Source organism: Diadema setosum, chromosome 12 (assembly GCF_964275005.1).
Source record: "Diadema setosum chromosome 12, eeDiaSeto1, whole genome shotgun sequence".
Lineage (NCBI taxonomy): Eukaryota > Metazoa > Echinodermata > Echinoidea > Diadematoida > Diadematidae > Diadema > Diadema setosum.
The window spans coordinates 17,397,935-17,542,113 of NC_092696.1; the positions used below are offsets into that span (position 1 = coordinate 17,397,935).

The 144,179-nt window shown below is 38.3% G+C and overlaps 5 protein-coding genes across 5 annotated transcripts; 3 read left to right on the forward strand and 2 right to left on the reverse strand.

Annotated features, from left to right (window-relative positions):
* The first annotated feature begins 23,497 nt into the window (after nucleotides 1-23,497).
* On the forward strand, nucleotides 23,498-56,520 carry LOC140236036 (uncharacterized). The gene is made up of 3 exons (XM_072316012.1): nucleotides 23,498-23,758; nucleotides 52,027-52,159; nucleotides 54,151-56,520. The coding sequence occupies exons 1-3, from the start codon at nucleotides 23,567-23,569 to the stop codon at nucleotides 55,374-55,376; spliced, it is 1,551 nt and encodes a 516-aa protein (XP_072172113.1). The 5' UTR covers nucleotides 23,498-23,566; the 3' UTR covers nucleotides 55,377-56,520.
* Nucleotides 56,521-68,802: 12,282 nt separating this feature from the next.
* LOC140235767 (uncharacterized) lies at nucleotides 68,803-71,924 on the reverse strand. The gene is made up of 2 exons (XM_072315776.1): nucleotides 71,732-71,924; nucleotides 68,803-69,956 (listed from the first exon to the last, which is right to left on the reverse strand). Exons 1-2 carry the CDS (start codon nucleotides 71,906-71,908, stop codon nucleotides 68,988-68,990), a joined length of 1,146 nt encoding a protein of 381 aa, XP_072171877.1. The 5' UTR covers nucleotides 71,909-71,924; the 3' UTR covers nucleotides 68,803-68,987.
* An 8,360-nt stretch (nucleotides 71,925-80,284) lies between these two features.
* Nucleotides 80,285-89,785, forward strand: LOC140236360 (uncharacterized). Its single transcript, XM_072316316.1, has 6 exons — nucleotides 80,285-81,195; nucleotides 81,938-82,029; nucleotides 83,410-83,562; nucleotides 84,259-84,487; nucleotides 85,865-86,014; nucleotides 86,460-89,785. The coding sequence occupies exons 1-6, from the start codon at nucleotides 80,352-80,354 to the stop codon at nucleotides 87,320-87,322; spliced, it is 2,331 nt and encodes a 776-aa protein (XP_072172417.1). The 5' UTR covers nucleotides 80,285-80,351; the 3' UTR covers nucleotides 87,323-89,785.
* Nucleotides 89,786-95,686: 5,901 nt separating this feature from the next.
* Nucleotides 95,687-109,192, reverse strand: LOC140236133 (uncharacterized). Its single transcript, XM_072316105.1, has 11 exons — nucleotides 109,064-109,192; nucleotides 108,589-108,735; nucleotides 106,494-106,547; nucleotides 105,442-105,552; nucleotides 104,854-104,964; nucleotides 103,852-103,951; nucleotides 102,378-102,431; nucleotides 100,002-100,078; nucleotides 99,328-99,501; nucleotides 97,151-97,366; nucleotides 95,687-96,159 (listed from the first exon to the last, which is right to left on the reverse strand). Exons 1-11 carry the CDS (start codon nucleotides 109,190-109,192, stop codon nucleotides 96,025-96,027), a joined length of 1,308 nt encoding a protein of 435 aa, XP_072172206.1. The 3' UTR covers nucleotides 95,687-96,024.
* A 4,117-nt stretch (nucleotides 109,193-113,309) lies between these two features.
* LOC140236070 (secretion-regulating guanine nucleotide exchange factor-like) lies at nucleotides 113,310-137,973 on the forward strand. Its single transcript, XM_072316041.1, has 10 exons — nucleotides 113,310-113,342; nucleotides 118,471-118,600; nucleotides 121,807-121,956; nucleotides 122,513-122,601; nucleotides 126,686-126,857; nucleotides 127,305-127,382; nucleotides 128,098-128,262; nucleotides 129,636-129,814; nucleotides 130,193-130,229; nucleotides 137,803-137,973. Exons 1-10 carry the CDS (start codon nucleotides 113,310-113,312, stop codon nucleotides 137,961-137,963), a joined length of 1,194 nt encoding a protein of 397 aa, XP_072172142.1. The 3' UTR covers nucleotides 137,964-137,973.
* The last annotated feature ends 6,206 nt before the right edge of the window (nucleotides 137,974-144,179 follow it).

Here is a 144,179-nt window from a genome sequence, read left to right on the forward strand (position 1 = left end):
GCCCTCCTGGCACTCGGTAACTGTTTGTTGTTGGATTTTTTTTTTCCCATTTGTGTATGCTAAGTTCAAACTGGTATTTTTAATTTGAATATATAAGCGCCATGAGCACTGAAAAGTGGACCTGTGCGCTATACAACTTGCCGCTATTATTTTTTATATTATTATTAGGCCTATATGTGAAATTTTCATAGAGAAACAATTGTAACTGCAGCAAGAGCTAGAGGGAGGGAGAGAGACTAGGAGGGGGAGAGAGAGAGTGAGAGACGGGGGGGGGGGTTTACTTCTCTACGGAGAAAACATTCAGACACCAAAGTGAGCTTGGCATAAATAGACAGATAAAGGGATTGTATAGTTTTGGTTGGGATCTAATTTCAAATTTCTAACATTTGTTGGTGAGATAATGAGAAACCTCCTATGAAATATGAAAGAGCATGTCATTCTATGAGGAATTCAACGTTTATTTGATGAAAATTGGTTTTGAAATGGCTGAGATATCAAAAAAAGAGTGATTCTAATAAAGTGTGGGACCCACACTTACCTTACGATCGCTTTGTTTTACTTTGTTTTTGGATGTTTCAGTCATTCCAAACCCGATTTTCATCAAATAAACTTTGAATTACTCTTTAAATGGTATGCTCTGTACTATATCATGAGTGTTTTCTTGGTATCTTGCAAAAAGTTAAAAGCCCAATTCTCATCTCCACCAATACTGTACCATCCCTTTAAAGGGAAGATAAACCCCCAAAACAATGTGGATTGAGTGAAAGCAGCAACATTAGTAAAACACATCAGTGAAAGTTTGAAGAAAATCGGACAATCGATGCAAAAGTTATGAATTTTTAAAGTTTTGATGTTGGAACCGCTGGATGAGGAGACTACTAGAGGTTATGACGTATGAGTGGACTACAATATCAAGAAAATATAAAGAAAATACTACAAAAATCCATTTTTCATGAAAATTACAAATTCCATCAACTTGATATTGACATATGTTAAGGGTAGCAATTATTCCCCCTGCTTTCTGAAAGCGGTTGGTCCACTGCTCTTTCATAATTTTAGAAAAGTGAATTTTTGTTGAATATCCTTTAAAATATTTTCTTTGTATTGTTGTCCTCTCATACGTCATATCCTCTAGTAGTCTCCTAATCCAGCGGTTCCAACACCAAAACTTTAAACTTTTGCATCGATTGTCCGATTTTTCTCAAACTTTCACTGATGTGTTCTACTAATGTTGCTGCTTTCACTCAATCCACATTGCTCTTTGGGTTTACCTTCCCTTTAAAGGAGACGGGTGTACAGCTTGGAAGAGGATGTGGTGAAATGAACTTTATGAACACAGATTAAAACCAAATAAATCATCTTGATACTTGATACTGTAATCCCCTCTCAGCTCCAAGAAGCTATATGCTGGAATGAACAACACATGCGTGTCATTGGGAGGTGCCACAATGATGATCTCTATTTACAATAAAAGTGTTCGCTGTGCGAGTAAAATCTGAATACAGCCTTCTTCAAAGGATGAGGGGTCCAGAAGAAGGCTGTAAGGTTGTAATAGGGCCTACTAAATGAAAATACACGTGTATAGGTTTATGCATGTTTGTTGAATGGTAGTGTGAGAGAATTTGATTGACCCATTCCGCATGGGAACCTGGTGGCCCGTGTGTTAAATCTATGGGCATTTCAGATTATGGAACGGGTTAACGTAGTTAAAATGTATTGAATTGGGGAATCGCATCGATTGTTCATAATATTATGAAAGTTCGACGCCGTCTTTTAATAGGCATAGTACAGGAAACTAAAATGAACATCATAATATATATTTTCCGAAAATATATTATACTTGTTTATTTTCAGAAGATTATACATAGGCCTAGGCCAATAATACAAGTGTATATATTCAAATATTGTTAAGAACCAGTTCGTACATACTGGTGTACATAACCGAAATAACATTCATGATATAATCTTTTAATGATCGATGATCAGGAAATTGTTTTCAGTGGTCTACTGTGCTTTTAGCTCCTCCCAGTTTTGCTATCTTGATGAAGTTTTCAGTGTAATGCGATCATTTTTCCGTGGGCACCTGGGGGTACTTAGTAACCAATCCATTCTACGACCGTGTCATCAGCGCACATCGCTGTGATAGCGCCACCACTGTCTTCCACCTTTTTCAGCATAACAAAGGGCTCACACCTGTAAATACATGTATAATAGAATATCCCCGACACGCGCATCACAAAATCGTACTAAAATGCTAAAATAAATGAAGAAAAAATAATAATAAAAAAAAACTGAATAGCTGCAGATATTGAGTATAAATTCCATTACAGACTGCATTTTGGTTGGAAGATGAAAGCTATTCTCACGGAATTTGAAGGGACTATATTTTGATTCGGTGCATGTACAGAAAATATGTGATTTTTTTTTTAGTAAAAGAACTCGTAGTCTGGCTTTGCGAGCCCTTGGACAGAATTTGAGCCGAAGAACCTCCCTTGGAAATTTGATGGATGACCTCACTTGTTTAAGGTTATGAAACGTCTCATTTCTCCCAGCTTTTTTACAGAATTGAGTTGGAATTTTGAATTCTAACACATGTCTCTATGGGGAATTATTTACCCGTGTGAGCCCTAAATAACTGTGAGTAGGCGCCATCACTGATTACGTCACAATGCCACAGTCAAATAAGATGAAGAAGGTACAGAGAACAAGATCAGTCCATGATCAGTCGGTCCCTGGTGATAGCCAACAATTATCCTTTACTCTCAAGAAGGTTCCTATCACCTACATGCAGAAGATAATTTTTTTGTCTAACGGTTATAGTTATCATGAGTGTCCCTACAGCACTGTTGTCCGGCCTGGGTTTACTATGCTGTGGCGCCACGGGCATTCTATTCTTGGTGAGTTTTGTTTTTGTTTGTTTGTTAGTTTGTGTGTGTGTGTGGGGGGGGGGTGGGTGGGTGTGGGTGTGTGTGTGCGAGCGCGCGCGCTCGCGCGTTATTGTCGGATTGCTGATACCTTTTTTATGGGGGGCTACATTATTTTGATGTTATACTGATGATGACGATGATTATGATGGTGATGATGATGATAATGATGACGATGATGATAAATGGTGATGATGCTCTTCCTCATCTTCCTCTAATATTCTCAACTCATGTTTCTCCTCTTCGTCTCCTTCTTTCTTTCTTTCTTTCTTTCTATTTCTTTGCTCAATCTCTTCCCCATATAACTCACCTATACTCTTGTTATTCCCCGACTATTCGTTTGATTCGTCGATGTGTCTCATAATAACAGACACTCAACTTAAAGGGACTATACAGTGGTTGAGGTGGGGATTCATGTTCTGAACATTCCTAAGTGAGATAATGAAAAGCCTCTTATGAAATATGAAAGAACATGTAATTTTAAGAAGGATTGATGAAAATTGGTTTTCAAATGGCTAAGATATCAAAAAAAAAGTGCTAACAATAAAAGGCGACCTACACCACAACTTTATTATCATCTCTTTGTTTCACCTTGTTTTTGGATATCTCAGCCATTTCGAACCCGGTTTTCATCGAATAAACTTTTGATACCCCTTCGAACTGCATGCTCTTTTGCATCTCATAGAGTGGTTTCTAAATATCTCGCAAAACGTTAAAAGCTAAATCCTCACCTCGACCAGAACTGTACACACCCTTTAACACACATCGGTATTCTCTCTCGTCATTAAACATGTTTTAATGAAACTAGTCCACTTTGGCTGCCGCGGCCTTCCGTAAAATAGTGCGATCCGTGCACCTCAAGTCAAAATTGACTTAACGGGGAAATCAGAAAAACAGAGCAATATTGTCAGTTTCATCAAATTAGATACGACAATGTTTGAAGTTATGCTGTCTTATATTATGTAGCCTTATAAATTTTCCACTCACCTGCACACAAAACATCACTATCTTTCTTTTGCTGACTTGAACTGTGATATCAAGTTGGTTCTTGTTGTATTGCAATTTACACATCAGACATGACACGACATTAAACGGGGGGAATTGTGGTTGCTTCATTAGTCACCAAAGCAAATGCCAAAGCGCGATGATTAATTATAATATATAATTCGTCCATCAATAATCAATGATTTGGTTGTGGTTGATGACAATATCATCTCCACCTCCGCTCATTTTGTGCAGTAATTATGCGGTCACAATCATACCATCACTATAACGATCGGCCATATTGATGGAAACATGTGAATATTTCAAAGTCTGTAACTTTTTTTTTTATTTCATTTAAGATTTTGAGGAACGTGTGTTCATTCTGTTTATCTGATTTAACTATATGTTACTGAATGTCAATTCAAAACTCCATAGTGGAATAACTACAATCTTACACCTATCGGGGTCTGCAAGAATGCAGCGATTACAGGCATACTCGTAATATCACAAAGACATGCCCTGCATGGAGGTATATAATATGCATCCGTGCAAGACTTTCCCATCCTCAGTATACCAGGGAGGCATTTCTACCTCCCTGCTAATACCACCCCCCCCCCTACACACACACACACACACACACACACACACACACACACACACACACACACACACACACATACACAAACTTCCATGCAAACACACAACAGATGAACACAGAAAAAAAAAACATACGCAGAACAAACAAACACTTCATTCTCAATCCACAATCGATCAGACCTCTCGCTGGTGTTTATCACACACGAAACGTTTGTGGTTTGTCAATATTCAGAAGAGGGGAAAAAAAATAAATAAAAAGAAAGACGGGAGACCACTAAAATGCGGGCAGCTCGCCAGACTTCCAATGTTGTATCACCGATCCCGGATGTGAATAATCTGTGTAATCACACGATCTCACGTTGGGAGGATTCGTTCACACGGCTCTCCGGCGGGTCGACACAAATTCGGTCCACCCTCGCGAAGAAACGTCCCACCTTTTACATACCCCATGGTGGGTCTACAACGATCTGTAACGATGTAGGCTCACCACAATGCTCGGTCAAGGGACCTGGTGATGCAACAAACAACAATCGTTTCACATTTTGTGGTTCAGCGCAAGATAGAGCAGTCTGACCAGCGACTTCGTCAACAACCGGATAACAACCACGGAGCTAATGTCACAAATGACAATCGAAAGCTAACCATATGCAAAATCTAATAATAGACGACTCGATCAGCCCTACATGCAAACTGCAAGACACAACTTCCTCAACGAAAGAAAATAAAAGAAGAAGACTTAAATATACAGGACGTAATGTAGTATTGACACCAATTAAGTGGTGGTGGGGCGGTTGCACCGTTTTATATGAGTTCAGTTTGATTGTGATCATTTTTATCTTCGTTTGACTAACACTCGATTTTGCGATGGCTTTCACAGCGTTGTCGTTGGTTGTGGTTTTTGTTATCATTTTATTGTATTTTTTGTTTTATATATTTTTGGGTTGCTCGACCAAAGTATAAATGAAAATATACAAAGAAGGAATATACTTTCTAAGTACCGTTACACACAAAAAAAAAATAACAACAACAACAACAAATGCTGAAAAAGTTGTGTAAAATCATGAAACTATATGGAGGACTAATTGGAAAATAGTTTAGTCGTTTACCATGGATACTGATAGGGAAAAAAATGGTCGCATATTTTATTTACGTTCATATCCTAGTGATAATAATTATAAATCATTTAAATTTCTATCAGTGTTGAGCTGGTTCTTAATCCGAGAAAAAAGAATATATATATATCATGTACTATGTTTTGATTTTCGTTGATTGGAAATAAACTATGATTGAATTGAATTGAATGTTGATATTACTGTATAGGTATTTGCTTGGGACGATTTTATGGGGTGTCATAGCCACAGCTTTGGATACCGGAACACTTTTTGTCACTGTACCATACATCCCTTCTGATTCCGTCCATCCCTAACGAATTTTGAAATACTGTATATTATAGAGACCCGTCACTCATTGTTTTCTTATATATCTTTCATGAGCAAAGTCAGCCATGATTACAGCCATGATTAATGATGAATCAATGTCTAATATGTTTTCGAAAGTGATTCGTTGATTATTGTACCATGCAGAAACAATAGTGAAATGAAATGAAAAATAACGTTCCAGCCCAATTGTCCGATGGCGTTTGTGCAAACTTTCAGCGATATGTGTTTATTTGTGAGTATTTGGTTTCATTCGAGGTAACCTTTCTCTTCATGATATATTTTTCTCTTATATTCATTTATTATCAAGTATACAGAGATAGAGTATATCGAGATAGCGTTGATAAGAATCTGTATTGAAAACAAGAACATCCACGAGATTTAAATTATGATTAATGGGATTCATATGCACTTCTCGTCAGTAAACAAAACAGTGGTCGTAATACCAACAAAAATAAAGCATTATAGGCCCTATCGATGATAACAACAATAATAATAATAATGATGATAATAATAATAAAAATAACAATGATGATGATGATGATAATAATAATAATAATAATAATAATAATAATAATAATAATAATAATAATAATAATAATAATAATAATAATAATAATAATAATAATAATGATATAGGATAATGATATAGAATATGATGACAATATAGAGATAACGACAATAGCAACTAATAGCGACAATAGCGACTAAAATCAGTGTCATCGTCATCATCATCATCATCGTTATCATAAGAGTAAGTTATCATGCCAAGTATGACAAGTAGAAATGATTAGTAATAACAAAAGTAGCGGTAAAAGTATACGGAACAGCCGTTGCCATGATCGATGCAAATGCGGTTTGTCCGTGCGGAGAAAACAGGAAGGTTTTGAAGTCGGGGCGTCGATAAACAAAACTCGTCAAGGCTAACACAACAAATTCAATATCTGGGCGGATATATTGAAAAGTAATTATGCACGATGAAACACCGATGATACCGATGAGAATCTATATCCATCTATCGTAGTAGTCACACGGAGATACACAGCTAGGTTTGTAAAGCGATGGTTAACAGCTGCAGATATACCAGCAATTGTTTTACACTGATTTATTCGTGTATGAGAGAAGAGAAATAATATATTGACCCCATTCACACTATACCTCCACCCCCCCCCCCCCCCCTCTCAGGGCCCGGATCTCATGACAAACGGTCTGTGCCGGTTGACGGAAGTTCAATGAACCGCGAACGATTCCAGCATAACCCGCGCTTCAAACGCACGTTCTCTGCTACACTTCCGTCGTATACTTAGGTCAACGAAAGAAGAAGAAGAAGAAGAAGAAGAAGAAAAAAAAAAAAAAACATCAACTCTCAAAGACCAATCTTGTAGAGAGTTTATATGTTCTTACTGATGCATCATTTTTCTATAACTTGTCTAAACATGAAAATTCGATTGAATGATAAAATAACAATGAGCCACTGCAATTTACTCGACAGCTGTTATGCCAGAACTTACTGATGCCAGCAGGCAGCATGTGGCATAACGCAGCATTTTTATGCTCGGTGAAAAATAACATCGCTGTGCATGACTTGAATTCAAATATAAGCTTCATTTTCTTTACTTCATAACTACTCGTTACTCTCTATTCCTGCTCCTCCGTATCTTCTCCACTGTTTTTATTGCTATTGCTATACTGCAATGTAGCCTCCACTTCCTGTTTGTGATTCCCAGAATAATTCTAATAATGGTGAAATTTTCATCTCCTTTTCTTTGTTATAATCAAACTTTTTGGTTGTTAGTTCTGCGAACCAAGTTGCAAGTCCGATGTTTTCAGAGTAGGTCGCCCTACGATATTGTGTTATGTATACAATAATAGTCTAGATTAAAGGGATGGTACAGTATTGGTGGAGATGAGAATTGGGCTTTTAACTTTTTGCGAGATACCAAGAAAACACTCATGATAAATTACAGAGTATACCATTTTAAGAGGAATTCAAAGTTTATTTGATGAAAATCGGGTTTGGAATGACTGAGACATCCCAAAACAAAGTAAAACAAAGCGATCGTTATAAAGTGTGGGACCCACACTTTATCAGAATCGCTCTTTTTGGATATCTCAGCCATTTCAAAACCAATTTTCATCAAATAAATGTTGAATTCCTCATAGAATTGCATGCTTTTTTATATTTCATAAGAGGTTTCTCATTATCTCACCCAAAAAATGTTAAAAACCCGAAATTAGGTCTCAACCAAAACTGTACAATCCCTTTAAGATACTTCCGCGCCTTTAAAACCGCATTACTAGCAACTGAGTAAATAATTTGAAAACAGGACGGAAGCACGCTGAGATAATCATCGGAAACTGACTGATCGCTATTTTCACTCGAAAGGAAGTCATTTGAGTTCACTGAAATCGTGCTTGATGTACATCACGGGATTTCGGAGGTCAATCGACAAAAATCGGAAGTTCTCGGAATTGTTCCATGCCTTCGGGTCGTACAACCCGCTGCGTGGTAGCCAATCAGAAATAGCGCCCGATAGCTTTGATATCCTCCTCCCAAAAGAACATGCAACCTCGTATATATCCAGATTTAAGTGTTGCTGCACTCTTCTGGAAGTTGTAGGTCCTTTACTCGTGCAAACGAACAATGTGGACACTGCAGCTAGATGTATCGGGGGGGGGGGGTCTGTTTTAGTGAGTATAGTTTGACATCTGGATAACTCTGATTAGGTTGATTAATTCTGAAGTGGTTTTAAATCATAACTCAGCACGCCAATATGATAAACTGTTGCTTGAAGTTTTGTCAGTTTGTTTCTTTGCTTGTTCGTTAACTATTTTGATCGATCCCCGAGTTTTTTCCTTTTTTTATGATCGGGGAACAATAAAACTAGCTAGAAACATAAGTAATTAGTACAATGTATTTATGTTATTCACGGACATTCATTCGAGTCAAGGATATTCTGTTATAGCAATCGTATTGTTTGTCATCATAGTAAGAGTAGCTATAGGCCCTTCTGTAATTTTCTATCTGCCATTGTAGTATCCATTCATAACAGGAACACATGTATATTCGAAATGTCAAATAACAATTCCAAGTAATTATTCTTCCCGATTTTTCCTCAGAAACGGCTCAGATTCCGCGAAAAACCTTGCATCCTCCTTTGATGTTCATTGAAATAGATATTCCAGGGGCCAAGAGACTGTAGTAATATCCGTCTGATGAATAAATCGAATACTATAGTAAAGTGAAATGCGTATTATATTGCATACACATGTAATACAAAGCCAATTACTGCAAATTCAACATGATGGGTACGCGCAAATTAATGTTTGGTGAAAAGGAATCTATAAGATCATGGTTTCAGGGAGAGTGGGAAAGGGAATATCATTATGTCTCAAAGATGATGAGAATCATGAGGTAAAATGCATGGGTTTTTTTTTTTTTTCAATTTGTCTCCCTCTGTAAACTCTGCTTAATAATCTCTTGCTCTCATTTAATGAGAATCTTGGAAGGAAATTGTCTGTGTGAGGATCTCAAAGAGAATGAAGCTCTTCAACAAGGAGGGTCTAAGAATGATGGTCTCACAGAAAATGTGGGCATCAATTTTAAAGTCTCTACAAAGAATTTAATGAAAAAAAAAACTCAAACATAATTGGAATGTCAGGATAATAATGTTGAAATATTAAGGTTTTATCTGTTTGTACAGGCCCTGAACAGTGTTTCCGTTATATTCATATAGTATTCATTTTGATACCCAATTTCAACTATGTATATATATAATTTTTTTTTACAATGTCGTATATGTGTCTTAATTGTAAAATGAACAATTTCAGCTATTGAGCTGCATGTTCTTTTTATTGTCAATAAACCTATATTGAATTGAATGAATAATAATAATAATAATAATAAAAATAATAATAATAATAATAATAAGGTCTTATTTAATCAGGGTAGCCTCTTTAGTGTTGCCGCTGCTCTACCAGACGGCCCTGCTATTATTATTACCCTGGCGTTGCCAGGTACCCATTTATACACCTGGGTCGAGAGGGACACAGTGGGTTAAATCATCTTGTCCAAGGACGTAAGCACTGGGCGGGATTCGAACTCTGGTCCTCCGATCGGGAGTCGGGAGTCTTATCCACTATGCCACAGCGCCCCCACTAAGGGTAGACCCTACTGAAATCGTTGAGAAAATGAGGTTCTCAGAATGAGGATCGTACGTGGAGAGAATGAAGCTCAATGCAATGAGTGGGGTGTCAAAGAGAATAAAGGTGGTCTTATAATGAAGGTCTTGAAGAAATAGGAAGGCCTCAGAGGCTTTACCTCATGTAAAAAATCGGAACGATCAATGATGGCCTTAGAATGAGGGTTATACAAAAAATAAAGCTCTTTGAATGAGAGTCTCAAGGTAATAAGTCTCAGAATTAGGCGGACTTAAGAATTAGACTCTCAAAAAGAATTTGTAAGGGTCTCAAAGTGAAAGCCCCAGAAAAAGTGAGAGACTTGGATAGAGTTTGGGGTCTCAGAGATCATGAAGATGTCAAATTAGATGTCTCAAGAACATAGTGTTTGATAATTAAGGTCTAAGAGAAAAGAGAATATCAGAATGAGGTCTCGAGGGTATGAATATCTAAAACGAGGGTTTCAGAAAGAATGATGACGGTCTCTGAATTAGGGTATGAAGGTCTCAAAGAAGAAAACGTCTCAGCATGCTGGTCTAAGAAAATAGGGCTCTCAAAATTAAAGTCTTAGAGAGAAGGAATTCAAAGAGAATTTGAGCCTGCGAGATAAGGATGTCATTAATGGCATAAAACTCTCAGAGAGACTGGATGAGGGTCTCAGAACGAGGGTCTCATAGAAAATGAGGCTCTGAGAATGAAGTTCTCAGAGAAAATGAGTCTCTTAGAAAATGACAGTCTCAGATTAAGGTTCTCAGAATGATGGTCTCAGTGAAAATAAGGCTCTGAGAATGAAAATCTCAGATCTCAAAATGAGGGTCTCAAAGAAAATGACACTCTGAAAATGACCGTCCCAGATTAAGGCTCACAGAATGATGGTCTCAGAGAGAACGAGGCTCTCAAAGGGTCTCATAGAAAATGAGGCTCTAAGAATGACGGTCTCAGTGAAAATGAGGCTCTGAAAATGACAGTCTAAGAGAAAATGAGGCTCTGAAAATGATAGTCTCAGATCAAGGTTCTCAGAATGAGGGTCTCTGAGAAAATGAGGTTCTGAAACTGATAGTCTCAGGATAAGGCTCTCCGAATGATGATCTCAGAAAAAATGGGGATCTTAGAATGAAGATCTCAGATCTCAAAACGACGGTCTCAGAGAATATGAGGCTCTGAAAATGACAGTCTCAGATTAAGGCTCTCAGAATGAGGGTCTTGGAGAATTTAGCTCTTAAAATGACTGTCCCAGATCTCAAAACGAGGGTGTCAGAGAAAATGAGGCTCTGAAAATGACAGTCTCAGGTTAAAGGGATAATTTACCATTTGCAGAGGAAACAAAAACCCAACATTAGTGCTTAAAATAGTTCTAAAATGTGAGTTTGGGATAGAAGCAACCACTGTAAAAATTTGAATCCGTATAATCAATGTTAAGTATTGTTAGAAACAAAAAATGATGTTCTTACATTGTGTAAGGCTTTATTGCAAAAATTTTATATGGTATAACAAGGATGTTTTGTGATACAACAGACCTACATGATTATATATGCATCAAATGTGATATTTGGAAAGATTTTTAAATCACTGTTCCCAAAGGTAAACAGGACCTTTAAGGCTCTCAGAATGAGGGTCTCAGAGAAAATGAGGCTCTTATAGAATGAGGGTCTCAGAGAGATTAAAGTTTTCGAAACGAGAGTCTCAGAGAAAATGACGCTCTGAAAATGGCAGTCTCAGATTCAGGCTCTCAGAATAAGGGTCTCAAAGAGGATGAGTCTCACATGATTGTAAATGGGAATGAGGAACCTAACCTTGACATATCGTTCTTTAGATTGTTTGGAACTTTCCCCTCACTCTCGTCTGATTGCTTGAGGACACGTATGCAAATGATTATGATGATGCCTTGCAGGGGTCCCTTTGTCACAAAACTCCATCCATTGACATCCTCTCTCCCATCCCGTACTGACTCTGTTTGCTAGAGCTTTCTTCTCATTTTCTAACGTCCGCAAGGGAACGAGTTTCCCTCTGTTCCCTTGAAAGAGCTGTATGAAAAGAAAGAGCAAAGTCTTACAATTACAACAGTGAAAGTTTAATCAAAATCGAAAAAAAATTAAGGAAGTTCTGAAATTTTGAAGATTTCCTGATCATCACGAAACAGTATGATATGTAAACAGTGGACTGATGTCATCTACTATTGGTTCCATCACAATATGTACTACATAATAATAAATTTCCAGTTTTTGATCAAACACAATATTATGCCCCAGTCCCAAATCCTGATATAATTGGATTGATCGTTATGTTAAGTTTTTCTTTCCATCAGAAATAACATTGTTTTATACTTTTAGGCCAGACAAATTGAATTTTTGCCATTATTAGGTACAAGTTCATATGAAAACTTGTGAGGTGATGACATGACATGATCAGCTCACTAAATTACATATTCATATCAACTGTTCAAGAACTATTGTAGAAAAATTAACAAATCTTTGAAATTTCATAACTTAATTACATTAAAGGGATAGTACAGTATTGGTGGAGATGAGAATCGGGCTTTTAACTTTTTGCGAGATACCAAGAAAACCGACACTTATGATGTAGTACAGAACATACCATTTTAAGAGGAATTCAAAGTTTATTTGATAAAAATCAGGTTTGGAATGACTGAAACATCCAAAAATAAAGTAAAACAAAGCGATCGTAATAAAGTGTGAGTCCCACACTTTATTAGAATCGCTCTTTTTGGATATCTCAGCCATTTCAAAACCAATTTTCATCAAATAAACATTGAATTCCTCATATAGAATCACATGCTCTTTCATATTTTATAAGAGGTTTCTCATGATCTCACCTAAAAATGTTAGAAACCTGATAGTAGGTCTCAACCAAAACTATACCATCCCTTTAAATCCGATTTTGATCACATTTTCACTGCTGTGCTTGTACTATTTTCGTCTTTTTTCTTCATACTCATTTTTAACTGGTCTGGAATTCCCCTGTCGGCTTTTGGATGCCTCCATGTAAGTCCATGTTTTTACCAAGCCACGAGTAAGGAGAAACTTGACTGGAAACTCTGAATACCTAACAGGTGTCAAAGCGATCATCCTGGAATAGTAATTTAGGGTGTGTCTTGAGGAAGATCGGAACATGGTATTGACGTACATCGAAGCATTTCCGGCAAAATGCGAGAACTTACACATACAACATCGAAGGATGCGGAAGCTCAGGCGTGCAGCGGAAGGCACACGAGAAGTTGAAAAGACGATTATCTTCTGAATGTTCGGCCCGGCGAGTTTCATATAAGTCTTCCTCTCGTTTTCTTGCATTGTCGACCTCATCTAAGAGCCTGGCTTCTTTCCTCTCTTTTTTTTTTTTTTTTTTTTTCATGGACAATGTACCTTCCTTTCAACTTTCGATCCTGGACAGGGAGACCTGGCGAGTTTAACAAAGTACTAAACTTCCCTTCTCGTCCTAAACCAAGACGCTTCAGCCAGTATCAGCAACTGCATGTTCACTGCTCGCTGCGCACGTAAGTTTCTGTAAGGGGTAGTATCAAATGGTTTTCTGTCTACAGGATGCATTATTCTCGCCAAATATCATTCGAATCTTACCTGGCATTATAACATATCCATAAGCGTTGTATCAACTTCATAATATGAGAATTACAGCGAAATCGCACTTTTATGCTTTGCAAAGCTCTTTTGCAAAAGCTTTCAGCCCTGCGTAAAACTGTGGTTTATTTAAAAAGCTCTAGATCTGTCTTTCAAACGGGAGGCTTCGAGTTCGAATCCAACCCTTTGTCCCAAAGTGTTTGTATCCATGTCCTCCTTCTCACGAAACTGCAACATATTGCTATAGTCGGCAGATTTAGGGTACTAGTAATTATAATGACAGAGTCCCAAGCTCTTCCCTCGACCTGCAATCCGTCAGTAAGTTAAGGACAGTCACATGCAGGGAATGGCGTGTCTGATTTCCATGAAATTTTCTCTTTTTCTTTCGATGGACTCTACTCTTTCATGAAATAAACATGAAAACAACCTGCCACATTGTACGAAAGTCGGATCTTAATACGGCATCACTGCAAATTGAGGTGACGTATAGGGTAGTGGTATGTGATATCGAATGATAAAGAATGCGTTTTTAAAGACTTTTGTTTGCCTGCATTTCATATAGGCCTATCTGTTGTATCATTAATTTAACTCAAAACAGGCTCTCCAATTTAAAACTGCCATTGATATTCTACAGAAGTGTGTTGCATGCAGCTTACGGTATTGAGAGCGTTAAAGGATGTCATGTTCATATCAGAGTGTATCATCTGAATTTATGGACCACCACATATACTGTAAAACAATTTACAAACTTCCTTCGAGAATACTTCCACTGACCGGGGGAAAAGGTGTCATACATCCTTCGTGTTGAGCTTTAATTAATCGCACACCCTTTGCTTCTTTTTCCCATATCCTGGAAAATTTAAATCCATTGCCCTTTCAACAATTGTTCAATAGTGCTAACCGTTAACATCATTGATGCATATATTCCCTGAAACAAAATAATGCAACAAACTTTACATCAGTTTTATAAATAGCACTTTCTCTTTCCCTTCTCTTGCTCATATCTTTTATTTTTCTTTGAATATTCTTTCTCATCCTGTTTTCTTTTTTTCCAAGATTTTTCTTTGTCCAAGGCAAGAATGGTTATTTCACAGAAAACACGAGAATGTGCTTGGAGGCTAATCCCCCCTGTAATATATATAACCAAAGAGAAGAGTTTAACAGGGTGCCGAGGGAACATTATTTATGCTGGCTATGACGGGAAATCAAACTATGGTGGTTGTGTCGAAACTAACGAGAATAATTTGCAAAAACACGCAGAAATCATGACTTTACATATCTGTTCAGTTTATAAATGGAAATCATTGCAGGCGAAATTCTCCGCAAGTGAAGTTGAGGGATTTCCCTAAACGTTCTGTGCTCTTTACTCGGTATCTAACACCTTATTTCAAACAATTCGGGCAAGGAGCACCTTGCAAGTTATGTTATTAGCCGCTTCTGCCTCTCAAGTAATTTGAATTAATTATAATTAAATTCAGGCAGTGTCTTAACATTCCTTCTACCTTGTATATGAAAATCTATAGATAGGCCGCATAGCGCCACGTGATATCATGACGTGTCAGGGATTTTGTGTGAAAAGTGCAGTCATGAAAATGAAAACAGGAAAATAGACTGCCATGACTGCGGTTGGAAACTAAAGTTATATGTTTCAGAAGGTGAAACACTGTGAATGGCTGGATTATACCATAATACTCCGTTTAGAGTTTGACAATCTCGGCCATCAGTTATCTGTATCGAAATGATGATAATGTGTTCACAAGTCCATATTTGCCAAATGGAGATATTTGCGATTAAAGGTCAAGAAAAATAAAAAGAATAATAAGAAAATTTTTGCTTCTTTTGACCATATCTTCAAAAATGTACCTTTATATGTAGTGACAAATATATCATTTGAAAGGTACTATTTTGTACTTTATGACAGAGACCGTACTTCAAAATTTTCAAAAATGGACTTATCGGTTTTTGCAAACAAACTCTTCAAATATACATAGGTATAGCTATGGGGGCATTTCATGAAGCGTTTTGTCCGACATTATTTTCGGACAAATTTGCTCTCAGCCAATCAGATGCAAGGGATTCAGTAGCTTATAACTGTCTGTGTGAAAAGAATATCTGACAAAATGCTTCATGAAATAGTACCCCTAGATAGTTCTGATATATAGTGACAGCTTAATTTCAAAATTTTTTGTAAGATTGGGTCTCTCTTTATCTATTCCATTTAAACATTTTACAGCTCGATCCGAAAACGGTTATCCAGGTATTAAGAATTGAGCAGCCACAAATTTATATTTGAAGGGTTTGTTTGCAAAAACCGATAAGTCCATTTTTGAAGATTTTGAAGTACGATCTCTGCCATAATGTACAAAATGATACCTTTTAAATGATATATTGGTCACTACATATAAAGGTATATTTTTGAAGTTATGGTCAAAAGAAGCAAAAATTTTCTTATTATTCTTTTTATTTTTCTTGACCATTAATCGCAAATATCTCCATTTAGCAAATATGGACTTATCGGTTTTTGCAAACAAACTCTTCATTTAAACGCTGTCGTCGTCTAGTCGTTGTTGCCCGAACCACTTCCCGCGTTCCGTGAAAAGAACACCAAGCATGAACGCATTACACTGTGTTTCCTTCCTTTGCGCCTACATGATACCGTCACGTATGATAGTAAAAATCCCCCGTTGACAATACCAACAAGCAAACAACACAGAGAAATATTGTCACTCTGCTGAAAAAAAAAAAATATCGCTTTTCGTGGAAATAAACTGTACCTGTGGTCCAAAGATGAGCAGATCTCGATAAAAGCGTTCTTTGATTGCATAAGTGACTATCATGACTATGGATATGAGCACGTTTACATGTCACTCTTTAAAGGAAACCAAAACACATGAAAGAAAAATGTCGACTGAGTGAAAGCAGCGACAATAGTAGAATACATATGTGAAAGTTTGAGGAAAATGGGACAATCAATGCAAAAGTCATAAATTTTTAAAGTTTTGGTGTTGAAACTGCTGGATGAGGAGACTACTAGAGGTAATGGCGTCGTGTGTGGACAACAATGTAAAGAAAATACAAAGGGAATTCCACAAAAGTTCATTTTTTATGAAAATTACACATTCCATCAACTTGATACTGACATAATGTTAAAGCAGGGAGGTGGAAGAAAGAGGAAACCAAAACCCAAAGAGAAATGTGGATTGAGTGAAAGCAGCAACATTAATGGAACACATCAGTGAAACTTTGAGGAAAATTGGACAATACATGCAAAAGTTATGAATTTTTAAAGTTTTGGTGTTGGAGCCGCTGAATGAGGAGACTACTAGAGGTTATGATGTCATGTGTGGACAACAATATAAAGAAAATATAAAATGAATTCCAAAAAAAAAAATCATTTTTTATGAAAATTACACAGTCCATCAACTTGATACTGACATAGGATAGTAATCATTCCTCCTGCTTTCTGAAAGCGGTTAGTCAAGCTTTTTTTTTCATTATGCTAGAAAAGTGAAAGCATGTTGAATTTTCTTTATATTTTCTTCATATTGTTGTCCACACATGACGCCACAACCTCTAATAGTCTCCTCATACAGCGGTTCCAACACCAAAACTTTAAAAATTCATAACTTTTGCATCGATTGTCCGTTTTCCTCAAACTTTCACTGATGTGTTCTACTAATGTTGCTGCTTTCATTCAATCCACATTTCTCTCTAGGTTTTGGTTTCCTTTAAGGGTAGCAATAATTATTCCTCCTGCTTTCTAAAAGCGGTTAGTCAGGTGCTCTTTCATTATGCTAGAAAAGTGATTTGTGTTTGTGTGTGTGTGTGTGTGTGTGTGTGTGTGTGTATGGAATTCCCTTTATACATTTTATGTTATGTCGGACAAATGCGGATCATAACAAAGATTTAATCAATAAAATAAAATTATTTTTATTTGTAAATCAAATGATAGTCAAACATGAAAAAAGACATTTACATAATGTATTATTTATTTTTTCGTGTATTCGTTATTCTATTCATCATTCTTTGACTTGTATCATTTCGATTAATTAAAAAAAAACCGCCGAATCTGGGTGATTCAAACTCAAACTTCAAGCATGGAACAAGGCTAGCAAACTATACATATCTCTTTATTTTGTTTTATTCCTTTCCGGTATAGACGTCATATCATGCGAATTCATGCTTCATAGAGCACTCGATTACAGGGCATAATACCTACGAAACTTGCGGGTACAAATGTAGCCACAGCGTTTCTTGGTAAATAACCACCAGGTCTCGTGGCAGTTTGCTTTTTTTCCAAAATCTATATGAAGTCTTCCGAAATAACGAGAAATTACCATGGTACGGATATTGCTGAAATGACGTGAATGTGGAAAGTGAAAGCTTGTACATTTTCCAATAATATCACTTTGCCACTGGACTTGACATTGCAAAAATTGAAGGAAACGATTTGATAGGAGCATGGTTTCATTTTACGGATGTTGGCTGTTTGCAAGAAAGTTAAAGAAGTTTCATAACTTGACTGTAACATGATTATGTCGTCACTTCGTTTGCATATGCAAATAAGATATGATGACGATACCATTGCTCCACAATTTCCCATTAATTTTGAGCCCAAAAATCAGCCTTTATTTTTTTTTTGTTCAAGAAAGTCTGCGCCTATAATGACTTATGACCGTAACTACATTTGATTTGATTTGATTTGATTTAATTTGATTTCTGAATTTCTTTTTCATACATAAATGTAATACAAAGTCAACTGAACGAACTGATATTTGAGCAAGGTATTATTTGAATCTGACCGTTGATACAGATAAATGATTAATTCAAATATTCAACATTATTCTATATAGCAATGCAAAAATCTGTCTTCAGTGAAAATATTATACGTCATCAATAAAATCACTGTAACTTTTACTTTTACAATGATAAATGACTGTAAATGATTTAATTTCTTTTCTTACTGATAACTGAAGGGAGCATTTAAGAAGCTTTATGAGCAATGTGTGACTTATCGTGCAGGTTTGAGCATCAATGATTACTTAATCTAATTTGCATAATGAATGTTTCACATGTAGCACTCTTTGGTGAGGTGAAATGTGTATGCCTTTTGGATTTCATATAATAACGTTTTATAAATGTATTTGTTGTTTGTTACTTTTGTTTTTATAGAACTTTTTTTTTCATGAAGTATTTTCTTATCTCTTACTTTAGTTTTATACCCTGTGTGCAAACTTAAAAATTTGTGAAAATTTGTGGTCAATTTTTTGGTAAAGATGCGAGTTTTCACCTTAAAGGGAATGCCAGTTCACACTGCCAAAGTTGACTGTATTGAAAAGAATGAGATGAAACAGAAAAAGAGTAAACAAAACTTGAATTCAGGTTGAGGGATAAACAAGTCAATATATACGGAATTCGTGAGTTTAAAATGTCCTCATTAAGCAGATATACCGGCATTTTTGAAAGGGGTCCCCGGATTCTCGGTGAGCTCATCCTTGGATGTGCCCGAGTTCTAATCCCGTTTGGTGTGTTCTCTTCCCACCTCCCTGGTTTATTCGTGGGACCCAGGTTCTAATTCTTCCCGGTGTGTTTACCCCTGGGGTCCCAAGTTCCATTCCCGATCGCACCTTGCAGGGGTCCCGGGTTTTCCCGCTCGATGTGTCCACCCTTCGGGTCTCAGGTTCTAATCCCGATCTGTGTATTTATACGGTTACATGCCCATGCAGGGGTTTCAAGTTCTATTCCCGCTCGGCATGCTCGGTGTCTTTATCCTTACAGTCATCCCAGGTTTTAATCCTGATCAGTGTTTTCATCCTTCAGCAAATGTTTGGGTCCCAGTTTTTATTTCTGCTCGCAAACTCGGTGTGTTCATCCCAAGGTTTCCGGGTTTTAATCCCACTCTGTGTGTTTTTCCACAGGGGTCCTGGGTGACTGTATCTTGGACAAAGTGATCTATACGATGTTGTCTTGACGCAAAATGTCAAATGGATGCCTCATGACAATGCTCATGATAATGGCATACCATGTTCCTCTTGGATGAGATAGTCCCTGCCAAAAAAAAAAGAATACAGTGTCCCACAATGTTAAACACAGTGTAAAATCTCTTCTCACTGTATAGATTCCAGCGTTTTAACACTGCGTGAACACATTGTGAATCATTCATTCACAATGTGAATACCCCGTGCAAAACCACACTAGTGTGAAATAATCTTCACACTGTTAAATTCGAGCATGTTCACAATGTGATCGCTTGATTCTTGTCGTTACCATGACAACTGCAATTCCAGCAAGAGTTGTTATCATATGATAACTTTTCATGAAATTGGGTCCTTGAATGTGGCCTCAAGAATGCAGAACTTCAAATGCGGAGGATAAGTTTTTAAAGAGTAATTTGGCAGAAGTTTTCACACTTATAGAGGCTTTGTCTTAGCACCCTAGCTGTGATAAAGAGGAATTTCATTGATTACAGACTAAGATAAGGGTGTCATGCTTACTGATTACGGGAGTCAGAGCTGGCGCTCGAACCAAGGACACTCGGGACTCGTTGATCAAGCGTGCAAACCACGGAACCATTAGACCACAACGTTGATCTTACCCTTTGCATGAGTATGTGGATGCAGTCTATTTCTTTTAGCGCAACTATAGTGAGGTTCAAACGTTAAACCTTTGCTCTCTGCTTATCAGCTGCATCAGCCGCTGCGAGTATAATAAGTTGCAAGAACAAGATTTTTATACTTGATTATTGAAAATCCTTGATTATAAAATACAAAATTGTCGAAGTTAACGTTGTAACTGTAATAAACATGTTCCCGTGCATCACGTATGAAAATAAATCAGTCAAACGAAGTAACACTGTCATTAAAGGGATGGTTTAATTCTGGTTGAGATGTGGGGAATTCAGATTTTAACGTTTTCCGAGACTCGATGGAACCATGCACCTATGGCATGATATTAAGGAGCATACAATTCTAAAAGGAATTCAAAGTTTATTTGATGAAAATCAATTTTAAGATGGCTGAAATATTCTAAGACAGAGTTAAACCGAGTGGTGCTAATGAAAGATGGATCCACTTTTATTAGGACCCCTTTTTGGTGATATCTCAGCCTTGTAGTTTCAAAACCAATTTCATAAAAAAAAACTTTGAATTCCTCTTATGGATTGTTTATGTTCTTTATATCTCACAAGAGGTTTCCCGATATATCACAAAACGGTTAGAAACCTGAACCCCCATCTTAGCCAAAACTAATACAATGATCCTTTAACGTACAAACCAAGATTCACCCCAGCACAATGCACACCGCACTGCACCGCACGCCCTTCGCACAATATATATTACTTCCCACTCAGTGAGTGGCAAGATTTTCTTTATGTATCTCTTTATTGTGCCCTTCGCACAATTAACCCCCCACTCAGTGAGTGGCAAGATTTTCTTTATGTAACTCTTTACCTGGGGGCCATCTTCCTCGTCAAGCTTAGCTTATGATGATGGTCCCCTGCATTTCATTTTTATCATTTCCTATTGCTTCCTTTATATATGATATTCGTTCTTGAAAAAAAAATGTATGTATGATCCAAACGTTACGAATATTAGCTCTGTAAATGACTATGTAAGTATCTTGTTGATTTGTATTGATTTTGAAATGCAGAAATAAAACCTGAACTGAACTGAACTGAACTGAACTGAAGAAGATGAATACGATTAAAACAGAGTATAAAAAATGAGTATAGGCCTATTTCTCAATAAAGATTAAAAAAAAAATGAACTGCCCACAGGCAAGCAGCATTCTGCAGTACTCTCTGTTTTGGTACTTATACATTGACCTTTTCCCCTCTTCACCTCATTTGCACCTCTATCTCCCTCTCTCCCTCTATTTTACCCCCCCCCCCCCTCCATCTCTCCCTCTCTGCCTGTTCATTAAACTTCTGCTCATGTTAACTTTGTCGCTACCATTGCTGTATGCTGTTAATGGCATTTAAAAGTGGCGTTCCTTTAAAGAGTTAAAGGAAACCAAAGCCCAAATATAAATGTGTGATAGAGTGAAAGCAGCAATAGCAGAACGCATCAGTGAAAGTTTGAGAAAACTCGGGCAATTGATTCAAAAGTTATCAATCCTTAAAGCATTGGTGTCCTCATCGCTGGTTAAGGAGACTATACTACACTAACATGATGTCATAATGGACGACAGTTTAAAGAAAATATGACTTTTAATTTCTTTCAGAAAGCAGGGGGAATGATGTAAGCTTAACATATCGACGTAAATAACAAATCGAAGGAGTGTGTACTTTTCAGGAAAAATGAGATTTTGTGGGATTTTCTTTATTTGGTTTTTTTTTATATTGCTACCATTATGACGTCACAAAGTGCCACCGATAACGGCACCAAAATTTTCACGACAAATAACTTTCATAAAAATCCATAACTTTTGCGGAATCGATTATCCGATTTTCCTCAAACTTTTAGTGATATTGCTTCTTTCACTCAAGTTTATTTGGATATTTGAACTTTGGTTTCCTTACACTCGCGTTCAACTGTGTGATTTTAATACGCTTTTAACAGCGCAGAATCATTCAAGACCGGTATTGTGTAGCAACATGTATAGAGCCTAGCAGTGAACATGCATAGTGTGATTAGTCAGAAAGGATAAGATTATGTCGCGGGCGGCTGCGAATTGCATTTATACTGGTATGTTATTATTTTGATCACCTGCTTGTCTCTATAGGCCCTAGTGTATACATAACCAGCCAGGGGGCGTTTTTCCTTTGGGATATTGTCAGGATTACCACTGTACTTGACGATATGCAAGAAAAGTTACAATGTTATTTAACACTAGAAATAACATTAGACCTATACATTTTATGCGGGTCCTCGCCAATGTATTTTGATATGATTATTTCAGAAATGACTTGTGGTTAATCAAATAGTGGCTGTTCATAATTCACTACTGTAATAGAATGAAAGACAAGTGTACTCAAATGACACTGTACTGTGTTCGAAAGTGATGCACGATCGTTTATACTGTGTACCAAGGAGTTACTTGATTATACGACTGTGTACTATAGTATACAACACGTGCTGGTAATGTTGAGAGTATGAACGGGCGTGAAATCTGTTGGTAGAGAGAGAGAGAGGGGGGGGGGGAGAGGAAGATACTTTTTTATTGTCCTGAAAAGGACAAAAGCATGGGTCGCTTGGGTCAGACGCGAGTGAGGAAGTGAGCCTCCCTCTATTCTTGTCCCACGATTTAATTTCTGTGAGCTCGAAAGCTCTGCTTCATCGACAAAACGTAATCCCCGGTTCTGTAGAATTCGTATCAATACACAACTTAGAGCTGGAGCAGACGACTACAATCGGGGGGGGGGGGTGGGGGAGGCATGGGGGTTGGTCTCACACTCCAGTAAGCATTATTGTAGCAGTGTAAAGTAGCGTGCATTGAATGCGGATATTGGATGGTGCAAAGTCCCGGATACGCATTAACCTCGTGTAGACACGCAACAAAGCGAGGAGACGCATGAATAGAAATCATAGCGCTCCAGCGTGCTCAGTCGAACTCGATGCACTTCCAACGATTGTCAATACATCGGTGTTGTATCGTCGAGCTTTCAGTGTTTGAGCTACAGCACGTCGCGTGCGTGCAGAGCGATACGCTAGGCGATACGCACACACTGTTATAAAATACAACGTGCTACCTGGCCCGCTATTAGTCATAAGAACAACATAACGCACTCATAAATCATGTGAATGCAACAGGATCACATTGGAAAGGTGAACTGCTCGGAGTATTATTCTGGATATAATATCTTGTCCAGTGTCCGAATCCGGGTCAGTGTGGGCACGACTGGCCCTGTAGAACTATGAAGCCTCAGGTTATGGCCGTATCGTCCACCGCGGGTGACATCGAACTTGGAAAACATGCAAACGGGCACCTCCTGAGCACGGCAGACGAGACCTCATTCAAACGCGAATTGTCCGATAGCAGCGGCTCGGAGACAAGCAGCTCTCGTTCGCGCGAACCTGGAGTCTCGAAGCACCACCGAAAGAAACTGGTAGGTATCACAATACAACTTTTTTATTTTTATCTCTTAACTTACGTGTTGCAGCAGTGTGTTCGGTAAGTATATGTTTTCTTCGGTGAAGAATACGAATCGACGTCATCTCTAATCGCAAACTTTTTTTTTAATCTTTTACTGAGTTTTGGTGATAATGCTGTGGTAGTATGGCTTTGTTATACACAGTATGCCATGGCTAACATACATTGTACAGTATAATAATATATTACCAACGTGCTTTATGTTCGTAAAATCTCAAGATGTTTAGAATATATTTTGTTTATATCATTCATGATTCAGAGTAGATAATTAAGAAATACCTGACACATAATGCTTGTCAAATCACTTACATTGTACACCTGCCAGCTGTAGAGCTCTGACAGCCTACATTTAGATCGACACATAATTATTGTCGTTTCTGTTGTGTATCCTTCACTGTTGAGCTGAACATTGTGCATGTACAGTACTGTATATCTGTAAATTACTTTGTCAACGGTATCCGAAATTATTAGGTCTATTTACCACAACCTCTCGGTTTACATTGAAATGGTTTAATTCTTTTATGATAAAAATGTTTGAAATTTGTCGGTGCAAACGATTTATAAATGCCCCCTTTTTTCCAATTTTCGAAAGCACTTTTTTTTTTTCCGCTCGACGCGCGCACAGGTTCAATATGTTAAAAGAATTATTTACACGTTCAGTATATATCATTTTGCAGTATTTCAAGTGGCGCTGTCTTTGTCACGAGAGATAACCAAAAATATATAATTATTTATCAGTCTTCATGATTTATTGTATGTCATCTCCTGCATAAAGGTAAAACCAAAGGTCCCTACTCTGTAATGGAACGGCCACTTGATACTTTAAAGGGATAGTGCAGTTTTGGTTGAAATGTGGCTTCAAGTTTCCGACTTTTTCTTGCATGAGTTGATAAGAAACCTCTTTTGAAGTATGAAAGAGTGTACAATATATTATTCTAAGAGGAATTCAACGTTTATTTAATGAAAATTGGTATTGAAGTTGTTAAGATATCCAAGGTCCTACTAGGCTAATGAAAGATGGGAACCACCTTTAATAGGACCACTTTGTTTTACTTTGTTTTTGGATATCAGCCATTTCAAAACCGGTTTTCATCAAAATGAAATAAACTTTGAATTTCTGTTTAAATTGTATACTCTTTTCATCAGTGGTTTCTAATTATCTCGCAAAAAAAAAGTTTACCTGGTAAATCTAAACTCCCCATCTCAACCAAAACTATTTTACCATCCCTTTGATAAAATATATATATATTATATATATAAAAATGGATGTGAATGCATTTCACGACTCCACGCTATTTGACATTTTCGTTCATAAACAGAGCTCATCTTAGAAATGAGAGAGAAAGGGGGAGAGAATCGGGTTTCGCGTTGGATACTGCGATCGTATAATGAACACTGATAAGAGGATGTAACAATGCACCACCATGCATACGCACCGCTGGGATCTTACGTCCGCATCAACGAGGAGTTAGTGATTAGTAGGCTTAAAGTTCCCATTTCTCTTATGTTATGTATAAAGTAGGTGTGTACTTCTCAAAGTTTGGAAATCGAATGGAACTTTGGAAGAGAGATCTTGAAAGTTGGATAGACAGAGACTGGGGAGGAAGAAGAACAAGATGAGGAGGAGGAGGAGGAAGGAGAAGAAGAACATGCATGATGAGGATGATGATGATGATGATGATGATGATGATGATGATGATGATGATGATGATGATGATGAAGAAGAAGAAGAAGAAGAAGAAGAAGAAGAAGAAGGAGAAAAAGTTGGTGAGGGGATGGCCTCATCTACAGTATAGTTGCTGAACATTCCGGCTTTAATGAGAAGCTCCATATCTTTAGAAGGGGAAGTTCAACATTATACACAGCTTATCAACAGAGCGTAAATGATGTGTAGATTATGATAACGATCGCTGTACACCGTGTAGTAGGAAGTGACATATTAATTCCTCATGCTATGTATCAATTTTAGTGCTTTGGTAATCACTCCGATCTGCGGTAGGGTTGAACGCCAAAAACCAAACCGTACTTTATACAGGGGGAGGTGGGGTGGAAATCCCAGTTCAGTGCGTTATATTTTGCTCTCTCCATAATCATCGACAACTGTACGGCTGTATGTACAGTACAACATGAACATTATCTTTCCGATCGACCGGGTACCATGCCTCACTGCATATAGTGTACAGCTGTAATACTGTACATCACCACTGACGTCATACTTTGTGATACTTAACCACTTTGGTTGACGTTTTGCAGAGCTGTTTTATTTTGGATTTCATCAGCTGTCCAGCGTTCTAATGTCAAAAATATGTATTATACGCTGTATGCAGCGCTATCCCAAACGATCAAGCTAACATACATGATGTTGAGAAATAATATCATCTGTGATGGAGGTTGAAAGAAGTTGCAGTGTCGCGCCGACATAAAAATCATCGGAGCTGTAGAAAGGAAATAATGTTCATGTACAGTACATATACTGGAGAAGAAAATGACTTGTATAAAAGTTTACTGGCCACTAAGTATTCCGCCTACTATCGCCAATTAAGCTTGAACAGACTGTATTGTTGAAAGGTTGATGTACATGTATAAGGTCATCGCTCCATTACTGAATGACATCAAAAACTGAACTTTGAGTTGTATACTCTATTATAGTTGCCTGTCCGTCGATGAATCCATGCCAAACTTGACAGTTGATATGGCAACTGGTGACACAAACTTATAAGAATACTAAGTACATGTTACATGTACACCTCCAAGTTCCTTGCCATGAATGTTCAGATACATGTACATGTATAATGTTATAATAGTTGTTTACGCTCGTGTCATTTTGACGTCGCAACAACGCACTAACAAACAAAAAAAAAGTAACTATCGAAACTAGAGGAATGCGATAATCCCTCACAGCGAAATACACCCGCGACAGTTTGGTGCTACAAGAAGAAAAAAAAAATGCACACATTCTACAGATAACTACAGTCATCTTTGAGCAAAGATGATACCTAAAGTTGACGTTTGAAGTGCATTCCTTCTCCTATAAACTTATTTAATGTGTGCATCTCTGCAAGATGAGACTGTAAACAGTCAATAAAATACAACTTGTGGATGCGCTGTAAATCGTTCCAACTTCCACACTGGATTATGATATGAGAAACGAAAACAAAAATGTGTCATTATTGAAGTCATTTCCCTCTGATGGGACATGTTGGTTACTGATCATGACAAGTTTTGTCCTTATCATAGCTTCTACATTGTATACATTTTATCGCATTTCGCTGATTCGGGCTTGTAATTATTATTGACAGCGGGCATGCAGTACACGTGTACACGTGTATATAATAGGCTTATTGACTGAAATGCAGTGCAAATGTCTCGGGTGTCGTCATCAACGAAATCAGGGTCCTCTTTCGAAGAGTGATTGCATTTACAACTTAAAAATCTATAGTTCAGGGTGACAACAGAAATGCTTGTTTAATTACAATGCAGGGGTCGTCGTTGCATTGTTTTATTTTGTCAAACGCAATTTTGCGTTTCCTTTTTTTTTTTGGGGGGGGGGATATCCTTGATAATTTATTGTTATACAATTATTGCTCTTTTGTGTTTTGTCGTATAAAGCCGCATTCTCACACAATCATGTGATAATGTCGTGCCTCACAAAAAGTGAGATGTACAATTATGTACAATGATTTATAGAAACAATGTGTGGAATTGCTCGCAACTTTTTACAACAAATTGGCCCTCTGTTGCAAACACTCCCACCACTTCCTTATACTGTATATAAACTGTTAAAGACATTAATATATCACTGCATGTAAAAAGATGATTTTATGCAATGTAAGACATGGCAGTTATGAGTAGTTTAAGTTTTCAAAAGTTGGAGTATACTTGCAGTCAACGCAATATGAAAAAGTCAGTCATTAATATCTAATATAAATAGATATAAAATCAAATATGTAATATCTAAGTCTTTTAGAACAGAACCATGCAACGCTGTTAAACTACAGTATGTTGTGTGCTTGTTCACGCCATTTTTTAATCTTAAAATAGGAAGAAATTGATGGATACTGTGTAATACTGTTTTCTTTTAATTAAAACGTTCATTTTACATGTATATGGCTTCATTTAGCAAGTTCGTTTGCTGTATACAATTTCTCCAGTTTAAAGACTTTTTTTTTATGTTTTACCTAGTGACATTTTTGTTTTCGTTTTTCTTGTAACAACACAATACACTTGTACATGTTGGTGTCCAGAGATTGGCCGCCGTGAATTCATTATGTTCACACTAATGCCGCGAATTATACATTTCAAGTGCCCGAGCAATACGCCCTTTATCCTATTAATCGGTCCATCGTGCACTGTAATTCTATATTTAGCAAAGCGAAATATTTCATTGAAGTTAATACTTGGAATGAAAGTGCGTGCCAATACAATATGTAGGTTATTTTATCAGTCGTTACTTTATCAAACACACACAAACACTCTGCAGTTGATTCATAGAAATTAAATGATACGGGTGAAGTCGTTATTGTTGACACACTATTCATTATAGATATAATGCGTTTCTATTATAACGTAAGAGCTTTATGAGTGTCTGAATGGAGATGCTGCACGTTTAATGATAGAGGGGGAAGGGTTGTACTGTACATTATTATCATTGTTACGTATTGCGCTTTTTAATGTTCACGTCTTCAGTGAATGTACATTCTTCAATAACATCTGAAACGAAGTCGGAATTACTCATAGTGAAGGCGGGAAGCAACTAATTCTGTGCCAGGTCTTTTTAGCCGCGATTTTGATATTAACTATCAATCTCCTCTGAAAAAATAGAATATCTACGTGTACAACTCTAGTCGTGAAAGCTTTGTTGAAATACCTTGTATTATCCTCCTATCTCTTTGTAATGATCAGAGGACGGGTCTGTTTTTGTAGGAAGTATCATACGTGGCATGTGAACATGTGACTCATCTTTGTCGAGACTGGCTGGCTTTTTGACCGAAAGAATCAAATCAAACTATCCAATATTATTTCGCGTATAATACAAACAGTCACAAGGGATAACATAGGTTAACTTCACCCACGTGATCTCACCGTAGTGCGTTGGTTTGGCTCGCGTTCAGATCGTAGGTTTCCGTTACTGACAGTCAGTTCGCCGGCGATCCGTTTTGCGGTAACTCCACCCACGCTGCCAAACTGAAAATAACTTTCATTGACGCTTGCCTAAACATGGTCTGCCCGACTGTGTGTGTGCTTTTTTGCAAAAATTGGCGTCTGTTTGACTACATTTACGCCAGTTATTTTTTATGTCGAATGAAGGGCACGTCCCGCAGGAAATTGGCTTTCAGTCAAAGATGTGAAAGGATCGCTTGAAACTTGATATTTGCATGCTTGCATATTTTGCATGTTTGTCAACTAGCTAAATCTACATTGACAGGGGTAATAAGTAATACAACATTGCAGGAAATGACTGGTTTTGCTTTTGTATTTAGCTTACCCTGTACTATAGCTCTCTCGAAATGAGTACATTCATGAATGCTTATATTGTACAATGTACCTTGACAGGTTTTTTTTTTTTTTTTTTTTTTTTTTTTTTTTTTTACTATTTCTACTATTTTTGTATTATTTTTTCAATTATTTCACAGTTCTCACGCAGCGGAAAGCGTGATTGCAACCATACAATGTACTATTTGTGTATAGTTGTACATACTTTGTTGATATCACATTAGTTCATTTCAACATTGAAACATCGATCACCATGCAGTTCCTCAATCACAATGTATTATTTTGTCATTATTTGCAGATGAAACAAGAGCCCAGCTTTAGTGCTGAAATAAACATGTAGTTCTGAAATGTGAGTTACGGATCTGGAGAAACGACAAATGTAAAAATGTTAGATACTAATCAATGTAAAGTATTGTTGAATATACAAAATGTGAGCAATAGTATAACAAAATTGTTTCTAGAATAAACCGTCGTTAGTTATGCTTCATCAAAAAAAAAATTGTGTGATCTCCTTTGATATACTTTGAGCTTTATTGCAATTTTTTGTATGTTAGGATGATTTGTGGTACAACTGACATACACATAATGAACCAAAATGTGATAACTCGAACATATATAAAATCACTGCTCCCAATGGTAAACAGTACCGCAGTATTATAGTTTCATAGTGATGAGGCGTAAGTTTATGAAAACAGTTTAATCACCTTTGTAACTGGTGATTATCGAGACAGTGTAAGTATTTTACGCTCTATTTTACAGTTTATATGATTATAGGTGGGTTGTGTGTTCCTCACAGTACACCATGGGACATTATAAAATGGTTTTAGAATCTCTGCAATCTGATGGGTCAGTTGTCATGCATTGATTTTTACTCTTTCACACTGAGCCATGCGTCCAGTAAAATAATGCATGGTCAATGCGTCCGATAACATCCGAACGCATGGCTGAAGTCTTGTATAGTGTACATTGTAGTTTAGGTGTGTCGGACGCTTGATGGGGAAAATAGTTGTATTTCATGAATTTACGGGCCCATTTTATAACACATAGATGATGCACAGACCTATTTCGTGGACCAGTGAGAATAGGATGCTCTCGTTTAACTTTGGAACGGTCTAAAAGTAAAACCCACTTGCAGCGCTCGTGGGTTTAAAGGGTGTGTACAGTTCTGGTCGAGGTGAGGATTTAGCTTTTAACGTTTTGCGAGATATTCAGAAACCACTCTATGAGATGTCAAAGAGCATGCAGTTCTAAGGGGTATCAAAAGTTTATTCGATGAAAATCGGTTTTGAAATGGCTGAGATATCCAAAAACAATGTGAACTAAAGAGATCCTAATAAAGTTGTGGCATGTCGCCTTTTAGTATTAGCACTTTTTTGGATATCTCGGCCATTTGAAAACCAATTTTCATCAAATAAACGTTGAATCCTTCTTAAAATTACATGCTCTTTCATATTTCATAAGAGGCTTTTCATTATCTCACTTAGGAATGTTCAAAACATGAATCCCCACCTCAACCAGTACTGTACTATCCCTTTAAACAGTTCCAAAGTTAAACTCATGCATCCAATTCTCACCGATCCACTGTCTTTTGCATCATTTTGTATTTATGTACTACACCACCTGTACTTGAAAAGAAAAGCACGCGCTTCTCGCCTGTGTGTATTATTATACTAATCGATCATGTCGGCGTATAATTATACTGCTGCCTTTATTCTGCAGCATCTGACCCGTAACGTCGCTCATTTCATCATGTTCTCCCATTATGTGCCAGGTACGAATGTGGAGTATATTACCCTCACATGCTCTTGACCTTTGCTCAGTATGATTCCAAAGGGTATCCAGAGGAGAAAATGTTTGTTGCTATTTTCGCACTGTTGTTGATAACGCGGGAAAGGAAAAAAAATGCCCATGACTGCGCATTGACCCCCCCCCCAAAAAAAAAATGAATTAAAAAAAAAAATAGATAAGATGGGGGGTACAAAAAGGGAATGCGATACGAGACTGTTTTTTTAACTGTACGTGTTTAATCTCTATATGTCTAGGTGCTGAGTGTAGTATTTTAGTTTTGTTTTGTTTTTAAATCGACGGATATCACTGCCAATGCATGCATCCTACTGTTTTCATCATATTTCTGTTTTACGCGTGTATTGATTGTGTTGGGTTGTTGTTGTTGTTGTTGGTTGTTTGTTTTTTTTTTTTGGGGGGGGGGGCAAAATCATAAAACATGCAGTTTTTCTTTTCTTTTTCTTTTTCTTGTTCTTTTGCTCAAGTACCAATTTGTTTCTTTGAAGTGAGTCAGTTATTGAATTTTTGATTTGTTGCTTTTTCGAGCAGTCACGTATACCATATTCCGTGCAATGCGGGATTTAGGAGAACAAAGCAAAGCATTTTTGGAAACAAATTTTCTGTGAAATATTGTCACAAATACATACAGTATACGAAACGTTAGGCTCGTGCAGTAACTTATGATTATGAATATATCGATGTCGTTTGTATATTCCCGAACTTGCCGCCTGACGAGGAGACAAGGTAGACAAAAGATGAAAGAATGGAAACATCAGATATGATAGATAGATAAATGGAATGAGTGCGTGGCCGAAGAAAAAACCAACTTAAAAACAATCCACAGATGTGTAGATCCACATGTACTACACTCATCCAGAAGTACCACTTCTCTCAAAGGCATATGAATAGTAATTTTGATAACGTGTTGATACTGTAATGGTCTATGCATCTGGCAATACCCTGATTTGAGTGGAACCTTTTAATTCGTACCGTCTGAAGGACGGAAACTTTGCAAACTCCTTCTTCTTGGTGACGTCCTCAAAACTTTGCACCAATGAGGCGAAAGATGCCGGGAATAACAATCCGGGAATGGCATGTTGCCTGGATGCCGAACGTTGAACTGAACGCGCATGCGCTTTGTAATGGCCTATAATAGAACCGCGATCCTATTCCATTCTGGTGATTATAATCTTGCTTGTTTTATGATTTGTGAGTTGTTGATATTAAAGCACTTCGGAGTTGCTGTAATTTTGCTAAATCATCAACGAAAGACTTGGGTTTCGTACATTGTATGTAGCTGTACACAATCCAATTTAACTGGAGTGTACGTATAGTCTTTATGTATAAGGTTCGGAAGTAAAATCGTGCATCTATACTTTGTATGCTAAGTAGGCCTGCAATTTGTATGTATTTAATGAAGATATCACTATGTCGTTAGGAAGTGACAACAACAACAAAAAAATAAATCACACCTTTCGTATTCCTTGAGCAATTTTATGAAATATACAAACATTCTGATATCGTGTGTTTGATATTCTTATCGATTATCATATTCGACTGAAAGATATAGTGTACTTATGAGTATTGCACTAATAAACCCCGCTGTCGATTCCTTCTTCTGTTTTGGTGTAATTACGTGCTTGTTGGAAGCTATCATTCCAGAAAGGTCACACTTTACTCACCAGAAATAGGAACTTTGGCCGGGATGAACACACATCTACGATAATTATGTTGTATGTGTATACGATACAGATAAGATTAAGCAATATACAACAAAACAGGAACTATACAACTAAGTCTGGATATGCGACGCGTAAAAAAATATAAAGTAGTATAAAAACCGTCGCCCGTGATAGGGAAACTTGACTTTGAACATCGAAATTCAGATGCGGTCGCCGGTCATGGAGTGATATGGAAACCAAACAGTGGATATCAATCGCTTGGAAAATAGCCGTGATCGCGTTTTAGTTGCGTTTCCGGTTTTTGTTCTTTGTCAGTGTTTGTTCTTGTTGTTGCTGTTGTTTGTTTGTTGTTGTTGTTGTTGTTGTTTTTTTTTTTTTTGCAGGGTAAACGAACGTTTGTTGACTCGGAGGAGGTCATAAGAAATGCGAACATTACTGTCATTCAGCTCAATCACTTGAATTCCAGAAGAAGGAATTAGAATGACAATGGATACTGAGCAAAATATGTACGGTATCCAAGCATTAACTCAACAAATATCAACCTCACTATACAATACAAACGCCCACTGATGTAAAACGTACGAAACGTAAAACCGATTATTGTTATACTGTACAGAGAAAAATGAATGGCCGATAATGATTGCAATAGATTGTTATGAAGATTCTTGTATTAAGAGGGCTTGCCCTTTATTTGCAGTAGGTTTTCACTTCTCTGTGTATTCGGACCTATACGCGGATTTTCGTTGTTTGTTTCGTCGCATTTCGTTTTTGTTTTGACTCTTTAAATTGAGTCGAGTAGCCCAGGAGCTCCCACAACCTCCTCCCCCCCCCCTTCCCCGCGCCATGAATGCCATTTCAATACTCAATACATACGTGTAGGTGATAATTCCCTACACGGATTTGCGTTCGAAGTGTCACATTTTGCGGCGAAATCGGTGATGCGGCATTACTACCAAAAAGAGATCGACAATCCGGTTTGACAACCCAAAGCGAAAACTAATGTGTTTCTTTGCCACAAGTCTAGGCCTACATTTTTGTTATACTTCAAGAGAAAATGAGATTTGCATGTATCTCTATCTATTAAATAATGTAAACATTACTTTACATTGACAGTGGTTGAATAAAAAAAAAAGGAAAGGTTTTTTTTTTTTGTTGTTGTTGTAAAGATGCATTAAATACTCCAAAATGAAAAACTCGTGTACTGTACATTTTTGTATGTAAGCAGATGATAAATAGGTTTAGTGAGATGCTATATTCAGAGCATAAATATTATGTACATACTCGGCAGCCGCAAGAGGAATTAACGCCCGAATAACATTGTGGGTAAATGGCGATCTGGATTCTGTCTCTCGAACCAGGGTCGGTCCACAGAACTCTTTACGTCATGTACGTGGGTTCAATCGTTGTTCGATCTTGCTGGAACTTCGCTTCTGAAGATTGAAACACTCATTTTCAACGTGTGATACTTACGTTAATTCTTTCTCGTGAAAAGGCATAGAAATCGTCGTCTGGATGTCCTTTTTAAGCCCCCCCCCCCCATACCGTATACGGTCGTATGCTCGTCTATAGTCACTATCTAGTGTACTGTGTGTCTCCCCTCCCCCCCCCCCTTTTTTTTTTTCCTTTTTTGTCTTCTTCTTTCATCTGTAGAGCCTGGATGGACGTGATCAAGGTATATGGTCAACTTTTTATGTCTCTCATCAGACACTTTAAAGGTATTATTTACCATTTGCAGATGAAACAAAAGCCCAGCTTTAGTGCTTCAAAATAGTTCTAAAATGTGAGTTAGGGATAGAAGCAACCAATGTAAAATTTCGGATCAGTTTAATCATTGCTTTAAGTATTGCTAAATATACGAAATGTGAACAATAGTTATAATAAAATTTTTTCTAGACTAAACCGTCTACATTTATGGTTTATTTAGAAAAATGGTGATATCTACTAGATACTACGTCTTTATAGGCTTTATTGCGAAATCTTTACTTATGGTAGGATGTTTTGTGATACAACTGACCTGCACATATGCATCAAAATGTAATAACGAACATTTTTTTTTTTTAAAGAATCACTGCTCCCAATAGTAAACAATTAAACAATTCCTGTAACCAGAATTTTTGCAGAAGTCGCGACGCGGGGTCAGAGAACAGAGAACAGCGAATTGATTGAAGATTATCAGCAGCATAGTAAACAGTGTCGAGAGATAAATGCTGGCAGGCGTTGTGCGTGAAGAATCCTTCTCGTCTACCTTTGGGAACCTGTAGGTGCGCCTCGTTACATTCGTTATCATCTGCTGCCTATAAAGTACGCGCTTAAGTGGGTAATCATCTTTTACGAGACTCTTTCGCTTTAAAATGGGACTCTTCAGAGCGCTCGGATGATACAATAAAGAAAATACTCTCCCGAGGATTTACTCCCTTCCACGTGTTATTCTCGGTCTCTTTGTAATACCTGGCTTCTTTAATCCGAAAATTTTACAGACTTCGATTCATCGTGCGTTTTTGTCTACACGGTATATTATGTGGTGTGTTTGTGCGCGTGCAACTCCTATGCAAGTTTTGTTCCCATCACTCGAAGGCAACATGCTTTTTATAGTACATTGTATTCACAACTGTGAATTGCCCGCGATCTCGTTGTGTTCATTCGCTCAGAAATGAACATGATAGTTGTCCTCTGACCTCTGCGTATGCTTTTAATAGAAAACAGAAGTTCTTCCTGCTGCAATAGGTGTCTCTCGGAGTCAGTAAATGTGACAACTGGTCGACAGAGGGATTCTTCGTGACCGTGTCAGGGGCTTCTCTCTTTGTGTATTGTCTGGTTTCCGCGAAATCGCGCCGGAAAGAGCGTGGGCGTAGAGGGAGCGCTGACTCATGACAGGTTGACCCGTCGTGACCCTCCATGTAGCAATGTGGCCTGCGAATGCAATAGATTACATCACCTGGGACTTCGTTTTATGAGAGATTAACTGGTGATTGTCTCACGCATGTGTTTGTTTGTTTTCCACTTTTTGAGATGGAAATATACAGCTGCCCTAGCTGGAGTCTCCCCCCTCCCTGGTCTTTCTTGGGGTCCAGTTGGGTGTGAGCAGGGAGAGGCAGGGAGGTGGACCTCCCTGGTATGAGGGCGGAACCACTTCACCCGTTCCGGGTGCATCCTGGTTTTTGCGATGAATTGTGAATGAAGCGGGATCTTTTTATGTCAATGCGTTGTGACTCTCTCATAAACGGGACCTCCATTTTGATGTCCTATCCAAGGGACAGAGTTTTTTTTTTCTCTTACTATAATATATTATTCTTTCTATTATTGCTTACTAACTTACGAGTAGGGGATGGTATGATTACACACAACATTCCTCAGTTTGGCCGCTGGGAGGATGACTCGGGAATCGAACCTGGGACGGTCCTTTGGATCTGGGGGCGGACGGGCTAGCGACTGAGTCAGATCACCCCAGCGTGTGAAGCAATAGTTTCCGTTTATCACGTACGAATGCGGTTAGAGATGAAGAGCGTCCCCAGATAAAAGAAGGATTTGATATCTGGAGATCCGTCACCAAAAACGCATACAGACTGCGAACAAGGATGTGATCAAGGAGGTACTAGGCGAGCTCGCCTAGTACCTCCTTGATGTGATACTGTACATTGTGTATCCGACGCAACATTCCAAGGCAAGGAGGCCTGACTATTCAAACCGCTTCCGCTCACTTTCTTTAATTGATTCTTATCTGTATTTGACGCTACTCTAAGTTACTCTAACAAAAAATAACGGTCTTTAGTCGACGGCGTGACTCGCCCACACATACTATAGTATCCATTCATTGCTCCACCATAACACAATGCAATATGACGGAAAAGCTTGAGCGTACTTGTAGTGTACCATGTAGACTATAGAATAGATCTCTAAATTGATTTTATTTCCCCGTTTTCCCTCTCTCTGCCTTTCTTTCTTTCAATCACCTCCTCACTATCTCTCGTCGTCCGAATTCATTTTCGAAGGATATCAAAAGAATTGCTATTTAGATTAATCACGGTATTGTTTGTTTGTTTGTTTGTTTGTTTTTACTCGTCGTCACAATCATAATGATGAGAATAATGGGACGTCCACTACTAGTATATAGGTTCTGTGCTGTGCTAGTTTCGACGCGTTGTATTCCTTTTAGATTATACTCATTTCCTTTATATTTCTTTATCCAATATTTATTGACACCGGGAATGCACTAACTAGTAATTTGGTTCGGGTCCTTTCTTCGTTCACAATAGGATCTTCGTATTACCAGAGAGGTGGAAGAGAGTCCACCTCCCTGGTATTACATTACGGTCAGAAAGTCGAAGTAATATTGCGGGGTAGCAGGACCATAATATACTGTGCATAATGATAGGGACCAGCACCGGATATTTGGTATGGCTATAGTCTCAAGTTTTCAAACCCATTTACTGTGTTTGATCCTACTTCGAGCACTTGGCAACTTTCTTGCAATATGGCAACCTCTATTTCAGGAAGGATAGAAAATAGGATAGAATAGATCATTCCGTAATTGATTGGAGGGTTTATTGAGGATGACTAGGGGGTGATCGATGAACAACGTAAAAGGACGTACTTTTTTTTTTATAGAATGTCCATTTCGCACATTGATGTACATTCCACGTGAACATACAATGTTAAAAAAAAAAAGTAGGCCCATACAAAATATTTCGCATAATTACAAACTGTATAGGACCTATTAGTAAAGAATACAATAAACAGATGTGAAAGAAATCTTACGTACATAAGAACGATGACTCCCTTCTCAATTAAAGCAATGTATTATATTATAAACAATGACTGAAATATTCATTTCGGAACACCGACATTAAAAGTGATCAGTATTTATATAGGAATTAATACAATGTATCACAAAACAAACGAAAATCTCCCCCTTCCATGTACCTCTACCTTAATTTTGTATAAGCCTATAAAGCTAACTTGTTGATACATCCGTATACATTCCACTCACACACACACAATTTACAATGTACATATCGCAACACACACACACAAACAAACAAACAAACACACGCCCAACTTACACAAACCCACGAACAAAATACGGGCGATTACTCTCATACAAATTGTAGGTCCACAGGCTGTCCATGTATGATTTTCCTTCGGGTGCGTTACGTATTTATGTTATTGATTAATGTGCTTTATACATGTAAGACCCGCCAATCCCGCGCCGAAAACGCACATTTAATTTGCTTAATGTATTTAGCCATCATGGTTCTCTTTTCGACCCCTTCAGTTTCACCTCTTGTGAATTTGCATTACATTCTTTTGCGCATGCGTAGTGGAAGAATGTGAACGTGTACTAGTAATAACATTAGTCGATTTTTCTTTGTTCAGTATTACTATAATATGTGACTACATGTAGTAGAAGGTTAAAGCCGGGCATAAAATTTCCACGTGTGCATGTTTGAAACTCTCTGTAAGCTTGTCAGTTTGTCGCATCCTATTTTCAATATCCCCCTCCGATAAACACAAGATTTGGGGGAAATTGCCGTTGATGTTTACATAACAGTCAAGTGCATGTGGAAGGATAGTATGGATGTAAGCACAATCATGTTTTTATTGAAAACTCTGTATAATAACGTGTATATTTATGAGTTTCGAATTTCAATGCATTTCTTGACTTCACTTAGATTTAGGCACTAGGCACTTGAAGAAGACAAAACTTTCGATTCTTGAACAAACATCTGATTTCTTATTTTTTCTGCCAAATCAAATGACATGTCAATTCTTTTGGCATTAGTATCTCCAGTCTTATCAAGCTAACGGGGCAAACATGACTTCCGTCTTCAAGAATAAACCAACAAACTTGCAGAATTATTTTCTTTATTGCACTACTAACGGATGTCCCGAATCAGGCCAGAAGTGCCTAGGTTCTTGCAAGAAAAGTTCGTAACCCACGATGTTAATCGCTGCCTGCTGCAATAATAGGTACTTGAAAGCGGGGATATGAATATGGTTACAGATCGCTTATACCGAAGGTTCGGTAATCCAAAGGTGAAACTATAGGTTCGTAATCCAATGGTTCATTAATGCGAAAACCAAATACAATGTAAGATTCGTTATTCCGAATGATTGCTAGTCCGCACTTCTTCTTCTTCTTCTTCTTCTTCTTCTTCTTCTTCTTCTTCTTCTTCTTCTTCTTCTTCTTCTTCTTTCCATTTTCGGTTTAACGAACCTTACTTCATTTCGGACTATCAAACTTACAGAAATAACGAACCTTAATTCATTTCCGAATTAACGAACCTTTGGAATAATGAACCCTATTTCTTTTTCGGACTAAAAAACCTTTGAAATGACGAACCTTCTGAATAATGCCACAAAATGTTCGGATTAAAGAACCCTACTTCATTTTTGAATCAACGAACATCTAGGTGTACGGATTATGTTTATTTCGGAATAACGAACCTTCGGAATAACGAACCTTCGGAATATCAAACATCATCTGTGTTATGGTAGCCCTATAAGGTATTCTGAAAGAGCAGTCATTACACTGAACGGGATTTCTATAAGGTAAATAAGACCTGTATTACAACCTGTATGTCGATGCCGAAGTTTCTTTTTTCCTTCTTGAACATTGTAGAATAAAATGCGATTAAGTCTAGCAACTCGTATCGGATTCTGTGGCGGAATAGTGTCGGAATTGGCGTTTGAATGAAAAAAAAAAACGGAGAGGGCAAAAGAACTTCATGGAAGAGCGATTTGTTTTTCGACTTCTTTCTTTCTTTTCTTGCCAGGTATTGGCGAATTTGTATCTCAACACCCACACTCCTTTCGTTATTGTTCACTGACTGTTGACGCGTGCATTTAATGTCAGGAGAAGAATCACCGAGTAGTTGCTATGGTCGTAAACAAAACAACTATCGACAAAATAGATAAACAGTGGACGAGCTTCCTCTGTAATATCAGCGATTTTCAACATTCTTCTCGCGTCTCTGATTTAGTTTTTTTTTTCCTGTTCTCAAAGTCAAGACAAACCATGAATCTTGTATAGCAAGAATGACGAAACAAGGGCAAGACTTACGACAATACAGCAAGTCAGATTTCCCCTTTGCAAAACTGGAAGTATTTAGAAACATATCAATGATAATGGCAGACATTATATATCCACATTACGCACAGCCGTGTTTTCCTATATAGTAAGTTGTGAGAAGGTGAATGCGTACAGCAGTAGTATAACTTTTGTATGTTACAGTTTGTCAATGCCCCAGCATTCACTATTTAAGTGTGGAGCCGCAGACTAGTTTGAAAATTTGCGTTGAATTATGCAGGTACACAGTTCCTGTTATAATGAAGATTATAAATGTGTGCTCATATTTCCTAATCCGCCATGTACATCCGTGTGAGTTGGAGCAGTTGCGGCCTTGCAAAGAAGATCACGATGAGAAACATTGCCAGGAATGGAATGAATTATATACACTATGTAGTCAGATCATTGTTCTAAAAACTAACTAGAAGCACAACGTCTATGTTGTCTGCGTTCCACAATCATCACTGATCATTAATACATGTAGGTATTATCAATATTCAGTTCTATTCAGTGAGGGCTTTATGAATACTGTTTTGGGATGTTTCCAGTTAACAATGATAGCTACATCTACATTGTATATACAGTAGTGTTTGTATGAGATTGGTGTCTCTGCTATAAAAAGAAGAACTAAGGGGGTGAAATATATTGAAAAGAAAAAAAGGATGATCGTTAAATGTCTCAAAAGGGTGTGAGTAACAGAATTCACCATAAATTATGAAATTCCCACGAGGCACAAGCATTTTCAATGAACTGTACCCTTTGTATATCAAAACGGTTCATTGAGAATGTTGATATTTGTTATTGATATTTGCTCCATAGCGACCGCGTACATTTTGATTCCGTGTGTGGGGGTGTGTATTATTATGCTTGTACAATGCATGCTATGTGTGTTTGTTCATCCATGTGAACGTCATTATACAGTGAATTCATGTTGCATAATTACAGGATACTGCAGTGTGATAGGTATACGTATCGTAATATTATACAACACTAATATGTGTATATGTTTGTGATAGAAAGAGGGAAATAGATCAGTGAGTGATAAAACCCTCAGCAATGTAAGAATGTGTCTCTCTTTAAAGGGGAAATCCAGAACAAAGTGAAGTTAGTCTAAAAAGATCCGAACTTTCAAGCACAACAGTGAGAGTTTGATCAAAAGCGGACGTAATTTAAGGAAGTAATTAAAATGTAAATTTTCACTAATTTTCACGAAACAACTCTCGAGCAGTCAATCTGGGTATGCATGCAAATAGTGAATTTATATGCTGCCATTCCCCCCCCCCCCCGATTTTGATCAAATTTTCATTGTTGGGCTTGTAAGATTTTACTCTTTCTTATGTATAGACTAACTTAAATAACTGGCCTGGAATTCCCCTTTAAAGTTCGAGTACTATCGATTTCCACCAGCAGCATTTGCACGAGTATCGCTCCCCACCATCACCTCTTGAACACCACTTGCATCTTCTATATACCGCGATCGCATTTCACGCCTACACAATCGTTATTGGTTGTCATGGTTACCAAGGTTTACACGGTCACAAACGTCGGAACGACCCCACAACTTGTGATTGTGTTGAGTACTCTGAAGTGCATACAGTATTACCATGATCATTGATTTCGTGTAAGTGAAGACGGATGCCTTTAAAGTGGAAATCCAGTCCACGCATTCGAGTCAACTTGAGACGAATAGGAAACAAGTTTTTCTGTTTGTTTGTTTTTTTATAATTATGCATATATATATATATATATATATATATATATATATATATATATATATTTTTATTAAAGGAGCTTTCGCACCTTTCCAAAGTTTCATGTGTAATAGTATAATATCGGTCAAGATTAGAGCAACTAGATGTGGCAAAAACGTCATAGCCAACTGTCCGATTGGTTCTTGCGTGTAAATCACTTTAGAATAGTTTTGAACAGTCATAGAGCGGATCGTGCACTAGTACATGGATTGTATCTTCTCCCTTTTAAAGTTGGATATACATTGTATTGGGATTTGGGCCTGGGCCATAATTGCATGAGAAAAAAAAAAACCGCAAACAAACAAAGAATTTGAATTTTCAAGATTTTGTGTATAGACTATTCGGAAATTGTGAGACGATCACAATATAGTCATCATCATTTCACTCATTTGCCTAAATTGTTGATAGTCACTGTTCAAGAAGTGTTTTGTTCCAAAAAAAAATTACAGCAAAACTTTCAATTTCGAAGATTTTTATAAGTTTCATCGGATATTGTTGATCAATTTTCACCTTTGAGCCTATGCAATTTTAATGGCTTTTTGTTTTGTTAGTAACTTTTGACTGGTCCGGAATTCCCCCATTATGAAAGTCATTGTTGGGTCACCAAAACTGCAGAATATGATTATGAGCCTAAACATTAATAATTTTGGGGGAGGAAATTAAAAAAAAAACAACAACAACAAACAAACAAAACGGAAATCCTTGTGCAGAAAATGGATGACGTCTTGAACGACCATCAGTGATAGTGTATTCCTTTTTGTTTTAAAATTACATTATGTCTGTGTTTGTTTGTGTTTGTGTTTGTGTGTGTGTGTGTATTCATTCAAGTTTGAGTATTTCTTGTGAATGCCTTTGACGTCTGCGAGTCTGCTCGTCATGCAGTGTGCGTTCATATAGTGACGTCTTCATTGTCGCCTTGACGGAACAATCATGGCGTTGCATGGAAGCCGCTTGCACGTGATGCACCAGAAAACGGTGCGGCGGCGGTTTTGTGTCGATGTTCAATGCCTCTCGCTGTGGCGCCTTTGTTGTTGGTAAGTCGCAGGGTAACATTCGGACCATTGGGTCGTATCTGACCTTCATTTACTTCACTGAATCTGTGATCAAGGACGTACAAGTGTAAAAGATGAGTAGTGGCGCGTACACGCACTGAGGGTATAAAATAGCCCATTTTCACTCGGGGAGGTAGAAAGGAGACGCCACGCACTGCATGTGTAAAGGACGGGTAATTTCGTTGTACAAAGAGGGAAGGTGACCTGGTTACAGCTCGTTATTCCGAAGATTCGTTATTCCGAAGGCTCTTCAGTCCGAAGATTCTTCAGTCCGAAGATTCGTTATTCCGAAGGTTCGTTATTCCAAATTTCAGTTTCGGATTAACAAATCTTCGGAATAACGAACCTTCGGAATAGCGAACCTTCGGAATAACGAACAGCACCCGGTGAACCCACCACCCCCTGATTGTATACTGCAGTGCTTTGAGCGTTTCGTGTTTGGCCAGACTTTTAGTAATACACCAGATAATCTACATCTGTATACTTATTGTACGATATGTGTAATGTCAAACCCAGCGTATCTTTCACACAGTCACATGCAGATGTTATCGATTCGGTGTCTGCAGTGGATTTGGTTTTACACGGTCCTATATACATCTCCTCTTAGTCTTATTACCCATGTCGACCCATGGTCGCATTGAAGTGGCGAATGTTATTATTTCATGAGTCCATGGATTTTTAAAAACTTTTTCCCCAAAGTGTTTTTTTTTTCCCACTATGCCTCTTGGTCATCCCACCAATACAAATACACACCCATGCCCGTCCTTCTTTCTCCCTTTTTGTCCATTACACATACACACACATTCACACACACCTTCTTTTTTTTTTGTTTCCCTGTAATCTTTATTTGATTTCTATGTGATTCTATATAAGACATATATGCACACATCCTGTACACACGCACAAACACACATGTACCTTGTATAGACCTATACGGTACTCCACACACCATTTTGTGATAGACGTCATTTCGAGTTTCATATTATACAATCAATTTTATCATGACGCCGTTTACACTCGTATTTCATGTCACACCACCCCCCCCCCCCCCCCCTTTCCTCCTCCTTGTTTGTACATGTAGTTTTTCGTTTCGGCTCCATACAGGTCTAATATATAACTGAAACTAAAACAAGGATAGTGATAAAATGCGATAAAGTGATTGGCGGTCCGCCGTAAGCTCAACTTTGCGTATAAATGAGTTAAGAAAGGGTCTTTTCCGATGATTTGGTTTCAAAATTCACTGAGATAAGCATCTGTGATGTAATGATCATTCATGTAGTCCCTTCAGTAATCCTCGGAAGTCGTTCTTGTCAGTGCATCCATGTGACAGCAACCGTGCATGTTCTTAGTTTTTGACAATCAGTAACATAGAGTTTGTTAATGAAGTCAATGAAACAAATGGATGCTTCCACCGAAGTGTTAATGAAGTGGTCTTTCTGGTCACGTGTGTCAGTTCGCAACTAAGTTATTTATTTATTTATTTATTTATTTATTTATTTATTCATTTGTTTATTTATTTATTTATTTATTTATTTATTTATTTATTTGTTTGTTTGTTTATTCACTCATTCATTCATTTTTTTTTTGATTATTTGTTTATTTATTCATATTTGTTAAAACGTGAGTTGGATGAATACATTGTTTCGTCGAAAGCCTATGTCGTTTTGAAAGCGAATGAAGTGCATTATATCCACCTGAGGGAAGAAAAAAGAAAAGTCTTGAGGGAAATGTGCATGTGAGTTATTAACTTACGAACTGGCTTCATAGTGACATAATTATGTATACGCCATGTTCCGGAGATAGGCCCTTGATAGAGAGGGAGAAAGAGATAGAGGGAGAGATCTACAAGACATTTTTAGTACTCCGGGAGGGGGGGGGGGGGGGGAGGGGCAAAATGTCCTTACAAAACTATGATCGTGGTCCAGATAAGAACTAAGATATTCAAATAATATAGGAAAGTGCGGTTAGAATAAAATGTTGTTTTGACACAAATTCGACAGTGGACACAAAAGCGATAATGGACAAACATAATAAAGGATTATAATTATTATATGCCATATAAGTATAATGCCGGATACACACACACACACAAACACACATACAGTGGTGGACCGATGTAAGATAATAGATGAGGTATAATTCGAAATCTATATGCATAGGTCTTCTCTCTAAAGAAGAATAGGTTCAACCTTGCACCTTTACGCCATGCAGTGTCACACTGAGAGCATATTTAGAAGTGCAACTTTACACCTTACTGGTCTGAAAGGTGCAGTTTCATAACTCCTTACTTTTTATTCGAGTTTAACCAAATTTTTACGGTTGTGCTTCTGTATGTACTCCTGCTTTTCAGACTTATTTTTATAATTATGGTCCAGACCTATGTGGCCACTAAACGGTGAATATTCTTGTGACCAAGCAAAGTGGGTCGAATATAACGCTTTGTATATAACTCTAACAGAGGTTTGTGTAGAGAGGGATGTATTCATAAACATAAAAGTGATTATTGCAGGGCTTTGGCGCCAAACGCTGCCAAAATACTGTCAAGTAACAATGTCTGCATTCAGTACTTTTAATCAATCATCTTAAAGAGAGAGAGAGAGAAAGAAAAAAGGGAAAATAATATTCCCCGCTCTCAAAAAAGCGTGCAAATAAAATTATAAGGAATATTTTTTCTTCTTTTTTCTCCTTTTTCTTTTTACCGGGATGTAAATAGGGAAGTTATATACAGGGTGAACGATTCATCTGTGAAATCTCCAATATTTACTTTGTTGGGCTCCATTGATCCATTCATTCATTTGTCGATGGGTCTTATTTGCAAAGTAACTTGTAATGTCTTGGTGTATAGCTCCCATTATACTGTAAACAACAGGATCCCCTTATGCGATGAAATCGTCGAACTCGAGAAACCTACGTAAGAGAATAATTTCCCCTCTCTAATCGTGATGTTTTGTTATCAAAGTCTTCGTTCATATCGATATTTTGCTGATAGATTCCCAAGGATATTTTAGTTGAAGTTGAAGTTTTTTTTTTATTATTATTATCCATATTCATATGTTGTATATTAGGGCATGTAACAAACAAATTACTAGTGCTACATCATGGCACTCGATATAGTACACGTATGGTACAATTATGGTATAGTATGTATTGTAAATACCGTATGCTGTGTTGTATTTTATGTGTAGCATGTTCGCGTATTAGAACGAGAGCATCATAAAACAGGATTTTAACAAAACTCATGATTGTAACAGACTATCATATCACGTATATAATTCAGGCTTACGTGCTCTTGCGTTGATATTAGGGAGCTTTAGATTTTAGACGCGCGGACGTTCAAAGAGAAAAAAAAACATGATCTGAGCGTGCGCAGTAGCGCGGATCAAGTTACTGCGCACGCTCAGATCATGTTTTTTTCTCTTTGAACGTCCGCGCGTCTAAAATCTAAAGCTCCCTATTAATTGACCGAAATATTCAAATCGCTACAAATGTAGTGCTGATCGTATGAAAAGCAACCTACAACAAAACACTAAACGGTAAAGAAGACAAGGTCAAGTGATGGTTGAAATGATGATCATGCTTGTATGACGGTAGTGTCGGGTTGCGACATGGCGGTTATGCTCAGCGAAAGTCAGGACAGAGTATTTCTCTTTCAAAGTGCAACGTTCAACCATCATGGAGTTGCTAGTAGCTCCATGGTTCAACTCTATACTAGTAACCCCCTCTCCCTAAAGGAAACCAACACCCAAGTAAAATGTGGATTGAGTGAAAGTAGCAACATTAGTATATATATTGAGAGGAAAATTTGACAATCGATTCAAAAGTTATGAATCTTGTGCCGTCATCGCCTGATAAGGAGACTACACTTGTACTGTACAGTTCATGACGTTATTATGGACAACAATGTCAAAAAATACAAGGAGAATTCCACAAATTTTTTTTTTTTTTATGAAAAGTACACAGTCCATTAGCTTGTTAATTACAATAGTATAAGGATAATACCATTCGCCCTGATTTCTGAAAGGGGTACAGTTGTAAGTCAAGTGCAGCTCTTTCATTATGCTAGAAAAGTGGAAATAAGTTTCATGTTGAATTTTCTCATATTTTCTTTGATGTTGTCCATCAAGAAGCGTTGCAGTCTGCCTATCCAGTGACGACATCACCGAAACTTTGAAAATTCATAACTTGTGAACCGATTGTCCGATTTTCCTTACACTTTCACTGATGTGTTCTATACTATAATTACTTATTGTTGCATTTAATCCACACTTGTATACGGCACATTAAAGGAAACCAAAACCCAAAGAGAAATGTGGATTGAGTGAAAGCAGCAACATTAGTAGAACACATCAGTGAAAGTTTGAGGAAAATCGGACAATAGATGCAAAAGTAATGAATTTTAAAAGTTTTTGGTGTTGAAACCACTGGATAAGGAGACTACTTGAGTTTATGGCATCATTGTGTGGACATCAATATAAAGAATTTTTTTTTTTTTTAAATCAAAATGCTTTCACTTTTCTATAGCGTAATGAAAGAGCACTTCCCTAAACGGTTTTAGAAAGCAGGGGAATAATTACTACGATTACATGTATGTCAGTATCAAGTTGATGGAATGTGTAATTTTCATGAAAAATGAATTTTTGTGGAATTCCTTTTATATTTTCTTTATATTGTTAACCACACATGACCTCATGAACTCTAGTAGTCTCCTTGTCCAGTGGTTCCAACACCAAAACTTAAAAAATTCATAACTTTTGCATTGATTGTCCAATTTTCCTCAGACTTTCCCTTATGTGTTCTAATTTTGCTGCTTTCACTCAATCCACGTTGCTCTTTGGGTTTTGGTTTCCTTTAAAGTGAATTTGTCTTTTAAGCGGGTCTTCCGCCCGCTCATAGCACTAAAGTCTGGGCCAGAACGAAGAAACAGATCGCGTCTATTTTGATCAGCAGACAATGTCACTGGCAAACTGCGTGGGACGGATTCGGAATACAACGGATATGTCGTAAACCGCATTTAGTTACCATAACCTTGCAACCGACTAATCTCTGTGGACTAGATTTCCCTTCGGTGGTAGTGGGAGAACTATTTTGCATGAATTATAACACAATAAGATGAGCAAGAAGTCTGGCAGTTTTCCACTAAACGTATACGTTAGTGATGCCTCAATTTTGACATTAATGGTATTTCAAGGTCATGGCGACGCGATCTTTAACTCATCACATTTTCACGTGTTATTGTGATCAATGTTGACTTCTCTGAAACCTTTTTTTTTTCTCATGTCCGACTTTACTCACTGCCTACCTTTTATTTTTTGTTTGATTTTCAGTTGATTCTTCATTGATTTTAAGTCAAGTATAAAAAAAGCAGGGAGTGGTCCAACACGTTGAAGCGTACAAAGTGATAAATGTAGCCTCTTTATTGGAGCCCTCGTCAGTTTGTTACATCTTCATGCTGTACATTGTTGCGATGTATTGAGTAAGGGGGAGGGGGGTAATTCTTCACCCCATGAGAAAAAAAAAAAAGCTAGAAAAAAGACACAACGTTACGATGTGTATCATTACGCATTTTGCCGGCATTATACACAATACAATTATCTAATGTGCGTACTTTCACACCTCAATCCTCCCAATGAATGCGTCTTTTCGAAAGGTGATTAAAGAAAGTACCCTCTTGCGATGATGATAATGATGATGATATTATTATCATTATTATCTCTACATCCTCATTATTGATTATGAATGCCATTGTCACATTTCGTACATTGTCTATATATCAATTGCCATAAACCCAATTATAATAACAGGAAACAAAGATGAGCTGGTTTGTATGGGTATATACACTGCATTAGGCAAATGATATCAGATTAACTTTTGGGGAATTTTCTCTGTAAGGTAAATGTCGCTTTTAAACTGTCACCATTGGTATAAAGTAATGTTTTTTCTTTCATTTCCCAAGGAGCGGCGGTAGTGAGGAAAGTAAAGTATTTGGAAACAATGAGTGCCCTTTCCAACGATAAAATTCCCGTCGTTTGTCATCACATTAACGAGGTCACTTCCAGTAACCTTTCATCTTAGGTTTAATCACTAACTATAAGATTGAAGGACTGGAACTAAAGTACAGGCCCAGGAAGTCACAGGTTCAATAAATTCAATAATAAGTTGTTGTTTTTAATGACGTTGTTCTGTATACCAGGTTTCACTTTGTAGCCACAAGTAGTTGCCAATGAATTACACAATGTACGTGACGCCACACGACGGAACTGACATGGAACCTTTCTCAAGCGAGTGCCCAAGCAATGAGAGACCCCCGATCGCAAATATAATGATGCGTATATACCCATTTTGAGACAGAGAGATACTAGCACCACATGAAATACATTGTATCTATTGTTTATAAGTGGAAATTTATAAGCTGAGTAAACTGTAGAACGACAATAACATCACACCAGAGGGGATTTTGGCCAGCGGTGAGTCGCAATTTCCGCCTATCAGGAGGGGCATTTGTATTCCATAGCTGAAGTTTAAAAAGAAACGAACTTATTTAGGAGCAGGCCACGACCTCGAAAGACTTGTTCCGCTATATCACAGCTCTTATATAGGCAGACATAAAACCAATTGAAATGTCACGGCAGGGATGACGTAGTACTTCCCTCATCTGATAGACTGTCGACGAGCCCTTGGTATTCCTACCAAAATGTACATTCGAAGTTAGCATGCTGAATTATGGTTGCTGAACGATATACATCTCCATGGAGTGTGTACACGTTATGGCAGAATCATGCCAGGATATAATTATGCGGTATTATAGCACACATTTGCATAAATTAATCGAATAAGGAAAGGACGTGGGGATTTGGAATGGTCACAAGGGAAATACAATATGCATGCACAACATTCAACTTACATAATAATTTTATATCGAATTATTTTATCTACAAAGAGTGAAGGAGGACTCCGTTTAATTACAAGTATATTCCACTGATGTACAAGACTTAGTAATAGAATGGCATGTGAGGGTAGTATTCTAATGGCGAGTATTCAAGGAAAACTGCAATTCTTGTTTTGACAGGCTTGAAAATTACGTTGGGTCCAAGTTGAACGAACTGTAAAACATCGGACAATTAAGGAAGAGATTTTCAACAGTTGCCGTTACCATGGTAGTAGTTCATGCCAATATCGGCTGCCAGACCTTTAGGTCAACATGCAAGACCTCAGTTGTGGTGGTGTGATAACTGCAATTATTGCAACATGCATTAGTTGCAAGCCTCTTCAGATAAAACGAAACGAATCCCAATACAAGTTGCGCGCTGTGATTACTCTATTATAAAGTGATTTGCGCAAGGTCTACTTTGACACGCTTGTTATATCGTGTTCATTGACCATGATGTTACCACTGGCGAGATTTTTATATGCCATGACAAAGGCATTTTTGGAACGGTCAAGTCCTTGAAGGGTTAATAATCTCTGCAATCGATGAATATTGTGCAACTTTTGCCCTATAGGGCAAAAGAATATTATTTCCTTTTATGGATACGAAACTTTTTCTCGCAAAACTCGACTCTTTCGTTTTTCTCCCTAGATTTTTTTAGCATGTTTCAGTATCGACATTACAGCATTTCTTGGTTTTTTTCTGTCTTTTTCGTGTAACCATCTGCTTGCCACATTCATTTCCTGGCAATAGGTATGTGTGTGAAAGTTGTGCAAGTATATGACTCATCAATTAATTGCCAGAAAGGGTGAAAAGCATCTTTTCCTCCAAACTATATGGCTATGTGTGGATTCAGTGAATGCAGAAATATTTGCAGTAGACGCATTGGTGAAATTTGAGGAAAATCGGACAATTCGTTCAGACGTTATATTTTTTTCTCCAGTCTCCGTTGTGCTGATTTGTACCATCATTGCTGGACAAGGAGACTACACTACATGACGTCATGACACTATAGGGCAACAATATGCATGGAATTTAAAGAGACTTCCACATTGTTTCATTTTTTATAACATAACAAAAGAACTCTTGACTTACCTCTTTCACGTGGTGTGTGATGAACATGACTTGTCAATAAAACCACAGATTCATGTTCGCATGATAAGTTGAAGAGTTCATCAATTACATCGCTGTTTTTTCGTCGCAAGAGTGATTTTTTTTTCTCGTGCTATATTCCACATTGTCGTACAAATTTCACATTTCATTCGATTTCGAAAAAAAAACATACGTTTAACACAACAGTCAATTTGAGATAAAATTACACGAGTGTAAAAGAACATAATAATGTGTAGTATGAGGAACCTATACTAAAAAGCAAAGCTTGTAAGATATATGCTCCAAACTTATGATATAAGCGTTTATTACAATGTCAATATTAACAATAGTCATTTCAGTTAATGATATCACTGTATCAAAACAATTGACCAAAAAAATTAATAACACAATACAAACAATATATCAAACAAAGTAAAACTGCCCTGATCTTGGGAACTTTTGATGATTGTCTTAAAACCAAAAACATCATCTTTTTTTCTTTGCTGAAGTGATGATGTTAACGCTAGTCACTTCAAAAAAGAAAAAAAAAATGTATTGTTGTATTAAAACAATTGGAAAATTAAAGACTAGAAAGCAAAATCAAACGAAATGAAACTGTTCCTGATCTCGGAAACTTCTGATGATTGTTTTTTAAACCAATCCGGGAAATTTTGGAAGTTTGGTTTCGACTGTTTTTATAAAACCGGGAGATCTGCTAGACCGGAAGATGTCACCTGATTTAAACTTGGCAGTGACTCGCGATTTTTTTTTTTTTTCGCTGAGTGATATACCTTTTTATTTTATAATTATGATGGTAGGAATAAATTGCGCCCCACCGGTTCCGCACCGGATCTGGCATCAAACATGGCATGCAAACATTATTATTAGCACGTGCCAATATAAGATCAAACTTGCAGGTTTGAGAATGCAATGCACGACAAGTTGCAGTGGCAGTATACTTATGAAGTTATTAGTAAGTAGTATACACTGCCGTAGTATAGTAGCAGTGACTAGCAGAAGTAGTACGGTTGTATTTATAGCGGAATTTGTTGCTGCTGTTGTACAGAGTAGGTTAGTACATTATGTATATGATATATATATTTGATTTATCACTGTAACATTTTGAATATCGGTCACAAGTCGATGACGTGTATTGTGTAAGTTTCTATAGACGTAAGCACAGAACAGTATCTTACATTCACTAACTTTCAAAAATGTGCTTTTCTTTGTTTGTTTGTGTTTGTTATATCTTTATTATTGTTCCATTTAAACAATGTAAGAGACTTCACCTCTAATTCTGTAAAGAGCTTACAAGTGGCATTTTTTTTTTCTTGTCTTTTTCTGTTTCTATGTGTGTGTGTGTGCTTTGTGCTAGAAGAAGTGGATGACGGCACAAGTTAACGGGATCTCGGACAAGCGACCGCCTTCTCGTTGCCTTAGCAACAAGGATGGGCATCCGTCGGTCCGATCAGGAGCATCGCCCTCTCCAAACCTGACACACATACCGGCAGGTGAGATTTTGAGCATGTCCACTTCACCTAAAACCACTCCATCGCATTTTGTTTTGATAAGAATATAATGTGTATGTTTTGTACATAATCCCTATCATGTATGCGTAATCATGATTTTATGTAACGTGTAATGAATGTATGCGCGTGTATTCACTTATGTATGTATGTATATGTATGTACATGTATGTGCGTGTGTATGTGTGCATGTGTGTATCGGTATATAGGTCAATTTATGTATGTATTTGGTCACTGAATGTATAGGCCCTGCATGTACCTATGTTTCCATCGTTGTCTGCAGTGCGTACTTCTCTTCCTTTCTAACCAAGAGAGCGTGAGAACTGTTCGGTATTAATAGTGATGTTGTGACTCTTTGACTTTGTTATAAGCCTTTCATGCCTGCAAAGGTATCATAAAAATGTTGAAGGGGGGGGGGGGTGTGAGTTTGCGTAGGTTTCAAAAGGTAAGGTTTTCACGGACACAATTTAAGCTTATCCGTTACAACGCACTCGCACAATAGTGACAACGACACGACGTCACAAACAAAAGCAATACCAAGTCAATCCCCGCACCCAGGGCGACATTATGACGTCATTCGGGAAGAGTTTCGGGAAGCCTCGCAATCAATACAGCTTACCAAGGTTTTCGGGTGAAATAATGCGATTTCTGTATGTGTGTGTGTGTGGGAGTGTGGATAGCTCATAGCAGCTGGCAGTGTGTACAGCATATTTCAAATTCATTATTAAATGCATTTGGAAATTATAACTATGTACGAGTATCCTGAAACGATTAACTGCTTCGAAATTCGAGGGTTAGTTTGATTTTATTGATGTATAGGCCTACGAGTAGGCCTGTATTCAAGGCCACGTGAATGTGAGTGCGAAGTCCGATTTCCATATCGATTTAAAATCATGCAAGTATTGCAGTGACCGTAGTTCCATGACCCCATCAAAAACATCTGTAGAAAAAAAAAAGTTAATGATTAGCATGGTTGCGAAATATCTCCTCAGTAATTTCCTCGAAGGACTCCAAAGAACAGAGTTCCACATACAAGGAGAAGACTATGATGGAACATACTGGCCCCATTGGCCCTATTTATGGTATAAGTCTTTATTTCCTTGGGACCACCTTCACGCAATTAATGTATGTTATACTCATCGTCTAGGCGTGATAACCTATTTCAGAACTTTAAAATTGACTTTCACAGTGCAATGAAATTGCTGTGCTTATAGTTCTGGTTGTTGAACTTGAATATCCTTAAAGGGATCGTACACTTTTGGTTAAGACCTAATTTCAGGTTTCTAACATTTTTGGTGAGATAATGAGAAACCTCTTATGAAATATGAAAGAGCATGTAATTCCATGAGGAATTCAACGTTTATTTGATGAAAATTCTTTTTGAAATGAAAACAGAGCAATTCTAATAAGTTTGGGACCCACACTTTATTATGATCGCTTTGTTTTACTTTATTTTTGGATGTTTCAGTCATTCCAAACCCGACTTTCATCAAATAAACTTTGAATTCCTCTTAAAATGGTATGCTCTGTACTATTTCCTAAGTGTTTTCTTGGTATCTCGCAAAAAGTTAAAAGCCCAATTCTCATCTCCACCAATACTGTACCTTCCCTTTAAAGCTTATGAACAGGGTCAGACGTTTTTTTCAGTTATTAGAAGCTGTCATTAGTAATGTAAGTTACTTTACACGCGTTATCATTATAGAGAGGCATAGTTTGTACTTAATTGTTTCTGACTATTATGTGTACGTTGCGACCCATTTGACAGGGAATCCCCTCCTGTCCAAATTGCTTCGTTTTATCCGTATAGCTACTTCCGCAAGTCATAAACAAAGAGGAAAAGCTCTGAAAAACCCCATGAACTCTTTATTAGCTTGTGCTTCTTTTGCATGCAAGTACAACCACAAAAATTTTGTTTGTATAGTTTATTGAACTGTATTCAATGTTGTCGTTTTGTTTGTGTGTTTGTATTATCATAGATCCACGGAAATGGACTGCCGATCACGTCGGGAGCTGGCTTGACGCGTTGGCAGTGAAATATACAATAGCTATCGACAAGAGTAACTTCCACATGAACGGACGGGCCCTCTGTTTGATGAATAGAGAAGGATTCCTGAGACGAGCACCCGACAAGGGCGCGATACTGCACGAAGACTTCCGAAGCAGGCTTCGAAGGTATTTGACAGCTTGCCGGAGAAGAGTTCGGACAACCTTCGACAACTCAGCTAAGTCACTGCCACCGAATGTACCTCACTACCCTCCCCCGGGAGTACCCGGGATGCACCCTTTGCACCGAGTACCCCCAGTTCCCCATGTGAGGCCTGGTATGCTAGCTCCGTGGACTATGCCTTTTTCTGCCATGCGAAGTAAGCCACCAACTGACCACAATGCCCAGGTGACGTTTTCAGCTCATTCGCTAGCTCCGCGCACCGCACCATCCGCGCAGAGCGCGCCGTCGGCGAACAGCATGGCACACGCCTCAGCTTCCTTTCAGAACTCTGATTCCCATAGACAGTCAACGGCAACCGCTTCGGCTTTGCACTTTCAAGCATCGCATGGCGCAACAGCCTCGATAGGAACAGCAACGTCTGCAGGTATGGGATCTCGTGCAATGTCTTCGTCCACATCTTTCTCAAGCAGCGCAGGAGCGCCTTCCGTTCTTCCGTCTGACCATCTTCTGTGTGTCCCGGCCTCAGCAGTCGGCTCCTTAATATCTCATCCTCATGCTCCTCTCCAAGTGCCGCGAATGGCAACGCCCTCCCAAAGCGGCGATGTCTCCTCCAGCTGTCCTCGTTCGGTCGCTTCTTCAGCTGCTCGCGGCGACCTGTCGACGCCGCATTACCTCTATCGCGGACCATTTCCCTTTGTGCACCCGCCCCCTTACTACCATTTCGTGCCAGTTTACCGGCACATGAAAGTGTTTGGACACTTCCAACCTCTCACATACGGGCTTCCCAGTGCGCACGTGCCAAATGCGACGCAGACCCCGGCGAAAGGACCACTGTCAACGGCGTCGCACGCGCCTAGTCATTCGCGCGCAACGTCACTGGATACGTCAGCGACGGCGAGCTCTTCCAGCCAATCAGAGGCCGTAGATTTGTCGATGTCATCGGCTGGTCACAGAAATTCTCAAGACTCCAGCTGTGGGTCGGAGGAAACCGAGTCTAGGAGAAAGAAAATCAAGACGGAGCCATGTTCCCCGTGAGGTTCACCTACCTGTTAGCATCTAACAGACACAATAGGACAGCCGGACAGGTCATCACGCATGCGTACTAACGGTTCTTATGCATACGGTTGCAGAGTGTAGTTGAGGAGGGAGAGGAGTTTGTAAAGATGCCGCATCTCCGTGATTAGTATTCTGTGATTGTGGGTCGCTGCGCGGTCCTGTTCGACTTAGTGAAGTTGAGCTATGGGAATTAAAATCCACACCGTATTCTCACTCTCTCTTTTTGTTTTTAAATCACATGTTGCATATTCTTTCGCTTCACAAAATAATCATTGTCTGTAGAAACCTCACTGAATTTTCGGTAAAGGAGGACTTCAGTTGTTCTTTCCTGTGTCATTCTTGTAAATTCGGCTGTAAAAACATAAAACTATACATAATGCCATTTAATCACTTCTTCCTGTTTTGGTGGATGCTGAGTTAAAGTTCACGGCTACCACATTTACTACTTTTTTATGGTTTTGTATCTGTGTATGTTTGTTTGGTCGACCTTACAAATAAAAAAAAATACCACAATACAGAGGGCTTGCCAACGCGGATGCTTCCCAGACATTCGTCATTGTTGGACTTCCTCAGCTGACACGTCGTCCGTTCCCATCATATTGTAAATTTAAAAACAACTCTTTGACAGTGTAGAAGACACGGGGAGCATCAAACATCCGGGACTTTGCCTCGGTCTTTTCTTGACCCCGTCTTGGCCCCGTCAAGCGTCAGATGGAGATTGCGCATGCGTCAAGGGTTTGCTTTTCGTGTTTATACTGTAGCTGTTCATGCTCAGATGTACACAACTTTACGAGAGTACAAGCTCACGGCATTTTATTCCACATTCACGGGTGATTTATTTTTTGTTTGTATGTTTGTTTTGAATCATTTTGTATGGGGATTTGGCGCGCATGTTACGAATTCTGGACTGATACTATAATGTTTACGTCGAAAATTTTAGGAGGGTTCCTAAACATATCTCGGTACAGAGCCTTAGTATTAAGTTTTTATTACAGATTGCTCTGATTTCTAGACAGCGATTGTGTAATTATTAACATAATTCAAAATCACATCTCATTATGATAACATGTGTAAATCTTACATTAGTTGTAATTTCCATGCATGACCTCTGAACGAAACTGCTGCCATGTAGCACATCTATAGGTCAATTATTGGTATGGCTGATGTTAGCGTACAAATCCCCCAGAATCAAGCTACTATAATGAGGTACATTATGTTTACGTGCTTTCTATATAGCCCGAAGACCTAGTTAAGGGCCAGTCAAGTCATCAGATCAGTGTAAAACTATTTAAAGACTTGAAATACATACACTTTTGTGCAATTGTTTTTGCTGTGTTGGGCAAACATCAGGCCATCTTTGCAGCTTGATCACAGGATCGCTTGGATTTCGAGTAGAATTATCACTTAAATCTGTCTGTTGGTCGAATATGAGACGAAATTGGAATGTCTGACGGGTAACAGGTTTTTTTTTTTTTTTTTTATGTTTTCCTGTTTTCAATGTCATGTTTGTTTGCGTGTGCAAATCTTTTCCTGTAGTTAGTCATATCTCCCGGTTAGGGGAAAGGATGGTGTACAAGAGGATTGTGAATAATTACTTGGCGGCGTAGCGCAGGTGCGATATGTGCCTAGTCTATGCTGACATGGAAAGAGATTCCTTCAAGATATTCCTCTATCTTCAAACAAGTCATTTAGATTTTTCTACCTCTTCTTTTTGTCAGGAACTGTCAAAAATCTCCGGGAAAATCTCCGTGAAACCAGCGGGGGCGTAAAATATATGTACAGGTATATTTCAGTTTTCAGTGCTTCACTTTCATTACCATTCATAACCCGTCTCTGAAAAGGCACAATCAACGGAAGTATGCCTACAAATAGGTCACAGGCATGACAACCGTGTTGTGATCACGATTCTGGCAACCATTTAACATGAATATAATTCCACAACCGGAAAATTATAGACGCACGCGTAATTGCATGCCCCATATTATTCACATCCGTGTCGGCGGTTTTAACGTCTGTGGTTGTTCAGTATCTAGGTAGGCCCCTACTCTAAAAAGGGATCAAAAAACACAACACATTGTGTCTTGTGTGTACACGACCCATACAGCATGTACGAAATTGCATAATTAATCAGTCGGTATACAAAGTTATCCTCTCCCTCACAAAGTGATATTTTCCTGATAATTAATCAAATTGTTATTCAGATGACATACGCAGAAAAAGAGAACGTGAGTTAAAAAAAAAAAAAAAAAATCAGTACAGAGTACGTGTAATTGCTTTTCTATTCCACACGTTCACATAAAAATTTGTGATGGGTAGTTTCTCGACAAACCCAAAGGAATGCAACTATAGTTTAATACAAGACATGTCAAAGGATAAATGAAGCAAGAAAGTCATTCTCATCAATTGTGTGACCCCAAGGAAAAATTAAAAAACAACCTATCAGACAAACCAGATCTCTGTTTCGCTTGTGTTGTTGTTTTAAAAACGATTAGTTTTAACAACAATAACTATAAACCAGTCTAAGTAAGTGTACTATCCTTCTCTTTTAAACATATGTTTTAGATTATTTGTTATAGCTACTTCACTCGTACTTGAAGTGAGAGTTTTCCCCTCTGATAAAACTTTTTGAACAATGTTGATAACGTTAATCTTCTGATATTTAATTCACGTTTTTTCGAATCTTCACGGGAGAGAAAATTACTAGGAGATTCGTAACCCTTTGTGACCTCAGAAACATCATGATAACATTACCATACCACCAAAATAAAAGAGAATATATACATGCATATACTTATATATATAATGTATATATGTAATGGTATGTGTTGACGGAGAGACGAGTACATTAAACGTATTCCAAAATGTCGGTTGTCGCATCGCCAAGAACAGAAAACAAGCGAACTAACGCGAGGAAAAACGAAGAGTTTGAGGTCATGACCTAGGTTCCGAGCTTCACGGGGGTTTTCTCAGAAAAACAAGAAGGCTCTAGGGACAAAATGGGATAGAGAGAAAAAAAAACAAAAAAACATCGTATCCGGATGTCTTCGTCGTCCCTCGTGAATTGTAAACACCTTGGCAATGTGTAAAAGTTCGACCATATTGACTGTTACCATGGCAACTGCCGGCTCGCTAGTCTAGTGTGAAATAGCCCCTGGATTATACGGATAGTCTCCCCACTCGTCCATCTCTTCTGCAGACCCGCAGAAAAACAAAATGTGTGCCAAAATCCATCTTATTTTTATGGCTTCCTTGGCAATCATTGTTGCAGGTTGCAATGATTGAAGCTGCCATAGTTAAAGTTGCAGCTGATTGGTTGATCGAGACCTATCTGTTGCCATGGTAACTGCAGTGATCATAAATTTTAGCTTGAAGCGAATAGCTTTGTAAGGCCATCAGATTCGAGTACGTGTGTCAGTAACGCAGCAGCAGCACCCGTCTCTATGATAAGTTACTTTTGGGGAATTTATGGGAATGTAACTGTTCCTCTTCCGTTCAATGTTTGCCATTGTAGATGCTTCCAATTAAGATATACTCCACAATGAGAAACCTTTGCATCTGACAAACAAATTGCCCTCCATCGACATGAATTTGAATAATGAGAAACCTTTATTTCAAGCAGTGGGCAGACTGAGAAAAAGTACCCCCAGCTTTTTAGATGAACCTACCGTTGAAAGAATTATCAAGAAATGTTCCAAAAAAAAAGATGTTTGGAATGAATTGTACCATATGACCCTGTGAACAGTACTGTTATTTGTATTTTAAATAATTTTACAGAATGGATGTTCTTCGAATGCCAATGCCAAGTTCGAAATAAATCTTTCGTGAAATTTGAATGTGTACTAAAAAAAAGAAATAGAGAAAACAGTGACGCTACATATTTTTGTTATGTATATGAGACAGTAAGATAATGTCACATTTTCGTGACTTTTTTTTTTATAACGAAATGAACATAAGCGGTCTGATTTGACTGAGCTGTGTGTACAGACATGCATGGACTATAAGTGAAATAAATTATGTAATGTTGGCCTTGTTATGCGATGAAAGATGTTGATGTATTTTGAAATTGACAAGGTGTCTGTCAATGGTAACGAGATCTTTTTTTTTTTTTGTATTACGTAAGGTTATAATAACGGTTTCCATGGAGACAAGATAAATTGTCAAAAAAAAATTTATTGTATACCTCATCTGAAATGACATTTCGTGAATCTATCAAAGCCTCGATGCCTGGTATTCTAAAGAGTGAAAAAAAAAAAACGCTTGTATGCACACTGAAGTCACAACCTTAGCGGTACTTGTATTTATTAAGCCCGGTCGTTTGTTATGTTGCACATATCACCCAACTAACTGTACAAATCACTTTGTTTCTGTTTTTAGAGAGAAAAATAACAATTCAACAAACTGATGATACCTTAAGATTTTAATTTAAGACTTGAATTTAACGCATTAACATAGCGAAAGCACAATGGTTACACTCGATGTGGATGAATTTAGTGCAAGCAGTTAATTCATTTCATTCAAATTGAAAAGTGCACAGTAAACGTCCACTGTATGCTTCCCTTTCGAGCGTTGCCAAAAGAATCCCGTCTTTGAATTACGTCTGTCATTGATATTAGCGAAATCTCTGTAACGCAACAATCGGGGCTTCTTGGAGTGTGCGATCCTCAAGAGAAGCAATCCGCATTAATACGGGTTGTCGAAAAGACTGTTATACGTGCTGTTCCGGGTTTTTTTTTATCTCAAAAATTCAGGGTTCTGTATGGAGCGGCTCACAGGTTTTCATGTGACCAGAAATACCCCAACCACTGCCTATATATTCTCGACTCTCTCATTATTCTTCACTTCCGCTCCACCGCGTACTTCCACTTCCGGTTCATTTGGAACACGTCCGTCGTTATGTTTAACGCTGTTCCGCTCATTTTTCCCCTTTAATATTCTTTCCTCCAACTCAATAGTTTTCTACTTCGCTGTCTCTCTCCTTTGCTTGCGTGTGTGGTATGAGCGGTTTATTCTTTTGTGTATTACGCCGTAGGAATTAATGCGATTGGTGCAAGAGGCAAATGGGCTGTGGAAACGTCAGTAAGTCAGGAGGCGATTAATTTAAATGCCTCGTGCCAAACATAGACATCTTTGTTTGCATGTTTCTGAAGTTTTTTTTTTTCCCCCTTAGGGAGGACGGGGGGGGGGGGGAGGTGGGTGTATCCGTGTTCACTTACCACAAATATCTGTTATACCTCATTTACTGTAAACCCTACATTCTTACTGTATATCAGAAGGCTGTCAGAGTGCTCTGACTTTAACAAAATCTGACCGTTGTACACTGTGACTGCGTCAAATAATGTTGATTAAAGAGGGTGTATCATTTTGCGATGTCGGTGACCAATGATGTACTATATATAACTATGCATCAGGATATAGATAGTACACACACGTTTCTATGTGTTTCTTTATATAAGATAATGATGTTTATCTTCAAATCTCCTTGTGGTAAATTTCTGATTTGAAACAGATGCCTTTATTTCGCCACTTTGCTTTCAACTAAAATCTGAATAAACTTTGAAATATTTCGAATACATGAACATTGTTGTTTGTTTCCTTGTTATTAATTTCATGTCCTTGAATGTTACACAGTTACGTGATTGTGCGCATTTTTGTTTGTGATATTGAAACTGACAGTGGAATATTTTGTCGACAGATAATAACCTCCTAAGAGCATAAAGTCTTAGAGTGTACATTTTATTAGTGAAAAATTGAGCAAAGATAATGGGATTCCAACGGGATTCGAACCCGAGACCTCAGGAGCTAGCCCGATGCTCTACCCACTGATCTGTAGAAAGCCCTAGTTCAGTGTTCGTCCCAGAAACCCTAAATTTTCAATGCTCAAATGGTCAGAAGCTATAGCAGTGTGTTTGTGTGTGACACACACGTACACACTTGAACCTGGCATAAACCCGAAGGATAATTCAACTTCGGGATAAATGCGGGGATCACCGAAGTGATGCAGCTTTTTGAGTATGTAACAAACGCTAACAGAAAAACTTACCAGAATGCATATTATTTCTTAGTGAAAAATTGAGCAAAGAAAATGGGATTCCAATTTTGCTCAATTTTGCTCAATTTTGTACTAATGAATAATAATCATTCTGTTTAGTTTTTCTGTTTGCGTTTTGTTAGTGTACATTTTAGGTGAAAATCCACTCCATGTTAATTGAAGTTCAATTCCAACCAGGTTCAAGTTGATGTGAATAAACAAAGTAGAATTAAAGGGATGGTATAATTTTGGTTGAGATTCACGGGGAATTCAGATGTTAACTATTTGCGAGATAATTAGAAACTTCATATGAAATACAGCATTGAAGATTAAATTCTAAGAGGATTAAAAGGTTTATTTGATGAAGATTGGTTTTGAAATGGCTGAGCTATCTAAAAACAATGTAAAGCAAAGTGGTCCCACATTTAATTGGGACCTCTTTTTTTTTCTGGATATCTCGGCCATTTCAAAACCGATTTTCATCAAATAGAGTTTTAATTCCTCTCAGGATTGTATGCTCTTGTGTGTGTCGTATAAGTGGTTTCCAATTATTACGGAATGAGGGAAATCCTGGTGGGGCAACGACATGTCACACATTCTGACACCGAAACAAATCACCACCACTAATCCAACTTAAAGTAATGAAAACTTTATTCTTCTCTCGACTCCTCAAACGGCATGGTCCCAGCCTCGAGCCATCTTGACTTCCACCGTGGTCCGAACAGGCCACACCCACTTTCTGCCAACATGCATATTCATGACACAATTATCTTTTTTAAGAAGTTAAAATGTGAATCCCCATCTCAACCAAAACTATGCCACCCCTTTCAGGTCACACTGCTCCTTGTCATACCGACAGACCACAAATATCATCTAATCCTACCCTATTTGCACACGTCACGAAATTTTGCATGGTTGAAGGATTATTTATCCAAACATTTTGTATGAAATATTACAGCAATTATACACCTCAGAGCTTTAAACAAAGAAATGAAAAACAAAACCCATCATCCTCGAGAATACATTCCCCTTTTGCACACAGAATAGCGATTGGATTTTTTTTTTTTTTTTTTTCGGGGATCCAATAAATTCCCCCTGAAATGTATACTACATAATGCTTCCCCTTCATCATGAAGGTGTCTCCAATTTCATTATATTGAGGAAAAGTCTGATTTACCTACCTGTAGAATTTATGCCAGCTTTTGAAAGGAATCTAATATTCAGGGTTGCGAAAGAAACACACGAACTTTGAATGGGAATGGGACACCCTATACAAATTGTACAGCATCATCGATCAATGACCAAGGTCACAATGATGTACAAGATCACTATCAACCTTGCAGACATCCCTACAAACCATCCTACACCACTGTCTACACAAGAACAATTGGTCATTTTTAGAAGGCCCGCACATTATTCCGAAGGGAGACATAATTCTCCATATTTTTCTATATGATGTATATATGCATTTATAATAATATGAATGATTTCTGCGTCTGTGCATGTATTGTATGCATATGTGTGTGTCTGTATGTATGTGTGCAATAGGCCTACAAATGTATGTGTGTGTCTGTATGTGTGTATGCATGCATTGTATGAGTGTCTGCATGTACATGCATGTAATATCTGAATGTATTTTAAGGTATGTATGTTTGTATGTAAGTATGCATGTATTAGTGCACGCGTGTAAGTATGTACTACTAGTTTACAGTATGTCTCCCCCCCCCCCCAAAAAAAAAAAAAAAAAAAAAAAAAACTTACAATCGGATTTTTGCTTTGATAACTTCCAATGTGATTAAACTGTCTGAATGCTATTTCAGGGTCTAAAAATATATTCTCTTAACCTATTTATTTTGCAGAAAACCCCATTCAATTTGGTTAAGTGGTCACAGAGAAATGTGAATCGTTGTGAAGCATGTCGTGGATGTGATTCTTCCAAATTTAGCACTTGTATGCTCTTGGAACTGCATGTGAATACAATGGACAGAACTTGGAGAGAAGGGATTCCTGACATGCTCTACAAAAATCCTCATTTCATTATGACCACTGAAGCAAATTGGATGGGGTTTTTTGCAAGACGTGGGTAATAAGTTGTACGTTGTTGTATCATACCTTGAAATTGCATTTGGATTTGGATTGATTCACTAATTTTAAAGTTATGATTGCGGAGGGTCCCGATGTATTTTTGTTGGGGGGGGGGGGGAGACATACGGTAGTGCGCGTCTTGCTTATATTCCCACTTAAATGCAGTAAGAGACAAACCTCAGTTAAGTCCTGAGTTTCGCCATCCCGTAGCATGTAAAAGGAAATTTGAAGTATATTGTGCAATGCCTGACAAACCAGCAAAAGGAATACACGTCTCACCGGACGGATCGTCTACGCCATTATAGAAGTCATACTATGATCATAACAGTGGTGTTTTTTTTTTTATTATTTGTTTTCAAACAGGGAGCCGGGCCTAGACTAGTCCATGTAAGTTTCAAAGACTCAAACATGTACACTGAAAGAATTTTTAACTACAGAAATATTACATAAGGAGAAAACAGACTACTACCTACGTTTAAAAGAGAATGAAATTCAAATATAGGTGTGAGTTGAGGAAATCCTAAAATACATGTACTAGTAGAACACAACGGCGAAGTTTAAGGAAAATTAAAGGCAAACAGATTAAAAGTTATGGAATTTTAAGTTTGGGGGCATCATCGCTGGATGAGAAGACGACAACCCTTTATGACGTCACAATGCACTGACAAAGATATAAAGGAAAATTCAACATATTATCTTCACGATATATTTGACTTTTCTAGCATAATGAAAGAGCGCTTGAGTAACTCTTTCACAAATCAGGGGTAATCACATTACCCGCAACGTATTTCAGTGTAACAAGTCGAGGAAATTTGTACTTTTCATTTAAAAAAACGAAATTTTGTTGGATTCCCTTTATATAATATACTTATATCGTTTTCCATCCTGGACTTCACAAATGGTAGTACATGTAGTCTTCTCATCGAGCGATGGCTGCACGGAACTTATTTATAACTTTTCAATGGATTGTCAGATTCTCCCCAATTAAGCTTCCTCCTACTACATATTGCTGCATTAATCCACATGTCTGCGTTCCATTCTCCTCTAAGACGCAGAACACACGCATACATGCCTAGGGCTAATCAGAAATTACGTGTACATCCAAGTTATGTACTGTACAAAGAACTGGCGGAGATAGCAGGCAGTGACGTCATAACTTGTGGTTTGTAACATGTGGTTGGCACTGTTACCACTTTCGTGAAAACGTGTCAAACGTTGAAAGATCAGAACTTTCTTCTATTTTTTTCCTGAATTCAGGACACCTAATGAGACAGTTCTGTTTGACTATGATTTTTTTTTTTTTTTTTTTTTTTTGGGGGGGGGGGTTGTTTTTGTTTTTGTTTTTTGTCATGAAGTTGGTAGCTTGCCTACTTGTAATGCACGGGATGCAAGACAACACAATGTCTGAGCTGCAGTAAATAATATACCAAAAGCAAAGTCAACTGAAACATTGCGTAGAATGCTCATTTAATACATTGCACTCATCCTGAAACAAAAATCAAGAAGGTCGAGTTGTATGATATATACAAAACATATGTATAAAACTATGGATCCTGAGGCATTCAAGGAGAAACACGGATCTTTAAAAAGGAGGCAATTTGCATCTCCTTAGAAACTAGTACTGTATATCAGATCCCTTTTCAAATACATGCTTTACTGCTGACATTGGTTATCTTCACAATGTCTCCCTACAGCTGATCCCAGAGATTATATAGGTCTGTTTGATATCTATATCTTATATATATATATATATATATATATATATATATATATATATATGAAGAGTTCTTCGTTTTTGAAGATTTTGAGGTATGGTCTCTGTCATAAAGTACAAAATAATACCTTTTAAACGATATATTGGTCACTAGATATAACGGTACATTTTTTAAGTTATGGTCAAAAGAAGCAAAAATTTTCTTATTATTCTCTTTGTTTTTCTTGACGTTTAATCGCAAATATCTCCATTTGGCAAATATGGACTTATTGGTTTTGCAAACAAACTCTTCATATATATATATATATATATATATATATATATATATATATACAGTACATGTGGTTATAATTATATCTAAAAGATAGAACAGAACTAAGTTCATGCTGTCAAAATAAAGTGTTGGTATTGACAGCATGAACTTGAGTTCTGTTCTATTTTTCATATTATTGCACCAACATCTGGATTACTTACTTACTTAATATCAATATTATATGTAAGATAAAAAACAAAACTGGAACAAAGTTCATGATGTATTCACTAACGGTTTATTTCTGCACAGAAATTTTCGAGGGACTCGCTCTTTCTCAAGTCTTGATACTGAGAGAACAATAACAAAAATTAAGCCATGACAATATTGCAACCGTATTACCAAGGATATACATGTATATACACGTACAACTGAATATACATTCTTTTCAAGTTACTCGCCTCGAATAAAATTCCAAGCTCGATTCTGTATTATCATGAACACCAAGTGAAAAAGAAGGAACTAGCCTGGGATTTGAACCTGTGCCACCTACTACTTTTCTTCAATAAGGGCAGTACTGTTTTTCTCTTCTTTCTGTTTATTTTTTATTTTTTCATATTCAGGAAAGTGAAAAAACATAGATTGACAATGAAGCCTTATATCTGGAAAAATTACAATCACTCACTGACATAAATATGGTATGTGATATACATGCAAAATGAAACTTTACCTACAAAAGAAAGAAAGATAAAGTCTGTATACTGACAAATTTTATAATAATTAATAATAATTGATATGATTTATTTAGCGCCAAATCCACTCTGCAGAGTGCTCTAGTCGTTTGCTCTAGTCGTTTGCAGTATGCATGAATTGTAACAAGTTTGTAATGCTTGTTTAGTTAATGCTAGTTGCACACGACTCTGGTAAGAATACATGTTTATTTTCTCATTTAAAAAGCAAAAACAAAAACAGGAAAGACAGTCACTTAAAATATGCTTTTCATCAATAACCCAGTGATTATATGAAACTTGATGTTGGATGAGACTTTATATGATGTCCTTAGAACTGGGAAAGTTTGTTTGTGATAGCGGAATCTTTTTTTCAGATCTCGGTGGACAAAAACAACAAAATAAAACAAACATGAATACATTGAAGACTTTATTGTGACCAAAGAGTAAAGCTTGAATTTCATTACATGAGATCTCTTTGTGTGTTCTACTCTCGATTCTAAGGCTAGCTTCAATGGAGCAGTTTATAAAATGTACTCCAGGATGTATAGCAATATTTTGACAAAGTGAAACTTGTTTTGAATAAAAGCACAACTGTAATGAAAAATACACATTGTATCTTAGTTACTTTGAGCAAAATATGAAAATATTGCTACAAGTAACATATCAACAATAATATTATCTATTAATTTGTGTCTTTACAAGATTCTGTTTGATGATTTACAGACTCATACACTGGCACAGTTTTCTCATAATTCATTTAAGTTCACTCAAAATATATCATTACATTTTTTTACCATTTGCAGATGAAAGCATTAGTGCTTTAAAATAGTTCTAAAATGTGAGTTAGGGATAGAAACAACCACTGTCAAAATTTGAATCCGTATAATCGATGTTAAGTGTTGTTAAATACACAAAATGTGAACAATAGTTATAAAAATGTTTCCAGACTAAACCGTGTACAGTTACGCTTTACTGAGAAAAACCCTAATATCTCCTTATATTTTAGGTTTTATTGCAAATATTTCATATGGTAGGATGTTTTATGATACAACAGACCTACACATATGCATCAAATGTGATATCTTGAACATTTTTGAAATCACTGCTCCCAAAGGTAAACTGGACCTTTAAGTTGTACTGCTGTCATTATTATATAACAATGGAAAATTGTCCTTCCATAGGAAACCAAAACCCAAAGAGCAATGTGGATTGAGTGAAAGCAGCAACATTAGTAGAACACATCAGTGAAATTCATGAAATTCTTAGGGCAATTTGTCAATCAGTTGCAACATCAGTGAAAGTTTGAGGAAAATTGGACAATCGATGTAAAAGTTATTCATCTTTAACGTTTTTGTGTTGTAATGACTGAATGAGGAGACTACTAGAATTGATGATGTCATGTGTGGACAACAATCATGAAGAAGATATAAAGAGAATTCCACAAAAATTCATTTTTCATGAAAGTTACACATTCTATCAACTCGATACTGACTTATGTTAAGGGTAGTAATTATTTCCCCTGCTTTCTGAGAGCGGTTAGTGAAGTGCTCTTTCATTACACTAGAAAAGTGAAACCATGTTGAATTTTCTTCATATTTTTTTTTACTAGTACATGTATATTGATGTCCACCAAAGAGATTTTCCCCAGTGACTGCTAGAGTGCGGAGTCTTCATACGCCCTGTACTATTGTTTTGTGAGCGCAAGGGGAGCATTGGGTGACAACGAGGTGGTAGGCTCACGTAAAAGTTCAGAAGTTCGCGTAATACGCGCTGTAGAAATGTATACTTAGTACGCAAAGTCCGCCATTACTAAGTGGTATATGGCAGCCCCCATGAAATCGCTGACTCCATTGTAGAGTCCGCCCTCTAGTGGTGGGGAGGAAAAATCTCTTTGATGTCCACACATGATGTCATGAACTAGTAGTCTCCTTATCCAGTGGTTCCAACACCAAAACTTTAAAAATTCATAACTTCTGCATCGATTGTCCAATTTTCCTCAAACTTTCACTGATGTGCTGTACTATTGTTGCTGCTTTCACTCAATCCACATTTCTCTTTGGGTTTTGGTTTCCTTTAAAGGAAGTTTGACTCTGGAAGCAAATACATGTAAATGCATTTGAGCAACAAACTCTACCTCATGTTAGATCACTGATGTAAACTGCATTGCAGTTGTGGAAAAATGTATCTTGAGAGAAATTATGTATGGTTGAAGAGTCACTTCACAAAAATTTGATGGGATAGTATAGTATTGGTTGAGATGGGGAATTCAAATTTTAACTTTTTGTGAGATAATGAGAAACCTCCTATGAAATATGAAAGAGCATACAATTCTCAAAGTGATTCAAAGTTTATTTCATGAAAATTGGTTTTGAAATGGCTGACAGATCCAAAAACAAAGTAAAGCAAAGTGGCCTCATTAAAAGTTAGGTCCCACTTTTTAATCATGATTTCTTTGTTTTTGGATATCTTCGTCATTTCATAACCAATTTTCATCAAATAAACTTTGATTTGCTCTTAGAATTGTATGCTATTTTATATTTCAAAAGAGGTTTCGCATTATCTCACACACAAAAAAAATAAAAAAATCTGAAGCCCAAGCTAAACTAAAACTATACCTCCCCTTTAAGTAAATGTAAAAAAGTTTGGGTCTCATCTGACCAATGATTTTCTTGATTTTCAACACATGATGAGGAAAATGGCTATCAATTCCTACAACATTCTTAAAGAAGACAATGCTACAGACAATGAGTTGTATTTACTGTCAGAATGTTACGTAGTTCATTTACATATCTAGCAGTAGCCTTTCACTTACAGCCCTCGGCAGGAGATCTCGCCTTCTCCTCACACTCACTCGAAGGCCGTAATCATTGATGGGCGTGTCTGCCACCAAGACTTTTGCTGTCTGCTCCTCGCTGACTCCAGTCCGGTTCAGTTCGGAAAGAAAGCGGGGCGAGCACTGAGTAACAGCTAGAGAATCTTGGGCGGACTTTCTTCTGATCTTTGTGTGGGTCGTTGTGTTCCCCCGAGCAAACTTTGGGCTCTCTGGGAGACAGAAGTCCTCTCCGGGATCTCCCTGATGAATGTATACCCCAAAGTCAGTTGCATCATTCTCGCCCTGCACATCATCGACCTCATCACCATCATCATCATCATCATCATCACTACTATCACCATGACAGCCAGAATTATGTGGTCTGGAATCTCCTCTATCAGGATGCTTTGAAGCAAATGATGTTCTCAATCTAGTATTACGTCGCCCTGTTGAAAGCAATCTTTGGTCACTTCCTGTTTTCTCAGTCTTATCATCCATTGAATCATTGCCATGGCAACCAAAACCATGCAGATCAGATGGTGAAGCTGTCCTCTGCTTTTCTCGGCCTCTGCTGACCTCCAGTCTACTGGTCTTTTTGGTATTTGACACCTTAAACCCTACGTGACTAACGTTTTCGCTGAGATCGTCTTCATCAAAACTGACATCGTCCGTATCCCCATCCTCATCACCAGTCATCGATGCATCACTCTTTACACGACTCCGCCTTGAGGGGGGATGGTCAGCGACAAACTGCAGTGGTTTGAAGGGGCGACGTCTCTCACCAGGGGCGGGCGTGGCCAAGGATGGTCTCAGGACCGGCTGCAGTCTTTGGCTGGCGGTCTTCTGAGATGACATGGCAGACTTCCCCTCCTGCTTCCTCTTTCTGCGCCTGCGTGGCTCCTCTGCCTCCAGCATGCCGGGGTGGAATTGTGGCGACACCTTGCAAATAATCAGAAAAAAAAAAAAAACAAGAGCAATGTATAATCAAAAATGAAATTATGGAGTTTCAATGGTTCATCACCAGTCAATCCTAATGTATTGAAATGTCAAGTAAATTCAACAACTCAAGTCAACAACAACTCTTTTCAACAACAATATGAGCAAGGAGATCCAAGTCCCTGATATAAGTTTTGCTCTTGCTCATTGGAAATGCATTCCAGTTAGGAGAGAATGGGCATGTTTTACAGAATGTCTGTGTATCATGTAGAAGGAATATCCTGGAAAGCAGTATTGTCTAATGAGAAGCAAAAAGGAGTTAATTCCACAGAGTTCTTTCATTGATGGCATGCTACATGTACACTGTTGAAACTGATTTGCAAACATCAGAACAGATCTGGGCCCTGGTGGATAAAGAAATGTATATGAGGATTCAATGTGCATCATTGCTAAGCATGATGGAGGGTCTTAGGAAAATTGGCCCATGGCAACGTAAAACCACATTTCTTGTGGTAATCACAGCCTGAAAACCAAGATAATCATGTAACATTCAGGGCCTTTAAAAAAAAAAATCAAAAGGAAAGACAGGTGAGATAAGGAGGTACATACGGTGTATCAAATCAAGCGGCAACAATATCCAAATACAGAATTCAGGGGAAAATGTAACACCCTTGGCCTCAAATGAGCAAGAAACAGTCATCAGAAAGAAAAGGACTTTGACATTAACTTTGTATCATGACCTATAACAGAAGTTTGGCATGTCTTGCAAAGGATGAAGCTACATGGGATAAGATTTGAGGGAGACACAATTTCAAAGTAGGTCACAAATCAATCAAGAGGCCATAATAAGAACTTTTTATATTCTTTGGATTAAGACACAGAGGTACAAACCCTCTTTTCATATTACTATCATTTAACAAAAAAAAATTTAAAAAAATAAAAAAATTTAAATGTTTGTAAAATGTGGAATTGTCTTTATTATTACTTCTGTGCTGTGCAGTGGGAGTATACAGGTTTGAGATTGCCTGTGACATGGTAGAAAAAAAAATAGGCACATACAGTATGATAACAAATCCCCTGCACAAGGAAATGTCTGAGCCACTGTAATCAAAAGTGGACATCTTTGTGTTGTAGAAATTTTGTGCATTTCGTGCAACCAGAAGCGAGTGGGAAATAAAACTAAAGCACACAAATATTTTAGCTCACTATATATACCACTATTAAATGTTTTTATTCCACCGAATCAAAAACATGCAAAATTTATCTTACCCAGCCCACTGCAAAAAAAAATTACTTGCACAGTCACTTTCACAGTATTTTCAAGAAGACTCAAAATCTTGACCTGACTACAGAGGCATAGAATACCAGTGTTCTGTATGCACCTACACTTACCACCTTTGGACACAGTCCTGTGCTGTGTTTTGTTTTGTTTTGTTTTTTGGTGACCGATCATCCATACTACTGCCTTGACCATCCCTGAAAAAAATGGTGACAATCACATTTTGGGCCATGCGTGGCGCTGAAGAGGTGAGCCCTGCCATTTGACATGAGAGTTCACTCATGCTAACACTTGATCAATGTTAATAGGATTATCTGCACAAGTAGTTTGAACATTAATGGAATAGAAAGGAGAGCAAACATCATCCTTTCTTATCTTAATCTTGCTTATCACGACATGTAACACTGCAAATTAACTATGTACACATGCACTTTAGCAACTGTTTAAAAGACAAAAGAGGCACAATTACATGGAATCTCAACTAGGGATGTGAGCCTACCCATGTGACTTCAAGGCCATCATTGAGGCTGCAAACTCTCGCCGTGACCGGATTGTCGACCAGAGCTTGAGGACTGCACAGCCGACGAGGGAGCTTGTCGGGCGGACTCTCGGTGAAGAGGAGGGAGGGCTTGAGGGTGCTGAAGCATCCCGGCTTCTTGGCCCGAGACCGAGGCATTACTGGTGTTCAGGCATAGTGCTACACGGGAGAAAATATTAAATTAATGAATATTGCAGCACAAACAATGAGAGGGAAGTGGTTAGGAATATCAAAGGCTTTGACAAAGTCTCGAAGGACAAGGTCTGTTCAGCCCTTGTCTCCTATACCTCTGGACAGATCACTAATGATCGAAATGATTTTAGGTACTTGTATCACAGGATCTGCACTTCTGAAAACCATGTTGGGTGTCGCTAAAAGGATCTTGTTTTTACCCAAGTGACTGATGATGCACTGTGGACTACAGTGTACATGTCCATGATCAAACACCTGTAGTCTACGAAGTATGTCGGTCAGAAATATTAGTCTGTAGTTAGCTGGTTATGACCTGTTACCCTTTTTGAAGATAGTGAAGGAAAGTGCTTTCTGCCATAAAGATGGAACAGATCCTTGCTTGGTCAAGTGGTGCCTGGTATCTTGGGAAACTAGTGTAGTCATGGCAGGGGCTATTACTTTGGCAGATTTCTCCAGGAGCTAGGCAGGTACATTGTACACCATCCAGTCCCAAGGCTGTGTAATTACTACAGGTTTAGGTTCTTGAACAACCTGACAATCTAATGAAAATGTGTTACTACACTACTTGTGGAATTTGACAGATGGGACACACATACGACTGCACACTCTCACACACTACAGTGCGTAATCTTCAAGCATGAAGCTGCACTTCACGGAAGAAGAAGAAGAAGAAGAAGATCTAGGGATGGGGTCCGTAAAACTCTATCTAGATCTGGATAATTTTGTCAGTAAAATGTCCTCAGCAGCAGACACATCCACATCTTGCTAACTTGATAACATGAGAGGCCCTGCATGTTGAACAACTTAGCAGTATTTTTTTTTATAACTTGGACATACAAATTTCCAAAAAGAAAGGAATTTTCACAGTCCATGAGGGAAGAATGTTCTGGGGCCCGTTTCATAAAACTTGTCATCAGTGACAAGTTGTCATAGATGTGACAAGCTACTGAAATCCTTGCATCTGATTGGCTGAGAGCAAATTTGTCATAGAAATGTGGCAGTTGTCATTGATAACAAGTTTTATGAAACGGGCCCATGGTCCCTTACAGTCGCTACGAAGAATGAATCTTGAAAAACCCTGGACTTGTGGCGGATCTGGTGGAAATTTTGGTTGTTTCCCCCTCTTGGATGCTCTTGGGTTATTGTTGAATAAAATCATTCAATTGGATATCATCAGCAGCATACAGAGCCTCTGAATCCTCCTTCACTGGTTCCCGATTATTCAAAATGGACATCAGTGAAAGACGATGTACTGTTTGCTCACGCTGCATATAACCTTCATTTTCGGTAAGTTGTGAATTGTGTATGTCAATATCAATATTAAAGGGTGTGTACAGTTTTGGTTGAGGTGAGGATTTAGCTTTTAATGTTTTGCGAGATATTCAGAAACCACTCTCTGAGATGTTAAAGAGCATGCAATTCTACGGGGTATCAAAAGTTTATTTGATGAAAATCGGTTTAGAAATGGTTGAGATATCCTAAAACAAGGTGAAACAAAGAGATCCTAATAAAAAGCGTGGCCTGCCGCCTTTTATTATTATCACTTTTTTGGATATCTCAGCCATTTGAAAACCAATTTTCATCAAATAAACGTTGAATCCTTCTTAAAGGTACCAGTCCCGGTAGTGTAGAGGGCGCTGTTGATGATACTGCCGATCACCGTTAGCATTGATACGAAGATTACCGAAGTTGAGCTGTCATCAAGGGTAAAGTGCGTAGGTGTTGCTAAGTAACATTGCCTTTGCTGTCTTCTCTGCGCATCGCGCAGTCTGTAGTAATGCCAGGGTGCGTGCATATGTGCTTGTTATTATGACATCACAAAAGAAGTTTGCTAAAGCTGTCATCCCCCTCAGCCGAATCATGAGCCGAACTGTGATCCAACCACTGACTACAGTGAATCGGACTTCTTCGGACTCGGGAAAGTGGGCCAAAGCGTAAGCGCTAAAGAGGAGTCAATAGCGTAGGTCTCTATATGAAACTTGCGCCGTGCGCCCGCGTATGCATTTGACTAAAACACCGGGACCATGCACCTTTAAAATTACATGCTCTTTCATATTTCATAAGAGGTTTCTTATTATCTCACTTAGGAATGTTCAAAACATGAATCCCCACCTCAACCAGTACTGTACAGTCCCTTAATAAACATAGAAATGAAGTCAAATTGATGAAGATTGTCTCTTACTGAGCTTGAGGTGACAAAAATGATGTCAAGTAGACTATCAAAACTCAATGTGATTGCCATGTTCGCTTCATGTTCGCTTTGTTGTTGTGCACCACCCTGGTACAGCCCTGTCATTTTTTTACAGCGACTGGGCTGTGAGCTGTGACTGTGTCTAGTTAAGACACAGTCTATTGCTCTGGAGACTTTACTGCAACTTCGTTGACATGATATTTCCATGTTAAGTAATCATCTATTATAGTATAATTTATTTATAGACTATGATAACTCCACAAAATTTGGTAACAACTGAAATCTTAAAATCAGCAATCTTAACATCAAAATCATCAATAGAGGTCTACATGTGTACTTACTAACTTGTTACATGTAGACAAACAAGTTCAATCTAGATTAGATGTCTACGCTACTGTAGATGTCTACTTTATTTCTTGGTCTAAATATCACACATATGTCGACGCGATCCGCGCGACATGAATTTGTAACGTTAAAGACATTGATGTTTTAAAATTATCTGCATTTATTGCCATATTGGCTATGAATACTGATTTAGTAGCCCTACTACATATCAAACACCTTCTTTTAAACCGACCGCGTATAATTCGCGCACTGAACATTTAGTACGCACTTCTCTGCACGCAAAGCACATAAAAATGGATTGGCTTTGAATGTAGATGAGGATGGTGTGGGAAAACGCGATAATTCACTGTTCATTAATGGTTTTAATCAAGGACAAAATTTCGAATGAACATTTTCACCGAATCGTAATGACAGCACAATGTAATGTCTATGGAAGTTTCTGAAAAGCTTCTAAAAAGCTTCGTACAACATGGTGTTCAATACAACTCGGTTTGCGTGCATTGTCAATGCAAAAACAGCGGTCGATCCTAATAATGCGATTTACCGCAGGGAGCTGTGTAGCTGAAACGAGGCCACGCAAGTTCGTCGGCGATATTTTTGCACTGAAACTTCGAATCGAAAAGGGAACAACGGCATTTGATATGGAATGATAGAGCTGGATTTTCTCAATCACATAGGTCAAGTTTTTTATGTGAATTTCAGTGTTAAATATTCTTATCAAGCAAATAAACATTAGGCGGTCGATAAGCACTACTAAAGTAGTATAGTAGGTCCAACCATTCAATATTGCCAATTGGTTCATAGCCAATTTTGCCATATCAGATATTGCCATTGGCTATGAACCACTGATTACCAATAGTTCACAACTTAAGATTGCACTGATACTTTTTTGCCCATCCCTATCTTATATCTATACGAAATCCGCCTCTCTTGACTCGAAGCTAGCTAGAATAGTGTTAACTGTCATTAGAATTTCTAACGTTAATTTACTGTTTGTGAAGAGGGGGATAAATTACCATCTCCAAAATTGTACACATGGGACTACAAGTAAGTAGGTCTAGCCTGGAAGCCGAGTAGAATAGATTCCTGTCATGCTACATTTACATGCAATGCATTAAATTGCCGGCAACAATCCCATATCGATCTATGACATACAATGTCAGCAACACTCACCAGTAAACAGAGAAAATTAATGTCTGCAGTTAGTAGCCATCTACTTCAGTGAGAGTGTTCCACGGTTTCACATTTGAAACTACCGCGCTTATAGTTATGTAACGTTTGTACAGTATATGTACGGAATTAAGGGAGTTCCCAGTTTATGTGCAGCCACTAGTTCTGTGTGTGTGTGTGTGTAACGTAGTGGTGCATGCAGCTGCAGCTAGTACGGAGCAGTATTAAGATGAACACTAGAGGGTGCACTACCTTTCTTCATTCTGTGAACAGACTACCGGTAGCTTTCATAAAAAGTTGATATGATAGCAACTCTTGCTGGAATGGCAATTGTCATTTGTCATAGTAATGACAAGAATCCAACTTCCTGATTGGCTGTTGCTATGGGGAAGTTGCCATTCCAGCAAGAGTTGCCATCCTAACATCTTTTATGAAATGGGGCCCAGTAGTACAGGTAGGCCTATATCATTCAATCCACTTGACAAATTAAATTTGTGTATGAGTAGATGTCAAATACTATAAGGTTAAATGGGAATGTGACTCATCAGTAAAGATTTAATGAATCAAAAGACATATTAGTGGAACACTTCTCTGAAATTTCAAACTAAATTGGACAATCCGATGAAAAGTTATGAATATTTAACGTTTTGGTGCAAACGAATAAGGGACTACCACAAGTTATTTGTGGCGTCATGCATGGAAACCAATAAAAAGTTAGAAGAGAATTCCTCAAAATTTCATTTATTATGAAAAGTTTATATTTCCTCAACTTGTTACTAACATTTGTTAAGTTATTCATAATTTCCCGTGATTTCTGATATAGGTGAAGTTACGGTGCTCCGACCTTTATTAGGCCTATGCTAGAATTAAAAGGAAATAACAAAATATAATTCATGTTGAATTCCCTCGCACACTGCCTAAGTGACAGAATTGTTTTAGTCATTAATATAATGCTAAGAAGTAAAATAATCGTTTCATCATTATCTTAAACCAATACATTTTGTGAGCAACCATTTGAGGTCACTGTTTAATGAATTAAGAGATTTATGCCAACAAGTCGCTTTACTTTTCATCTGCGTAATGACGATAACTGAAATAAGTGCAGTTTTATCTGACTTTTCTATTATTGAAGCACGCAAGACCTATAATACCAACTTCTATGGGTACCCTATACACACTCTTGAGTCTGGTGGAACAGAACAACAACAACAACAACAACAACAACAACAGGAACAACAACATGGTTTTCTTTTCCAATTAGTATTGTCAGTTTTCAGAGTGAGATATAATAATATTTCAAAGTACAATAAGTTCCTACTAACTGAATAAATTAAAGTCATGCACAGTCTTAAATAATGATCAGAAATTCCACAACCCTTGCATAGGCCTATAGGTTCCTTCCCCTAATTTAGTTTGCAACCAAAGTCAAATTTCAGAAGTCACTACCAGGGCTCAAGAAGTTGCGCTTCACATTAAAAGTAAACCAGAGTATAACTAAAAGAAAGTATATCGAGAACTGGGTAGATCGTTGATATATCTTTGGAGCTGCTCATAATTGTATAATAAAATTTCTTTCTTGTTATGGCAATACTAACTTTTCTCGAGTCATATTATTATGAACGCTTTTCATGATTATAATAACAATAGATTGTGGTTTCAGTGCATTGCAAGCAATAAGAGAGCTTGCAGAACATAAAATGCTGCTGTAGGCCGTCTCAATCACTAAACAATAATCATCGCCTGCAAACAGATAACTGAGACTTCGAGTACTGTAACACGTCCTCAGTCTGATAGTTTTTCATCTGTTCTTATGAATATTCGGCCATATCTTAATATAACTCTTGACATATTATTTTAGTAAAATGCATCGAAAACATTATTTAGTGGCATATTTAGTCACTAGTGACACTAATCCTCTCCACAAAGAAAATTATATGAATTTGGGATTCTATTTCAAATTAGCCTGTGCCTAAGTTACGCTTTAGCACGAAAATTGCAAGGGAAATTTCAGATTTTGCTTGATTTTGAAGGAGATGAATATTTGTGTGTGTGTGTGTGTGTGTGTGTGTGTGTGTGTGTGTGTGTGTGTGTGTGTGTGTGTGTGAGCGTGCGTGTGAGTTTCGTGTATAGGCCTACATCCACATTGTTTATTCAAGCATTTAAGTGAATAATATTGTAAAGCAACGAATGAAATCGAAATGAAACAAAAATATTTGGAGGAAACAAAGTATTTGCGTAGTCCATATTGTCCTCTTTCGTCCTTTCTCATATAATCCAACCAGGAAGGCTGATCTAGATGGTCTCACGTAAGTTCGAACAACGTATTTTAATCAACCTAATGTAATTAATAAGTACCAGGTAATGTGAGTATTTTCTATGGAGGTTTTATACGAGAGGGTAAGTGTGAGTTTATAAACCTTCGAGTTTTTCTCGGCCATTGGCCGCCGGCGGCGGTCGGTCGGATGAAAACAATGACTATGTCGCCCTCTGCCGTTCATGATGTGGTTAGCCTGGATCGATACTGCGCAATGATTGGATAATCAGCATTCATAGGCAGGAGTTTTAAATTCGATCTCTCGCGTGCATAATGATGTACATACGTCGTGCGAATGGAAGATGGTGCGTATGCCTGGAACGCCGATTAACACAAGGTGGATTTCGCAGCAATCCCAGGCTTAAAACAAGTCAGGTAATTCAAATTTTGTTCAAAATTGGATCATTTCATCTTTAGTCGGACTTATGAGAGACATTTCCAATGTCGCTAGACGGCATTTAGCCGACATGCATCCGGTTGCAGATCGGTAGGACAGGAATTCGTGTTGTTGAGTGTGTGCACCACCCGCATGAAGCCGAAGGTCTAACATTAGATTCTAGAAAAGTTCTAGCGAAGATGTCGATGTGTGCATGCCTGTGTGTGCGTGCGTGTGTGTAAATTGCTTTTACACTACAGAACTAACATTGTTACTACCTGTAACGGTTAGAATCTAACATTACAAGTATACGCATTGCAAAGCAAAGCTTCTATAGAATCTACTCTTTGTTGCAAAGGTCCAGGGCAATTCTCACATTCACTACCGGTGTTATGACTTTGAGTTAGACAATTCACGTAGGCCATAAGTCACAAACGTTAGTGTCTAAACATTTAGCCTTAGGACCCTACGAGTGTACATTAAATTTCTACTTATTCTAGCTTATTCCCCTATTCCTTCTGTTTTTAATATCCACTTCTTCTTTTTTCTTCAAGGCTGCCGGTAACCCCGGGGCGTTCCTTGTACAAGTACGTACACAGAGTTAAACTTTATAACCTAGTTACAAGTAAATATTTACTGCATGGTTAATTGGGGCTGGTCGCAGTTAGCTGCCGCTTTCCTCTTCAACATTGTTTAATGCAAATGGGTTGAATGCTCTTGTAAAGTGTAACATGATGTTAGGCCTCTAGCCAGGGCAATAAGGCTTTTTAATTTTAGTTTGATAGTCGTTAGCCTTAAAATACTAAGCCCTTATTTGTAACATTAGTTAAGTAGAAATTCTAATGAAAGTCTCAGTGGATCGTGGAGTCAGCTGAATTACCGAATATACCCGAAGTCAACTTCACCACTCACTCCTGATCACAACACCTAGTCTATACTGTGACCAGCCCAAACGGAGCGCCACGGGGTTAATCAACACCAGTGTTTACCATGTTCAATGTTCACTGCACAGCATGCAGCGCTGTGTGACTTGCACTGCACGTGTAGCACGCATCAACTAACTTTGCGCGACCAGTCAGACAGACACCTATTGTTGGCTATGCATGTCTTAAATAGTCTTAGCAAGGAGATAGCTCCTTGGTCTTAGTAAGACTTGTCTTGACATTATGTACTACTACTAGATCTAGTTTCTACACAATTAAATACAATATGAGTATGGTAGGTGTCCAACACATTGAAAGAGATGATGCCCCTCTGTTTGTATAGAATTGCACATGAAGAACAAACATGCACGCATGAGACTACATGCAGTGGTTTTACATTCTTCACTGGGGATTTGAAGATGTCCATATTACTGAAAAAACCCGATAATAAGATCAACAGCAAAACAATGATACCATAGATTATAACCCTATGCACATTGGAAAAGCATTACTTGCATTTCACACAATGATATTGTCAATTAGACTCTAGAGGGTAGGGGTATTGGTTTTAAAATTGCGGGGCAACGGAGTGCATAAAAAAAAAAAAAACACACCATGCGTTCGAAGCAGTTGGTTTGGAGGTGTCACATTTTAAATGCGTGCTTGTGAATTCAGAGTATTTTCTTTATCTATATATGTGAGTGAAATTTCAGGCAAATTGTGAAATGTGTACATTTAATTTCTATTGATTGAAGAACATTAGGGTGTTGATGTATTGGACACCCAACCATACTACTTATTAGTAGTCAAGAGTAGAACCAGAAAATGATTCTAAAGGTCTAGGCTCGTTCCTTGCTACTAAACCGTTGACACTTAGATCTGCATGATAGACAACTTCTTTTTATCTTCTTCGATGGAGAATTGTTACAACCTCAGCATTGTTAACTCAAATCACATTCATGTCTGTTTTAAATTGTCATTTCAGCACTTCTGGTCTGAAAGACTTTGGAGCCGCAGCGTTGGACTCCCAGAAGTGACAGGTGAACTGAGTCTCTGAGAAGTCGGGGAAAATGTCTGACACAGAGAGAGTAGAACTTTCAGAAGCCATCAAGACCATTCTTGATGACGAGGAGTCCAGTTTTCATCAGGGAAATAAAGCGGAAGCGAATTTCTTGAGTCCAGTGTCATCTGTATCGAAAATCAAGAAGTCTGACTGTACCCCAAATGCAACAGATCCTCGGCCCAATTCATCGCCAATTCTGCAGAATGCTTGTGCGGATTCAAACATCGGAGGGCACAATGCTGAGACCCCACTGTCACGAAAGAGCTCTCTCTTGCAGCGCAGCCTTGGCAGTGGCTACAGCAGCACGCCGCCAAAGAAACGCAGGCACGCGCACGAGGTGATCATTTTGAGGCCGCCGAAGAAGCGGGCGTCAGGGTCGACCCCGCGTGTGACCAGCACATCGAAACTCGTGTCCAAGGACACAAAAACGACCCCAAACGGCCCCACTGGTCGGAGGGGCACGTCGCCCGGCAGACTGCTCCAGACGACCCCTGTCTCTAGCCTGAGTCAATCCAGGATTAACGTGCCGAGCCGGCTACTTGCCAAGGAGTCCGGCAGAGTCAAGAAAGAACCCTCGAACCCTGCCGCCGCAGCCACCGCTGGAGACCACGTGACTCCAACCCAGATGTTCTTCCTCGACGGTGGCGAGAATCTCACTCCCAAGGAGAGGGAGGACTTAGAACTCAGGGCACAGTACCTCAGCCAGAGCGCCCTGGGGCAGCAGGGAATGGTCATGCCCATCACAGCGGGGATGGAGGGGATGCCAGAAGGCTGCAGCCCACAGGTTGGACAGGGCAGTCTGAGTCTCAGTGTTGGTGAACAGATGAGAGGGATTAGTCTTGTTGCAAGAGGTAACAACCAGTCATTTAAAGGGATGGTATCAAGTCTAGTTTTGATTGAGATTGGGGATTCATATTTTAACTTTTTGTGACGTGAATGCTATACAATTCAAAAAGAGTTTTGTATTAAAAGTTTATTTGATGAAATTGTTTTGAAATTGCAGAGAGATATCAAAAAACAAAGTGCATAAGAGATGTCAGGATGACTCCATTTATATTGTAACATTGGGTCAAATTTATGAACTTTGGATTGTGACATTCTAGTTGTCATGTAATGACTGCTGAAATTGAAAGTATTTGTGATACCATCATGATTCCTTGGACAACTAAGTTTGCACATTTTCTACGCACACAGCAAGCTGCTGTTATAAGAAGAACATAAGAGGAAGTGAAAGCACAAGAAAATCCATTTAATGATTACATTGTACATGTAGTTTGACTCAATCAGTTGCAATGAAAACATCTCGACGGAAAAAATTTCATGAATTTGAATACATTGTAGTTGGTGTGTAAAACCCAATAATAAGGATCTTTTGAAGAAGGGAATAAGAAAAGGTGTCAGCATTTTATGATAAAGTTGAATTAGTTCATGATATTCTGTGCCTTTGGCACCTATACATATGCATGCTAATTCATATCACATGAATTAAGTGAACACGATTGAAAAATGATAGCGCGTGTTCACTGTGTGCAAACTGCAGTATAGTTCATGCTGGACCTTTTTTGCACTGTAAATCCCATGATCCCACTGCAGCAGGTAACCAAGATGACAGCCTGACCAACATCACATGGCTGAGGAGGATGTCTGCTCCAGATCTTGACCTGGTCACCCAGCCAGACTTAAAGGTATCTTTGGATGCAGAGTTAGTTTGTTCTTTAAATCAAAAACTGTGTTCAACTATCTTTGAGTTTGTTTCATTTTCATTCCTGAAATTGAACTTCTTCCTTCATATTTCAATATCTGCTTTGATATTTTGGTTTTAACCAAGTGCCACTTCCACTTGTTCCAGTAGAAAAAAAAAATCATAAAAAAGAATCACCTCATTGTTCAATTACAGACATTGCTGAGTATAAATCATAAGCCATCGAAAGACAATAATCCTTTTTGGGAAAGAAATATCATTCAGTACCATATTGGCAATATTGTTCAGTTACTTGCATCAGTATTGCCGTGATCACATTTCATCAGCCAAGGGGAGGAGGTTGGATGGACAGTTTAACCCATCCATTGAAGACTAGTCCCTCATAAACTTGACAGGTGTCTATGAAACGTGTGTTGTAGCAAAATCAACTCGTATTCAGTGGGTTAATGCGGACTGTTTGACTTTGCACAACCTATGGACTTGCACAGCCCTTTGTGTACAGACTACCACTGTAGCCTAATTTGGCGTCAAATCTCAAAGATGAACAGTGCCGTTTTGAATAATGGTAAGAATACTATAAATGTGACCTTGCATCACAAAACCAAGAAAAAGTTGCCAGACATGAATTTTTAGTTGAGGGCAGATCCTGAACGAGCAGACTCTAGGCTTTAAAATGATGAATAACTCAAATCAAATGGACTTTCCTAACCTATAAATATTGGAAAGAAAGCACACACTCTGGAAAGTGTGAAGTGAGAAAAGAGGTTTGAATTACAGTGTCTATTCAAGTGCTTAATCTTTACCAAGCCGTGCTAGCTGTGTGATGAAAGGGACAAAACACAGGATGTAAACCACAGAGCAACAACAATGAAGGAATTATCAGATTAAGCTTAAATTGAGCATGTTCTATCAACACATTTTGTTCATGATTCAAAGCAATTTACCATTTTCCTTTCAAAAGTTACTAGACTTGAAAGTGAAGTGTGCAAAGGATTTCAAGAAATGAAAAGGGGCCTCTAAGACATACCTGATCATTCTACTCTCCCCCCAAAAAGGGTTGTAGAAAAACTGGTGATACAACACTTTCCCCATTCACGTTATGATCCCAAACTGAAGATTAATGTCTTACAGAAGAAGGATAGCTCAACGATTACAGAAAATAGGAAAAACTCAAGATTGACTCGGTTGACCCATTTCACCTTTTTTAAGTCCTCACGTAAAATCAAGGAGTGCAACTTTTTGTTTGTTTTGTGATGCATGGTCACAAATACATGTAGTATTCAAACAATTCTAGAGTTTGAAGCACTGCATTGTCTATTATCAATTGAGATTATTAAATGCGACTTCTTTATGGCTCACTCAGGACCCGCATGGGGAGCGACCGCCGTACTCCTACAGCTCCCTCATTCAGTTTGCGATCAGCAGTGTGCCAGAGGGCAAGATGACCCTTAGGGATATCTACTTCTGGATCGAGACGAACTTTCCCTACTTCAGGTCGGCTAAGCTCGGCTGGAAGGTAGGAACGAAAGAGGTTTTTGTTGTTGTCGTTGTTGTTGTTTTCACGTTGAAGTCTTATTTCACTATGTAATGTGAGATCACAGATCACAACGAGATCCCTTTCAATGAAGCTTTGCATTGTAACACTACTTTTAACTTTGCAAATGCTTCCATTATTTTAGTAAAATTTTCTAAGACTCTGTCAGAGCTATGATTTGCTGCTCTCAAACTGTACTCCCTCAGAAGTTGTTAGGCTGAACAATCCTGTCCAAACATGAATACAAGTCGAATTGTGTCTTCCAAACTGAAGTATGGTTGATGGCAGCTAGTCAAGCATTTTGGTCTTTGTTGTAATTTGTCAAAGTTACTGTAAAACGAATGTTCGTGTGCATTTTAATTTTGCGAATTTCGCGAGCACCAAGATTTGCGAAATTAAAATGCATGCGAAAGTTCTTGTCTAAACTATATGCATTGAGTGCCAGTGGCAGTTTGCGAAAATTTCATGCCGCAAAAAAGGCCGTCGGCTCCAATTCGCGAAAAATTCATGCCGCGAATATGTTCTACAGTAATCTCCTGTTGTTGTTTCATTACATGTGCATTGTATTCTTGACGTATAATATTTGGAATGACAAAAATATGTATTTGACAATTTTCTCTCTACACACTTCAGCATCTTTACCTACATGTGTATATTTGCTGTCTTCTTCCTACACAGAATTCTATACGTCACAACCTCTCTCTTCACAAGATCTTCGTTCGCGAGGCGCCCTCTGGTCCTGGTCAGCCAGCCTACTGGACGCTGCGTCCGGGCACGATCGTCCGCCTGCCCGAGCGGCGCATCATCGTCCATGACGAGATGGCGTACCGGGCCGGGATGTCCGAATGTTTCATGCCCGATGGTACACCCATTGACATGGCTGCCATGGGAAATCCACATTTACAAGGTACCCGATTCTATCTTATGCTTGACACACTATCACCGCTTCCACTAAATGAAGGAAAGCCAACGAATCTGTTTTTCGTTTGTTTGTGGTTTTATGTGTGTGCTGGTGTGTGTGTGTATTTGTTCAGAAATTATCCATGTCAGGGACGGATCCAGGAATTCTGTAATGGGGGGGCACAACTGATATTTCTGGTGCCACTTCCGGGTTTCTTTTCATTTTTTCTTTTTATTTCTTTTGTTTTTAACGAAAAATAAGGGGGGGGGGGGCGTGCGCCGGCTGCGCCCCCCTCTGGATCCGCCACTGCATGTACTTATAGTTACAGTTGTCAGAATATCACTGTTACATCAGTCTGCTATGAATAGCCATAATTTTTACTATAACAATACTAACACATTAAAGGAGTAATGGAAGTCGTGTTAGTAGTTCAGTGGAATCTCATTGTAACGGGGTGGGGTATAGCGAGATACCTGATAACAAGTCCTTTGTTTTTATTTCTATTACAACAGGGACATTTCTTTGGTTCCTAGCAGGTCGTTATAAAAAGGTTTCTCTGTAGCAGTAGTTGTACAGTTTCAGTGGTGGCAGTAGGAGTACATTCATCATTTTGCAACGATAGTGTTGACCTTAAAGGGAAGGTAAACCCAAAGAGCAATGTGGATTGAGTGAAAGCAACAACATTAGCAGAACACATCAGTGAAAGTTTGAGGAAAATCGGACAATCGATGCAAAAGTTATGAATTTTTAAAGTTTTGGTGTTGGAACCGCTGGATGAGGAGACTACAAGAGGTTATGACGTATGAGTGGACAGCAATATAAAGAAAATATAAAGGAAAATCAACAAAAATTCACTTTTCTAGCATTATGAAAGAGCTCTTGACTAACCGCTTTCAGAAAGCAGGGGGAATAATTGCTACCCTTAAAATATGTCAGTATCAAGTTGATGGAATTTGTGGTTTTCATGAAAAATGAATTTTGTGAAAAATTTCTTTATATTTCCTTTATATTGTTGTCCTCTCATACGTCATAACCTCTAGTAGTCTCCTATTCCAGCGGTTCCAACACCAAAACTTTAAAAATTCATAACTTTTGCATCGATTGTCCGATTTTCTTCAAACTTTCACTGATGTGTTCTACTAATGTTGCTGCTTTCATTCAATCCACATTGCTCTTTGGGTTTACCTTCCCTTTAACAATAAGATAGTGCTAGTGCTACATCTGATTATAATGATACCTTTCACATGTGATTACTATTAGATTGATATACAAATTGGTTTTTCCACATGGTTGCAGGGGATAATTTTTTTTTAAAATTTGATTTGACAAGATGTGTTTTTCGATGAGCAATAAATTCATGGTTGCTTCATCACTGTTTCTCAGGGGGCCCTGCAATGAACCCTCTGACTGGTGATGGTATCTTGGTCACAGATTCCAACGGTGTTCCCATGCTGCCCACACAGGACCATATAGGAATGGATCATGCACCAGTCTTTTCTTCCACCCCTGTGCTGACCCGCCCAAATCACAGAAGTAAGATTTAAGGAATCGTGTATTATGTAATCACACCTTTGTTATTGTCGACAGAATACTGGCTACTTCTTATAGCAATTAAGTCCTCAAGACGGCTTTGTTTTCTTTTTCTTTTTGGTTGTATTAAAATTTTGTTGAAGTCGAATTTACAAACTGTATTTTTAATAGATGTGTTATAAAATCATGGGACCTGAATATTTACTGCCTTGTAGCGAAACTTCGTTAAAACTGTGTTCATTATAACTATTAAAAAAAAACGATTGGTGGAGGGGGGGTAGTAAAGTCAATACAACAGATTTGTGTTCACAAAATTTTAGACGCTAAATTTTAACTGTGATAGCCTCAAACACTAGATGTGGTATTGTTACGTGTAAGTATGGGATGGAGATGTAGTACTTAGTAAATGCGCTGATGTAACTGCACTTTCTGCATTTTGATTTTGTAGGTTCCAGACGTGTGCCGCCGCCGATTTTGCCCAAGGGGGCTTCCCCATATGCCCTGGTGCCGCTCCCGATTTACTTCACCGCTGACCCCAAGACCGGTCAGCTGGTGCCTGCAAATGGGGAGAACCCCCTACCGCCACCGGTGGAGCTGATGTCACCGCCCTCACAGCCCCGCCCCACCCACAAGGTCAAGAAGAAGAAGAAGACTGCGCCAAAGCAAGGCCCGAAAACAACTCCCTCCTCCCGCCTCCCCAATTTGCCGATGGAATACTCCAGCTCCACAGCGGGGAGAACCACCTTGGACTCTGGTTATGGGAGCGGCGATTCCTGCCTGGGGGATGACAAGCTCCTGCTTGCTGTGAGGGACTCCATGCTGAGGCAAACCTCCTCTGTTGAGAAAGGTGGTGATGGCAAGGAGAACGTACTTGTAGACGACCTCGAGCTCGACATCGGCAATGACCTCTTGCAGACGCCGCCAAAGACCACTTATCCCGAATGGCTGTCGCCGATCCGCGGCTTCACGCCGGGCCGCGACGCAGGATTCCCGGTGAAGGACATGGACTTCAATTTCACCCCCTTCAAGACGGGCTTCACCCCCAATCACAGAGTGGGACATTCCAACACACCTAGGCACCTCTTGCTCTCGCCCCCAAGAAAGACCATTCCAAATGCACTCGGAGGGGATGTCGGGAACAAGAAATCGCAGGTTCTCACCACCCCAAAGAGACAAGGGGACAGAGACTCCGCAAGCACCAGCTTCCACAACTTGAGCTTCGACCAAATGTTTGGCGACGTAAACTTTGACGTTGATCCGGATAACATCGATGTAGGGAACATCAGCTGGCTACTTCAGTCCCCTAAGTAAATGAATTCCAGATCAGACAGTGCAAGGATGTGAAACGATCGTACGAATGTTTTGGAGATAAAATATACCGGTAGCAAGATGGAAATCAGCAATGTCTAAACAGGAAATAAATGACAAACAGATCCATAATAGTGATAATAATTGACTTCATGACTATGGTCTGGAGTATAAAGAGTTTGCAATATGTTCCAAGAAGATTAACAGCAGAATGTATGCTGTCAGTAGAAAGTTCTGTAACAGGTAATGTGTGTCTACATTTAATGACTTCTGTGAATCTTTTTTTTTTTTGTCAGTTTGCTCTTTCTAAACACATAACCACTGAAAAGTCTTTGGATAGACAAAAGCTTTACTTACCTGCTATTTGCAATAATGCATGATATGTGTATACATGCATGTATCTATATTCATTTTTTTCCTTCTCTTTCTCCATTAGTTATAATGACATAATACATGACTTTTCTATATTTCTTTTTTTTTCTTAATAAACATTTGTAAATACATTGTATATCTAATATATATTTATCATAGTTTTGTGTTTTACTCAGTTTCTCTTTGTTGATTATAAAGCTGTTTATATTACACAATATTGTGGATGAATAGAACTAACTATTTTAAGTTGTGTGCTTATGTTACTAGAGATATAGTAAGAGATATAGAATATATATGAGTTCATTACACTATAGTTTCTTTTTTGTTTTGTTTTTGTACTTTTTTTTACGAGATACACTTGCTGTTCATAGAAATGTAGATATCTGAGGACTTGCGGAGCAAGAAAGGCATTTGTCTTCAAGGCAGACAGTGAATGGGGGGCAGTCCATTTGCTGTGAGGATAGGGTCCTGGATGGCAGCATTTGCAGCCACGTCTGTAACCTTTTGTGCCTTGGCTTACTGGGACACAACCATATGATGACTACCTCCTGCCCTCTTTCGAGACCAACCCTCACTGTTGTCTTGCTTTCAAATGTGCCAAGAAATTGGCAAGATGTCTGTGCCCGAGACGGAGTCTCTGTTGTCGTCATTGTAAAATACAGTCAACTCCGTGGAAGTTGACAGCGCATATGCTGAACAATCAGCTAGGTCGATGAAAATAGAAAAGTCCCAATCTACACTCCATCTACATTCTTTTGTGTGTATTGCCCTGTGCATTGCAGATGTCAATATCGCCTTTAGAAGCCAAAGTATGCATTTTTCCCAGTCCTATCAAGATAGACTTACACGGAGTTGACTGTGAATCCTTTTCCCCCCTCCCACGCAAGTGTGAGCCTGTGCTCTATTTCTTGGAAAATAATGTAAAGTTTTCACCTGAAATACATTGTAATCTATACATATACCTCAAATTACACAAATGTACCGAGTTGCACGCCAATTTCATCTTGATGCATAGCATGTCACATTTAGGGTTCACTCTGCACGCTGTGACTCACAGAATTGAAAAAATAAGGAAGCAAAATAATAATTGCAAGTTGAGCTAGTAATGACTTTGGATTCCAATGTTTTTTGAGTCATGATATATTTTGTGTATTCTTGCACAGTGAAAGGGAAACTGGAAATAAGTACAAGGACAACAGAAAGTGATATTTCTCTAACTGGTGAATGAACATCAACATTGAAAGCTAGAAATTTTTCTACCTCTAGTCTTGTGACAAGAATGTAGAGCTATGCTATATTATTAGTTTCCTGTTGCCCAGTGCTACATGTTCTAACCAGAAAGGCAACTATTTCTGGTTTGGTTTGTTCTTTTGTTTATTTGCCTTTTAGTAGCGAGGACTGTTGTTTTTTCTCTCCGTTAAAAGCATCTTGTTTTGAGGTAGGTTTTGCCCTAAAACACGGCCGATACGAAACTGTACAGTACAATTAATGCATGGCATGACACTTGCAATCAAAGTCATTTCAAATTTTGTAGCATAAATTAGTATTTATAGCAAGTCCTGCGAGCAGCGCAAGCTCCTCCATTAGAAATTGCAATCGCAGTGTAATGGCAGCAGAGTGGTAGATTTGGAGTATAGTATACTACGCACTTGTCGAAAGTTTGCTGTCAAAATACTTTGAATTCATGATTCTGCGAAAAATTTTGTGACGCTTTGTAATGTCATGATGAGAAACAATCACTGATAGAGTGAAATACAATTTGATTGATTTACATTAATTTACATGTATCTTGAAAAGGCATTGCAAAAGTAGTACAAAACTTTGTGCCAAGATATGTTTGACATAGAGAAGCTTTAGGAAAATATCATCAGAATGCGTGCATATGTACCGTATGTGTATTGAATGCAAAATCCCATTTTGTACATGATTAGAATATTTTTTCCTCCCTTTCATACATGTGTATAATACTTTTTTTTTTTTTTTTGTACAGCCTGCTGTAAATATGAGTTTTGTGAATATGTACATGACAAATTTATGTTGCTGTGAGAATCTAACGATCTGTAATAAAGGCAGCTTGCAGAGTACATAATACAACTTTGTACGACACAAAAATGAGTTTGTCTTGCCAGAAAGCCCCACTTAATTTGTGTATGTGTGCTTACATTGTATGCAGGGTGCTCCTGTTACAACAAACACAGTTATATTTTATGTTACAGCAAAGTGAAAATATAGGTCTTGAAATTATCATCTTTATAATTCTTTATTACCTCCGCCAAGGGGGGAGGTTATGTTTTCGTTACCGTTGATTTGTTTGTTAGTTAGTTAGTTCGTTCGTTCGTTTGTCCGTGTTCAAAATAACTCAAAAAGTAGTTAACGAATTGAGATGAAACTTGCAGGAAAGGTGTAGAATGACACAAGTTACAAACGATTAAGTTTTGGTAGTGATCCGAGAATTTTTGGGGAATTTATGAAGGATTTTTGATATTTTGGCAGGTATAGGGTCAATGAACTTGGGAGTTCAGGCTGCCCGTATTTGAGGTTTGCATGCGCACACTAAAGTGTGTGCTCTAGTTTCTGCTAGGGCGAGGCGCGCGGTGCAGCTGAGGGTTTAATGACATAACAAAGGCTTCTATATTGGGAAATCGGGCGGCTTTCAGCACACAATGCAGTACAATGGGTGGAAATCACTGATCTCTGTGGAAGAACAAGATCAGTGCAGGTGGAAATGGGCTGCATGCTTGGCGGAGGTCTGCGCTCTCAGAGTGCTTCTCTAGTTTATAATGATACTTTTTTGTCCGACAACAATGAAACTAGATACATGTACACATGTAAGGAAAGAACACTGTCGGTCCTGATAAATTTGTTGTAACAGGATTCGCCTGTATGTGTGTATCCTAATTTAGAGATGTATTGAGATCCATGTTTGGAGATTATCTGGACTATAATTGCTGACTCTACAATGAGAAAAAAAGGACAAAAACTCTCTAAGGGATTGCCGTAAGCAGTCCTGTTATAAGTCATTTTGTTTATGTCCTCATCAGAGAGCAATGGTATTTGAGATTGCTTTCTGTGTTTTGGTTTGTTTGTTTTTGCTCATAAAAAGAAGAATGAGGTGTTGGCATAGGTGACAGTGTTGGCTTTACTCTTCAGTAAGAAAATTATATTCATAGGCCCTATTAGAACATAACAAACAAACAAACAACTAAATTATGATAATCTCTTTCTAGCTCAAATTTTAATCATTCCTTCCCTAGTACGAACGATAAATTTGAAATGGGAGACTGTTGAGAATAGCTTGTTTGGTTTGAGAGAGAGAAAAAAAACCCAACACTGCAGCTTGTATATATCAAAACAATTGGATTAAATAACAAAGTATTATATAGACACACTCTGAGTTTCATATAATTCTGATACATGTAAAACAAAAGTGCCGTTTAAGGTGTTTGACCCCCCCCCCCCCCAAAAAAAAAATTGTTATTATGACAATATTTATGCAATACAGTACTGCATTGACTAAATTGTTATGATGACCTTTGCCTGTATACTAGAGTCTGTCCGTATTGGCAGTAGGGTAGGAATCAAATACAAGGGTACAGGCACGTCTTGATATATTCACACATTTAGCAGCATGCTCAATAACAACATACAATTCCCTCATCATGAAAACCCCCAATAATAATAATGATGATGATGATAATAATAATAATAATAATAATAATAATAATAATAATAATAATAATAATAATAATAATAATAATAATAATAATAATAAAATAATAATAGTAATAATAATAATAATGATAATTTTATTATTATTATTATTATTATTATTATTATTATTATTATTATTATTATTATTATTATTATTATTATTATTATTATTATTATTATTATTATTATTATTATTCATCATCATTTTTTTAAAAACATACATTAGATCTTCTTTATCCAAAGTAGCCTCTTCAGTGTTGCCACTGCTCTACCAGAGGACCCTGCCCTTATCATTAGCCCAACGTACCCATTTATAGGCCTACACCTGGGTCGAGAGGGACATGGTGGGTAAAAAACATCTTGTCCAAGGACGTAAGCACTGGGCGGGAATCAAACTCGAGTTCTTTGATCAGGAGTCTTATCCACTATGCCACAGTGCCCCACAAATCATCAACATACACGTAGTGCATGCCTGATCATTACTGGAGCGGCTCCAGACTCACAATCCGATTCAGCAGACTGAAGACAAAGTAGTCTGATAATATCGTCTGTTGAGAATGAGAAGGGCGTTAAGTGGTCGTGAACACTATGGGTTTAGTGGCAACTTAACGCCCTTATCATTCTCAACCGACGATATGCTGCCCACACATACATTAAAGGACTTTATCGGTTGTTTATTTAACTTACTATTCATGTCAAAATGGATAACATACAATAGTATAAAGTCTGGATTCAAAGATTGGTTCATTCTAAATGTACCAACAACAGACCAAAAACCTTGGCATCTTTGTCTTCCACACTGTGTCTAACTTTACACGAAGCATTTTTCTTTCAAGGTACTGGTATTTCATTGCAGTTTAAATAATTTGTACGATAACATGCAAATTCAGGGACATTACTGTAAAAATGGAAATTTTCACGTGCCATTTTTCGTGCTCAGTCGGGTGAAATGAATTTCGTGTGTTTTCAATTTGGCAGAATCAAAGATACAATGTATATACTTTTGTTACATGTACCAGCAAAAATATTCACACGATTCTATTTTTACGCTGGCTAATTTCATGTGTGAAACGCGCAAAAAAATTCCACTTTTACAGTAACATGAAATCTCACATCAAATTTTAAAGAGATATTTTTGTTTTCCTCCTCCACTCTCGAAATCATGTTCTGTATGTTTTACTAAAAACATCTGGTTACTGATGCATGCCCTCAACAGTCTCAATAATTTTGTCAGCATTCTAAATGCTGTAGGGATAAACTGTGGTGTTGCCTCTGCTACTCTCGTGCGGCATCATTGCTGCTGAGAACCAATAACATCTTTCCTACTCATTGCATCACAGACGCTGATCTCAGTGAATACAAAACCGACATTCCTATTATCACAAGTGACAATTTTCTGCTCATGCGCAAAAAAAGTAACAACGAACTGGCTTGTAACATGACTGTGATGCACAGTTAGAAATTAAGGGGTTTTTTTTGGGAGGGGTGGGGAGAAGGGGGACAACTTGGCACTTTGCGTGGGGCTACACAACTTTTTTTTTTTTTGGGGGGGGGGTCAGGCAGGCTCATTTCATTGTCAGCTCGCTGTTGGCAGCTCTGTCAACACTGAGTTTTTGTTTTCAGATAAAACACCGTTCTTGCTCTTATTTCATTCTCAAAACTTGTTCTAGAACAAACAAAAAAAAGTCTTACTTTATCCTCTTGCATAATGGTAAACTACTGTTGTGCGACAATCTTATGTAGTTCACATTACCAGGACAATTCATTTCATTTTGCAGTCTGCCCATTAATAATAATTAAAAAAAAAAGATGGCAAAAGAAGTATGCAACATAGCATCAAATGTTCTGAGGAAAGTTCCTTTTTGATCAAGGTGAGGAAAAAAAAAAAATTCTCGAGAGCAGGGATTGAAGAATTGATTTGTACAAATTATTTCAGTGCTTTAATGTAAGAGTACACACTTTTGTTCACACAGAGATCGCACAAGATCATACTGTTTAAAACAGAAATGAAATCCATGGTCCCTTGTGCAGCAACTACACTAAAGGCTCCTATAATGGCAACAATTCTCTGGCAACCAGTATGGTATTTCAGCTGTTTTTGCCACAACTGCAATTTAGTTTTATTGCCAGTTCTTTGAAGATTGTTTAAGAAAGAAAAAATGGATATGATATCCTGTAATCATGACTTCCTAATACAGTAGACTCTCATAACAACACACACAGTGAGACAAAGAAATGTGTTTGACATATCAATATTACGTTATGTCATTGTGGCATACACAATAAAATATAAAGCAATTTTGAACATCAGGACTAATTCTACTCTCTTTTATCCAAGATTTTGATGCAACCAGTGTTCTCCCAAAGAATCTACTTTACTATAACCCCTGTTCGGTGCAAATGGAACCAACAGAAGAGTCTCCAGACCTTTATAGACAATCACATTTCAAACGGAGATATGACAAATTCCAAATAATATACAGATATAAATAACACAAAAACATACATATACATGTATATCCAATAACTTGTTCCTTTTTATACCATCATCAATGCTGCTCGTCATTGCAAGAAAAACGTTTTGTGGAATGGTGTACTGTACAGCGCAAAGGTATTTCTGTGAAGCATTGTAACCTGAATCACTTCAAATACAGTCAACCTTGCCCAAATCGAATCCATTTAGACTGAAGAAATAGATTCGAGTTCAGAGAAAATTCCACTTATGAGGGATTAAAATCAATAGAATGTAAAGTGAAGGACCTAAAAGACCTTGAACTTTGCCGACTATTCGGCTTATGCAATGTTGACGTAAGCAAGGTTGACTGTATTCAAGAAACAATAAAAAAAGAGGCATGTGAACAGGGGAACCTCGTTATAATAAGCTGATCGGAGCCACTGTAAATTCTTCATTTCTTGGGTATCTTGGTATATCAGGGATTAACAAAAAGGAAAGATAATAACAGGAATGGGACCTGCAAAATGACATCATATCAGGTATCTCGCGAGATCCACCCTCGTTATAACGAGGTTCCACTGTAGTAACTCTGTGTTACGCCCGCAGAAGGAAAGCCCATAATGCTTGATATATGAGTGAAAAGTGAAAAATGGATTTGATATCAGAAAGCCACAGAAAGTAATGAACACCAATCCGTGAATGACCCATTGGTCATGGTGTGCAGTGAGGTTCCCCCTATTGGTGGAAACGATGCTAGCTCTTGGATGACACATGGTCTGTTGTATTTTATCCGACACTCATCTGAGTTCCAACAAGTCTCTTTCTTTCACACACTTGTTGCTGTGTACAGCAGATTGCCTTCAGAACAGCTTTATATTTGTGTGATATACATTTCCGTTATTTGCCCTATTTCATATTCAAAGCCAGAGACTACGACTAAACAAAACTAAAATGTACAACGATGAAAAAACAGTCTTGAGGTCGACTTTGAGTACACAAACAAATAGGGTCAGAGCAAGAAAGCACACGCAATAAATGCTTTTGTGTTCATGTTCACTATGCTGTGAGAGCAATACATAAAGTTGATGACATTTCAGTTCATTCTGTGCACAATATTCCACATTTTTCATGCTGCAATCTATTGAAACCTTCCCCAGCTGAGGCCTGATTGAATTTTAATACTAATCCATCTGTCACTAGCTGCTACGTGTCATTTGATGCGAAACACATAATTCCAATATCCAGGTTGTGACAATGCACAAAAAAGAAGGGAAAACGTGAGATGCATGCATAACGGTGGCACTCTGAGCAAAGGGTATCCACACTGAATCACACAAAGTGTTTCCAGTGTTTGAAAGATACAGTAGTAACCGCGGCTGGCCTCCAAATGGCACTCAGGAGGCATGGTGGAATGTATCACAGAGAGATGATCACAACCATAAATGGCAGGGAGTCTCTTGTCTGCGGCAGTCGTCCTCAGACTTACTCGGCAACTGGATCCTTACCAATCTCTTGTTGGAAATTGTACTGCTGGGATCACTTCACATGAGAAGGCTACAAGAGGTAACCTATCCCATACAGCCATCTGACCACAAACAAGTAGTAGGCCATCCTTTCGTAGCCTGTCTGTGTTGGGTGATCCACATACCGGCCAGGTTTAACGTATAAATGTGTGCTGCCCACTGAGACATCACCCCTTAGCTCACACGTCGTCAAATGTCCACTACTGACGATCCCCCGTCACACGAAAACTGTGGGTGGCGCCCTCACTTTTTGAACGCGATGTCACATGACCCCTCCCGCCATGTGTTAAACACAGGAGCCTGTTGCAGGTCATATCACCACTTCAATCCATACCCACTTCACCTGGCCGAGTTCACGTGTCGAATGCAATGTCTCTCCCGGGGCAAAGTTCACGCCCAGAATCTTGCAGGCCTACTTTCACTCAGTGACGACATGAGGATACCAGGAACAAAGGTCAGAAATAGTGCACATAAATCTCTCTGCTGAGCATCAAACAGCAACGTCAATATAGGTACCATAGTGTTGTCCATTCACAAAATACATCATCTGGGTCCTTTTTCCGTGCTCCGTGAAATGTTCGTGGGCACAAGGGGAGACCGTCCGTTCGGTCTCCTTCTTTCCTCTGCCCATCAGCTAGCGGCAACTATTGCGAGACGCCCTGCACGCTGCTGGTGGGTATCGTCGTGATGGTGTTGCCCTGACTGATCAGGACCTGGGCGGTGGTGGCAGCGCTGTTGGAGGTCAGCATGCTGAGGTTTATCAGACCTTCCGGAGTTATCTTTACGGCAAAAGAAAATGAGAAATGGCAATACTATAATAATAATGATAATAATAATAATAACAATAATAATAATAATAATAAAAATAATAATAATTGCATTTATATGACGCTTCATACTGACGTTTCTAAGCGCACAATACTAAGGTGTCACCGTCACTTATATGATTGTGTTAGCGGTTAAAACTCCACTCCATGTAATGGTTAATACTCCAAACATCATAACTACCAGGTACGATTCTTTTCAGCAATTCTGCAATTATACCCCTCTCCATGTCAAACACGATCATAACCAAATCCTACCACTTCCATAGACAATATACTCTGTGACTGTATAGCAATTTTTGGGTGACATGGGGAGTAATATGTCATAAAGCATTTTGAGTGCTACGATGTGTTGGGAAATCTGTGATGAATAAACAAATTCTACTACCAGCATTTGATTTCAGTGCAGTGAACAGTGTACTTCAAAGCATGTTCAGCACTGTAACATGCTGGAAAATGCTGAAATTTAACCAACATTCATTGCTGTCATATTAAGAATTATGATGATGTGGAAGACACTGATGATGAGTCTTATCATCTGTCTTCTCTTTGTAATCATCATCATCATCATCATATTCAACATCACCATCACCACATTCATCATCACCATCATCATCACCACTAACCCCACTACCATCACCATCAGGGCCAGTGCTGCATTTCTAAGAATGGGGGGGGGGGGGGTGTTATATTTCTAGTTTCATTTCAGGGTGTCATAAGCTGACATGCAAAGAAAGAAAGAAAGAAAAAATGACCTTCATTGCAATTTCCTGGTGCCACTTCTGGGTTTCATCAGCTAACAAGCCCCCAAAAAGAAAAAAAAGAGCCATACCCACACTTTTCTGCTCATCATCATAATGATCAACATCAGTGTAACTGCCAATGCCAACAGCTTCATCACAACAACAGAAAAAACAAACAAACAAACCCTTCTCCGACTACTGACCGTGCCGTCTGATCCCGGGGCAGGGGCGAGGGTGATGGCCTGAGGTATTGGCACCATGGTCGGCAGCGTCACATGCTGGCTAGTGGGGGAGCTCTTCATGGCTGATGGAGAGTGCGTGAAGCTGTTGTCACTGCCGCTCGAACCTGAGTTGAATCGACCGCCCTCGCCCCGTATCCTCTTCATGGCATGGGCATGGCGAGACTCGTGCAGGTATTTCTGTTGGGTAGGAAAAGATGGTGTGTGTTATTTACATGTATTTGTTTTTTTCATTAACTCTGGTATTTATATTCCTATTTGTTCATCTGTTCATTTCTTCACTCACGATGATAACTACTGTAAAACACAATCTTTTCGCAGCATGAAATTTTCGTGAATTGGAGCCGACGGCCTTTTTCGTGGCATGACATTTTCGCGAGTTGACTCTAACATTCAATGCGTATAGTGTAGACAAAAACTTTCACATGCATTTTAATTTCGCGAATCTTGGCTCTCGTGAAATTCACAAAATCAAAATGCACACGAACATTCCTCGTTTTACAGTATGCAAACTAAATATCTACACCATTATTTATGATTTGACAGACTTCTTTCTTTCCTTCTTTGATTTATCAACCTATTGATCCCACCACTCATTCATCTATCTATAGCAATCAAATAATAATGAGAATGAGGTTGAAAGGTATCATACATTCTTCAAAAATATCAAACATATTAAACAAATCATAGCATAGGGTACACATAAATCACATAATCTGGTATTGACTGATTCAGTGCTACATGTCTTTACTTCTGTATTTTTCTTATCTATTTATTTTCATTCATGTATTCATTCATCCAGTAACGTATTCATCATTCCATCAAGTAACCCATCTACTGCATTTACTATGTACCTATCAATCCTTCAGTCAGTCAGTAATTTGTGCATCAGTCTATCTACTTTACTAATGAGGATAACCATGTACTTCTAAATACTTCTGTATACTGTGGTACAAAGTAGCAGTAGTGGTGTTTTTTTAATTTTTTGTGTGTTTTAAATCTTTTAATAGACCAAATGCTATAAATGGCTCAATAGCTACATCATGGGATATCTTGAGTATTTTGTAGAGCCAAAATTGGGCAATTTCTTTTTTTTCTCTTTGAAAAAAAAATAAAAGCAATTGTGGGTCTTATATGAAACCTACGATATTCATCATATCAGTTAGGTCTCCCACAAGTGCTCATGACCTTTGACCTTTGATCCCTACTCGTGTAGCTGTCATATTCCGGTGGTCTATCCCTCATTTTCCTGATGATGAAATCCATGCTAAGCCCAACAGTTTCTCTTTATCATGCAGACTGACAAAAATTTCCAATGGCCTTGACCCAAAACCACTTCTTCCAAGCATTTCACATGAATATTGCGGTAATCTTATGACCTCTAACCCAATGACCCCTCCCCCTAAATAGTCTTTGTCATTGCAGTGCTTTCTCACCCTCCTCTCCTTTGGGATGTGCCCTTCAGCCTCCAGCTTGGCCCTGGCTTGCTTCCTCTTGAGGATACTTCATATGATACTGTGGTGGTCTCATAACCTCTGACCTAATGACCCCTTAGCCTAGATATTCCATATCATTGCAGTGTTGACCTATGACCCAATGATCCCTTAGCCTGTATACATTATGTATTCCATGTCATTTAAGTGTTGTCTCTCCCTTCTCTCCTTGGGATGCGCCCCTCGGTCTCCAGCTTAGCCCTGGCATGTCTGTGGTCGTCTTATGACCTCTGACCCAAAGACCCCTTAGCCTAAATATTTTGTGTCACTGGGTGTAATCTCACCCTCCTCTCCTTTGGGATGTGTCCTTCAGCCTCCAGCTTGGCCCTCGCCTGCCTCCTCTTGAGGATACTTCATATATTCAATAATGTGGTCGTCTCATAACTTCTGACCTAATGACCCCTTAGCCTAAATATTCCATATCATTGTGGCATTGACCTCTGACCAATGACCCCTTAGCCTAAATATTTTGTGCCATTGCGGTTTTATCGCACCCTCCTCTCCTCTGGGATGCGCTCTTTGGCCTCCAGCTTGGCTCTAGCCTGCCTCCTCTTGAGGATGGTTCACATAATACTGTGGTGGGCTTATGACCTCGGACCCAATGACCCCTTCCCCTTGATATTCTGTATCATTGAAGTATCTTCTCACCCTCCTCTCTTTGGGGATGCGCCCCTCAGCTTCCAGCTTGGCCCTGGCCTGCCTCCTCTTGAGGATGCGGTGGTACTGCTTGGCGTTGACGTACAGCGGTTCCTCCTCCAGGAGCTCGGCGCCGGGCAGAGGGATGCGCTGCATGGTAGGCACACCACCGGATCCTGGAACCATCTGAGAAGCGAATGAGATAAAGGAAAAATCCATCCTGACAATTATGTCTCTTTCTATAAAAAAACAAACAAACCAATAGCATCAGAGAAGTAGATAGTGAAAATTTGGAAATAAAAAATGCACAGATCAATCATTTATAAATTGCAAAAAGTTAACAGAGTGAGACACATTAGCAACTGTGTGATCTTAGGTGTTGAGCAGCTTTCCATTTGGTATGTACAAAAAAAAAAATCACCAATATTCATGTCTTTTTTTCAGGGGGAAATGTATTTTCTTTAGAACTCTTCTTCGTATACAAGAAGACAAGAGTAACAAGTTTTTGTGAGTCTTCATCAGAGGATAAGTTCTATCTGTATCCAAATATTTGAGAAAAATGAATTGATTGACTGATTGATTGATTAACTGACTGACTGACTGATTGGATTGGATTGATTGATTAAGTGACTGACTGATTGAATGATTGATTGATTGAATGAGAGGCAAAGTTTGTGTCCACTCACCATGACGATGCTGTTCTCTGTTCCATTCGAGGGTACCTGGAGAATCTGCGTCCCCGCAGCGGGATTACTTGATGCCGCTAACAAAATGAATGCCAGAAAATACATAAAAAAAAAATGAATTATTGGAAAGTCCTGCAGGCCTTGTGCTGAATAGGACTAGGATTATTACATCCACATTCATAACCTGCAAGTTTTGCACATTTAGATAGAAGCATGATAAATGAAAATGTAACATAAGGTACTTGATATGCCAACCCCTTTTCTCTGGTTCAACTTCTTATTTGTTGTTCATTATCCTGGGATGACATCCAATATGCAGTAGCATTTATGTGATTTTTTATTTGCTTGCTTGTGTGTGCAGAACAATGCAGAATATACTCTACTTAAAATTTGTTCCGATTCATGTGATTCGCATACGTCCTCCCCCCAAACATGCCATCACAAGACATACACATGTTCCATAAAACAGCAGTTTAGCTGGCTGAAAACAAGTGAAACCCACATATTGGATGGGGCAATTCTTCTGGGAACCTTAAGGCCTTACTTATCTTTATTTTTTTTTAACTCTATATGAGTGCCTTCAAGTGCTCTCCTAAAGCGAACTGGACCATACCAAGCCTGTGCCAGAGGAGCACTTGAACACTCCTGAAGTGTACCATACCGAACCGAGCCGAGCCAAGGGTGGACCACATCACGATGTGCTCCAAAAGGGTCCCAAATGCGTACCAAGCGTTCGCATGTGAAGAATGTGCGTAACATGCACATACATCATAATGCAAAGAGTTCATTCTCTTTGTTTGGGATATCTGTAAGTCATTCATATGCGCAAGGTGAATGACCCTGTCGCTACAAAATGTGTGATCCCCTCTACAAATAACCCATGAGGTACGCTTTCTCAACTGACCGCTCAAATGCTTCAAGTCTGGCACAATTTGGTATGGTTCACTTTGGTTCAATTTGAGTGCTTGAACGCACCCTATAATAGTCTGAAATCAAAGTAAAATCAAGTTAAATTTGGAAAAAAAGAAGAAGAAAGAGCATTTGAAAAAAAAAAGAGAAAAGGATAGCCTGGAACTAACTCCGCTTGAGTGACACACTTAAAACAAATGACCTAACAACTCTCTCTACAAGTAACAACAAAATAAAAACTTCTACACTTTCTGTTAGTAGCATTAAGAGCACATGGGCAATAATGGATTCAGCAACTGCAGAAAGATTAGGTGAAACATTCAGTGAACGTTAATGGGAAATCAAAAAATCCATTAACAGTTGTGATGTTTCAAAAGTTTTCACTAATTCTGTTTGCAGCTCTCACTACACGAGAACTCTATAACAATTAGTAATGCCACAGTAGTATACAGGTAGGAAGAAAACAAAATAAGAATTTAACAAATTCTAATCTTGTAATGAAAAGTAATCTTGTAATGAAAAGTATACATCTCCTTGTCACTGAGATATTGATGTGCAAAGCTAAATGCTATTCTCCTCCCATAACAGAGTACCGATATAATGCTGTCACAGTCTTTTGTTACAGCATAGTGTTGGTTCCAGGCAAGTTACCCTCGCACAAGGCTTCAGACGGTGGGTCTGAATCGGGTACGAGCTCGGTTAGCAACCATTGTGTTCACTGATATTTAGGCTATGCGAGGTTGTTTAGAACAAGTTTCCATGCCCATGAATGCCTATGACATCAAACTCTGGTACTCTTTAAAGGGAAGGTAAACCCAAAGAGCAATGTGGATTGAGTGAAAGCAGCAACATTAGCAGAACACATCAGTGAAAGTTTGAGGAAAATCGGACAATCGATGCAAAAGTTATGAATTTTTAAAGTTTTGGTGTTGGAACCGCTGGACGAGGAGACTACTAGAGGATATGACGTATGAGTGGACAACAATACAAAGAAAATATAAAGGAAATTCAACAAAAATTCACTTTTCTAGAATTATGAAAGAGCAATGGACCAACCACTTTCAGAAAGCAGGGGGAATAATTGTTACCCTTAACATATGTCAATATGAAGTTGATGGAATTTGTAATTTTCATGAAAAATGGATTTTTGTAGTATTTTCTTTATATTTTCTTGGTATTGTTGTCCACTCATACGTCATAACCTCTAGTAGTCTCCTCATCCAGCGTTTCCAACATCAAAACTTTAAAAATTCATAACTTTTGCATCGATTGCCCGATTTTCTTCAAACTTTCACTGATGTGTTCTACTAATGTTGCTGCTTTCACTCAATCCACATTGCTCTTGGGGTTTATCTTCCCTTTAAATGCTCTTCTGATATCATAAAACAAATGAATCCACATACAATATGTTTGGGAAAACATCTCTTTTACATCTCTTTTATGTTTCACACACCCACACCCACACACCTTGAGGTTGATTTGTCTGCAGCATTACAGTGTTAGCGTCCCCGGCACCTGTGGCTATTGAAAGAAGAGGCGAAAGAGAAAACGGGAGTTCAGGATCGATCCAAACCGCAAACTAGAGTTAAGCGTGTGCCACAGGCTTCAGCAAGCACAGGGTGAAGGAGAAAAGACAAGGTTTGTCGGTAATATGGCAGATATTTAAGTGCTACCTCTGTGAGGGAAAACAGATTTCACACTACAATGATAATGTAGCCCTCAAATTTCTGCACTTTAAGGAGGGTTCTAATTGTAAACCAGGGCCCTGTCTTATAAAAACTTGTGATAGAAATCAATCAATCACAAATCTCTTGAAAGCTGCAATCAGTCGCAACCTGTGATTGATTGATTGCAGTTCTCCGTCTTAATTTCAAAACATAACTTTTTTATAAGATGGATTTGCATTCAATCGTAAAGTTGTGACTGATTTGAATCAATCACAAGTCTTTATAAGACGGGGCCCTGGTTTCTATAATGCATGCCATTTCCACAATCTACAACCAATACAATAATAAAAAAAAATAAGGTCTGTGGAGAGACTAGCTATTGTAATTAAAAATAGTAAGTGGGTGAGAGGTGATTGAATTGTCCCTGAACACCACACAGGAAGGAAAAGACAAGTGGTCTCATTACCAGGTTTTGAGCATGATACAATTCAATATCCTAAATCCTGATAAAATCATACACATAGTGACCTTTAATACTGCATTTATGTTTACCTTATTGGTAAAGTTACATTTACGTTTTGTTTTGTGTTTTTGTTTTGTGTTTTTGTTTTTTGTTTTGCTTTAGTTTTTTTTTTTTTTTTTTTTGGGGGGGGGGGGAGGGGCTGTACTTGAAATGACATTGTCACAAGTTTTGATTCACCAGAAACAAAGAGCACAACATCACAGTCTAACAAAACATGAGCAAAGCTGCCTCTAAATTTAAGCACATGGAGCAGAGAACGAAAATAGAACTACGACACTGTGATAAGTCAGGGCTCATGTGCCTTCAATTCTGAACACCTCCACAACAATAAAAAGTTATTTATGTCAAGTACTAGTTGCTCATCATATTACATTTGATCAATGGCATGTGTTTCCTGTTTCAGGCACTGGAGGAAGTCATGTAATAACTGCACACACTTATTGTCTCTTCCGAAAGACATCACATACAGTGCACTCCCGTTATAACGAACACGGTTATAACGAAACTCCGGTTACAGTGAAGTAGAAATTCAGGCCGCAAGATTATCCACTCTATGTATTTTTATTATCTGTTTGGTTACAACGAAATTTTGATATAATGAAAAAAAAAACCGCCAGACCGAGGACTTCGTTATAACGGGAGTACACTGTATATTTCTTCTTCAAAGAAGAAAAAAAGAAAGGTTTTAGTTACAAGAGATGAGAACTCCCTTGAATTAGGATTAGGATTAGGCTGGGATTTGTCTACATACTCTGAAGTTGTCCAGCAGACTGCAAGGTGACCGTGTTGTCGTTGGCCACGACTGGTTGATAGTATATGGTTTGACCGTCTGCAGTTATCAGCTGCTGTAACTGTATATGGAAAATGCAGACATGACTTTGATTGGAAGATTCATTACAGTTTGGCAAATTTTTGTGTCTCTCACCTCCAGTCATACATGGCTGTGCAAATGCAGGCACATTCATAAAGAGGAAATCCACCCTAAAAATTAGTTTGAGTGAATAGAAACAGAAAAATTAAAGGAACAGTGTGGTGAAAGTATGAGTAAATTCTGATGAATATTGAGAAAGTTAGGATCATTTGAATTTGTGACTTAGTGTTTGATCAATCAACACTTCAAAAATTCATAACTTTATTTTTTTTTTTAATCAGAATTCCCTCAAACTTTCACTGTCCTGTTCCCGAGTTTTCTATTCACCCAAACTAATATTCCGAGTCGATTTTTCCTTAAATTAGTAGATCTAATGACTTATATCAATTCATATTCCTCATGGACTTGTTTCCTCCGCACAGTTATCTATAACAGAATATCTTTTGCAACTCAACCTGTATTACATTTCTTTTCCATCTTGTTTTTCTTCTTTTTTTAAAATCAAATATTTACAAGTCATGCTTGGTGTCATGCATCCTGTTTGAAAAAACAAACAACAACAACAACCCAAAACAACAATATTGGGAATTATTGTGCATATCAGCATAAATGCTAAAATTGTTTCCAACAGACTTAAAGCATATATCAAATCATGACCCTGTATGCAAGGGGCTAAAATACATCACATGCTTGGAATGCAATGCTTTTACCCTTTGATGTGTTTGATGGAAAAAAAAAATCTTACCAAATCTTTGTGAGGTGTCACATGAGCTAAAAATCCACACGGACCAAAATTGTGATGCTGGCTTACACTTTCTGAACAATGGATGAATTGGAAACCTCAAATCACTGTCACTGTGTCTCTGGTATTTAAACTGTTACCTGAATCTGCTGACCCTGTGCCCCCTGTGGCTGCTGTATGATGATCTGCTGCACTGGCTGAGACCCTTGCTGATTGGTGGACTGAACCTGCTGGGGCTGAACTATTTGAATCTGGAGGGGGGATTTAGTGAAGAGGGACACATGGTCAAGCAACATACAATATTTCATACCCACTCTACAATACACACAGACAAAATAAATCTTGAATGTTATTCTACAATCATGATGGAGCGGATTGCACTGAATCAAATCAATGACAGTGAGATAAATGAATGAGAGAAAAGTTACATCAGCACATCCAGATTAGAAAGATCTAAATTCTGTAGCTGCATACTGTATTATCTCACGCATTTGCGGTGGTTTAATTTTCGCAATATTTGCACAGGGATTGATATACATTGAATTGCCAACACATCAATATATTTGCTTGGAATGCAATGTATACCATCTCCATGATGAGAGATTGCTAACTTTGCTTGTGAAAACGGATCAAGTAAATTCCTTATTTAGTCTCTATGGGATTTTTGATCACAAAATATATAGCAGGTGACAGTATATATTATTCAAATCTATAATCAGGCTGTATACCTGTTGTGCTTGTTGTTGTTGCTGTGTCTGATCTTGCTGCTGAGACTGCTGCTGTTGTTGTTGCTGTTGCTGACTCTGACCATTGCTGTTCTGTGCCTGGGCCACTTGGACCTGTACAGGTGAAGAGGGGAATCCCCACAAACAGGGACATTGTTTCAGTCAAACACTCTCTTCCTGTTATTGCATTTAAATTCTTAAAGGGGTAATAGCCTTTATATATGAGGAGTATACAAGGAGAGGTGTAGAGATACACAGGAGTTTTCGCTGGTATTTTTTTCCTACAAGTAATCAATATATCAAATTCTCAGAATTCTCTCAATGTATAAGACACATATTCCCAATGACATTGCTACAGACATGCCATCATTCAGAGCTCTTTCAAAAAAAAAAAACAAAAACATTAATAAGAAGTAGCACATATTTTTTGTAGGTCTTGTTAGGGATATAATTTTACAGGTTGAAGGAAATACTTACATGATATATATCCCTGACTCACACCAAAAATTTGGAAGAGCACATATACAATTGGATATTACAAAATTTAACATTCTGATGTTCATAACTATGATCAATGATCGTTGTCCTATTTGTGATTACCTAGGGTATGTGTTGCTGCAGAACAGAGCAGAACAGACCTTTCATTCAAATAAATTTCTGACACAAGTATAATATATTGCTTTTACTATGTTGGGGGGGGGGGGGGAAGGGATAGGAGAGATGGAGAGAAGCAGATAATTCTCGAAAGAGATAGAGGTACAGTCAACCTTGCCTTTAATTCGAATCTACTTTGACTGAAGAAATAGCTTTGACTTAGAGAAAATTCGACTCATGAGGGATAAAAGTCAATGAAATATAAAGAGAAAAGGACTTGAAAAAGATCATCGACTTTATAGGCAATTATTTGACTCATGCAAGGTTGGCTTAGGCAAGGTGGACTGTAGTTGAAAGGGGGGGGGGAGGAAGGGGGGGGGGGGGAGTAAGAGAAAAATGAGGGAGGGAGATGGGGAGAAACAGAAGAAGCCAAAAATGATTCCATTCAAAGCTGTACTCACCTGTGCCTGGGCCTGCTGTCCTGCTCCTTGGATCTGAGTTGGTACAATTTGAATCTGCATCCAATGTTGGGGGGGGGGGGGGGAGGGAGAAACAGACAGCTGATTACAGCACATTTTTCAATGGTTAGCTACCAAATGATTCCAGCAAGGAGTTTTCATGTAAATAGCAATTCACTCTGCATAATTTGCATTTCAACGAAACTCTAGGTGATTCTGTATGCCATCATTCATGATGAAAAACTAGAAATGTCGCTACGGCGACTGGTGTATGCCTCCGCCATAATACATGGTTCTCCTAATAGGTCTATAGTACAATGTCTTGACAATGTGTGATGACAGTTTCACACAATTGGCAAAATATTAAAATGACAGGTTTGCCACAAATGTGCTGAATGTTCACTTTCCTAGAACTAGGTTCAATTGGATGAATGATTAAAACGTCAGAGTGCAGGTATTTGGGGGAACTGATGATTTTCACTTGACTTTTGACCCTTTTACAAGTTTATGCATTGAGTAATTTTCAAGGTATTGAGAAAAAGTATAATTTCAGTATCAAATGGTAAAATAGTATCATCGAAACCTGGCCTTTGACCTTTGACCCCACAGTTCCAAAGAGAATCACTGTAAGGTAGAACATGCATAAATATGTAAGTTTCATGACAATACCTTGAGTTATTTTTGAGATATGGAGGAAAAAGTGCAATTTAGCACTTTCACTTGACCTTTGACCTTTTGACCTTTGACCTTTTGGCAAGAAACTTCCCACAGAATATATATTGGGTTATACATGCATACACCAAGTTTTAAAAAAATCCTTCAGGCACTGCATAAATATAAGGAAAGTAGTTATATTTTGAGGAGTTGACCTTGACCTTTGACCCCTGACCTTTGACCCATGACCCCCAACTTCCCTAGATAATCACTGCCCATCGGTACAAGCATATATACTAAGTTCCATGAAGATACCTTGAACCATTTGCGAGATATGGAGAAAAACATGAAATTTCAATTTTTTTTTTCCACAAAATAACCTGTGACCTTTGACCTTTGACCCTGTGACCCTAAAATCCACACAAAGTATCATCCCCCAAGGATATACCCTCATACCAAGTTTGATGCAAAACCACCACACAGTTCTTGAGATATCGACAAAAATAAAACGGGACGGATGGACGTACGGACGTACAGACGTACGGACGGACGTACGGACGACCCAAAAACATAATGCCTCCGGCCACTTCGTTGGCGGAGGCATAAAAAAAAGATCCTAATCCACTGAAACTAATTATGCTACATCAATTATGCAAACAGATAATTTCTACATGAATGGAAAGCTATTGGTAAAATACAATGTAAAATGCATCATAATTTATGCAAAAGAAAAAGGATCAACATGAAAGAGTAGCATGGTCATGATTGACCAGGGTTAAAGGGTCTGTACAGTTCTGGTCAAGGCGAGGATTTAGCTTTTAACGTTTTGCAAGATATTCAGAAACCTCTCTATGAGATGGCAAAGAGCATGCAATTCTAAGGGGTATCAAAAGTTTATTTGATGAAAATCAGTTTTGAAGTGGCTGAGATATCCAAAAACAAGGTGAAACAAAGAGATCCTAATAAAGTTGTGGCCTGTCACCTTTTATTATAATCACTTTTTTGGATATATCAGGCATTTGAAAACCAATTTTCATCAAATAAACATTGAATCCTTCTTAAAATTACATGCTCTTTCATATTTCATAAGAAGTTTCTCAGGAATTATCTCACTTAGGAATCATCAAAACATGAATCCCCACCTCAACCAGTACTGTACAGTCGCTATCCTTGACAGATACTTTGGGGAATCCCCAGTGAAATCATGTGATGGCAGCTTTCACTGCATGGAGCTATTATACACTCTGTGTGGTAGCTCCATGTTCACTGTATGCCATTTGATACAATGTCTGTACAAGCATTACACCAGCTGTAGAATTTGTATCATTTTGAAGCTCCTACAAGAAGTTGCCTCAAGGCAGGATTGACTTAAATGGTAAAACAACAAAAGCAACACCATCTACATAAACGACAAGAAAGAAATGAAGGTTCAAAGTTCACCTACCTGCTGGACTTGACCCCCTCCTGACCCTGCCACCTGCAGGGCCTGGGCAACTTGCTGTAGCTGGACTGCCCCTCCTTGACCGCCAGCCACCTGGAGAGTGATGGGCTGACCGCCAGCTAGAATCTGGCCACCACTGACTTGGACCAACTGGACAGCAAGAGTGAGTATATTATTTACAAATCCTGTCATTTTTTCTTCTTTTTTTTTCCAATCTACGCCTGTTCATTCTGCAGAAAATAATACTGGGTATTTTATAACACTCACCAAAACATTAATACTGGTAAGATAACTTCAGATAATTTCAATACCGGGTAAGCTTTCAAATATGGTGATCCGAAGATAATTCATTTACCGAGTGTACGTTTTGTGAGTTATCTATCACTGGTAATGGTACATCTAAAGTCACTACATGGAACTCTACATGCACCATCCCAATCGTCTGAAATGACCATGGGGGTGTGATGGGTCATCTTACCTGTTGACCCTGTCCCTGCAGCTGCAGCTGGACCTGCTGGCCGGCCTGCTGACCGGCCTGAGTCTGAATGGTCTGGATCTGTCCCAGCTGGTCAGCAGTCAGTGTTTGTGCTGCTGTATTACCCTCCATCCTGCTCTTCTTATCAAAGTCTCTATATGGCAATGAATGCAACGTAAAATGGAAAGAGAATTGGCTTCATGTAACTTTAAAAAACAACTAGAGAAGCACTCTGAAAGCGCAGACCTCTGCGGCCAAGCATGCAGCTCATTTCCACCACTGATCTTGTTCTTCCATAGAGATACATGTATCAGTGATTTCCACCCATACGTACTTATAGCATCGTGTGCTGAAAGTTGCCCGATTTCCCAATTAGAAGCCTTTGTTATGTCATAAACCCTCAGCTGCACGGCGCGCCTCGCCCTAGCAGAAACTAGAGCACGCACTTTAGTGCGCGCATGCAAACCTCAATATGCGAGGCCTGAACTCCCAAGTTCATTGACCCTACCTGCCAAAATGTCAAAAATTCTTCATAAATTTCCCCAAAATTCTCGGATCACTACCAAAAGTTAATCGTTTGTTACTTGTGTCGTTCTCAACCTTTCCTGTAAGTTTCATCCAAATCTGTTAACTACTTTTTGAGTTATTTTGCGCACGGACAAACTAACTAACTAACAAACCAACGGTAACGAAAACATAACCTCCTCCCTTGGCGGAGGTAATAAAGAATGAATACTGAAAATTACAGTTTTGATTCTCTGAACACAAAGCAAAAACAGAGCAAAACAAAAATAATAAAAACAAGGTGTAGATACAGGGAAACCATCTACCTAACTAATGAGGTACTGCTTGTAATGAGGTGAATTTGGCAGTCCCAATTTTCAATCATTAGTATATTTGTTGCTCTCTGTTTAAGTAAGTTTTCAAGGTACCAGTTACATCGAGCCTGATTTTTTTTTTTTTTTTTTTTTTTTGATGGAAGAACATGATTCACATCATGGAAATAGCTATAAGATAGCCCATATAATCAAAAAGAAAAAATTAAAAACATAAACAGACAATCTAAATAAAAAGATTTGGATATGGATCCACTAAGTCTACATGCTCCATCAACAAAAAAAAAAAATCTTGATCCATATGAAAATATAGATTTTCTGCTTTAAATGATTTGTTGAAATAATTGTGCTTAATTGCAAGAGTACCGTGTGGATCTGTACAGAGCACGTACTGAATCATGCACAAGTGACAGCTTGGCTATGTGACCATGAGAATATGAATGATTAAATTACCACTTGGCAGGACATTTTCACAGGAGTCAACTACACTGTAAAACAATTGAATTACCTTAAATTTACATCCTCATCTTTCTCGGACGCCATACTAATTCCGAGTGCTGTTGAAATAATTAAGTTCCTTCTGGCGACTACTGTAAAAGTAGATATTTTCGCGTGACTACTTTTTCACTCTAGGCCGGTTAAGAATTGAGTTTTGTGTGTTTTTTATAATTCTGCGTAATAAAGACTACATCAACTACTGGAACACAAGGCAAGCAAAAATATCCGAGTGCTTTTATTTTTTCGCGCTAGCTTCTGGTTGCGCGAAATGCGCGAAAATTTCGACAACGAGAAAATGTCCACATTTTCAGTAATGGTTGTTGATTAGACAATCGACCAAAATTTGTGTACACAAAGTCAAATGATTCGAAGAGTGCCTCTGCACTAAAATAAACATTACTTATTATTAATTGCATCTAACGTTATCTCATTTCACGAACACACAAGTCGTATAGTTGGGTGTTGTGTGTTGACAGTATACGTGGCACAGCTCAGTAAACTAATTATTTAGGAGAGTCTAAACTATACAGGTACATGTACTTGTGTGACATGAATTAAATCATTGATTTTTACCTCCACCAAGGAAGGATGTTCTCTTTTCATCAGCATATAATTGGTTTAATATGTTTGTTTGTGTGTGTGCAAAAACCGAAATGACTCAAATAGATTTGTCAAATGATTTAAATGAAAGTTGCAGCTAGGAAAAGTTGATGGAACAGATGATTAAATCTTGGAAGTGATCCAGGAATTCTTATGGATTTTTTATGTTTTGGCAGATAGTCTAGACTAGGGTCAATGAACTTGGGACATGGGAGTTCAAGCTGCACGTACAGGAGATCCTATTTGACTCGGTTTACCTATACTAGGGTCTATGCTAGTAAAGCGCGCGCTTTGCTTGGGTGAGGTGTCCTGTAGCTGGAAGCTGATGGATGCATGTACACAAAAGGCTTCCAGAACCTCCTCTTAGATCTGTTATATTTGGGAAATTGGGCAATTTTTCTCATCATGCATGTGGATATGCTATGGATAAATCATAAAATGAGAAAAATAAGAAAAATTATTATACATACAAGCCACTTTTTTGATACAATAAAACCATCAATATTCCTGGAAGGGGTTTGCTTAATGACATGCAATATTGTTAGCATAATACCTGTCCTTAGATGCATTTTACATTACCCGTAGGTCCTATCAATGGAGAAAAAGAGTACAATATTGTTTCCAATATTGTACTCTGCTGTCAATAACGCACTCAAATGTTTCTTTATATGCATGCGCAGTATCGCTTGCAAAGAAAGCAAAGTGCAGTGGCATTGCGCGATGAGGTTGAGAAATGCCATAGGAGTACACGTAAATCGTCTGTGCGGCCCGGTTTGCGGCAGTCGCTCGCTGATATGCTGTACTGTACTGTACTGTACTGTACCTCCGTATACAGGTTGAAAGGTTAGATTTTGTAAACAACAATGGCAGCCTCCACGGTTCGCGACTCTAGACTCTGACGAATTCGAAAACATTCTGAAAGAAAAAGACGCGTTGAACACGCGAAAGGCAACAAAAAGTGCTCTAGATGTTTTGAGAGCATATTTAACAGAGAAGGAATTGCCGTGGACGTTTTGATCACTTTCATGTCGAATGTGAGTGAAACCATTTTTCCTTTTTTTTTTTTTGGTTGAAATTGAATGTGGTGTTGTCGTGGAAAGTGGTTTGTATGTATAATAATAATGATATTGGATTTCTTTCGTGGTATATCAGATATATTGCATTCATCAACATGAATATATCTGATATACCACTCAAGTGCATCCAATATCATATAAATATAAAGGTGTGTGTTGGGGGGGGGGGGGTACACCCTACAGTCCCCAGACCTTGCACATAGGCCTACTGTAAAAGTGGGTATTTTCGCGCGACTAATTTTTCGCACTTGGCCGGGCAAGAAGAGTTTCGCGTGTTTTTAATTCCGCAGAACCAACATCACGCAAAGGAACATATGGCAAGCAAAAATATTCACATGCTTTTATTTTCGCGCTAGTTTCTGGTTACACGAAATGTGCGAAAATTTCAACACCCATTTCCACTTTTACAGTAGAATCTACCGGTAGGGCCTAGGCCTGTTATTAAGTTGGATTTATACAGTCAAGCACAAGGAAGGGGGGAAAAAAAAAAATCTTCCACTGTTCCATATTCGATGGTGCTGGTGGTCGTGGTCTACGACTAGATCTAGATAATCTACAAATGAGAAAGAAAATTCTTCAGAAAGTCCCATAAAAAAATAGGCAATGCTAAATACATTGGGCCTCTTTGTACTGTAATAAAATTGCTACATGAATACAATAGGCCTACTGTAACAAATTGCTCTCCGCTTGCCTATGAATAAAGCATGACTTTCAGGTTCACATCTCACAAAATTTGCGGCGGCAGCACATCACAGTACAGTAACTGCACTGTGCACTGCAAGTGTGTGTGTGTGTGGTTGTGTGTAAGAGCAATACGGTTTCGTTCATACCCGCGCCATTATCTCCGCACAAGCGGAGAACTGGTAGTATTTCACACACGTAAGCACCTCGAACACAATTCCCCGCACACTCGTTCGCTAGAACAACTACTTCCCCATCGTTTTGAGACATTTTCCCCAACAAAAACTGACATTCCACGTCTAAATTCCCGGTATAGGGTCTCTACCCACATCGAGTAAATCATATATCATGAAAATGGACAACTTACAGGTGCAAAAACTCTGTGATTGGCCGAAGGTACAGCAGTCGCAGCCACGAACGAATAGGAAAACGCTATGGCGATTGTCCAGTACGCGAAGCGCATTGCTGGCCAATGATGAGTTGTAAAATTTGCCAGGTAGCTAATTTGCATGTAATCTCCATATCAATCAACTCGCTTGGGTTGATGGGATATCCAAAATGGCAGCGCCCTGTATGCCAGTGTTTTCATGGGTGAGATCTATGTGGCACGAAACGTATTAGCTTTTTTGCATGAAATCTATATAAATATGTACTTTTTGTGATACCAAATGTTTACAGCCTGGTTTTTCCGTAAGATCAGTACCTGGGGATTTTCATTATATTGTGTTGTGCGCAGATTTGGTGGAAAAGGATGACTGTTTTATGTGAACCTGTAGTGTTCGCGGGTGACCGTGCTGTTGCGTAGCGTAGCCGTAGCCCAGTGCAGTGAGTGCTTACCGGCCGCTGCCGTGTACACAGCACAAGCGTAACCGTAGCTAGGCACAGGGGCGTAAAGAATCCATCACATTCACATGCTGTAAGCATATCGTCGTCTAGCCCGACCAGACGCTGTTAATACGCTACGCGAATACAGCGTCTGACCAACGAGCGGGCACCTACAAAGTGGGGAACCACAACACAACTACAAAACTTATGAAAATTCATACGTTCTTTGTAAACAATGTACACGTTACCAAACGTTACTCACCTTAAGTGCATGCTTGTATTACAGAAGGTTCGTAAGTCCATTGAGAGCCCTCGTGATAAGTCCGTGGAACCAAAAAAATGATACTTTCTGGCGGATTCCCTAACACCGTCAGGATTCATCGTTGCAGAATTCAAAATGGCGCCTTGATCTTTGCGGAAATCTTTTGCGTGCGTGCGATGCGCTGCTTGAGTGTTGGTGTAGCAGCACGGTCGACAGCGCGACCTTTTGAAAGGGCATTCAGATCATGTGACCTCCAGGATATTGGAAATGGCCTGGCGTGAAAGACGATGTACTGTTCGTGAACCGTTCACACATGCTGCATATAACCATCATTTTAGGTAAGTTATTAAATCTAAATTTCAATATTCATAGCATAGATATGAAGTCTCATTATCATTTTGTTAGTCAGATGAGTTTGAAGTGACAAAAAAATGATCTAAAGTATCAAAATTCAATCCGATCGCATGCGGTCGTTGGACCCTCTTCGTGTTTGGAGCTTCGTTGGTACAGCCCTGTCGCGCTACGTATGTACAGCGGCGACTGGGCTGTGTATAGTTAATCGTCGTCCGATCCAGGTCAGAGTTAACTGGGTAGGCCTAATTCTACACAGCCCTGTCGCTCTAAAACGCGACAGGCTAGGTCAGAGTAGGCTAGAGCTAGACCAAAAAGTGCGGCGCAGGTGGCAGTGCTAAAGTAAGGTGTGTAGCGAGGTCGAGGAGGATGATTAATTATGTGATAAATATTCGCTGTAGATTTAGTAGACTTCTAACAGTTTGAGTTAGCAATTTGCAAGAACAGCATCTTGCGAAAATGTCTGTGACTGCGGAACTTATTCACGAAAACATCTCTTTAATTTGTGAAAATATTAACAGCTAGCAGCTTTAGGATACAGTAAGTACTGAGTATAGGACCTAGCTAGGGCCTACAACTTACAGTACAACTAGTAAAGGCTGGGACCATGGAACTGAAAAGGCAGGGCACACTCCCACACATGCTTTTATGGCTCTTGATAGACAAATAAAAGGAGAGCAAATGAAAACTAGAAAAGCACTCTGAGAGCGCAGACCTCCGCCAAGCAGCTACAATCAATACTTTCCACCGATGATCTTGCTCAGTTGTTTTCCATAATATAATAGATCAATGATTTCCACCCACTGAAAAGTCGCCCAATTCCCACTTAGCAGAACTTAAAGCCTTTGTTTGTTACGTCATAAACGCTTAGCTGTGCCTTGCTCTATCTAGTAGAAACTTGAGCACGCACTTCAGTGTGAGTATGAAAACCTAAGAAATGTATAGCTTGAACTCCCAAGTTCATAGACCCTACCTGCCAAAATATCAAAAATCCTTCATAGAATCCACAAAAATTTCTGGATCACTACCAAAATTTAATCATCTGTTCCTTTTGTCATTCTCAACCTTTCTTGCAAGTTTCATCCCAATCTGTTGAGCTTGGCGGAGGTAATAAAAGTGCAAGAACTTTCTTAGAGGGCTCTACTTCAAGATTCTTCCCATCAAAGGGGAAGGGGGGATGGGAGCACTCACACATCATGACACACACACACACAAATTCTTTGGCCGTTTGCAAGGTATTATCAGACTGTTTCAAATGGAAATATCAAGACACAGGTTAGTGATTGTCATGGCATGGAGCAGAGATGCCAAGTGCCACAAACTTTTATGAGTGAGATTTTTATGACTCGGCGTCTCGGCGCTCGCGCGCATGCGCACGCGAACGAGGAGGGTGTCCCTCTCCCATGGTTGGGAGCTTTTTTAAATTATTAGCTCTTAATGATGCGATCTGGTGCATACTTAAGTGACTATTTTTTACTAATTTTGAAAGGCAAAAGGGAAAAATACCTTCAATTGCAACTATCACTCTAATCCTTTGAGCTATGCTCCTTATTTTTGGCCCAAATTGCAGACTTCACCAGATGCATGAGAAAAATGGGTGCCATGCATGAGATCGTGAGACAGACCCTAAATGCTTGAGTCTCACGCAGAATGCATGAGACTTGGTAGCTCTGCATGGAGGAGAAATCAAACATAACAAAACATCTTTACTGCAAGATTACCTTGAGTTGTTTTTACTGGCATAATCATGAATAAACTGATGTAGATTATTATTCATCCTGTCAAAGTGTAATCTCCAAAATTCTTATAGATCACAAAACTGGAATGGAAACTTTTTGTGTGACGTTTTGCTGATTAGCAATCAGCTTCTTCTGACATCCCTCCATAAATAATCATGAATAATCACTCAAAGATGGGCCTTTACGAACAGAGACTCCAACTCTCCCGTTCTCGACGGGAGATCTCCCGTTCTCGACGGGAGATCTCCCGCCGAAAGCCCATTTTTACACAATCTCCTGTTCTCCCGTTTGAGATTTGATTTCTCCCGCCCTGGCTCTGTGTCTCCCGGTGGAAAGGATTTCTTACTTATTTCTATCGTATGTTGAAAAAATAAGCCTTAGATAGCACCAGAGAACACCTAGAATCCTAGGAACTTGGCGCTTCGCACACATCAACTTGGAGTCTCCCGTTTGCTAGGGGTTTCGGGCGGGAGAATCTCCAGATCAGAAGGTGCTTGGGGTTGGAGTCTCTGTACGAAGTATTTGATTTCAGAAGAATAATGTGGAGAAATTGATAAAGGGCCATTCAAACGTTTAAATGGCAAGATCTCATGGTGTAAAACAGATAATGAATTTTGTTATTGAAAATATGCTGAATGCAACCTTGGGGTTAGAAATGCTAGTTTTGGAAAGTACTATAAAAGTCCCTTAGTAGCATTTCAAACTTTTCAGATGGAATAACTCTACAGTTTTCTCCCATGCCAGTTCATTATGTTACATCTATTCTTGGCATCTTTATATCTATGAGACTTACTTATTCCTTAATTACGGAGTGATGCGATACACCTTTCTTGTCCAATTCCTTCAAAATTTGTGGTGTAAAGGCTAAAGAGTTTAAAACATGATGTAATGTTTAAGACATGTATCAATTTCACCATGTTGGGGAGTGGTAAAATTATCAAAACTGAAATTCATCTCTTTACCTTTCAAAATGAGAGAAATACCTGTATGATTGATATTCAGTGGGGATCATCCATAGATGTTGGGATGTGCCAACTTATTGTCCCCGCCGAACGAGTTCGAGCAGGGGACTATGAAACGGGCTCCGTACGTGTGTGTGTCCGTGTGTCCGTCCGTCCGTCCGTCCGTGTGTCCGTGTGTCCGTGTGTGCGTCCGTGTGTGATCAAAATGTTCAAAATGCTACTCCTTCGCCATTTCTAACCCGATTTTGATTCTGTTTGCTTTATATGATAACACTACATGGGAGCTTTGAAACTTCTATACAGAATTTCAGTTGTGACCTTTGACCTTGACCTTTGACCTATATTGTACATTTTGCTTCAAAATGCTACTCCTTTGCCATTTCTAACCCGATTTTGATTCCGTTTGCCTTATATGATGGCACTAGGTGAGGGCTTCAAAACTTCTACACAGAATTTTGACCTTTGACTTCTTTGACCTTTGACCTTGATTTTTGACCTATATTGTACATTGCCTACAAAATGCTACTCCTTCGCCATTTGTAACCCGATTTTGATTCCGTTTGCTTTATGTGATGGCACTAGGTGAGGGCTTCAAAACTTCTACACAGAATTTTGACCTTTGACTTCTTTGACCTTTGACCTTGATTTTTGACCTGTATTGTACATTTTCCTACCAAATGCTACTCCCTCGCCATTTCTAACCCGATTTTGATTCCATTTGCTTTATGTGATGGCACTAGGTGAGGGCTTCAAAACTTCTACACAGAATTTTGACCTTTGACTTCTTTGACCTTTGACCTTGATTTTTTACCTATATTGTACATTGGCTACAAAATGCTACTCCTTCGCCATTTCTAACCCGATTTCGATTCCGTTTGCTTTATGTGATGGCACTAGGTGAGGGCTTCAAAACTTCTACATAGAATTTTGACCTTTGACCTCTTTGACCTTTGACCTTCATCTTTTTACCTATATTGTACATTTTGCTACTGAATGCTACTTCCGGCGGGGACATATATTACGCACCGCGTAATTTCTACTTTTCCTTGTTTGAATTGCTCATGTATCCCACATTTTAACACATCAATGTGACCCCAATGCAGTGCCCCAAATATCAACAGCAGTATGGTTGATCGAGACTGAGAGGTACAATGTATTTGAAATCTGTATGAAATTATAGAAAAGATATCAGTTTAAACAGCCTGTTCATATTCATTTGAGAGTTTAGCAAGAGTTGTTGCAGGGGGTAGGACGCGCAGACACGTTTAAAATGCACAATTTATGAGGTTTACATGGTAGCCTTGGTGCAGGCCCCCCAAGAGCCAGAATTACTTTACAATTGCATAACTCTAGCCATTCCTCCAGTTGAACTAGTAGAGTATTTTGTGTGAAGATATTCCTGTTTGGTAGAGTATTTTATACTGTAATACATTGAAAATGCATGAAAATGGATTGAATGTCTTTGTAATTATTGTAATGCTGGGAGTTCAGTTCCAAATTGATGTATTGCGTGGAATAGTTACAGGCAATAAGTATACTATGTGACATGATAAAATCATTTTTGTTCTTGTTGTTGTTAGGGAGCTAATAACTATGGCCAGCTGGGTCTAGGCCACAACAAGGATCACCTCCTGCCAGAAAGCCTGAAGACCTATCCGGAGTCTGTCAAGAACATCATCGGTGGCGGGGGCCACATCGTCTTCCAGACAGGTCAGTCGATTGTAGTGCTGATATACCGCACAGGAAAGAAGATGTTGTCGCCATTCATGTGAATCATTATTGTCCACATCTGGCCCAGAACAACAGCAGATGAAAAGACAAGGGCTCTAAGAAGTATCAGTTTAGGATAGCCACAGTCTCTTAGTCACAGTCTCTTGCAAAGCAGGTCTGTTCCATGGTTTGGCTAAACTGCTGGCAAAATACATAATTTTTTTTTAAAATACAGTACCTCTCCCATCTTGTGCTTACGAGCTGCAGGTAGTGTAGTAATTGCAACACAAAAGTCTGTAAAAGCAGACTAACATGCAGACGTTTTCTTTTTGGCAACATATTCATCAATGAATGATGTTATATGCCAGTTCATTAAAAAAGAGCATTTTTTATTTCTTTTTTTAATGACATGTGCAAGACTGAGAATGTGATCTCCATAAGAAGATAAACATCAAAATAACAGTAACATGGATTTATATTGACCATGTACCTACAAAGTTGTATCAATCATGTGTCTGAAGTAAATAGTTGTGTGACCATAATTTTGTGAAGGTATAAAAACTGTTTCTGAAAGAAGAAAAAGGTGTTGTAGCCAATAGAGAGTGTTCTTAAAAGAAATAATTATTAGATAAAGAGTTTCTTTGTATACTCGGGACTCTTCCTCAACGGGTTAAAAGAAATAATAAAATGATTAAGTAGATAGACTGCTTCTTTGCTGCAACCTCTCGCATGTGGAACCAAAATCTAGTTAAAGATCGAAATCGAGCTTCTTCCTCTACAGTTCAGTCCATCTCGGGTGTACTGACGTACTGTTGGAAGATATGATGTGGACATGCGATATGCATAATCTAGTGCGGGTTAGACTGACTACATTTCCTTTGTGCAGCTTGAAAACACTGCATTCCCGTCTAGCAGAGTTGAATGTCCTGCACCACTTGCTTAAAATGAGCCAAAGTGGTAGAGTTGAAGGCATCTTGGGGCACCAGACAACGTGCAGTGACTGGGCTGTGTATAGTTACTTGGGGCAGTGCATTCCACAGTCAGGTAGTAGGCCCTAATCGAGGAGAATGCCTGTTGAAAACCATCAGTGGGTGCATTGGGAACAAGGAGCGTGTGAGAGTGTCCACAGGTAGATCCAATTCGTGAAGATGGGCGTATGATATCTAGGCAGGGGATGTGGCGGGAGTCTGGAGGAGATGGAACGCTGGTTGAATGCGTGTCTGTGCGCCGGAGAGAAAAGGGTGTAGGATTGTACCTCTCTCCTTGCACCATCCTCAGACTGGTGAGATGTCTTGATTGATGTGGTGGAGGACATTGTGCATGAGTTTGTACTGGATGTCTCCGTCTTGTCTGGATTGGGGGGGGGGGGGGAAATGCGATGGATGTTGGACTAGTGGATCGGTGTAGTTGGTGAAAGTACGCCGTTTTCGTGCCAGAACGTCAGGAATGATGGCAAGGAGTTTACCGATCGGTTTAGTTAACGATATATGGAGCATGTAGACGTGGTGAGAAGATTTCTGTTGGTGCTAATTTTGACTGGGAGGGGAGATGATTCTTCTTGCGGCAAGGTGATGAGGAGGATATGTGAAGTCCATCAGCAGAGGCGAGTGCAAGGAAGTTCTTGATAAGCACTTCGCATAGATGAAGTAATTCATGGTCAAGGAGGCAGAGTGATGAGCGTAGCAGAAGTGAAGGTAGCCTGACATTACCAGCTTGAAGCCGTATGCCATTTGTCAGATTGGGGAGGTCTTTGACAAGATTCATTCCATACTCCCGAGTGTGTGCAAAAAGTCTAGGGGATTGTTGGAGGATGATTCAGTTGAGGGGAGTATTTGATATATGATTGAGGGAGAAGGATGATGTTTTGGTGTGAGGTCTGGATGATGTCCAAGCACTTAATAATTCAGAGTAAAAAGAGGGCAGGATATAATAGTGTTTCGGATCTAAATTTATTACGATAGATGAAAATTAAAACAGCGTTTTCTGTTATATTGGAGATTCTAAGTCTTTCAGCAAGCACTGATTTTTCAAAGGGGTCCTATACATGTTAAAAAATGATAATGTACAATTCATTTACATAGACAATACAACTGTATGATAAATACAAAATAAAAACATGACCGTGTAAATGAAATGTAATGCCTTAATGTTTTCTCTAGAGAGAATTATATTGCAGTAGTAACAAAATAATACAATCAAAATAAAGATGCTGCAGAAGAAAAAATATTGAGAACCTAAAACAGAATCTTAAAAAAAGGCCATGGTGAGTATACACTGATTTAAGAGATAAATCAAAGTAGATTTAATATAGAGAAATCATAGCAATTTAAAAGAGCTTGTAACATTGCACTGATACTGCTAGGACTAAGGAGATAAACAAATGTTATAAAGAACAAAGTAAAGCTGTGTATACGAGGGGAGAATATCTCCTGATTTTTTCGGAGGAAAGTTTTCATTACACAAGTTTGTCTCGTTTCAAATGGTAAAGAATTCAATATCTTGGAAGTTGTAGAGATAAAACTACACCTTGTAGGTTTGTTCTTTGGTATTGGCAAGAATATACAAGAATGGTAATTGCATAGCCTTTGAGGATTACATTTCATTTGAATTTGAGAGGATAAGTATGTTGGCATATATTCTGCACGCATTGTGTAAAAAAGCAATACAACAGTTATCTTTGTACAATGTACATTTGTAAAATCAAGAGGGTCTATGTTTAATCCGTGAAATCAAAATTCTTTTACCCAAATATCATTTCCTCATCTTAGAATAATTTCAAAGGCTCTCTTCTGTATAACATGCCAATTATTTAGGGCATTGTTTACTGCATTACTCCATAATGGCCAACAGCAGTCTAAATGCGACTGTATGATTGTGAAATATGATATTTTTGCAATATTTTCATGAACAACTTGTCTAGGGATGCAAAGAAGGAAACATGATTAGTACAAGAAATAAAAGACTTGCCAATACTTAAACCTTTATTCTCTTAAAGAGGTAATGGTTAAAACCAAAAATGGTCAAAATTTTAAAATTACAAACCTTACAGGAGCTTGTGGGAAGTGCATCTTTCTCCTTAAAGGAGATGAGAAAAGGTAAAGGAGAAAGAGAAGAAGATGATAAAAGAAGATATAAATTGTGTAATGTATCTAAAGTGGATATGTTACCAGTGCCACCTGTTTTCTTCTCTTGGTCACATTTGACAGAGGATGGAGAGATTCATGTCTGCGGGAGCAATAACAAGGGGCAGCTCGGTCTGGGGCACAAGTCCGACATCAACAAACTGGTCCGCGTTCCCGAGCTGGGCCCACTCAAACAGATCGCCTGTGGCTGGAACCACACTCTGGCAATAACAGGTGAGCTCCTGCTGTCTGTCAGAAAACATAAAGCCCAGGTCCCTCCCTACTTCCCGTGTTAACAAATCTGTAAAACCAGAAAAAATCTCGGCATAAAACATACGTGAATTGGAGGCCGTGACCTTTTTTACAGCATGAAAATTTTGCAAATTGCCATTGGCATTTAGTGCATTATGGAGACAAAAAAACTTTTGCTTGCATTTTACTTTCGTGAATATTGACTTGCGAAATTCATGAAAGTTTCATGCACCGAGACATGAATATAGTTTTAGGTTGATTCAACTACATGTCCTCGATAAGATTTTGATGGCATAATTTTTTAGCTGCTTTGTGCATGAATTTCTTAGTTCATTTCTATTACCCGTGAAGAAGGTGAAGTTTGTGATTAGATGATTTTATTCAATAATCCCTTTTCATTTTGCTTCCAACTGGTATGTTTGTGAAAGAAAAAGAATACATGTATCCTTGGTTTGTGTGTAATGTGATATTAGCAGCACTTGATTTTTTTTTTTTTTTTTTTGATAGAGCAGCTGTATTCTACATCTTTATTTTCCAGAAAGAGATGAGCTACTCTGCTGGGGGTCCAATACACATGGCCAGCTGACACACAGAGAAAGTGTTGTCACCAAGCCACGGAAAGTAGAGGTAAGAGGTCATCTTCTGCTCCCATCGCACTTCCCTTTAAAAGTTTGGATTCTTGAAAGGTTTGATTTAGCATAGCCTTTAGGGGAGCGGTGGGCAGGCTCCCAAGTTAAAGAAGGTATCCAATTATCAAAATCCTTCTCTGGCAAATCAGACCTGTAGGTCAGTAAGTGAATGCCTGGTTTGATGACGAACAAATATTGCACCAAGCTGGTCCTGAGATCCTCTTTACAACTGAGAGGGGACTTGTATTCTGTTGGGAATATGTGGCCATTAACAACAAAGAAAGTGTCTTGATTTGTTTTGTGAATAATTTCTGCAATCTCAACTATTCTAAAATACTTATGTCCCATGATTCCTAATGAATTTTAATCCTCTTGTTTACTTGGTTGTTGGCTGACAGTCACTAGACTCAAGTAATGTGAACATAAAACTGCTAGTTTTGCGAGTGCCTTGGTGGGTGAAAAATTGAATTTGACCACAGCTGGGAGCGAAATACACTTGTGAGTCTTATGACAGAAAACTATTTCTTTCTTGGGTATGGATGGGCATTAACAACAACAACAAAAGCCACCTCGTTATGCTTGATATATTTTGTGATGATCATCTGACTTGAACCCAATTTTATATATCAGTCCTCTTGATTTGTTGGTTTTTGGCTGGCAGTCACATGATGATAAAAGTGCAGAAATGTCTCCTCTTACCAGATAGATTAATTACCTCCGCCAAAGGGGAAGGTTATGTTTTCGTTACCATTGGTTTGTTTGTTACCTCAGCCAAGGGGGGGTTATGTTTTCGTTACTGTTGGTTTGTTTGTTAGTTAGTTAGTTAGTTCGTTCGTTCGTTTGTCTGTGTGCAAAATAACTCAAAAAGTAGTTAACAGATTGGGATGAAACTTGCAGGAAAGGTTGAGAATGATACAAGTAACAAACGATTAACTTTGGCAGTGATCCGAGAATTTTTTTGGAATTTATGAAGGATTTTTGATATTTTGGCAGGTAGGGTCAATGAACTTGGGAGTTCAGGCTGCACGTATTTGAGTTTTGCCTGCGCGCATTAAAGCGCGTGCTCTAGTTTCTTCTGGGGCGAGGCGCGTTGTGCAGCTGAGGCTTAATGACGTAACAAAGGCTTCTATATTGGGAAATCGGGCGGCTTTCAGCACACAGTGCAGTACATATGGGTGGAAATCACTGATCTCTGTGGAAAAACAAGATCAGTGCGCGTGGAAATGGGCTGCATAGTCCATGGGCCAAGAGGCGAAAAATTGGTTATGGGTACCATCTCAGGTGGCAATACCTTTTTGGTGTCATTTTGTTTGTTGGGCATAGATATGCTTATCAAGCTATGATAGCATTTCCAAATGAGTAGCTTAGTCCTAATAAATGAACTTTTAACCAATTTGGTCTCGTTTTTATATCCCTATACTTCTGAATCGAGGCTAACTGCTATAGAAACAAGAGCACGGTCTTCTTTATGTCCATGGAGCTCATGGTATGTCCACAGGTGTTCTGTTGTAAACGCGGTGCGCTTAGTATTTATTCAAGGCGGCGAAGGGAATATCCAAAGGGTGATGCTGTCCAGAGCTAAACGCGGTGCGTTTAGTCTTTATTCAAGACGGCGAAGGAAATATCCAAAGCCTATGATACAGTGTATATCCCTTTATCTAAAAAACAAACAAAAAAATCAATTCCTCATGGATTTTGCCGTATTTTTTATTATTCATCATTTTCCGGTGAAAACGCCGAGGTGAAAACACTAATGCCACACCAATGTAGCTTTATTTCCATCAAACAATGAACCGGTACTCTACAATACGTAATAATAAATACTATTGTAAATGAGCAGAGTGATTTTTGTTTAAAACTGATGTATTTGTTGAAAGGGTAGGTATAAAAACAGTATAGATAATTCCTTTTATTAGTAACTTTAGATATGATAACGGTACATTGTTTTGTTTTGTTGTTGTTGTTGTTGTTTTTGTTTTTTTTGCAGTGTTTACCAGAACTGATATTGTTGTTAATCAGACAAACACACACACGCACACAAACACACACACAGACACGGAAACAATTGTCACACAATTAGTCCATGGGCAAAGACCCGAAAAATGGGTTACTGGTACCACCTGCGGTGGCAAGTTCTAGTTGTGCATTTTGAAATGGCATATATCTAAGGAATATTATTTTGCTATAATAGCATTTCCAGAGTAGTAGCTTAGTCATAGATTTCAGCCATCAACCCGACCAATGCCAAATATTTTTGACGCTCTTTGACCAAAGACAGGCAGAGTGTGACCTTTGAAAATTTCAAGGTTTTTAAACCAATTCCTCTGAAATTTGGCACATATGTTTAGCATATGATGCGCTAAGAAAATGACAACATCAAAATTTCACCAAAACGTCGGATGGGGGTGCACTCAATCAAAATACAATAAAAACAAAGAAAAATGTTCAGATTGATATTCAACTACTTTATTCTAAATCATGAATTGGGTATGTGAGGTAAAACAGAATCCAATTGTGCACTTATCTTATTTCAAATCTGCAAAGACAAAGGAACACATTTTGAGCCTTGTTTTGACAAATTTAGTGCATTTAAAGGGCCAAATCTTGCAAGAAAGTGATGTTTACCACATAAGAAATAGAGACAAAATTAAAGAGGGTGCTATAACAATTGTAATAATTAATATTTCCTTAAAACAAAATTTGTTGTGGTTCTAACTTTATATATGTATTGCTTCGAAGCAGATTATTAGGTGCTATCACAATAATAATATCATAATGGAGACGCTGCTATAAGATATAGTATTATTCAGGACAAAATATTACCTCAAAAAATTTAAAAACAAAATGCACAGAAAAACAAAACTTGTTTTTAAATCTTATTATCATATTTCATGTGAAGAAATTATATCGAGCCATGCTAGAGACTTTTCCCAATCATACATCATTGGAAAAGCAATAAGAATTATTCACAAATTGATTTTATATGCTGGTTGCAGTGGCAACCAGAATGGGTCAACTCACCTAAATCATATTTTGTTTGAAATTTGGAGATCATCGGATAAGAACCTCAGCAACGGATGTATATGGTATAAAAAGGGTGATGTTCGTCTCACCTTCCTTGTATAAAGGGAGCCCCTCACCTTCGGGCGTCTTTACATTATGTGACAATTGTCTCCGTGTGTGTGTGTGTGTGTGTTTTGTTTTGTTTTTTGCCTGATTAACAACAATATTCTGGTAAACACTGCTAAAAAAATGTACTGTTATCATATCTAAAGTTCCTAATAAAAGGGATTATCTATACTGTTTTTACACTACCCTTTCAACAAATACATCAGTTTTAAACACTCTGCTCATGTACAATATTATTTATTATTTATTATAATGTATCGTAGTGGACCAGTACATTGTTTCTACATTATCTACATTATCTTTCATTGTTGGATGGAAATAAAGCGACAGTGGCGTGGCATTAGCGTTTTCACCGGAAAATGATGAATAATTGAAAAATACGGCAAAATCCACTAGGAATTGTTTTTTTGTTTGCTTTTTAGATAAAGGGATATACACTGTATCATTAGCTTTGGATATTCCCTTCGCCGTCTTGAATAAAGACTAAGCGCTGTGGACATCATAACCCTTGGATATTCCCTTCGCTGCCTTGAATAAAGACAAAGCGCACCGCGTTTACAACAGAACACCTGTGGACATACAGAAGACAGTGCTCTTCTTTCTATAGCGGTTAGTTTCGATTCAGAAGTAAAGGGATATAACAGCGAAACCAAATGGGTTAAACATTCATTTATTAGGACTAAGCTACTCATTTAGAAATGCTATCATAGCTTGATAAGCATATCTATGCCCGACAAACAAAATGACACCAAAAAGGTTTTTCCACCTCAGATGGTACCAATATCTGGCCTGGCCCATGGACTAGCATGCTTGGCGGAGGTCTGCGCTCTCAGAGTGCTTCTCTAGTTTCCTGTGTTTTCCTGCATGGGGCAGAAATATCATTTAACACATAAATCATTGTCATTTTGCTATACACATTTCCCACGTGTGCTCTTTCTTCCATTCTGTTACAGGTGAAGGAATTTGAAGGGTTGAGGTTCCTAGCTGTAGCGGGAGGCCTGAGGCACACACTGGCCGTTTCGACGGATGGCCGCCTCTGGACGTGGGGGGCCGGCAAGAAGGGCCAGCTAGGTTGGGTGGACAACACCAAACGCGTCCCTCATCAGTACAACAGACCAGTACACAGTAAGTGTCCAACACGCTGGCAGTCCACGCAGCCATAGATACATATTCTTTTGTCACCAGAAGAGAAAAAAACCCCACAAAAAACTGATAATGAAGAAATCTGTTTTTGTGAATGTTTGTTGTTATATTTTTGTGAATGTTTGAAAACATGAACGCATAATGATTATGAAATATGTTTTAATATTCATAAACTTGGATTGTACGGACCTTGACCGGAAACACCATTCACTTGCTGATATTGTCATTCTGTCAAAAAATGTTGAAAAATAAAAATTAGATAAAATATGACCATCATTGTAACTATGACTGTGATGTAATTAGTCCACAGTCAATATTGTTTATAGCAGATTAGATACTCTTCCATCAGCTTATCAATTTGTTCTTCTTTTTTATGTTGTACAGTTTATTTATTCCTTGTTTTCTGTTGTTGTTATCATTGTTGTACAGTCTCAGTGAAAGAGGATGACCTCGAGGTCAGGTTTGTCCAGGTGGCTGCAGGAGCTTACCACAGCGCTGCACTCTCAGGTCAGACATCAGCTTAGCCTGGTTTCCAGTCACTCTTTCTATTTTTTTCTTCTTCTCTATTTATCTGTCTGCCTCTTTATTTCGTGAGTATGACCTTTCAGATTTGCTGGCCCTGTTACTGTAAAAGTGGATATTTTCGCGCGACTAATTTTCGCACTCAGCTTGGTAAGAAGAGTTTCGCGTGTTTTTAATTCCGCAGAATCCAGACATCAACTACTGGAACATATGGCAAGCAAAAATATTCGCATGCTTTTTTTTTTTTCGCGCTGATTTCGGATTGTGCGAAATGCGCGAAAATTTCCACTTTTACAGTATACTGCATCTTTGCAATAAACCTTGTGATCCATATTATATGTGTACTGCACTGCATTGCCTTGTGTGAATGACTGATAGTTTTGCTGGGCAATGGGAAAATTTAACAGTAGAGCCAGAATTAAAGAATTGAACACAAAACTTTTATTTTGCTTTTTAATCAAAGCCAAGATGTATTTGAATTCCCCTCCTGCCATTGATAGTAATTTCTTAAGTAGTTGTGAGACAAGTTATGATGTTAATGCCAAAAAAATATATATATATCTTCTACCAAATTTACAGTATTTTTATAAACTGAGATTATATCAAAGATGCATTCAAGCTTTTTAAACTCATTTAAACTTTTTTTTTTACATGGCCATGACCATCCCAAACTGTGCTTTTTATACGATATATGACACAGACATGGGCGTAGTCTACATGTGGGGCTGTAACAAGTGGAGTCAGCTGGCCCAGCCGAAGCTCCCCCAGCCAGTCCCCACCCCTCAGAGGCTAGACCCCGCCCTCTTTGACGGATTCAGGATAAAGGCGCTGCACAGTGGATGGACCCACACTCTGGCAGTTACAGGTAGAGCTTAATCTGGTCCATCGGGTTAGATGCAAGGCTGTCCATCTGTGTATTTTGCATTATACCGTATATCCCCCCCCCCCCCCCCAAATTACAACATTACCCTCCGCAATGATAACTTTGAAAATAGTGAATCAATCCAAACACAGTTTCAGGGTATGAAACTACAACTCATTGTTCACATCTTACAGAAAACCCCATTCAGTTTGCTTCAGTGGTCACAGAGAAATGAGGGGATTTTTGTAGAGCATGTCAGGAATCCCTTCCCTCCAAGTTCTATCTATTGTGTTTACACATTAATATGCAGTTCCAAGAGCATCCAAGTGCTAAACTTGGAAGAATCAGACTCCTGACATGCTTTACAACAATCAACCTTTCTCTGTGACTGCTTAACCAAATTGAATGGGGTTTTCTGCAAAATAGAGCTAAGATGTTATATTTTAAGACCCCGAGGTAGCATTTAGATGGTTTAATCATATTGGGTGTTATCAATGCAAAAATCTGATTGTAATTTTTTGGGGGGACATACTGTACATGTAATGGAAGCAATAGTTTTCTATATTCAAACTTGTTATTTTCTAGAATCATTTGCAACAATGTGATATTAAACGGAATATAAAAGAGAGGTTTTTGAGCGTGATCTGAAAAGTATCGAGTAAAACCATCTGTGTTAAGGATAAAGGAGAGGTTATCTGCCTACCTGTTCTGCAACTTGTATTGTCACGTGTTTTTTTTTGAACTTTGTGTTCAGAAAAAAACTCAATTCTTGGATGAACTTGCTCTTCGGTCCAGGCTAAATGGCTCAATGTCGTTTACTGGGTATTCTACTCCTTTCTCTGCTAGGCACAAATTTCATGATGTGCTTTTTCTTGTCTTTTTTGTTCTACTTATCTTGGTCTTTGATCAAGTTATGCAGATTAGTCAAAGGACAAAAGAATTTTATAATAAGAACAATATGAATTGTGCATTCCCAAAGTCTTTTATACAGAGGATAGTATTTGTGATAATATACTATTGATGAAATATTTTTCCTACACTTCCAGCAGAATACCTTTGTAGAATTAGGGCAATTGATGAATTTTTTTTTCCCTGAAATAACTCATGCATTGTGCAGTGGTTATTTTCATAAGCACTTGTACTGGAACATCTCTATGAATGGGATATAATCCACTTGAAGAAGAAGAAGAAGAAGAAGAAGAAGAAGAAGAAGAAGATGAAGGAGGAGGAGGAGGAGGAGGAGGAGGAGGAGAAGAAGAGAAAAATAATATATTTTTGTTATTTTGAGCCAGTTTTGATTTTTTTTTTAATTAAGTTTTGTTTGAAGTCATGTTAGCCTATCTACATGTCATTCACTGTCTTCCACCAAATCTCAGAGGGTGACTCGGTCTACACGTGGGGCAGGAATGACTATGGTCAGCTGGGGAGGCCAGCGGTCAAGATGATGACCAACGGCAGCGCGGGATGCGAGAAGGGCACTTCGCCGACAGCGGCAGCTGCCCCTGACTGCTGTCACGTTCCAACTGAAATCAGTATACTACACAACGCCATCCAGGTTAAGAATCAAATCTTTGTCCAAGACCAAGTAGAGTTTTCTAGAAGCAGGATGTATAGAGTGTATTCTTTGCGAGCAGTAATCATTTATGTAGCACAAACATGTTTTTGCTCACATGGTGTACAGAAAAAGTTAAAGAGAAGGCCATCACTGGTAAAATTGTCACTTCATAAAATGCCCCCCCCCCCCCCATTCCATCCTATCCAATGGCTGTGCACTATAAAGTTCTGTCAAATTACAGGTACAATGTAGCTCACAGAGCTATTTTGACATTGTGTCAACACATTCATTCTCTTCCCCCCCCCCTTCTTTGCAAAAGGGGAACACCAGTGTGCATATTAAACCTAAACTTATCACCCTTTGTGTTTTCGCTTGCAGATTGCCTGTGGTGCAGAACACAATTTAGCCATCACACGTGAGTATTTAAAAAAAAGAACTTGTAGACATGGTAGCATCAATATAATGAGACGCAAATGAAAATCAAGAACATAAGACACAACAATACAAATCGAAACAAAAACAAGCAGAAAAGAGATTTACAGATTCAGTAGCTATGGTATCTGTTATATCAGAGACAAGGAAGCACTACACAAAATAGAGCAAGAAGACATATGGAATATGCAAATTGTTATATAACTGCCCTATATGGCTGGATATACAGAATACGTATACATGCAAATTGTTATAACTGCCCTATATGGGTGGATATACAAAATATGCAAATTATTATAACTGCAGTATATGGCTGGATATACAGAATATGCAAATTGTTATAATTGCCCTATATGGCTGGATATACAGAATATGCAAATTGTTATAATTGCCCTATATGGCTGGATATACAGAATATGCAAATTGTTAGAATTGCCCTATATGGCTGGATATACAGAATATGCAAATTGTTATTATTGCCCTATATGGCTGGATATACAGAATATGCAAATTGTTATAACTGCCCTATATGGCTGGATATACAGAATATGCAAATTGTTAAAATTGCCCTATATGGCTGGATATACAGAATATGCAAATTGTTATAATTGCCCTATATGGCTGGATATACAGAGTATGCAAATTGTTATTATTGCCCTATATGGCTGGATATACAGAGTATGCAAATTGTTATAACTGCCCTATATGGCTGGATATACAGAATATGCAAATTGTTATTATTGCCCTATATGGCTGGATATACAGAATATGCAAATTGTTATAATTGCCCTATATGGCTGGATATACAGAATATGTAAATTGTTTTAATTGCCCTATATGGCTGGATAAACAGAATATGCAAATTGTTATAATTGCCCTATATGGCTGGATATACAGAATATGCAAATTGTTATGATTGCCCTATATGGCTGGATATACAGAATATACAAATTGTTATAATTGTCCTATCTGGCTGGATATACAGAATATGCAAATTGTTATAATTGCCCTATATGGCTGGATATACAGAATATGCAAATTGTTATAACTGTCCTATCTGGCTAGATATACAGAATATGCAAATTGTTATTATTGCCCTATATGGCTGGATATACAGAGTATGCAAATTGTTAGAATTGCCCTATATGGCTGGATATACAGAATATGCAAATTGTTATAATTGCCCTATATGGCTGGATAAACAGAATATACAAATTGTTATAATTGTCCTATCTGGCTGGATATACAGAATATGCAAATTGTTATAATTGTCCTATCTGGCTGGATATACAGAATATGCAAATTGTTATAACTGCCCTATATGGCTGGATAAACAGAATATGCAAATTGTTATAATTGTCCTATCTGGCTGGATATACAGAATATGCAAATTGTTATAATTGCCCTATATGGCTGGATATACAGAATATGCAAATTGTTATAATTGCCCTATATGGCTGGATAAACAGAATATACAAATTGTTATAATTGTCCTATCTGGCTGGATATACAGAATATGCAAATTGTTATAATTGCCCTATATGGCTGGATAAACAGAATATGCAAATTGTTATAATTGCCCTATATGGCTGGATAAACAGAATATACAAAATGTAATAATTGTCCTATATGGCTGGATATACAGAATATGCAAATTGTTAGAATTGCCCTATATGGCTGGATATACAGAATATGCAAATTGTTATAACTGTCCTATCTGGCTAGATATACAGAATATGCAAATTGTTATTATTGCCCTATATGGCTGGATATACAGAGTATGCAAATTGTTATAATTGCCCTATATGGCTGGATATACAGAATATGCAAATTGTTATAATTGCCCTATATGGCTGGATAAACAGAATATACAAATTGTTATAATTGTCCTATCTGGCTGGATATACAGAATATGCAAATTGTTATAATTATCCTATCTGGCTGGATATACAGAATATGCAAATTGTTATAACTGCCCTATATGGCTGGATAAACAGAATATGCAAATTGTTATAATTGTCCTATCTGGCTGGATATACAGAATATGCAAATTGTTATAATTGTCCTATCTGGCTGGATATACAGAATATGCAAATTGTTATAACTGCCCTATATGGCTGGATAAACAGAATATGCAAATTGTTATAATTGTCCTATCTGGCTGGATATACAGAATATACAAATTGTTATAATTGTCCTATCTGGCTGGATATACAGAATATGCAAATTGTTATAATTGCCCTATATGGCTGGATAAACAGAATATGCAAATTGTTATAATTGCCCTATATGGCTGGATAAACAGAATATACAAAATGTAATAATTGTCCTATATGGCTGGATATACAGAATATGCAAATTGTTAGAATTGCCCTATATGGCTGGATATACAGAATATGCAAATTGTTATAACTGTCCTATCTGGCTAGATATACAGAATATGCAAATTGTTATGATTGCCCTATATGGCTGGATATACAGAGTATGCAAATTGTTATAATTGCCCTATATGGCTGGATATACAGAATATGCAAATTGTTAAAATTGCCCTATATGGCTGGATATACAGAATATGCAAATTGTTATAACTGTCCTATCTGGCTAGATATACAGAATATGCAAATTGTTATGATTGCCCTATATGGCTGGATATACAGAATATGCAAATTGTTATTATTGCCCTATATGGCTGGATATACAGAATATGCAAATTGTTATAACTGCCCTATATGGCTGGATATACAGAATATGCAAATTGTTAAAATTGCCCTATATGGCTGGATATACAGAATATGCAAATTGTTATAATTGCCCTATATGGCTGGATATACAGAATATGCAAATTGTTATAACTGTCCTATCTGGCTAGATATACAGAATATGCAAATTGTTATGATTGCCCTATATGGCTGGATATACAGAGTATGCAAATTGTTATAATTGCCCTATATGGCTGGATATACAGAATATGCAAATTGTTATAATTGCCCTATATGGCTGGATAAACAGAATATGCAAATTGTTATAATTGCCCTATATGGCTGGATATACAGAATATGCAAATTGTTATTATTGCCCTATATGGCTGGATATACAGAATATGCAAATTGTTATAACTGCCCTATATGGCTGGATATACAGAATATGCAAATTGTTAAAATTGCCCTATATGGCTGGATATACAGAATATGCAAATTGTTATAATTGCCCTATATGGCTGGATATACAGAATATGCAAATTGTTATTATTGCCCTATATGGCTGGATATACAGAATATGCAAATTGTTATAACTGCCCTATATGGCTGGATATACAGAATATGCAAATTGTTAAAATTGCCCTATATGGCTGGATATACAGAATATGCAAATTGTTATAATTGCCCTATATGGCTGGATATACAGAGTATGCAAATTGTTATTATTGCCCTATCTGGCTGGATATACAGAATATGCAAATTGTTATAATTGCTCTATATGGCTGGATATACAGAATATGCAAATTGTTATAACTGTCCTATCTGGCTGGATATACAGAATATGCAAATTGTTATAATTGCCCTATATGGCTGGATATACAGAATATACAAATTGTTATAATTGTCCTATCTGGCTGGATATACAGAATATGCAAATTGTTATAATTGCCCTATATGGCTGGATATACAGAATATGCAAATTGTTATAACTGTCCTATCTGGCTAGATATACAGAATATGCAAATTGTTATTATTGCCCTATATGGCTGGATATACAGAGTATGCAAATTGTTATAATTGCCCTATATGGCTGGATATACAGAATATGCAAATTGTTATAATTGCCCTATATGGCTGGATAAACAGAATATGCAAATTGTTATAATTGCCCTATATGGCTGGATATACAGAATATGTAAATTGTTATAATTGCCCTATATGGCTGGATAAACAGAATATGCAAATTGTTATAATTGCCCTATATGGCTGGATATACAGAATATGCAAATTGTTATAATTGCCCTATATGGCTGGATATACAGAATATGCAAATTGTTATAATTGCCCTATGTGGCTGGATATACAGAATATACAAATTGTTATAATTGCCCTATATGGCTGGTTATACAGAATATGCAAATTGTTATTATTGCCCTATCTGGCTGGATATACAGAATATGCAAATTGTTATAATTGCCCTATATGGCTGGATATAGACCGATTCAATTTCGATGACCTATTCACCTACCGCCGCTAGCTGCGCTATTACGGTCGCCATAACTGGGGGCCAACGGGGGCTTCCAGCGAGCTAGTTACCCAGCGAGATGCACTTGCAGCTCAGCAGCCTAGCGTACCCATCGCGCATAGTTAGCGGGGCGCGGCCGCCGCAGCGCGGCCAGCAACCGCCGGCGCCGCGCTATTATTGTGATTGTTTACTCATTGTGGAAAAGTCATTCAGCACCTTTTAATACCTTTCTTTTGGACAAATTGAGTGATTCAGACATATTGATCTACTTTGAAAGCTTCAAAGGAAGGATCAGGAAAACACATTGTGCAGTTGTTGGGTGCACAAATAACAGAAAAAATGGAAGTGGAAGCTGCATGGCAGTGTATGAAATTCAGACACCGCTGACGCATGATAAATTAAGGCAAAATTAAAGACAATGAAGTGAAATACAACGGTATAAAAATGCACAGATTTCGAAACAAACTATGTCTACTAGATTCTCTATTTAATTAGGTTATCACTGCATATTCGTAAAATATGTTGTTCATCTTAGAAGACAAGTTTAGGTCAAAGAATTTGATAATTCATTATTTTTTTATTTATTTTTTTTTTTTAATCCTTGGTGTCCTACTTGCCAAAGTTAGAATACACTTCCTGGATAGACTTTATTATTATGACAAACATTTTACAGCCTTCACTACGGCTTAGCCGCTAAATAAATGTTTCAAGATGCGTTAAATTCTTATATTGTTTTCACTTCTTCAATGTTCAGCACTGAATTGACCATAGGCCTATTCAGTACTCAATTTTGACCTGGAACTCTGAATTTGACTTTTAAAGTGATACTTATAAATTTTAAACCATGGATGGTGGCAAACCACTTTTGTAGATTATAATATTAATTAGGCGTTAGCATGATGTTATGCAAGGTTACTTCGACCTAAACAGTAGAAGTTTTGGTTGTAGACATCAGGCGACGTAGTCGTAACTTAAGTTTAGGCATATACGGCCTAGAAACGCCTAGAGCATAGATTTATATTCCGTCTGGTTTACTTAGTTAGGCTTGCCTGAAGTTATCGACAACCGAAAATGATAGTGGATGTAGGGTTCTAGAAGTCAATAGGTCTAGATCTAGTCTGGACTCTTGCCTAGATTTCTAGACAAGATCTAACGTTAGACAGATTCTACCCTGCTGGCCCGACACTCCCGAGTAAAGGCAAAAAAGCCTGCCCTAAAAAGGTTAAGTTAACTGATAGCTTGCAATTTATTGCGCCATATCTAGCTCAAGATTCTTATTCATTATTTGTATTTAATTATATCAGTTAACTTGTCAACAGCCTAGGCTTATTAGCAAGACGTCTGCCTGTGCCTAGCAGTAATTCTCCCCAGTGGTTTTTATTCTCTTACACAAATGTAAATATACGGGGCTTACACGCGAGTACCCAAGTCATCCCCAAAGAGAGTCCACAAACATTCACGGATCGTACCGATATTTACCTTGAAATTCAAGTTTTGGCTACAGCCGTATGTCCTCTACCCATTCGCTCATAGTCGGTAAAAGTTGTTTAATTTTATTTATTTTTAATTAGCTAGCGAAAAAAAAATGTAGACTCTAGTTGTCACAAAGCCAGTTGCGTCGATCGCTGTCAGCGCCAGAGATAGCTAGCTGGCCGGCTGGCGCCGGGTGGTAAGAGCACTGGCTGCCGCTGGCACCCTTGCCACGCACGCAGGGCGCTTGCCGACCCGGCCTGTTTGGCCACCAGTTATGGCGTCGCCTTAAGAGGGCGCACTTCCATGAACAGTCGCTTGAATCGGTCTATACAGAATATGCAAATTGTTATAATTGCCCTATATGGCTGGATATACAGAATATGTAAATTGATATAATTGCCCTATATGGCTGGATATACAGAATATGCAAATTGTTATAACTGTCCTATCTGGCTGGATATACAGAATATGCAAATTGTTATAACTGCCCTATATGGCTGGATATACAGAATATGCAAATTGTTATAACTGTCCTATCTGGCTGGATATGCAGAATATGCAAATTATTATAATTGCCCTATATGACTGGATATACAGAATATGCAAATTGTTATAATTGCCCTATATGGCTGGATAAACAGAATATGCAAATTGTTATAATTGCCCTATATGGCTGGATATACAGAATATGCAAATTGTTGTAATTGCCCTATGTTGCTGGATGTACAGAATATGCAAATTGTTATAATTACCCTATATGGCGGGATATACAGAATATGCAAATTGTTATAATTGCCCTATATGGCTGGATATACAGAATATGCAAATTGTTATAATTACCCTATATGGCGGGATATACAGAATATGCAAATTATTATAACTGCCCCTATTGGCTGACAAAAGCCATGTGGTGCAGCTCCCTGTTCATATTTTGCAAAAAGCAAGGTCACAATTCATTTTGTTATCTGTTGTACATTTGTGTTTTGGCTTCTTTTTGCCTTGTTCAGAAATCCTGTGGTCTGTGCTATATTCTGTGCGTAATCCATTGTGGGTTTTGCTGTGAAATAAAACTGAAATTTGAATCTCTCAAGTGCTTTCAGAGTAACGTTGCTCCAATGTAGAAAACTTTTGATGAGGATTGTTGTGATGTTTGAAAGGAATAACAAACAGACAAATCAAATCTGTGATTAACATAATTCCCACATTATTTGAATGGAGTATGGAACGCAATAGTTTGTAAAGCTGTAAAGAGTCATTTTCATGGTTTCATATGTAATGTAGTCTCATGTGATTCAAGTTTGCTGGTGTTTTGACCACCTTCGTACGATCCCACAAAATGCAGAGAGAATATCCATTCATGTTTTTTACAAGGGAATATGCACATGGCCCTGATTCTGGACTTATTTTTCGCTGTTGAAAGTACATGGAGCACACACAAGTATGTCCCTCATTGCCCTTAGAACTGTCTGTAATTTTGATTGTAGAACATTAGTAGCCGCAGAAACACCATAGAAAATAAAAAAAGAGCTAAGAGAGACACACCATTAAAACAAAGTAACAACAACAACAGTCATTGCACTAAGGTGATGTCTAATATATAATGTCAAGAGGTAGATTTTTCATATGTTGCTCTTGTTGTTTATTTTTTTTTTGGGGGGGGGCATATTTCATTAAAAGTCAATATGTACGCCATGTATTTTTCGTAGACTGCAAAAGAGGTAGTCTTTGTTGTAGACCACACTTGATCTATTTTTAGATAACCCAAAGTTTGCTGATAGATTTCATGAACTTTTGTGTGTTGTGCATGCATAGTACTCGATAATAACACCTCAAACTTTCACTTTTTACCTGCCTATTAGGGGATCACAAGCTGCTAGCGTGGGGCTGGAATGAACATGGAATGTGTGCTGATGGGACTAAGACCAACGTGCTGCTCCCCAAACAGGTCCAGGGCCTGGACGGTAGGGTGGCCGCTAAGGTGGGAGTAGGGGCGGGCCACTGCTTCGCGGTGTGCCATTGACAGTGTTGTGCTGTAGCTCCCACCCCCCCCCCCCCCCCACGTCCCCTCCCCTCTTCCCCCTCCCAACCCTTAACCACACCCCACCCACTTCTTTCCTTGTTTTGTATCACCAATGTGAGTCCCCACACCCCCCCCCCCTTTCCCAGGGGGCAATTTGAGATTTGAGCACGACAAGCAAAATGCTCCCTTATGACCTTAATTCATTGAGGAGTACTGCCAGAAAATTCTTTTCAGATAAAAAAAAAAATGTTGGATTTCAGAATGTTGAGAGAAGATTCTTCAACACTGAAGAAAGTGTCTCATTTGTATAGAATGCGTAGTTCATTTGTTTCAGTATACCCAATTGATAAAATGGCAAGGTAATGCAATGGAAATATTCACTCTTTCTTATTTTATTGTTTCTTGTGGCATGCACATATTATTATTCACTTATTGGTGTATTTGTATTTGCATTTTATTATTATATAACATGTTATTATTGTATACAGTATTATGCGAATGATTATGCCAGTATCTCTTGTTAGAATCATGTGTATTAATCTTTTTTTGAAACTTTCTGCCAGTTGAAGTGCGCATCATGGTATAACTATTACACAAGTTAAAAAAGAAGAAGATGTTATCCATATACCACTACCTTACTATTGATATGAGATTGCTTGGCAGAGGGTATTGCTTTGATTGAAACTACTTGTGTAGCGTAAGATTGCATCATTATATAAGATTTTTTCCTTCGAACAGTTATCACTTTATCGAAACTTATTGACAAGTAATGATTTTGTTTATTTTGTCTTGTTTTCATTTATTTGTCTTGTTTTAAACTTACGCTGTTATGACTCTGTAATAAGGCCATTTTTATTCTCAAGATGTCACACATCCCAGAAGTTGTGTATTTCAGTGCATTCTGAAATGTAGTTGTGACACAAGATTGAACTGTGATGCAAGGTTATCAAATTTTCACAGAGAAATTGTTCATTGAGCTACTGTAAAAGTGCAAATTTTCGTGGTGTTGAAATTTTTGTGCGTTTTGCGCAACCAGAAACTAGCGCAAAAATACAAGCAAACGAATATTTTTGCTTGCCAAATGTTCCTGTGCGTGATGTCTTGATTCCACGGAATTAAAAACACGCGAAACTCTTCTTACCCGGCCAAGCGCAAAAAATTAGTTGCGCGAAAATATCCACTTTTACAGTAAATGAAACCCATCACATGTAAGTCATGCTTTTGATAAGCTTGGTCAATGTTTGAACTTGGCTTGTACACACCCAACAAACTAGTGCTGCCCCCTATCAACTGACTAACATGTAATGGCAGTGCACAGTCCTGTCCGAGGTACTTTAGCGTTTAATCGTTGCAACTGAACAAAGCTCTGAGCAGGGAGAATCTTCTCAGTGAAGGAAATAGCACATTCAGTGCAAGGGCTCACATGAAGCCTTGCAAAGAAAGCATACAAAAGGAATAAAAAAAGCTGCTTTTTAAAAGTTCTCAGGGTACGTAAGAGAGATATATTTTACTCTTGATTTATCACTCATTGAATGTGTAGTTGTGAAAGGAGATCTTGAGTGAAGTGAAGCTTTTCTTTTTATTTTTTCACTGCATCGCATGGAGCGATGCAGTTGTGAAGTTGTTTTATTTTGGGTACAAGAAAGGCAATATCATGCTTTCACTGTCTTCTCAATTTGCTCTCCAGTGTAGATGAATATTTACAAAAAGAAAAAGAAAAAGAGAAACATATGTTTGAAGAGCTGCAACTCTATGACTAGTTTTCCAATTGCTTTGGTTTGTGCTGTTGTTGCTTTTCCTCTTTGTTTGTTTGTTTGTTTGTATGTTTGTTTGTCGGATAGGGAGCAAACACAAAAAGACAACTCTGTACTCTGGAAACAATCTATATGGTGCCATGTCATCAGACTGTCTTCTCAAGGTAACTTATCATGTCTAGCCAGGTGTGATTATTATTACTGATAGCAGACTGGACGTTGATTGGAAGAAAAATATCTGAAGTCAATCATCACAAAGGGGGTGTGGACTTTTGACGAGTAGGCAATAGCCACTGAAAAAGAATGGACAGTATACAAATGACGCACAAGTCCGAGTGCGTTAGTCGGAATTATGTGCATAAGGTGACTATGGAATGCTGAATCCACAAGGTGAAGCCACGTGGGTTTAGGCTAAATTCCATAGTTACCGCATGCACACTCATTCTGATTGGTGCACAAAAAGACAATCTCTGTTATAGAATGGGTAATTTTCTTGCCAAAAATCAATTTTCCTATCATGTTACCCGATGGCAAATTTACTGGATGCATTTCCTTTTGGATTGCCATAGACGGGAGCCCGAAAATCATGCATCCAGTAAGAAGTACTGGACGCATGATTTTTAGCCAATAGGCTAAAATAGCAATGCTTGCTCAGTGCGCAAACCATTGCTACAAGTGCGCGATAACATGTTTACCACTGTGACTCAGCGTGCGGCTAGTAAAAATCAACACATAGCTCTCGACCAATGAGATCGCAGGATTCTTGCTACCCATTCTATAACATCTGGTATGGCAGTTTCTGCTGTGTGGGCTATGAGTAAAACAGTTTCTCTTCCATAGTTGAGGGTGGGTCTTTGCAAGAACTTGCCCAGTAACAATAGGGCTACAGTACGTCCATCTTCCTATGTGAACAAATTTTGCCTGTGTTAATGCTTCTCTTGAGCTAAGTCTTTTCCTTGAGTGAAGATCACATAAAAGAAGGTACAGTGCACTCCCGTTATAACGAAATGCTCGGGACCGGCAGTTTTCTTTCGTTATAACGAAATTTCGTTATAACCGAACAAATACAATATATAACGAAAACAAGAAAACCACATATATTCTGTTTGCTGAATACTTATCATACACTGGAAAGCTATGTGAAATGTGATGGGATAATTGTATCACAATAATAAACGCAAGTTCCCCTCAGAAACTGTGCGTGACACAAAGAGCGAACACACAGTGGTGTGAAGCGTTCACCCATGCAGAGAAGCTATAAATGCTTGTTCCGCTACGAATTTTTGAAAGCAATTTGCATTTCGTTATAACGGAGCACATTTCTTTTGTTTTTCTTTGTCTGTGGCGCTCGGAAAAGACTTCGTTATAACGGAAATTTCGCTATAACCGTGTTCGTTATAAGCGAATTTTTTACCATAGACTTTAATGGTGATAATTTTGGGACCAGAAGATTTACTTCGTTATAACGAAATTTCGTTATAACCGTGTTCGTTATAACGGGAGTGCACTGTATCGAAACATAAAGTACATGCAGGTAAACATGTTCATCGATGGATGTTCTTCTATTGATGCATGATGCATCAAATTAAATTGGCAGTAGGTGTCAGAAACCTCTAAAGACACAGAATGTGTTCCTTTGGTTTGAGACCAAATGCAAAAGCCCAGAGCAAATTCTGTGATATTCCTAGAAGCAAGTTGATGAAGAGATTGGAAATTTTGCACCTGATTTCAAACGTTTTCATGTGAGGCTCTGCATTAGAAGGGAATTCGGGTATGATTGGGGCCCACGATGGGGAATAGGCGAAGTGCAATACTCTCTCTAGATTTTGCATAAATATCACTTCTCACTGTGTGTTTAAACATTGTCATTTATCAGGTGTTACATCTAGCCTAGGTATAACCTATCTATGAAATCATGTGTAATCATTTAAAAAAAAAACAGAAAAAACTTATTGTTGTATCATGTTTGATTTTCAGGGACCAAGCCGATTCAATTAATCATCAAGCTCTAGAAATGGTTTTTACAATTTTCAGTATATACTCTTGCTTTTTTGTTGGTGTTTTTTGAATCTTTGTGTTTGTTATGCCTTCACCTAGAATGATGTTGGTGGCTTTGTTTTGTTTTTGTTTTTTTGGTTTTCTTCATACCTTTACAGAATGGTGTTTTGTTTGGCTTTTTCATTTTTTTTTTCAAGTATATAGAGGTCTTCATATGTTTTATAACTATGTGCTTACCAGGATGCTTATGAAAAGACAGGACAATTTTTCTGTAATCATTGTTGGAAACATTGATAAATGAGGGTTTGCAAAATGGCAGTTCTCATTGAAGATAGTATACATACCGTTTATTTCCCTTGAAATGTTTTTATTTCTCTGTGACTACCCAGCTCTAAACCCATAAAAAGTAGGCCCAAATGAATTTTTTCTTTTCTACATAGTTTAAAAGATTACCCTTATGTAGCCAGGGGTGGGTGGGAGCTGAATACGCCCCCTTGACACTTTTCACGATAATTTCAAACAATTTTTTTTTTTTTTAACTGAAATATCACATTTTTTTTCTTTCACATCCTGTGTACATTTTGATACCCTATTTGCAAAAATCAGGGGTACGCTTGCCGAGATATACCACATTTTTGTGACCAATATCACTGAAAATAGTAGTTTCCAATGACTTTTGTGTGTACAATGAATGGGTTTCCCAGAAGTGTCAGATGAATGTGTTTTTCTGTTGTTTTTTTTTCTAAATAACATCTCTTTCTGTTGTCAAATATTCTAGAAAAAAAAATCAAACAAAAATAAATAACAAGGAAATACCTAACCAATTAAAGACAAAGAAATACATAAGAAATTAACACGATAAATTACTAAAATCCATTTTGATACAGCAATTTTTTTTTTTACCTTAAGTTCATCGATAATCAAATAACATCTGAAAAAATTAGCCCACTTGAAGCTTTATTTGGGAATTTAGAGCTTAAAATCTGATGGACAAAAATGTTATGCATAAATTAGCATAATTAACTAAATTTACAGAAAAGGACCATGTTTGAGGGAAAAAAGTAAACATTCATTCTTGGAGATTACGTAATGGGCAAGGTACATGCTGATTTTTGCTGCAGTCACACAATCAATGGCTGAGAACTGGGGGGGGGGGGCAAATCAAATAAGCCCCCCTCAAGCTCGAAGCGTTAAACTGATACATAATTTGTTAAAATTAGACCATCCTAACCCATTTAAGAAATGACTGAAATAAGAGAGAGTTACGAGGTAAAGTTTCATAGAAAATCAAGAAAAGAGGATTTGAAAATTGGGGTCCCTCTTGCATGCTATGTGAAAGTGTCAGTGAAAAAAAAAATGGTCCAGAAAGAGCGATAGAATCTTGATTTTGGCTTTGTTTTAAGCTGCCAAATTTTGACAGTTGGAACAGAAATGATTACTCTTTCAGAAAAGACAAATTTAAGTTTCTGTTGGTCAGCAAATGACATATTTTGGTCCATCACAGATAATCCAAATCTGTGACTTTTTAGGGTTTTTTAGCTGGATGGTCACATATGTTACCATGTTGCATATTGTTTATGATATTGTAATGCATCACATCCATTTTCCAGTGACTCCATTGAATTCATGCAGCATGTTTATGCTTTTTATTCAGTGCTATAGTCTGGATATGATATAAGAGATTTTTTCATCAGTTTTCTTTCTGCCTTTAGCCTTCAGATCAAACTACATCCAGGCTATTCAAAGGTGCAGTCAACTTTATTCTGGTTTCCTTTTCCATTGAATGATATCATGTGTAATGTTTCTGGTGTTTGTGATCTGGTGGCTTCTATTATACTCTGTACTTTCAATGTACTGAAATAGTAACTCAATTGAAGATTGCATCTGCACCAGAGCTGCCAAGTGTTGTGAATGCAGCAGGAGGATCCCTGAGAATTCACTATCGGTATATGTCTAGTTTTCTTTACAAGAAAATATAAAAACCTACCAAATTTTGGGATTTTTGTCAAACAATGTGAGACTTGTGACACACAGAAGTATCCGCATGGTTAGTCCAAAGAATCTCCATGATTTTGTTTTGTGAATGTTGTCTGCTGTGGATTACATGTCGAAATGCACGTAAGGGGGTGGTGAGAACAAAAATAGCCTGCAAATCATGTCATTGACAATTGTCAACAATTGTCATCTCCATACTGATTTAAAAAAAAAAAAATAAAAAATTGTAGCGTGGCATCTACAACTTGTAGTAAATGTTGTTTGCGTATCCGGGCAATTACCCCCGGAGGGCAATTACCCCCCGGCCAAATACTGGTTAGTGGTAAGGTAAGAGTAAAGATTAGGGTTAGGGTTAGGTTTAGGGTTAGGAGTTTGGGTTAGGGTTAGGGTTAGGTTCAGGATTAGGATTAGGATTAGGGCCAGGGGAAGGGTGCGGGGTAATTGCCCAGGGGGTAATTGCCCTAGACCC

Coding starts and splice junctions, on each gene's coding strand:
- LOC140236036 (XM_072316012.1), top strand. CDS start 23,567: ATGAAGCCTCAGGTTATGGCCGTATCGTCCACCGCGGGTGACATCGAA. Junction 23,759..52,026: donor AGCACCACCGAAAGAAACTG/GTAGGTATCACA, acceptor TTGTGCTAGAAG/AAGTGGATGACGGCACAAGT. Junction 52,160..54,150: donor CCTGACACACATACCGGCAG/GTGAGATTTTGA, acceptor GTATTATCATAG/ATCCACGGAAATGGACTGCC.
- LOC140235767 (XM_072315776.1), bottom strand. CDS start 71,908: ATGCCTCGGTCTCGGGCCAAGAAGCCGGGATGCTTCAGCACCCTCAAG. Junction 69,957..71,731: donor ATGGCCTTGAAGTCACATGG/GTAGGCTCACAT, acceptor ATTATTTGCAAG/GTGTCGCCACAATTCCACCC.
- LOC140236360 (XM_072316316.1), top strand. CDS start 80,352: ATGTCTGACACAGAGAGAGTAGAACTTTCAGAAGCCATCAAGACCATT. Junction 81,196..81,937: donor GATTAGTCTTGTTGCAAGAG/GTAACAACCAGT, acceptor ATCCCACTGCAG/CAGGTAACCAAGATGACAGC. Junction 86,015..86,459: donor GACCCGCCCAAATCACAGAA/GTAAGATTTAAG, acceptor TTGATTTTGTAG/GTTCCAGACGTGTGCCGCCG.
- LOC140236133 (XM_072316105.1), bottom strand. CDS start 109,192: ATGGAGGGTAATACAGCAGCACAAACACTGACTGCTGACCAGCTGGGA. Junction 108,736..109,063: donor TGCAGGGACAGGGTCAACAG/GTAAGATGACCC, acceptor CTTGCTGTCCAG/TTGGTCCAAGTCAGTGGTGG. Junction 99,502..100,001: donor CAGAGAACAGCATCGTCATG/GTGAGTGGACAC, acceptor TTCGCTTCTCAG/ATGGTTCCAGGATCCGGTGG.
- LOC140236070 (XM_072316041.1), top strand. CDS start 113,310: ATGGCAGCGCCCTGTATGCCAGTGTTTTCATGG. Junction 118,601..121,806: donor CCACATCGTCTTCCAGACAG/GTCAGTCGATTG, acceptor CACATTTGACAG/AGGATGGAGAGATTCATGTC. Junction 128,263..129,635: donor CCACACTCTGGCAGTTACAG/GTAGAGCTTAAT, acceptor ACCAAATCTCAG/AGGGTGACTCGGTCTACACG.